The 144,179-nt window shown below is 41.3% G+C and overlaps 1 protein-coding gene across 1 annotated transcript; it reads left to right on the top strand.

The window, feature by feature from the left end:
- The first annotated feature begins 72,997 nt into the window (after positions 1-72,997).
- Positions 72,998-143,871, top strand: C3H1orf21 (chromosome 3 C1orf21 homolog). The gene is made up of 5 exons (XM_086463039.1): positions 72,998-73,091; positions 100,229-100,323; positions 135,560-135,636; positions 140,371-140,431; positions 143,797-143,871. The coding sequence occupies exons 1-5, from the start codon at positions 72,998-73,000 to the stop codon at positions 143,869-143,871; spliced, it is 402 nt and encodes a 133-aa protein (XP_086319165.1).
- The last annotated feature ends 308 nt before the right edge of the window (positions 143,872-144,179 follow it).

Raw genomic sequence — 144,179 nt, 5'->3', positions numbered from 1 at the left:
GGTTATGCCTTCATAAAAGGCTCTCAGGTTGGTCAAAGATGACTTCCCCTTGGCGAAGCCATGTTGACTGCTCCTAATGACCCTCTTATCCTTGATATGCCTAGACACAGCGCCGAGGATAAGTTGTTCCATCAGTTTTCCAGGGACGGACATGAGGCTGACTGGTCTGTAGTTACCTGGATCCTCCTTCTTGCCCTTTCTGAAGACTGGAGTGACACTTGCTTCCCTCCAGTCCTCAGGTACCTGTCCTGTTCCCCACAACTTATCAAAGCTGATGGAGAGTGGTCTAGCAATGACTTCCACCAGCTCCCTCAGCACCTGTGGGTGCATCCTATCAGGGCCCATGGCTTTATGTATGTCCAGATTGCTTAACTGATCCCTAACCCAGTCCTCATCAACCAAGGCAAACTCCTCCTTTGTCCTGACTTCCTCTGGGGCCCCTGAGGACAGTCTCCAGCAGTACAGACAGAGACAAAGAAGGCATTCACTAATGCCGCCTTCTTTGTATCCTCTGTCACCAGGGCACCTGCCTCATTCAACAGTGGGCCTACGTTGCCTCTAGTGTTAGTTTTGTCTGCAATGTATTTGAAGAAGTCCTTTCTGTTGTCCTTGACCTCCCATGCAAGGTTCTACTCATCAACTAATCCACAGGAACAAAGCTCCAGAAAATGGCTTGTGCTGTCTTCTGGCTGGGTGACAATAAGGGAAAAGAAGAAACCTGTGGTTGCTGTGGTGGCCACAGGTGACAAGAGAGAGGAACTGGTGAAAGGAAAGGTCCAGGTATTGAGGAGAGGAGAGCTGAAGCTGTTTTGCAGAGAGCTTAGCCTCTAGAGGCCCTGTAATTGTGTGTCATAAGAGGTTTGCTGCACTAGGTGCTATGGCAGTGCCAAGAGGTGTAGTAATGTTAGACAGTGCGGAGGAAACCAAGCTTCATAAAATAGGCTGCATGGATGTTTTGGGGGTTTTTTTTGGTAGGAATTCATAATAGTCCTTCTTTCAATTTTTGGGCTCTCTGATCGTTAACCAGAAGAAAAATAATATGCTCAGAGATTTCTTGCCCACCTCACACATAGTGTTGGACAGTCCCGAAGCCAGAGAATGAGCCTACTGTCACCGAGAGCCAAACTGGATCCCCATGCTGCTCTAGTTCCCACACTGACGCCTGAAACCATACTGTACAAAGCCATCAAAAAACAGCTACAGAAATCTAGGTAGAAAAACCATTTCAGGCATGACAACAGATTTTTTTTTTCCCTATCCAACATATTTCAAAGCAAAAAGTCCTTCCTAGTATACTCTATACTTCAAGAAGCATTTTTTTTCTCAGGAGGGACATGTTAGGACTCAGCTTTGTTACAAACATTTCTGCGTAGCAAATGTTGCTCAACTGCTCATTCAGGGGTGGAGTGAAAAGCTTTGGACAGCAATAGCAAATACAACTTTACTGAAGCTTTAGAGCAGTACCATTCTTGCTATACCCCTGTCACAATCTCAGTTGCAACCCATGGTCCCATCGCATTGGCCTCAGTAATGATCTGGTCCATTTATGACTTTGCCATGACCATGGTCTGGGGAAGGGTCATATCCTGGCCCTGGCTCCCAGTGTGGTTTCACTGCTGAAGGCCACCTTATCATTCAGCAGGTGTGATCTGTGTGAATTTACGGTTGTTTTCTGCACGAAGAGAAGAGAGACTTTCATGGCTTTGTCTTCTCGTCCCAGCACACTCAGCAGCAACAGCTGGCAGCCAGGAGACCTCAAGCTGGATTTTCTTCTAACCTGAACCTTCTCAACAGTGCTGAAGTAATGGGCTGGAGCAGGTAGGACTGATGTGGCAGGTACAATCTTTATAACAGAGAGGGTGCCTGAAAAGCAGTATGTTAATTTGACTAAATTTGAAGCCAGCAGCTAGAAAAGAGCCTTAAAGCTTTTTACTTTTAGCTGAGCATGTTTAGCACCATAAATGGCAGAGGCCAGGGAGTAGAAGAGCCCATGCTCGTTAATCACAGTAGAGTGAGAGAGTAATGACTCTCACACAGAAAAATAGTGTTTAGCTTAGCTCCTGCAGCAATTTTTATGCCATGGATTAGTGTTTTTGTAGAGAAAAGGGACAGAAAGCTGGGTGAGTTGTTCATGGGCCTTCCTGCTTCAGCATACATACATCTCACATCCAGCTGCACTTGGCAAACCAAGCTGTATTTTCCCTGTAGCTAGAAATGTTTATAATTTGTTCCTGAAAACAGCCCTGAGTATGTCATCACACTGGAAAGTGTTCAGCTGGTGTCAGCTGAAGTATGGGAGATGGGCAATTATCTTGCAAGGAGTCTACGGATTCAGGTATATCTTATATTAAAATACCTGCTACTCACTGCAGTCTTGCCATGTGAAAGGCTGAGCTGCTTTGTGATTCACTTTTACAACTCCATGGGGTCAAATTATCTATGCAAAGGAGGATTTAACAAAGAGGACTGACCCACCCTGCTCCTCTTGCTATTTGACGATGAAATTTTAACCAGCATCTCCTCAGAAGACACTGGTCAGCCTAATTTTGTATAATTCATATTTCTATTAGATTTACATGGCATCCCCTGGGGATTTCAAAGGCAACTCATGTAGAAGAATTTGCACAGGCACTTGTGTACCCTGACTAACAAGCCCTGTCCCACAATGTAATGGCATCCCCTAAAAGCCACTGGTACAAATAAGTCATCAGCCACCCTTCTTCACTTCAGGAACTTGTGCCAGGTGAGGACAGCAGAAACATTTCTCTGAGCAGACCAGGTGAAACTCAGCAAGTTCACCAGGCAAACTTTTACCTGTAGCTAGGTTTGTGGCAGCTCCTCAGGATCCCAACCAGAAAACTCACTCTGAAGACCTGATCATCTAAAAGCCTGGAACAACTGGGAAGCATCCACGTAGAGTTAGTCTGTCTTCACTAGTGCGCTAAGCCATGGTTTGAAGGCTCCTGAGCTCTACGGTCAAGCATTTTGTAGGAATCATAGAAGAGGGATGGGGAGAAATGGGTTGTAATTCCAGCAAATCTGTGAACTTCTCCAGCCAGCTATGGTTACAAGCATCTTTGACTCTAAGCTCTGAGCCTTTTGAGGTATCCCTCCTTCTCCTACCAGAAGAACAAAATATTCTTACTAAAAATGAGGGCTAGGGTGGGATGTAAACCTGCACCTAAGCACCTTCCAGACTCTCAGGACACTTGCCTTTGAATGTCAGATTTAAAGCTAAGGCCCATTTTGAGTTAAAAGGATGATGACCAACACACACCTTAAAACAACTTGGCCCAGGCTCTGTCTTTCTTTTGCCTCAAACAGTGGGCTGCATTTTCTGAAACTTTAATTGATGTAATCAGATTGTGATGGCAGCTTTCCATTTCAAATATTAAATTTTACTTTATGAGATCGATCCCTTTAGTAATTTGTTCTTTGCTGTTACTGCAGATAGCAATGATCAGAATATTTAAAATATTAGACTGCAGATTTTCTGTAATAGCCAAAACCTCCCAAATTTGGAATATCAGAAAGTGATGACAAGGTGGTTGGATGTTAGAGCCTTTTCCTGACAGGCAGAGTTCATATTCCTGGCCAGGATTTGGTTTATATTAGGCAGAGACATTGCACTTCTATTTTAAAATTTGAAGGGCTTGTGGTCCTGAAAGCCAGAAAGCTTCTTCTAGCTCCATCTACCCTAAGAAAAGACATTGCTTCTACCCACAACCCTTGCCTTGCATTGATTAGCCAAGTAGACAGTTCTGAAGAGTTACCCAGACCATGACTGCTTTTACTGCTTGTGGCAGCAGATTGCAGTCTGAAAGCAACACTCATCCAGGGTAAAACACCTGAATGTTTTCATTTTCTTTGATACTATCGTTATGTTACAAAATCATCTAGTCTTACCTATTTGTCATTTACAGCTTAATATGGCCTAGGTTTATATCGTCTGAGTAATTATCAGTATGCAGGATTTTCACTCTGTGAAGCTTAGGAGTTCTGGGCAGACATTTTAATTTCTATCAGCTGTCATACCCTGGAAAGATAATTAAACACTCTTCATTTTCCATTTAAAATAGTATACAAAAGCCGGACATTAAAACCAGAGAGATTTCCAAAAGAGAACATGCGGGTAGCTTCAAACTTCCCTTTGGCACCCAGCCATCAGCAAGGTTCAGCAAAAGTTCACCATTTCCCATTGTGTAAGGCTATTTGTTTAACATTTCTTTTGTCTGAAGTGGCCTTGTCAAATAAGATCTCTACATAATTTTCATTTGGCCCTTCACTCACATCTGAGCTGTCACTCCTGTAGAAGCAGTTTAACTTTAGGCTTAACAGGAATGTAAGCATAAGTAGATTAAGTTTTAAAAAAATCACGTACCTTTTCAGCTTAACCATAAAGGCATCCTTCAAAAAGAGACTGGGCAGCCTCAGAATCTCATGGTGTAAAAACCCAAATATATTCCGAGGACCAAGGTTCAATAACTTGGCTCACTTTGCCTTTGTAGACAGGCTAGCCCAGGTCCTGCAGCCAAATTCCAATCTCTATAATTATATTTTGACTAGATTAGAAAAAAAAGCTTCACATTGTTTTGCATGAGGAACATATCCTTCTTCACATCCTGTAGTGCATGGGAATGCTCAGCAGGGTTAAATGCTCATCACCCTTTTCTCCTCCAGTGTGAAGCCATTCACATGCTGTAGGTACACATCATCCACAATACCCTACAGGGTCCCTTTGACATGGTGTATCCACATGTTTGCTCTATGTGATATAACGACATGCCCCTAAACAAACTAATGTCATCTCCTGGCAGGTGTGTGTTTCATAATTTAACTGGGGGCTGGAATCAGAGTCTGTGTTACTGCTCTAGTTACTGCTCCTCAGGCCGTGGTTGTACATGCAACTGCTCCAACCAAGGCTTCCAGCTAGGGCATGTACCTGTCTGTGTATCTACTCACCTAGCTGATGTTGAACCAGAACAGTGGTATTTTCTCTTATTTTAAGCCTATATCAAAGATAATACGGAAAGGGATGTTGCTGAGACCTTTTAAAGTGTTATATTAACAGGTAATACCACTAAATATTATACAGATCCACCTCTACTACTGTGGGATATGCAAATGAAAAAGACCACACTACTGTTGGCATAGAATCACATAGGTTGTAAGAGGCATCCAGAGGTCCTCTACTCCAAATTCCTCATCAAGGCAGGTCAAGTTACAGCAGGTTGATTGGGACCATGTCCAGCCAAGTTTGGGATATCTCCAAAGACAGAGGTTTTACGACCTCTCTGGGCAATCTATGCTAGTATTTCTCCACCCTCATGGTAAAAAATTCTTTTCTTCTATAGAGTTGGAATTTTTATCTCAGACACATACAACAAAAGGAAAAAATTCCACCTTAGCTGGATCTAGAAGCTGCATTCACTTCTGGCATGGTTTGCTCAGCCCTCAAAATTTCTGCTTCCTCCTTGGTATTTTACTGCTGCAAACAAAATTACATTTCTCTCTAATCTCCTCAGTTGTCTGTATACCCCATTTGTGTCCTTGAAGCTGCCAAGGCTGTGTCTCATTTTAATTTCTTGATGGCCTTGCTCAAAGGCCTGCTATCATTGTATGGAAGTCCAGTATATCTAAAAAGTCAATTACAGAAAATTATACAGTTACAAAAGACTTCCAGACAGCCTCTTTGGATTCAATCCGAAAGAGTTAAATGACTGCAGCAAAAGCAGTTGCAATCAGAAGGGTTGCCCTTTCAAGGATCAATGTATATAGCAAGAAAGTAACATAAATTGATGCAAGGCATGTAAACATCCCCAGCAGGATTCACATCACACCCCAAAACCACTGCCCTCCCAGGGATGCATCCTCCCTCTGGCCCCAGCAAGTCACTGCTGTTTCCCTTTTGCTGATCTCCTGTGCAAGGGAGGAGGAAATGAGTTCAGTTAATGCCCGTGCTAGCTAGGAGCGACAGAGCGCACTCCTCACGTCACAGCATATTTCATCATCTATGTATCTTTAACCTGGAGACACAGATCTCCTTTTTTAAAGGGACTGGGAGTCTTGCTGGTGCAACATGCCAGCACTGTATTGCAGAACGAAAGGAAACTATGGCTCAGACTGACGCTCTTGGCTTGCAGCTCTCTTTCTTTCCCAAGTCTTTGGTTTTCTTTTGGTTGTGATTACTAGACTGGCCCTCACTGCTGACAAGTGGCACTGCAGCAACATTCTTCTGAAGATTCAGCTAATCTACTGTACCCTTGCTTTGTTGTTGGAGATACAGCAATGCTAACGCAGTACACATCAATCATCAGCTGAGAGACGGGTTGTCCCCAGAAGGAAAGCCTTCTGAATTGATAAAAGATGAATAACTTGATATGATCACCAGAATTAACAATACTAAACATGTCTCCAAGAGGCTTTTGGCAAGCTCCTGATTGTCACACACATTCAACGAGCTGCTCTTTGCCATAATATTGTCTTCTTCAATATCCTCAGAGAACAGAAAATAATGCAAGTTAGTTGTAATTTTGCCTTACACAGGGGATGCTTCAGCTCTTCTATGTTCTCATATTTGAGTGATACATATCTATCTATACAGTACCAATCAGAAAATTAATATCTTCGGCACCTATGATTTGAAAGATTCCTCCTCTAACAAAATTAAACACTTCTGAAATGGTGCTCCACAGTGTTAAAGAGCTGCTGTTCCCACATCTCTGCAGTGGGAGACACTCAGAATTTTGTAAAAATGAACAGTTATTTAAAAATTGAGAGTTAAATCAGAAATACCTATTCTTTCTACACGATTTAAAAAAGATATTATTTAAATTAGTCATGATTCTGTGGAAGAACTTGAGCAATCCCTTCCCCACCCCAAACCCCCATGGCCACCTTCCAAAGTGATAAGGAGGGAAGGCAATGAGGAGATTTCAGAAAACATCTGGAAATGTTATTGAAAATGGAAGAGTTCATTCTCCTGTTTTTCAATGGGAAAAATAAAATTGTGTAAGATGCAAAATCATATCTTTAACATAGCACATTTTTCATTTAACAAAGAAAACCAAGCTATAATTTCCAGCCCACTGGAAGGAAGCGCAGCTATTTGCACAGTGTACTCACGTAGGCTCCCTCTGAGTTAACATGTGCCACAAGCTGTAGCTATTTTAATGCTTTTTAGCTATGGCATTCCTACACGTCATCGAAAACATCCGGCTTTCTACGAAACAAATCTGTACTCTAATGAGGTAGTTGTCTAGAATACATATTCCTTTATATGTTGTCATACAGGAAGTCTGAAAATGAAACAATGAAATACACACAAACCAGACCAAAGGCAAAGACCCTGCATACCTAGTACAAGGGTCTGTTTATGTCCAAAGTGGCAAATTGTTACTTCTCTTTCCACAGTTTTTTATTATTCTTTGCTTTTTTTCAAGGCTGAGCACAAAATCTGGTCTCTGCCCTGGTTCTCTGTCTATGCGACTTTGCCTGTTACAGAGTCGCTAATGAATATAATTAAGCTGGCACATCCTTAAGTAACATTAAGCTGCTTCAAAAATAGTCTTCCTAATATACCTGTTCTTTTCTGTGTATCAAGAGCAGATTTATAAATCTCCTCTCATTTGCCCCAAAGGAGTCCACTCCTTTACACCTTTACAGTTAGACTATGTGTATTTTGAATTTATTTAGCATCCTTCTGCTTTGACCTTCACTGCACTTCCTTTCCAGAACTGCTCTTCTTGCTGATGACTGGGTCTATTTTCACTTGCCTTCCTATGAAGTCATAACCTCTGCTGTGATTTTGCTCCCAGAAAGCAAATACTCCACCTGGGGTTTCAGGGAAGGTGCAGTTCCAATGCAGACTTCTCAGCCAGACAGCCTTGCCTCCTCTGGGCAGAGGGAGAGTTCACAGCGGGGTCACCACCTATGAAATGGTGGGAAGCTTAGTCATGGCACTGCTGTCTCCATGCTTAGAGTTTATAGCCATCCATAAAGGCTCACACAGACTGTCCCTATTGTGGTTTTGCTCCCTCTCCGCAAAGCAGACCGTGACCCGTTCTTCCCAGTTTGTGCATTAAACTCACCCAGAGTTGCATCCCAGGTGCATCAGAGGCACTTCCAGCACTATCTTCTTTGATGCCTAATGTGTTGTTTTGCTCTTCTGAAGCACCACATCCCATATCACCTCTCCACTACATTCAATAAAAGGTCAAACTGCCAGTTGCATTTTCTCTTCTACCCCCAGATGATCCTTCTATCCATCAGCAGAGCTTCAGAATATAAAATTACCAGCAAAAGAGCATTTTCACTCACTCACTTTCTCTTCTTCCTAGTAAGGAATTGCTGCAGCATTGGATTAAAAAGTTGTAGCTGGCAGGTAGGTTTGGAGCCCACATCACTGCACTCGTGCGGTACCACACGGGCTCCTCCAGCCTGTCGCAAGAGAAACTCTTGGTCCTGTGTGGAAGCACAGTGGGATATTCAGTGAGGGCTGAGGAGTGAATCCACAGGACTTTTTGTTTTGAAAACTAATAAATTCCTAGTTATTAAGCTAGTTCTTAGCTCCCTTATCCCATCCTGGCCATGTGTCATCTTCTGAAACCTCCTCCTCTGTTTTCACTTTCTTCTTCATCTCCTCATGCTTCATTCCTGTGGGACTATACCCATCTGATAAGCAGAGCTCCTGTACCCTCTCCTTTCATGGGAGGCTGGTGTGGTAAGCTTTTTTCTTGATTCAAGGCACTATCTCCCTTGGGGGAGGTTATTTATGCTGCCTGGTTTCATGCATCCAGCTTTAGTGCTTTAGGATATGCTAAAAAAAAAAAGTCTTCACCAGAAAGCATAGCTTGGCTGGACTGAACCACATGTGAATTAGGCTCAACTGACTGTAAGTAGAGTCCAGGCAAATCAGTTTTCTAATGCGGACATTTAAATTAGGCAATAAGATTACCGCCTGCACCATCACTCTAATGAATGTCCATCACCTGCCCAGCACTCATCCCAAGTTTGCTGTTCAGCTTTGCCGTGAATGTCACTGCAAAGAGGTGGGAATTACAGCTCACCTAGATGTAGGAAAGTGCAGGATTTTGTCATGCTGCGGTCAAAATTTTACTTTAACTGCGTGTAAACCAAGGTCACGTTGCTGCTAACACCACCTCGGGATAAAAGTGGCATTGTGGCCCTAAGGACTAAGGGAACTAAACTGCATTAAAATATTTAATTTTGGTGACAGACTTGACAGGTAGTTTAGTGAGGGACTGCAAATACACTGGGACATTTATAACATCATTCAAGACCTGTTTTGCACCCTGAAGCAATAAAGCTAATTCAATACGTATTTTTTTTTTAAGAGATTCTTTCTTCAAAATGTGTATGTCTGCCAGTCCATCTTTCCTTTGTAAACAAAACTTTTTATCTTTGCATCAATTTCTCCCACCATCAGGTTCAAAGAGGGTTGTTTGGTTATCCAAATGCTGAAGCTTGTTTGGGTACTTGCCAGCTTTGAAGGCATCATGTTCGCTATACACTGGACATCTTTGAAGGACGCCTTTCATCTAAAATACTACATCTTTAGAGATACATTTTACCTGTATTTTATTTGGTCTTTATTTCCAGAAGTTTTTTTACCTCCCACTGGCATCCAAAGGAAATTTTGTGGCAGAGCTGAGGTAAATTAAAAGTGACTCCAAAAGAGGAGGGTTATTTTTGTTAATAAAATCAGTTAATGCCTCTGTCAGGAAGCTATGAATACGAGGAAGGACAGTTGCTTCACATCAAGTAGAAATACTGCATTTATTTAGACAGCACATTTCAATCCACCAAACAACCCTTCCTGCAAACCTCGACCAAAAAATGAGCCATAGGTGCTTTCCAAATTCAGACGACTGAGTTCCCTTATCCTGATAATTTTCACTTACCTTCTGCTTCACCCTCTGTGATTCAGAAAAGCTACTGTGAAGCTCTCTCTGCTCACAATCTCTAGCCCAGAGAGAAATAGGAGCTATCTGAAATGTGCTCAGGGAAAACATACTGGCTCACATTTCACTGGGCTTTACTTGTTCCTATGGAGTCACTGTACCTTTGGGTACTTCTCTGCACCATATTCCTTGAGAATTACTTGCTTGGGAATTACTTGACAAGTGAAAAACTACTTTAGATGAATTACAGACTTGATTCAATGTAGATTAACTTTACTTAATTCCTATGAATAGTCTAATTGCTTCTGTAGTTCTCAGCACCTAAATCTCTGCCATCATACCACTATGCAAAACACCTGAATGACAAAAACTCTTAGGAGCATGCTGGAGGACTATTTTGCCATCACTTCTAAAGTTAAAAAATATTAAAATATGTAAAGTAGCACAAGCTTAAGCATAGTAACATACAACAGGCAGAAAACAGCAACGGTTACTAGCTAGAAACTGAGAATTTTCAGTAGCAAAATAACAACTTCTTTCTTGTGACCTCATCTTGCAACCTCTGCTGTGATCAGAACTATTGATCCAAGAGAGGATGTTTTGCTCAGTGGCTTAAATTCAGACTCCCTGTAAGCAGGCAGCTCTACTCCAAGCACGCTGCCCAGCAGTGTGCTTGAGCTAAGTAGAGATGCCCTTGTAATTCACAGTCTCCTTATTTTCTGACAGATAAGTCCTAGCCTGGCCCAGGTACTGGTTTTCCTTTTGGCCGCATATGTACAGGTACTTTCTTGTGAGTCATTTCAGAAAATATAGTTCTTCTCTCTCTTGCATCCATGCAGATTTCAGGCCAGTTTTCACTTGCCTTCCAACCTTCTTATCATCTGCAACTGAGTCATCTCCCATGCTTCCTGTAGTCTGGATGAATTCCTTCTTTGGCAGATGGGATTTCCCCTCCTACTCTGCCTCCACAGACTCCTTGAGTAAGTTATCCTGCTTCCCTGCCTTAGCTTTTTCATCTCTAATATGGGAATCAGTACACTTCCCTTCCTTGCACTAATTTTAAGAGCAAATCCACTTCTATCTGCAAAATACTGTGATGACCGCCACAGAAAACTATGTAAACAACATAATCCATAGTGTGCTTTCACAAGGGTATCAATGAACAAATAAACGTATTACATTTCTCTTCCCAGCTAACCACATCTTAGGAATGGAAAGTTACAGCCACATCAGGCAGATACTGATGAACAAGTATCAGCTGCTCCACAGACATGGCTGCTGTGTCAGGTAAGGGCAAAATTTGAGGTCTCCTGCGTGGACTCGAGGATTTGTGGAGCTCAACCTGAGCAGGTAGAGCAGAAGCAGGAAGGCATAATGTTTAATAGACCAAGCACTGGTGAGACCACAGCTTGAGCACTGTGTCCAGTTTTGGGTGCCATAGTACAGGAAAGACGTTGAGGTCCTGGAGCGGGTCCAGAGAAGGGCAACGAAGATGGTGAGGGGTCTGGAAAACATGTCTTATGAGGAGCACCTGAGGGAATTGGGATTGTTTAGCCTAGTGAAGAGGAGGCTGAGAGGAGACCTTATTGCTCTCTCCAACTACCTAAAAGGAAGTGAGGCTGGTGTTGGTCTCTTCTCCCAAGTAACTAATGACAGGACAAGAGATAATGGCCTCAAGCTGCACCAGGGGAGATTTAGATTGGATATTAGGAAAGATTTCTTTACTGAAAGAGTGGTTAGACATTGGAACAGGCTGCCCAGATTGGATATTAGGAAAGATTTCTTTACTGAAAGAGTGGTTAGACATTGGAACAGGCTGCCCAGGGAGGTGGTGGAGTCACCATCCCTGGAAGTGGTCAAAAGACGTATAGATGTGGTGCTTAGGGACATGGTTTAGTGGTGGGCTTGGTAGTGTTTGGATAACGGTTGGACCGGATGATTTTAAAGGTCTTTTCCAACCAAAATGATTCTATGATTCTAGGCATAGGCAAGCTGGTTTCTGGGACAGAGGCAACGGTGATGAAAAGTAAAGCTTGGAGGCGCTTTTAGCACCTCATTCAGGAACCAACCTGAGATTTTAGCAGACAGCCCTACTAACCGCCCTTCCTTCGCAGCCGTGGTCACACTACAGTGACAGTAAACACAGTCTCCTGAGAAAAACTGCAGCCCTATAGAGAGTGCTGAGGTTAATGAAAACATCATCCAGCTCCCCACTTAGCACTTGGGCTGTGCCAATATTGACCAAATCACTGATGTTATTAAATAGACCCCCTGCGTTTGAAACGCAAACAAGTAAATATTAGTGCTACCTCTAATGAGACTTGGAGAACGCAAATACCAAAAAAAAACCCTGTTCATTGCTCAAAGTGTACAGAGCATTTGGAAATGATGTGCTAGATCTCAGCTAGATTAGACCCAATTATAAGCAAGCTAAAAGTAGAAACAGCTTGCAGTTTATGCTGGACACTAGCTTGTAAATTGAATATGATATAGAAATGTTCTATATTCATGATCCATCTGTATTTTTTCAGCTCAGAGTTAAGGTCTGAAAAGTTCCCTGTACAATCACAGGCATGTGAGAACACTGCAGTGCTCCCATGACAGATGTGCCTGAGAGACTTCACCACACCTCCCTGCGATTAATGGGATGGGACTAAAAGACACCTGAACTCTCTTGGCTTCCAGGGATGCTTTAGTTCATTTTCACAGTCACTCCAAACCAAAAAGGACCCAACCCTGCACACACTTTTTACACATTCTTTGCTACGAGTACAGACTCCTTCTTTGGAGCGTAAATAAAATATTTACAGTCTATAAATCTTGGAAAATTGTTTCTCTTTCAGCAGCAGATCTACTTTCCTGGCCTGCTCCAGGGCAGATTGGGTAACAGTCACCAACTCATCTCCTAGCCCACAAGGTTTATGTATTTATAGAACATCTTGGAAAACATTTTGTGATTTACATAAGATTTTCTGCTGGAAAGGATACTGAGTGCTTCTCCTACAATACAAATAATATGCTGCATATATTGTTATGAGAGTCTTTTGTAATACAGCTTTGTAGTACACTGACTTTTTTGTTGTCTTCGCTTACATCTGCTATTTTTTATGGGCTCTGAACCACTCACATTTCTGAATCATTTGCATTATTATTAATACCATTGTGGCTGAGATCAGGGCTGGGCTTTCACATGGCACTTTACTAGCAGGTCATGCATGTTGAAACAAATTGTAATGCTAGGGATTTGTACCTTCAAAGTGCTGTTCAAATATAGCAGAATAAAACTTTGCACCATTTAGGTGAGGAACCAAGAAGTACTTATTCCTGTTTCACTGGGGACTGAGAAATCAAGTGGCTGAAGTTGATGCCATGGCCGAACAAGCCCAGCACAGCCCAGGTGGGACCCCAAAGCTGATCCTCATCTTGCAGTCCCCACCATGCTGAGTGAAGAGCAGGCTCCTTGTATTTTGCAAATGCTTAGTTGCAAAGAAGCCCTAATCCTATTTTGAACCATAGAAACACAGCCTTTGGTGCATGGCAGGGAAAGGGATGTTCCCACACAGTCTCAGAAGTTACTGGTCTAAATTTCTGCCCGTCCAACACCATGGGGTCGGGCAAGACTGAACCTGTACTGTAGCTGTATACACAAATATATGACCTTATGTATGGCATTCAGTTTCCCTTCTGTCCCAGTATAGAAAATAAATATAAAACTTCAATAATGCTTAATCCAGTGAAATGGAATAAGATTAATGGAAGTAGCTATTTTCTGAAAGGAAATACAGGAGCACAGATGGCTGCAGGGATGAGTTGAGTAGTCTCATTCTCCCATCATCAGGAAGTGTGTTAGGACATTTTAGAAGCCTGATTTGGTCCTGCTGAAACAGAAAACAGAAAACCACTCATCCTCTGCTTCTTGATAACCAAGATGTGCTCAGTCTCTTAGTCACTCTGCTTTTTTGTTCACTTAACAGCTCCACCTGCAGCTAAAGTCACAAGGGTTGGCATCTGCTATAGAGTACAAATAGGTCAGCCTTTTTCCTCCATCTTCATCACATTAAACAAGCTAATAAAATACCTGGTCCTGCTCATCCAGACACCTGTGGAGCAGATCACCATAAAGAAGACATTTGATGATCAGGTGACTTTCATTCAGACCACACAATACCATGTCTGAGTGACCATTGAGGCCCATTGCTGAAAGATACCTTCAGACAGGCTGTTTTCAGCCAAACTTTAAATTTTGGATTTAATGAGATTTTTCAGACCACTCAAATATATTTGGGGAAAGGAGTTATGGAGATGCACACGGACCATGAGAAAGGTTTTGAACAAAGCTGATGGCACAATGTTCTTTCATTTTTGAAAGGCTTTGCTGGATGGACATGGGGTACTGAGAACCGCCTTCCCCTTTTTGGCCAACAGTAGAAGTCACAAATAGTGCAAACTAAATGTTCGGATTTGCTCCACACCTTTGAACTGCTGACAGCAGCTCATGGGGTAGACCACAGACCCATGGCAACTGAGGGACGAAATAAGGCTTTGTATTTCTTTATTGCAGCTATGCAAAGCTGGGAAATCTCCCTTTACTGTTGCACAGATGATGAAAACCAAGGTTTTTTAAGCTCCAGATGAAGTGCTCCACCTCTGAACATTAACAGAGGCTTGTTTAAGTACCTTTAAAGCATTTTCTTTCAATCTGGCTCAATCAAACTTTTCTTTAGCATCACACCTGGACCTCTGAGTCAAGGTGAAGTTCAGAGACTGGCTGTTCTTTCCCTCTCCCTCCTTCGAAGAGCATAGACACACACAGACACAAAACAAACAAACCCAGTAACAGATGTTTGCACCATCTCAGGCGTAGTACATCATAAAAAATTACACTGCTACAATGCTCAGAGGTAGGTTAATATTTAGTTTGGCTTACAGTTTCTTCAGACTCCCAGGGCAGTACTCAGCTAAGCGAAGATGCCTCTGTATTTTTTGAAACCTGGAGCACCCCATCCCACCAGCAGCAGGCTGCAGTTGTTGGAGCTGACAGAAAGGTTGCAGCTTTGCTTTCTACTCCTGTATCACTGTTGGTAAGACTTTCATCTCTTACCGCCACCCAGAAAAGGCTTCATTATCTCTGCATTTAGCTTGATAACCTAGGTGGGTATTAATACCACATGCTTCACATAGTCATGTGTCTGACTCCTGCCTCTGCTGTGGCTCAGTAATTTAAGGAAGCTCTTAGTGCCCCTAAGCTGGTTTTGCAAAACTACAATAACAGGCTTAGACTGTGGAAGAAATGTCTGTCTCTTTTTTTTTTTTTTTTTTTTTTGGTGAAGTCAGATTGCCTTCCATTCCCCATGGCCACTGTTTTTTTCTGGATATTCACTGTCTTATGGCACGAAAAGCAAAAGTTCACCCAAATGCAGACTTGCATCTCTCCTCGCAGAGAGATTTGGACTTCTTTGTGATGGGTGAGGGCAGGAGATGGGCACCCTACTCAATCCATTTGTCATCCTATACAAGAATGAGGGACACCAGTAGACTTCTGTGCAGTCCTTCAGAGACAGGTAATACCAAAATCAAGCCAGGGAAGACTGGATAAGACGTTCAACCTTCCCCACATCAGCCTGTTGTTGTTCAGCAACAGAAGAAGCTGATGAAATACTGGACACCCACCCCACTTCACAGAGGTCTTTGAACTTCAAAAAAAGGAATATAATTGAATTTTGTGAAAAAAATAACACAGAACTACTTTTTGGTACTGCCTTTCACTGGTTTGAGAGGGGGCAGAATGCTTTCACACTATTTTTAACCAAAGATGAGCCCCACCATGGCCTGTCACTGAGATGTATAAATTTTTGAGCTAGGGATTGAATCTGAATTTCTAGATCCAAAATAGTCCCCATTGTTTGGACATTAGCTGAAAAAGATGGAAAGCTCATTTTTTCATTCTGCTTAAAGAGGCGTAAATAAACACCTAAACTATGTGTCATATTTCAACACAGTTCAATGGAAACACTAATTCTGATTTGGCCTCAAGCCAAACTAAACTTACCTAGAGTGAACTCCTAAGCAATTTTCAATTTTTAATCACAATGAGTGTCTATTAGGACTTTTTTGTAGATTTTTTCAGAGTGTAGTCTCAGATACCTGCCTTTTAATTCCTCCTATTGCTGTCCCAATCCCTCTCACTGCCTTTAAGCTATAGAAATGATTAAGACAAGACTGCTGACAATTTCCTCTCTGCCTTTTTAGAAGGAACATCCTTCTTTCTACTACTTTTTCTCTTCTTTCTCCAAGAGAAACTTTTGAACAGCCTAGGGACTAAGCCAGTTTGTTTTGATAATGAACTTTTTTGAGTCATTACCGCTGAAGTGATAGCATTTCCACATATTTCTGGGTTGAACAATGACATTTCTGGAGGAGGATGGAAAACCAACAAAGTAGGCAAGCAGGAAAGGCAAAACACGTTTATTGAGGGAAAGGTCCCAATACTGATGATGAAATGATTGTGTTCCTAAAGATGATCTTATTGCCCCCTGAGGATGGATTCACCTCACATGGTTTAGACATCAGAATTTAGGTGCCTGTGCTTGTGCTAGCCATTCCAGCAAAACACAAGCCTCCAGGAGGTCATTCCTTTCATCTTAAGATAAATCAGCCTTTGGAGGTCCTTATTTCTCTCCACTGACTGTAAAAGGAGCCATGGATGACTAGCTGTAGCTGGACATCTAACTCTGAGATGTCTAGGATAAAGCAGACAAATCCTACCCTACAGTTCCATATCATAACCTATATATAAAAATTGCACTAAAAATGCATTTGTGATTAATCACATACTCATACAAGTTGTGAAATTCAATGTAATAGTTCCCTTCTTAACTATAAACACATTTTCTGTTGGTTTAATGTTTTCTGTAAAGGTGTGTAGCTCCAAAAGAGCTCAGTGTTTTGGACCAAGTTACAATTTCTAAGGGAATCATAACTCTGCCTTGATTTGAATGCAATTAAATTCTCTGCCATAATAGCAGCATAATGACAAAGAATATTTTTTATTTATTTCCTCAGCTTGGAAATTAAAAGGGAATAACACACAATGCTGCACAATGAAACAGACGTTCAATCCCATATGGATTGAACAGCAGTAGTCTTATGTCAGTGTATTCTCCTCTCTGGTACGAAAAGTGATACAGACAAATCCATTTATATATTTCTTTTTAATGCCCACTTCCAGTGCATGAAAAGAAGGAAGTTGTGCTAGCAGTCAAAACATAGCCTCCTAGCCATGGCTTGTAGCTTTGCTTCTCAGGCCCACTATGTGCTTTAGGCTACTTACTGAATCATTGTTTGTCTATCTATCTGAGATGTCGAGACCTGAGACCTTGATCTAATAAAAACTGTGTTCAGGTTTAACTTTGCACATGGTGCACAGTCCCTTGCTGCAATGCTGATAAATGGCTTGAGTAGAACACAAATGATAACTTCACCCATGCCAGCTTTTACTGTTCGAAGCAATCCTTCAACTAGTTATGAGCTTGGAATGTTGGGGTTTTTTTCCTGGTTCATTAAAATACATGAAAAATCCCCTAATTCTTCATTACTGCTAGAGCCACCAGATTTTGCTTTATGTTCTTGCAAACAGTATTTTTACAAGCCCCTGAAAGAGTGATTTACTTAAAATTTAACAATGCTTATCTCCTAATATTCAACATCAGCAGCTAAGATCTTATCATAACAAGTAAACTGCTGTTATTGTACTACAGCCATTCTGCCAAGGAACCATTACATAGCAACTCTTATCTCCCATCACACCAACCCAACCCTTTCCCAAATACCCAGACAGCAAAATTCAACATAAATTACCCTGCATGAAGGATGGCTTCCCAATAAACCTTCCCATTTGAGCCAAGGTCGTGGCAGCCTCCTCTGAGGCATTTGCCACAATAGCATGTGTCCAAATGGATGTGGTCTGTAGTCATGAGGAGCCTGTATGAGCTGGTAGTGCAGACCCCAAAGCATTGGTGTACATGGGGTCTCTGTGTGGGACAATCTCCCTTTTTCTAACTTAACTTAAAACTGGGCCCTAACTTAAAACTTTGTATTCCTGATGGAGGTGAGGAGTGAGAGTGGATCTGTGCTTTGCAAACACCTGTGCCAGAAGAAGAAATCATTAACGAGCAGCATCTCTCAATGCTCCCAGCAGGAGATGGCCACCTTCCCAGAGGAGAAGGTAGGGCTGCTCACGTAAGTGGTCTCTATATAATTCAGTGTCAAAATGAGCTGTGTTAAATCTTAAGAGGCTTGAACAGAAAGTTGTGCTGGCCTAAGTGGTACTGAGAAACAAGTGTAGACTAGAAGAAAATGTCCTTGACTTTTTGATGCTAACTCACTAGTAAGCATAACTCAGCATGTGCTTTGGATCCAATTCTGCACCATGAAAAGTCAAAAGTATATTTTGCTGGTGACCCCAACATGACCATAGTACCCAGTCCTTCCTTGTCGCTAATTTCCTGGGTTTTCAAATTGTATATTGTCTTGTAAGAGTAGTATAGCAAACGGTGGGGGTTTCTGACAAGCTATGCCTCCAGGCACACAAATCAAATAGATCTTGGTTGGTTTATCTTATTATAGTGCAGGCACATGGCCTACAATGCCAGTCCCTGAGCAAAACGTATTTTAGGCTAAGAAACTCAATGTACTAACTTTAGCAGTACCTGTGCTGCATCCAAATAATGAACAACTGAAAACTAAAGTTCCTGCTTATTCTTTACGCTCCCTGCATTTGCCTGAAATTAATACACATCTTTGCTAAGTTATTAATCTGGAATTAGGACCTCAGAATTGGATGCTCTGACAGGGCTCTTTTATTCTTTTATACAGCATCCAAAATGTGTGTGGCTTATCTGATGGGTTATCTACCTATTTTGTCTTACCTCACCTAATTGCAACCTCAGGTATAAAGAGAATATTTGAATCTAAAGAGTACATAAACACACATTTTATATAGAACTGGGATCAGTAATGATTCTTTGAAAATTCCCAAGGGTAGCTATAGGTTTCTTCTACAGCTGGGCTTGCTTTCTGTCTGAAGTTTTTAATGTAGGCCCTATTCTGGGATGACGAAAATGTGAAAAAGAAAATTCAGGAGAATTATGAAGCTTTAAGTAATGCAGATTAATCTTTGACTCTTTTTGAACATTTCAGAGTCATTTTTTCTCTTTGAACAGGTGTACTGCTCAGTGAGGTGAATGAGAGCATGTTTCCAAGGGTATTATTTATTCTAAGATAACTATTTATTTGTTAAAATGCATTCTCTAATAAGCCAAGAATTTGTGATCCATTTTTTTCTTTATTGCAGATTAACACCATTTCTACTTTAATAATGATAGTGAATGCAACAAGCAGGGCCAGACCGTGCAAAACAAACATCCACTACTTTGTAATCATTTAAATATGTAAAGCTAGACTTTGATATTAATGCACCATTAAAAAGGAGCCAGTAAGTTCACACATTTGTTCCTGTATTGCTTGTCAAGCAGCAGAACAGCTCAAAGAGCAGCTTGTTGATTTACAGCATCAAAGCCACCTCAGCAATTTTGCCATCTTGTAAAAATTTTTAATACATGACATCTTCAAATTTTACAGGACATGGAAAATCCATGGGAGGAAACTCAATCTACAGAGCTTGTGTCTTTCTGTGCTCTCTCTTCATTATCTACCAGCTCGAGCTATCTGGTCCACGTGAGCCTGACTCCGATTCTCCTGCAGCCCTTGTGGTTGGAGGAATGGCTTCATCACCCTGGCTGCCACAGTCCGCTCACAGTGATTGTATTTTCCAACCCCGGAGATTATGTTTGCAAAGACCTTCAAATATCAGCACATTTAGGAAAAGTTCAATGTTTTGGAACTATTATTCTTAAAGGGAAAATGAATTTGTTGTTATGGAGTGTACTTTAGCATTTCTCAGGCAGCGTCTAGACGATAGCAATCAATCAGAATCTTTAAACTGTTCCTGGCAGCAGTTTTTGCAAGATTTTAGTTTTTCTTCTGAACTCATGTTAAATGGGAAAAATGTGCAGCAATTTTACCTATTTATCTGTAGCTGAGGCATGACTTCTCTAATTTCTCCCATTTCTGAAATGTAGAGCTTCATTAAAGTATCAAGAAATCACCCGTACCTTTCAGAAAATAAAACAGGACAACTTAGGTGTTTGCAACAATTTTCAGGCTTGGAACTGTCTGCAGTTGTTATGCTGATAACATCTACCTGATTAAAGTAACAGTTTATTTTTTACCAGCAGCAAGTAGGACACAGACACAAAGGTATTTTGGCATAGATGAGTGAATTGTATTCTTATTTTTAGGAGAAAAGAAGGCAGATAGATCCCTACAAGCATCACCGTGTTGTTATAATTTAGGCAGCATGCGTAGCACGCACACACACACACACTGATTTCACCACAGGAGTCTGATGAAAGCCAAATAACTTTTTTTTTTTTTTTTGCATAGACAAGCCAAATTGATATTTCTACACCACTGTTTTAACTGCTCTCTTAAGAAGCTTTCTGTTTTCAGTGCTCCCTTTTACATTTTGCATCTTCAAGGCTTGTTCTACACATACACCAGCTGTAACACTTTTAACTCTCCCTATGTAGTTAGTGTTATTGTACTGAAAATGCTCTTCTGTGAATGTAAGTGTGCTATGACAATATAATGTGAGTACAAGCATGAGAAAACAAGTTCATATTCCCATTATGATTGCATCCACATTGGAAATAACATACATCAGCCTGGGTAAAAATCATGCTCTAATCAAACGGATTCCTCAGAATAGAAACAACACACAGATCAAGCCAATAAACAACCTCTTGTAGTGCAAAATTTCAGGCTTTGAGACACCAACTCATTAGCTTTAAAGCCTGCTGGCATCATTTGAAATTAATTGCACACATCACTCTGCTCCACCTAGTGCATTGCTGTGTCAGGGTCAACATGAAGGAACCTCCCACTGATGCCAAAGGTAGCCCTGTTTGGAGAGGGCTCTCTGACGATAAAGTCTGTGGGTTCCAGTGTCACACAAGCTATTGCCTTAGAGAAGAAAGGGTCCCAACATTTAGTGTGGCAGAATTTGGCGCAGAGGTGGAGCTTCTTTCAAAAGAAGACAATCATGTGCAATCTCTGGAGCCTCTGATTCTCTTGATACTCATTTCCATCCTCATCCTTTTCCTTTTCAAGAATTTTGAGGGGCTTGTGTGTTTTTTCTTTTTCTTACACTAATAATTTTGACTTTGCAAATATTTGTCTCTGGCTACCTTTTAGTCCACGGCTCCCCCAGATCCAAGTCAACTCATTCCCACAGCAGCAGAACTGAGTCAGGAAAGCTGAATTCTTTTGTACTGTAAAAAAAAGTCAGGATGAAAGTTGTTGTCCTCTTGCAGGAACAACCCCCATCCCTTTGATATTAAAACCATGATTTATTCTTGGGGTAATGAACTAACACCTGGTTTGGGCACCACTAGGCATGGACAGAGCACCAGGCTCAGTTGACGTGGGCTATGCTTGGTACCAAGTATGTTCTGGATATCAGAAATTGTTTACATATTTATCATTTTCCAGCTTCTAAAAATAACTCTCCAGTATGCAATGTCTCTTCTCAAAAATGAATAAAACAAACAGAAGAAATCAGGGAAATAACTGTTTTCTGCTTTTAGATGTATCTTTGACTACGTGAGAGTGGTAGACAAAGACTTGATCAACAAATTTGAGCATAAGGAAGTGTATTTACATGTAAATAATTATATTATGAACGTTAACTAGCTGCACACACCACAAGGAAAACATCATGGAGGTTTGTTTGTGGAGGCTAAACGAAATATGTTTGCTTTATGCTGTTCTTATATGGTCATTTTTCTTGGAAGCACAGTTTATAGCGGCATAGCACTTGTATATTTTTCACTGTAAAAGCTCCATGTGTCTTTGGAAGCAGTATCAGGCACTCTGCAGCGAAAAGGGTGAAAACCAAAGTTGGCTGACTTTAAAGTTGTCAACTTAAAGAGTTGAAAATATTCCCTCTCTTGGAACCTCTTGATGTTGTTTATGTATACCTTTCTGGTAGTGATTTCCAATGCAGAGAAAAATAATCATATTGCTAGAAAGACAAAGGTATAAATGACTGCAAATGGTCTTTGCCAAGGTTTGGCAAACTGTTATTTATTTTAATATTTTCATAATGGTGAAGGAAAAATGTCCTTAGATGAAAACATATCTGTCTGGATTACTGAAAGATACTAAAACCATAAGTGATGAAAAGAATGTAGGCTTGCTGGAGTCTTTTTAGTTCACATGGTAGTACTTCCTGGCAGAAACAATCTAGAAAGCTTTTATAACCAGATCTTCAAAGAAGTTTTACCTCAACCTCCATTTTTTTCAGCCAACAGTCATTTTTATGAAAAACTATGTGTCTGTGAACACAAAACCACAGTTTTGTCTGTGGAAATTTGGGTGCATGCTGTGATAAAGCTGATATGCATTGCTATCTTGAGAAAAAAACTTCCATGATAAGGTAGAGAATCACTCTGCTGTCCCACTGCTGAGTGGAAGGAGGACACCATAGGCACAGGGGTCTGTATTTTTGCATCTCTGATGTTGCCTACATGCCTGGTGTTCTGCCACCTCAGCATACTCAGACTCCTGCCCTGAGATACTGTGGACCATTGATTCTTGAGATGCTCTCTGGTGGATGCTGAGCTTTCCTCCTCCCTCAGGAGAGGCCAGTCCACCCACCAAGGAGGGTACACACTTTTAGGTGAGAAAGTGGGAATGTCCTTGTACTCACCATTGTCCTTTCAGTGTACTGAAGTGCTCACACAAACATTGCACTTAAAACCCGACAGTGTATTAATGACAGCTGGACCTGAAAAAGTCCTATCCCTGCACTTTTTCCACCTCCATGCGCAAACAAGATTTCTGTGAAGTAATTAAAAAGCACAGTGCTGATAATCACTGCCACTTCATTCGTAACAGTCAATGGAAAAGGACAAACTGGCTAGTTGGAAATTTTGGTAAGGATTTCCAAAATTATTATAAAAATGACGTTATCCTCGCCCACTAGTTTGGTTTGAAACAAAGCATTCAAAAGGGCACGTTTAATATTGATTTACAACCATTTCATGGGCAGTTATGAGACCGTTTATTTTAATTAACGACATGCTCTTATTTTTAAACGTCTTCCTCAGTATCCCAACCAATTTTGCACTTGCCCTGTCAAAAAAGGCCTGCGGCCCTGTTTCCCCCGCCAGCCGCTCCGCCTCCCACCGGCCTCGAGGCCGAGGGCGACATGGGGTGGCTCGGTCCCTCCAGCCGGACAGCGAAGGCGCGCTGGCGTGAGGCGGCGGCCGGGAAGGGACCCCGGCACCGGCCGCCGCCTGAGGGAGGTAACCCCGCCTCCCGAGGTAACACCGCCCCGGCTCCTCGCAGCCCCACAGGAAGGGCCGGAGCGGGACCCGCGGCGGTCCGGGCCGCTGCCGCCGCGCAGTCCCTGGCCCCACCGCCGAGGGCGGCCGTTGGGCGCCGCTTGGTCCCTCAACCGGGAGAAGCAAGGAGGGGAGTGGGCCCCCGGCCCTCGCAGCCCCCCCGGTACGGGCCGGGGGCTGGGCCGCGGCAGCGGGAGAGGCGGGCGGTGCGCCGGGGCTCCTCCTCCGCGGCCTCTCCCCACCTCCCCGCCGTGACGGCCGGGCGCGCCCCCCGCTCCGCACCGCCTCTTCCCCGCCTCGGTCCGCCCCGGCTCCCCGGAGAGGCCGCTCCGCGCCCGGCTGCCGCCGTCGCTGACGCGCTCGCACACTTAGTTGGAGCCGCCCGGTCCCCCGCGCCACCCCGTCCTCTCCAGCCGGGGCCCCGAGCCGTGGCCGGCGCCTGCCGGCGGGGCTCCGCAGCGGCGGAGCCGCTCCGAACGACGGCTGCTGAGGTGAGCGTCCCCCGGGTGCCGGCGGGGGCGGGCGGCGGGGGAGGGCAGCCGCGGGCGGGGGGCCGGGGGGCGCCGCTTCCTCCGCGGAGGCCCGGGCCTGGGCCAGCGGCGGGCAGGCGGGCTGGGGCTGGGCGCCGCCCCCGCTGCGGGCCGGAGTCGGGGTCCAGGCCCCCCCTCTCTCCGTGGGGCCATGCCCGCCACTGCGTACCCCGGCCGCCGCGCAGCCTTTTTATTCCCTTATTTCTCCGTATCCTAACGCCCCACACCCCCCGCCTCCTCTGGGCGATGTTTTATTCATGACCCCGCCGGCCTTTGTACGGGGAGCGGGCGCTTTCCTCCGCAGTTCGCCAAGTGCTGCCAGACCCCGGGGCTGGGGCTGAGGCGGGGACGAGGGGATCGTAGTTTGGAGGCGAAATGGCTGCAGGGTGGTCAAGATTTTCCCATCTGGGCAGGCAGCCCGGGGTTTGAACGGCGTCTGTTGGCTTTGGGGGGTGCTGGCGTTGCCGCGGCTCAGAAGCGGAGTGAGGTGGCGGGGGGGGGGTGTCTCTTGCTGCATTTCCCTCCCTTCGCAGGAGGGACGTAGCTCGCTGCGGGTCTGTCGGACTCATGGAGAATAAACAAGTCACTGAGAGGCTTTCTGTAGCAGATTTTATATGTATATATATCTTCTCTTTAAGGGTTCAACAGCAACTGTATTGCAACACCAAATGCCTGTAAGCCAGGTGGCACTTACACCATCACCGAGTTAACTGTAGATGTCAGACTGTGCTTGCACTGATGTGATGTCAGATTCGTAATAACACCCAGAAATGGTGAATTCGGTGCAGGCGGAGCGTGATGGAGACGGCACAGACCAAGCTGGCATGGACAGACTCGGTGGAGCGTATTTCTTGTGTGGTGCAGGGCCTGCTGTGTGGGTAGTCCCCAGCACAGCAAATCGTAGGGGCACTGGGATAATTGATACAGATTTGTGGGGGACTACGGACTTGGAGGAGCAGATTTTTATGCCTGGAGCAGAAATACTTAGCTTGCTTTCCATTACAAAGGTATTCAGATGTACATTGGTTAGAGAGTCATTTGCTGATGCCTCTCTTGTCTGTAACTTCTGGGATGAGGCTGCCACCATGGGGATCAGTCAAGAGGATGAATTTTGATGCGTGCTGTAGAAAGCTGGCCGCAATCAATAGGCGGTTTTGTATTAGCCCCTGATACTGCCTTTTGATTTCTCATGAGCTGATCATGGACTGGTGAACTAAAACTGAGAGATGCCGAAACACGTTCCTCGCCTTACTCTGTTTCCCATTCGCCTGCTGTTCACCTTCCCTGTGCCCAGGTTGGTTGGATTTCAATGGAAAAATTCTGATCCTGAGTCGGTTCAAAGAAATACGTGTGTTTTGGTTTTGCTTTTTTAACTTGCTGTTTGATAATAGCCACAAGGCTACACGTTTCTGAAGATCTCCCGTGTATGGGGGCTGGAGGTATTTGCCCTTTGGTACAAGTGGAGTGCACCGATACTGCTAGGTGTTGTTTAACCTTATATTATCTTAAGCATTCTATGATGAGGCAGCTTGATTTGTTTAAGACTTTATGATGGTGCAACACGATAATAATTATAAATCTTCTCATTGTCTGAAGAATCTTTAAATACTACTCTGTCTTGGGAGGTACTTCATGTGTGTATATTTCCATATATATATGTATTTATATCCACGCAGACGTGGATGAGCAGTGTTTGATATTAATCATGTTCATTTTGGGGTGGGGGGGGGCAGGAGCAGTTTGGCACTGGTACTTTAAATTGTAATTTATGGGTGTGACGTCATGCAGTAGATAAACTTTTATGGGTTCTGCCATGTAAATTATGGCCTTTGTTTGTATACGTGCAATTACTTGTTTTGAAAATCCATGCTGTATAGTTTGCATAATAGCCTGCACTGGAGCTGTGAATAAGATCTAGCAGAGCGTGCTTTAATTGTGCAATATTGTTCAACGGTTGAAAACATTTTGCTTTACCTTCTGCTGGCAGCCTGCACCAGGTGTGAAGTTACTACGTTGCGTCTGCACGCTGTGATATGTTTTGTATGGTAGTTGGCTGTGAAAGCAGTGGCCGAGTGCTTTTACCTTCTTTCTCCATTATCTGCTTAATTTTGGTTTTTAAAAGAAGTGGGGTGCTGAAATGAGTGATTTCAACTAATGCGCACTGGAGACAGCAGCCTGGTTATTTAAGGCTGCTGTAGTTTGTTATGTAATCAGATTAACAAAGGTTGAAATGATCATTCAACTCTGGGTAAACAAATGATATATATAACATTGTGGATTAGGGCAACTGTTTACATTGAAGAGATGTGCCGCAGGTAGTGTATCGCAAATATTAGACAAAAACACATTGAGTGAACACAGCAACATAGTAAACTTCTTGGTATTATAATGCACTTGCTATTGATTGTCTGTACTCCAGGAGCTTCTGCGGTGCGTTAGGTGCTGCCACATGCATGGGCAAACTTACTTTCTGCTTCGTTTAGTTGACAAGCAAAGGCCTCGGCAAATGTCTTTTGCACAACCTGATCGTGCCCAGGGTGCTGTGCAGGCTTTGTGCTAATTGCAGGGCAGGTGTTGGGTCTAGGAAGATGACCAAAGCTCAACTGGAGGCTTTTTAAATTGGGAAAAAAAAAAAAAACATTCCAGACACGTTTACTGAAGTTGGCAGCCCCTCAACCAGTCCATTATTAGTTGGCTGTTTCTTCTTGTTGTCGTGGAAGCAGTGTTGCTGCAGGAGAGGTTTTTAAGGCTTGTTTCCCTGAATCTGCTCAGAGAGAGGGCGATGACGTGCGTGGTGCGCGGCAAAGGTCCGCACAGGAGTAGTTGGCGCAGGCATCACTGGTGTATCAGAGAGACCCTGCTGGGAGAAATAAAAGCCGATATAGAAGGGGGAAGGTGGAAGCCTGGAATGTGAGGGAAGTAGCTGGAGTGCAGGGAGATGTTTGTTGGCGTTACGGCAGGGACCTCTCTTTGCATCTCTGTGTGCAGTGTCTTGCTTGGACCCTGGTCTGCCATTGCAGTGCAGTGATCTCGCATGGGCTCTGGTGCTGTACAAGTGGACCTTGCTCTAAAAATAGCGTAGTGTGAAATGTGCCCACTGTTATTACAGTATGCAGTGGTGTCAAGTGTTTGGGGGAAAGGAGGAATAACTGACTCCTGGCAATCAGTTTTCCAGAGGCCTTCGTATTGGTGTGGAGCCTGAGCCCTTCCAAGCTTAGTCTTGTTCAGGGAAAGGTAAAGTATCCTCAAGGATGCTGCTCTTCCATCCTTTAGCAGAAGATAATGGAACAGGACTATGTTTTGGATACACATTCAAAGATACTCCTGAAAGGATTTTTTTATTATTGTTATTACTACTTATTTCTTTGACTGTGTTTAATTCTATATAAGCAAGCATCTAATTGTGAAGGGATTTCATAGGCACTTGCAAATATATATCACTATGTTACTAGCTGATCTTTGTGCTCTATAACACATCTGTGTACACAAGCACATTTTGGGTATACTGGCAGCTAAAGAGGTACTTTTGGAAGTAGGTAATATTGTTAAGACTGTGTTATTGTAGGATGTTCAGAGAGGAGGTGGTGTGGAATGTGATAGGCAATCAGTAATTTTAAGACTATTTCTTTCACTGATACTAGTCTGATTTATTGACAGGTTGGTATCTTGTCTTCAATTTTGTGAACTGAGTAAGAGCAGTTATTCTTGGTCAGACTAGAGATCTGTCTAGCTCAGTGTCTTTTCTGATGGGACCATTTACAGTTGCATAGGAGAACTGTAACTACAGAGTTCTCCTCCTCCTGCTAAACCCTTCTAGCAGTCACTGTTCTAGGAAGTCTTTGGGCTGGCAGTTGCATTGAGGCTGTTGTGTTTAATAGCTGCTGATGGATTGTTTTACCTGAAAAATGTCTAATTTGTTTTGAAAAATTTTGTGGCATTAGTGTTCACCACATCCCGTGTCGGTGAACTTCTGGTATAACTGTGCACTCTGAAAAGTTTATTTGTTTTATGGCTTGCCATTTGAAGTGCCTGCCCTGTGATTCTATCTGAATTCTGGAAGAGCATCTGCCTTTCTAGATTTTTATACAGAAGAGTACTATGTATGGGGATGCCAACAGGTCTTGGAACATATATAAAGGTAACTGTTACATGCTTGCAGTAAGATATGCTCTCAGCCCCATTTACAGTTGCCTTTCATACATATGTACCGTTACAGCTGTCGCATTTAGGTGATTGCATGCAAAAAAAAAATGCTCAAATAGAAGAAGTGATGCTGTTCCTGCAGCTATGCATCCTGTATGTAGATTGCAGTAAATTTCAGAATGACTCAGATGACGAAAGAGTTGCTGTATGCCAAGGAGTGACATAAGCGGTGTTTGAAGTTCTTACCAAAGTAAATCTTTGCAAGGTATCTGGTGCAATGATTTTGGGGATGTGGAAGGATGTGGGGAACAGAATTTAAAAATTGTATTGAAGAGCTTGAAGTTAAGAAATACAGATTCTAATAAGTGTAGCATCATGCAGGAAAAGCAATTACCCTGTCCCTGAATTGTTCTTTAGGTTAGCTTTTGACATGCCATCCTGGACCATTTCAGGAATAGGTGGGTCTTAAAAAGTTGTGTTTTAAATTCCACTTTTCCTTTGTGTGGCAGGGAAGCAGGATCTTTTGACTGTGACTTGACTTACAGTATTTACTTTTGTACTAGTGGTCCAGGAGTGTGTCTGGGTTACAGAGTTTGTTGTATTAGACTTTGGTACTGGTGGTAACGGCAGTTATGTTTGGTGTATTAAAAGAAGCCCTCCAAAGGTTTGTAACTTACTTATTATTATGGCAGCTTCTGAAATCCTGTTGATAAAAATGGGTAATATTTTCACATTTTTAAAGCAAACAGAAAAATCTTCATCTCGTCATTCCTACTGTTATTCCACCCTTAAGCCTGTAAACTTATGATTAAAGTGGGTGGAATTTCAGCTTACTGGTTTATGGGTGGGATAATAGTAGAGAGTGACCAGGCAAATGTTTTTTGTTTGTTTTAAAAATAGAGACACTTACATAATCATTTTATACATGACAACAGTACATACATATTGGTAAGATCTCTGCAACAGGGTGTTAATCCAACAGCATCCCTTGCCTGTGTGTCTGCTGTTACTTGCTTCAAAGGAAGTGGCCAAGTGCAGGGGCTGAACCTGGGTCAGGGCAATCTCCGATATCAATACAGGCTGTGGATGAAGGAATTGAGAGCAGCCGTGCCGAGAAGGACTTGGTGGATGAAAAGCTGGACATGAGCCAGCAATGTGTGCTTGCAGCCCAGAAGGCCAACCGTATCCCGGGCTACACCAAAAGAAGCATGGCCAGCAGGTCGAGGGAGGTGATTCTGCCCCTCTACTCTGCTCTGGTGGGACCCCACCTGCAGTGCTGTGTCAAGCTCTGGAGTCCTCAGCACATGACAGACATGGACCTGTTGGAGTGGGTCCAGAGCAGGGTCACAAAGATGATCAGGGGGCTGGAGGACCTCCCCTATGAGGACAGGCTGAGAGAGTTGGGGTTGTTCAGCCTGGAGAAGAGAAGGCTCTGGGGAGACCTTATTGTGGCCTTTCAGTCCTTAAAGGGGGCCTATAAGAAAGATGGGGGCAATCTTTTTAGCAGGGCCTGTTGCAATAGAACAAGGAATAATGGTTTCAAACTAAAAGAGAGCAGATTTAGGCTAGATATAAGGAAAAAATTTATTACAATGAGGGTGGTGAAACACTGGAACAGGCTGCCCAGAGAGGTAGTAGAAGCCCCATCCCTGGAAACATTCAAGGTCGGGTTGGATGGGGCTCTGAGCAACCTGATCTAGTGAAGATGTCGCTGCTCCCTGCAGGGGGGTTGGACTAGACAGCCTTTAAAGGTCCCTTCCAACCCAAACCATTCTGTGATTGTGTAACGTAATTCTGGAGTGAAGAGATGCCAGTACCATGCGATTTAGCTGGATTTGGTTTAGTCCCAAACAGCCGTTAGGCAGGGCTCTGGATTAGAGGTTTGGAGAAATAGATTTTTAAACCATTATGTGCTCTTAATTTGTTATCTGAATCAGGGAACCATTCTTTCTCTTTTGTGCACAGTGTTTTGAGTTGTTTGCAGAGATTCATGTCTTAATGTGTGGCATGTGCTTAGTAAAACTGAGGCCGTGTTTTTGAGAGTGGAGTGCTATTGCTAATAAAAAACACCAAGCCAGTGGACACGTGTGAAAGCATCAGGACTGTGTCAGGGTCTTTTTTCCTCTTACTATGGAAGTGGGTGCTTTTTTTTTTTCTTTTTTTTTTTTTCGCCTTTTTTTTTTTTTCCCTTCTTCTGTCTCTGTATTTCTAACAGAAAGTAGTAGACCTTATTCATCAAGTTTGGAAAAAGATAAAAAGCAAGTTAGTTGAAATATATATTTAATAAGAAAAATTTTCTGGGATCTATATATACAGGTGAGCATTTTCCCAGAACTGTGTGTTAGACATATAGGCTGTAACCATGTTGTTGCTAACCAAAATTCTAACCCTGGATCTATCTATAAATACCATAGCCTCACCCCTCTGACTCCATGAAATGATATATAGCTGGAATCCTTTCATACATCAGGACATAAAAGGACCTTGGTGAACTTGTGCTTTTATAATAAATAAGGAAAAGTTTATCCAAGTTGCCCAATAGCAGAGTTTATCCACACAAAGAACAGCTCTTTATTCAGTGAGGGGGAAGGACTTGCCTTTTAGACTTTTCTCCTTAGGATTTTTATCTCATCCCATCCCAAGTTTTTATTAACAAAAGCAAAGCAACTTTAATGTGATTATGCATGTTTGGCAGACAGACCTCTGCATTTTAGAATTGTGCCTAGTTAGATTTGCAGAGCCTGTGCAATTTAGGATTATTGGGCAGGGAGACTGTTTTAGCGGGAGAACACCGAGGAGGGAAAAAATTACTCTCTTTACCTTTCTGATGGTGCAGCAGCACTTTCTGTGAACTTTGCAGGTTTCTAGATGATGTGCTGATGTTGATGTGCCATTCCTGGGGAAACGGGCTTGTTGAAGTTCGCTTTTCTGTTTGGAGAATTCCTTTTAAGTTGCTATTCTCCACTAGAAAACAGTCTGAGGGAGTAATTGGCTGGTAAAACAAAACGAATGATGTCGTCTTAAGGGCTGGTAACAGGATTTAAGCCTATTTCAGCTTCAAGTTTGAGGGATGACTAAGATGTTTTTCTGTTCTGACAATACCCAGTTTGGATCCTGCTGCTTAATTTTGTCTACAGGCCTGCTCATCTCAGCTGCATCTTAAAGGGAATGCAGCTGATGTGCAATAAATGTACTGACAAAATGTTCAGGAGTTTGGTATTTTGTTGCAGATGGATTTACATAGCACTCCGTCCCTAGGAAGCTGCCTTCAGCAGCAGTGTTCAATGAAGTAGGATGTTTAAAGCGGTGGTTTGGGCTGCTGATCGTGGTCAGCCATGTGACGCTGAAGGACAGGGTACTGTTCCTTTTCTTCTAGTGCAGTTGTGCTTGTTATGTATGCACAGTAGCTGTGGTCTGGTGGATGCCCAGAGGCTCAGCTTTCTCTTCTGAGCCTTTATTTTTGCAGGAATCTGAAATAGCAGAGCTGAAGCTGCTGAATAAGCCGGACTGAATCCAGGGGAGCAGATCTGGCCATTGTCCCCTTCACCTACCACAGAAATGCATAGAGGAGTAACTTGTATGAGTACTTCATGGACTTGTTTTATTGGCAGGTGAAAGAAAAGCCGACCAGGGTTTTCTAATGCTGTCTCTGTTGTTTTTACCACTTAAAATTCCTATGGACGTAGCTATTTTATCTTATGATTTATGTTTTTAAATTACTACCTAGCTTTCAGGTGTGGGAGCCTGTAATTTAAAAGTGTCTGGCCAGTGCTATTGAAATGAAAATCAAAACCTCCCAATGAACGAGTTTCTGAGATTATTTCTGTTGTTTTTCCTCAGTTTTGTTTTGTTTTTTTTTTTTTTTAAAAAAAAAAAAAGCTGTGTCTGTTCTGGTTTGGTCATGTCAGATAAGGTATATATTTGAGATTAAAAAGTCTTGATGCTTGTGGGAGGAGGGGAACGCTTCTTTCTTTTGTCTCAAACATTGCAGCAGAGGATACTAATTAACCACCAAACAAATTGGATTTGGGGGAGTTTGCCTTTGCTATCGCAGTGAAAATGTTTTGTTTGGAAGAGCTGTGCGAATTACACCCGCAGGCATTCATATAGAGATAAATCAGCCCCTGGCTGCCCAAAATTTTCCTATTTCAGTCTGCAGAAATATGCCAGGAAAGCTTTTGAAATGGCAACAGCCAGTCTGCATGTTCTGGAGCAGATTGTGTACCGGAGACTGTGGCACAGCCCTGAGCAAAGACGTCAGCAGCGAGGAGTGACTGTCATCCCCAACACAAACAGACAGACTCCATCAGCGTGACAGACCGGCAGAGTGTGATGCAACACTAATGGGCAGTTCATGATGATTGTCAGCTCAGAATATAGGGTTTGTTTGTTGTTCTTTCCCAACAACAGGAGCTGACTCTGAGGTGGATTTTCCTATAACTAGCATTCTGCATCTTTGACGTTTTGGCAAGAGTGAGACTATTTCCTGAAAAAAAAAAAAAAAAAAAAAAAGGCCTCAGGCTTAGTAACAGCATTTAGGAGAATAGTAAATGCTCAGGCTTATGAAGCTACGTTTAGTTGTACATTTATTTGGGGATTTTTACAAGCATAATGGAAAATTATGCCCTTGACTCTTCACTGAGTTACAGTGGGATTCAGGGGACCTAATTTCCCTAAGACTATGAAAATCCTAAGCTTTGTGATAGAATTTTTGTTTGCCTTTACACTTCTGTGCTAGTCTCTGAGCCTTTTTTCCTCTACAGCAAATGCTTGGGTGCTGCAACAGAAATGGTTTGAGAGGAAAAAAAGGCTGGAGCTTCTTAGATGTGTGGGGACTGGATGAAGTAGGATTATTCTGGTATTAGGGCAGAAAGCTGTGAGAGAAGCCTAGTTAAGTGACTGGCTGGTGAGAGGGGTGTTCATGAAGTCAAAGTCACTTCAGCCAAAGAGGGATCAGGCTGACATCTTTGTAAGAGGGGTTTTTGCCTGGCCTTTCCCACAGGCTGCGGGTAGCTGTCATTTACTTCCTCTGCAATTGCTTGGCATTCTGTGAGCTCATGCCTTAAAAAAAGACTCTGGAAGTGAACAGCTTTCCAGAAGGTCGCTAGAAATTTAATACTGCAATTTAATCAGGTTTGTGAGTTACTTGTAACACAAATAACAGTGCTGACGACTGCTTTTCAATTATTAATTTTTGTACAACCTGTTATTGGCCATTAAGATGGGTTGTCTATGCAAAGTGGCTCTGTAAAATGCAAGTTATTAGCTTCTATGTGGGTCAGAAAACACTGTGTACTTGGTGTAACTCTTGTAGTTAAATAGACTCCTTTGTTAAGCAAATAATTTAAGTGCTAGTTACTCTTAACAGTGTCAAAAACATAGATGAATTCTTGCTGAGTGTAAATAAAGCGTTTCAGCTTTGAAAGATGACTGCAGGATTTGGCTTAAAAGCTGGTTTTGGGCCATGGGCACAGCCCAAAGTGGGGGGATGTACGTGGCTCCACTCCTGGAATGGCGTCAGGATGGAGGATGACTCAGTCACCCCTGCAACTTCCTTGTTGCTCCAGAAAGGTAGTGATTTATTGCAGGTCTGTGTCAGCAGTAAATAGCCATCCACCCGGCGCTGATTCAGCGGCTCTGAAAGTGGTAGTTAAGGATGTGTGCCCCGTCTTTGCCTACTCGGTCCCTCCCAGCTCCCTTCCCACCCATCAGCTGCGGAGGGTGTAAACAAACACATAGCCTTTCCTCCCCCATACTTTGACTGCCAGCCAGGCGGCCCGTGTGAGGCTGCAAGCAGAGATCCTGTTCTTGCAGATAGACGCATGGTGCATGCCAGCGTCAAGATTTGGATGGTGTTCCTGTTGAGTCAGGGAAGATTGGCTGTGCAAAGCCTGCGGGGTTTGGTCTTCTGAGGGCACTGAGGTTGAAGCAATAGCAAATGTGGCAGAATCAGCACATAGTGCTGTTGCTGCTGGGTGAAAATTGGTCCAAACCTTTCCAGGCCCTGCCCTGGCCTTCCTTTGTAGGCAGAACAGGTTGGGCAGCAGCACAGGACCAGAGGAGACTACAGAGAAGGTGGTGAAGTTCACAGAGAACATTCATTAAGTGTGACAGGTCGAGGACTCTTCTGGGGTTTATGTTGGCTTGCAGTACACGAGAAGGGATTTCTTTGTTCCTGTTATGATTAGAGTAAGGCAAGTAGTTGTTTTACTGCTGGCTCTTCCCTCCTGCCTGCCCTCCAAAAGAAATGCCAAGGTGGAAAAAATCACTAGTCCAAACATCTGATTTTGAAATAAAGCTCTCTGTTGCAGGTATAGGAATGATCCTACTGATGTCAAAGGATTGTGACAGAGAATAGTATCCTAATGGCAATACCTCATCCCTTCTCTTCATTCTGCTTTCCCAAGAGCTGCTGTTATCCTGGGAAAGCATGTGAAGAACCCACTTGCTGTTTCTTGCAGTCACAGCCCTTATCTTTTTTAGTGGAGGGTAAGTACCAGGGTAATTGTTGTGTTTCTGTATTATTTTTTTTTGCCTTAAGCCAAATGCAGAAGAAACAAAGTCTTTTTTTCTGGGGCATTTTTGCATTGGCATATGCTTTGGAAAGGCACGTAACAGGCTGTTGTTGGCCATAATCAGTGTTAACTGCTTCCCATGACATGGTCTCTCAAGCAGGAGGTAAGTTTTAATGCGGTGCTTGTGAGAGGTAGAGGTGGGATGGAAGATCCCAGGTGAATTAACCATGCCAAGGAAACTATCCCAAAAAAACCTGCTGTGGATTTTCTGTGGAGTGTGTGAGATTGGCTCCACTTTTGATCTTGGTTGTGACTGAATTCCTCAGGAATAAAAGCCACAATGAAGACTTCTTGGTTTCGCTTTGATGTTGCTACCTGGTGAATCACGCTGTCCTGTTTGCCGACGGATTCTCTTAAGGAGTAAATTGGTGACCACTGTACATTTTCACGTGTTCAATTTCCCATTCCTCTCTTCCCTACCTATAATTTTCCATTCTTTCTCTTTACCTGCTGCCATCTCCTGCGACATCTCATGAACATGCCTGAATCATGTTTTGTATTGAAACTATTTTATTGCTCTGAAGATACTGTGTGGTTGGGTGTTTGCATGTGAGCAAACGGATGTGAGCTGAGGTGCTGTCTCTGGGAATGCTGATCTGGTCTCGGTGTCGAGTGGGGGGAAAAAAAAATGTTGGAGGAGATGCAGGGACCTTTCTGTATCATCAGACTGCATGACTGGTTTTGTATCTCTATCTGAATATCAAAGAACAGATGGAAAGCAGAAGACAGGAATGACTTTTGCCTTTAAGATAACATGCCTCTTGGTGGTAGGGGTTGCAAGCTGATTTACCAGTCTCTAGTTCATTGTTCCTACCCGGTCATTAGCCAGCATGTTAGTAGGTTCGAGCATTTCGTTAGTCACTAGAGGTACTCGAGGACAAAGTTTTAAAACTGATGGAAATTACAGTGGTCTAAGGTGCTGTGTTTGTTGTACTTACCTGGAAAAGTAGGATTATACTCTTGGTGCTGTGTGTAGCTGCCTTTAGCAGCTCCCTTGGGTTTTATCCTATTTGCTGCTTTGTTATAAAAAATCTATACCAGATCTGTAGCAGATCTATACCTGATCTATAGCAGAAAGGCTTGGATGAAATGAGTGCCCACAGGGAAAGTTTTAGGGAATATTTGGAATAAGTACAAAGGAGAACAAGCATGCACCAGAAAATCAGCTTGAAAACATGCGGTAAGGAGGAAAAATGTACATGTTTCCAGATAGTGCTGGACTAGGAGCAAAATGGCGTGGTGTTGTGAATGGTGCATCAGGGTGGGAGCTGAGAGACCGCAGCTCGTTTTCCTAAGAGGCTGTGGAGCTGCTGTGACTGGTTGCTCATTCAGGCTCTTTGCAGCTGTGACTGTATCTTTGTGGCACACAGTGTGGTAGGGCTCTGATCTTGTTCTGTGCCTTGTTATCAGAAAAATAAACCCAGGTTTCTTTCCTCCACTTTGAAATGTTTTTATTATTTTTTTAATAGAGTGAAATCTGGATTATTTTTCTAAATCCCTTGATCAACTTGAACCTCAGTAGTTTAATTCTGTTCTCATAACAGATTTGCTTTTCAAATACTATTTTTAAGTTCATAGTTACGAAGAAGAGCATTTCCTATTGCTGTCTATGACAAGTACTATTGCTCCCAGATCAGTCCTGGGGCTGGGGTGTCCATTGGTATTTCCTGATGGCTTTTGTAGCTGTTCTCTCTCCTCTTCTGCAGGGTGAAGACAGTGTTGATTGATTGCAGGTTTATATTGCTAATAACTATAAACAAACCATTCTGACTCATTGGTCGTGGAAGACAGAAGTACAATCAAATATTGTGGCTATGTTGATTTGTTTACATATAGGGAAATTATGTAAATATCAGTGCAGATTACATTTAGCCCCTACGTGTGCTTGCATTCAATACCCTGGGGCCAAAACTGGGTACTGCTGAAGTCATGGAGAATTTTGCTGTTGTGCTTAGTAAGTCTAGGATTTAGCTTCTGAATGTTTAGAGGCACAATGGTGTTTAATACTGCTAAATGCTATAGAAGAAGGATTCTTTTGGCTTTCCATTACCATTAAAGCCATAATTGCAGATGTGTGAAAGAACAAAGTAAGCTGAAAACATGTCTTTCTGGCTTTCTGATTGCCTTCTTTAGAAGGTATACAGCTCCCCTGCACATCTGGCTTTTGGTTGGCCCTCAACCTCAAATCCCTGCCTCTTCCCATCCTTTCCTGCAGCCCCTACCAACCTTGTACAGACTGGAGCCTGCAGGCACCTTGGGTTTAGCATGGACTAAAAATTAATGTTGAAAAAGAAGTTCAGAGTAATAGTTGTCCACCATGATGCCCAGCAAAGGAGGTATTGCATGGGCTCTCTCTTGGCATTGCTATGCAGGTGAGGTTGGCTAACTCTTTTCATTTTGAAGTGGGAGCAGAGCCTGGGCATGTCGTTATCATCAAGAGCTGGTATAAATAAGCGGAGAAATGGTATGGAAAGCAGGAATAGCATGTCTGTTTATATATGTATTAAACAAGGAGGTGACAAGGTAGACGGCTGGAGATGAAATGAGTTAGAGCTAATGGCACACGGCTGGAAATGTGAGCAGGGAAAAATGAGACATGGACTAATGAAACCAAAAGGTACTTGCTGTTGAAAAAGAAGTTGTGTGAGGGCATGTGTGCTTTGAATTGCTATGTCCAGATGTGTGGTCAAGGGGGCAGAAATGATCAAATGCTTCCTTCTCCTGTTCTTCATATGGTATGTATTGTGGACAAAAGAGAGGCTCAGAGACAGGGCCATTTTCTGTATGCTGTGATACAAGATGCTGCGCTTCATGTTGCTTTTCCCTTTAGAGGTGGCAATGCAAGAAATGAGCCTGTAAAAACAGTGAGGACAGAGTCTGCTCTCCAGCAGTGGGCTGTAGCCAGGGGTGGTGATGCCACATCCTAAAGCTGGGTCTTGGGCTGGGGACCTCCTGATGCCAGTGACACTCCACATTCTTGTGGGAGACTCCAAGTTGTGCCTCCTTCTTTGTGCACCCTTCTCTTCTAAGGGTGAGATATAGTTGGGCTAGATTCAGCCAGGACCTTCACCAGCTGAGTCGTGCTGAGCAGTATCAGTAGCTATGGGCAAGAGAAGAAGGAGAAAAGAATTTGGTCTGCAGTTAGGTTTTTTCCCTACAACTCTGAAATATTAAAGACTATTTAAAAAGGTTGTAAATATTCCAGTTGTGAACTGCAGTGATTTTTGCTTAATGCACCTCACTGATTCTTCCTGTCATCTTTTCTGGGTGAAAATGTTAATACTGTACTTAGGAGCAGTATTTCTTCTGATCTATGGCTGCACCCCTTGTTTATTCCCTAAATCTTCTCTCTTTCTACCACAAGTCACCTAGATAACTGGTGTTACGGCAAAAGAATCACCAGTTGTGTTAGTTCCCTGATTCTCAGCAGTGCTGGTTTGTACTCTGATTATTTGAAATTGCAAGACGGACAAATAGACAAGTGTGCAAAAGGCAAAGCAATAGCAACAAGAAAAAAAAAATTATCATGGTACCTTAACTATAGCTAGTCAGGAGTATGTCTTTGGGGAAGAAGTAAGGGTAAAGATGAAGCGTTATGGATCAGCCTTCACTTGTTGAACCGGGGGATGGGGCTTGATGGATGAAATCATAGGTTCATCATGGCACTGACGTACCGTTGGGAAAGAGAGTACAATGGCTGACCCTGTGAACACTGGCTGAGGGAATACATCGACTCTCATGATTTCGGTAACTTTTACTGGTTAAAGGTCCTGCTAACGTGCCAGCTTTGTAGAGTCCAGGCTTGTTTGTATTTCTGGTTTGTGTCCACCACCCTTATTGTCTTGTGTTGCACAGACAATAGAAGTTTGGGGAAAAAAAAAAAGCCTACTCTGCCACACATATGAGAACAGGGGGCTGAAAAGGTGGAGCCTTCCTTTGCCTGTGCTATGCTTACTTGTCGTTTGGTTTCCTGTGTGTGAAATGATGTAAAAATGCAAACCATCTCTACAAGCATATGGGGACAAAAGAGTGAAAGCCCAATGAAATTGTAAAGTATTTCCCCTGTTCATAAAAAGGAGCAACTTTTCTTCTTTTACAGTGTTTTCTCATCTTCCTCTCAGATGAGTGCTAAAAGAAGTGCTGGTATTTTTGCAGTCTCCAAGGAATGATGGATTATTGTCTGTTAAGGGACTGAATGTCTAATTGAAATAGTGAATTTTGAGCACTATATATGTGAGTGCACTTGCTCCTTGTGTGTTTTTACTCAGTGACTATGGTGTACAAATGCTTGCTAGTGGGAAAACTCATTTTTGTGTTTATACACTTCGTGATTTGTTTTGGTAAAACCCCTTATTTTTAGTCTCTTTTAATCCAGTAGAAAAATTAAATTACTTTTAGAGTTGGTCACTTTTTTTAAAGTTGCACTTCTTTCCCCCAAAGTCTGCACGTAGCATTTTTCCTCATGTTCCCTGCCTCCTCGCCTTACACACAGCCAATCAGAATACTGTTCTTTTTAATCCAAATTTAACTTTTATAGTAAATTAACAATGTATTCTGTTCTCCATCAGATTCCTCCCTTAGCTGAGGACAGCATATAATGGCAGAAGTGGTTAGCCAGCAGCTCTTTAAGCATAAAGTGTATGGTAATGTCCAACCACCTGAAATGCTTTTGTTCTTTAAGACGAGGGAGAGCACTGCAGCCTGTGACTCCATGCTGTCCTTCAAAGTCCCCTCCTCAGTTTTAATTACCACTAGACCTGGCTGAGGTTTTCTTTGTTTATATGACAAAAATATATGCAGGATTTGCAGATTCGGAGTCATGCCTTTGTGCTGGGTGTGCAGTTGAACAAGTCTGAGTGTAGTGCATGCTTAGAGCTCTACTGTTTCTGTTCTATGTTTCTGTCTTTCAAACAAGTTCACATCAGCTTTTTTTTATAAGTGAATGCTTTATAAGCCAAGTAGAGTGTTTTTTTGTTCATTTGGTGTGAATACAAGCAAAACTACAAACCATAAGGCAAATGCAAACATGTAAGAAAATACCTGTAATAAAGGGTGGTCTTATGTGAATTCTGTTTTAAGTGAATGGAAAGCACTGGTTATTTTTGTATGTGTATACACATTTTTTCATCACAGGAACTACTGCATGTCACTTGGTAGTGATACGAAATGGTGTTTGACTGGGTATCAAAGTCAGTGTGGATGGCCATCTGCTGTGCACCATTTGGATGTGGCTTTGTGACTGCAGACGGCCATCTGCAGCTCCCACCCATTTCTGCGGCTCACCCGTTACCACGGGACTGTGCAAAATCCTGTGGGTAAGATGACTTGCACAAAACATTGATTGCTGCGATACCCATTTCACTCTTAATGCTACTTAGTCATGGTATCTGCTGATGCAAAAGAAATTATATACTCTGCAGATGTGAGGGCAGTAATAATATAAATACACATAATATATAATGCACATGCTTCTGAAAAATAACTCTAATCAAAGGCGCAAGTGTCTGTAGCCTAAGGTATATGAGATAAGGTAGCTTTTAAATTAAGTAGCAGTACATATGAAGATACAGTAGGGCAGATTGCAGGGCAGACCAGCTGCCCAAATAAGCACTCAGTGTCCCTGAGATTAGCGTTGGTGACAGACACACACTACCTGTGATTCCAAGTTTGGTACCTTTTGCATGTTCTGAGTTAGTGATTTATGTGCTGAATTGGGTCGCAATGAGGTATGTAAAGATTTTTGAAGAAGCAGGTGGGTATAGCGCAGGTAGACCATGGCAGCACTAAGCTCCGGGCTTAGGTTTGGTTTATACTGACTCCTTTTGCTTTGCCTTTGCACTGAAGACTCACTTTCACTTTGCCCCCCTTTAATCATCGTGTTAATTGGCCTTTAGCCAAAAGATGTTGCTCCTGAATCGTTTAGAAGTGAAAGCCAATCTAAACTTTTGAGCGTTGTATATCTTCAAGCACTTTGTCTGGGGTGATCTTCAGAGCATGAAGCAGCTACAGCAGCAAATCTGCTTGAGCATCTCCTGTGGTCTGGAGCTTTGGAAACCCATCTTGGTTGTGTTTGATGTCGGTAGTTGCCCTGCTCTCAGTGGCTTTCCTTTCTTCTTTGTCAGCTTTGGAGGGGAGTGAACTTGAAGCAGAAGGAGAAGGTAAGTGGAGGCTGAAATGAATATTTAAGCACTTCTAGATTTATTTTACTGACAAATAAAATTGCTGCTTGATTTCTGTGGGAGGAGCGTTTGCCAGAGCCTTGCCAAATACTCCAAAAAAGGAGCTGGTGAATGTTAAATGGAAACCCCACAGCGTTTCATGGGAGTTTATTCTGTTGTTTCGGTAGGGACTCATCTGCAGAATGATCCATCCACTTCACTGTGTATATGTGGGGGGAAAAAAAACCCTGACAAAGGTCTCTGAGCCACCTACAAAATGCAATGTCCTATTCAATTATTAGGTAAAGCTTCTGAGTATCTTAAGCCCTTAGGCAGTTTTGAGAGTTGTGCCGGCAAAAGATGTTTGCAGTCAAATCTTGTTTGCTTTTTGTTAAACTTCATGTATTTTTAAAAGAGTATGGTACAAGAAAGAAATGGTAGGTGTGGACAGAGGAAGAAGTGGTAGGTATGATTTTCTTTTTCTGGACGAACGGGGCTTGTTTTTGAAACCTCGGGGGTTGTTAGGATGTCACTTTTTCCTTTCTGGGCATCCCCTCTTTGGCTAACTGACCTCAAAATTAAAGATCAGCATTTCAGCGTGTTTGTTAAATGCTCTGCTTCCTGAGGCGGCTGTTCAGAAAGCCAAGGGCTCCCATCTCGATTTTCCTCCTGCCCCTACTCATCGTCCTGCAAAGGCAGCAATGAGTACAAAAACAGGAAAGGGGAATGATAAAGTGTGGAAATAAAGCGAGTGCTGAGTTAGCAATGCCAGAAGGAAATGGTTTTCTGATGGCAGCCTTGCTTCTGGTGAAAAATAAACCAGAGGTAAACCAACTTAAAATACTTCTGAAAATGGAGTTTTCTCTCTTGTTGGATTTTTCTCTGACTTTTCTACTATTTTTTTAATACAATAAAGTAGAAAGAATATCCATTGCATTGACTGAATACTGGCACTAGTGTTTTAGGAAACACCTATGCGGTATATATGGACTAAATTATCTAAAGGGCTTGTTAGCATATCATCTGCATGCACAAGAAAGTGATGATGGTGATAGAGGCTTCTTAGAAATCAAGTAAAAGACTCTGGCTCCTGTGTGTATTGCTTCTGCATGTGAAAGCTGCTGTTTTTTCCTTCAACTCTATTTTTTTTTTTTTCCCATGTATCATTCCCCAGATATTGTGCAAATTGATGGAGTGATATATGTATATTTTCATAATATTCCCCCATGGAATTGCTAGAAAAATAGAACTGAATTACGCGGCAAAATGTAACATGGGATGTGAAAGCCTGTTACCATTTTACTGCCTTTATTTACAGAGCTGTGGAAGGCTGTCCTGAGGGGTTGGGGGGAACTCTCTGGATTCGTCAGATGTTGCATATGCTACTTTCACATAGGTGCTTGGGTGGTCAACACAGATGCACTTTTGACTCTTCCATGTGGCACTAACGTTACCCTCTTCAAAAGCAGCATAATGCTGAGAATGAGTGATATCCTTTGACTCTCCATGTTTGAATAAGTCAACCCATAAATCAAGAGCACCATGGTTAATGAGTCCACTGTGAAGGTTGAGGGGGAGGAGGGTGTCTTATGAATGCTGAAAACAGTGTCAGCCCTGGTCAGGGATCTGAGGAAACTGAGACAAGGCTACCATGTTTTTGTTCTTTTTTTTGCTGTTTTCTGATTTCACATTTCAACTAGGAAAAAAAACCCTGAGCAAAAAACTCCAAAACATTTTGAAAAGGTTGTCTAGGTGAGAAGAAACTGTATTATGGTACTTCCTTCCTAAAGGGAAATGTTGCCCAGGGGTCCTGCTCCAGGCTTGTTCACTGCAAGCATGGTAGTTTTCTGTGCTTGTTTCCAGGCAAGGAAGAGATGAATATGGGATATGGGCACCTGTGTCTAAGCCTGCAGAGCTTGTGATGGAGTAATGAGCAGTGAGATCCCAAACGTAGTATGCAAGAAAAGGGGATATTTAACCAAAAGTCTTGGAAGTAAAACCACTCAACATATGTCCTTTCTGTCTTTCAACGTTGGTCTGGTCCCGTGCAGAAGATTTCCTAAAGATCTGCACGCTGATACAGACAGGGCTTATTTTAGAAGCAGCATGGTAGAAATTAGAGTGTAGTCTTGTATTTGACTGCAATTTGACATATGTCAAAATAATGAATGTCCTAAATAAGAAACATTTTCTAACAAAAAGAAATGAACCATTGGGAATTATGGTAAATGTATGGGAAGCTATGAAATTATTTATTAGGAACAGTATATCCTCTGGATTTGCCAAAAGGAGTTCTGTTTTTAGCAAGAGAAAGCTATATTTACATGAAGATCAACATGATTTAATGGTTACCAACCAATTACAAGGGAGCTTTCTTTAATAAAATAGCTGCCAGTGAAAATGGAGATGATGATTTGGGTTTCCCCACTGAGAATTTACATTACTTGAATTTAAACAAGTGTATATTACTTTGTGCAGAAACTGTGAATAACTATTTGTGCCACATCCTTATCAGCTCTGGGGAAGATTGACTAGTTGGAGGTAAATTCAGTATTTTCCTGTACAGCTCCAGGTGTCTGTCTCTTGGCCAGGAGTCTGAGACAGGGTGCCTTTTCTTCTCAAACTGTGGATATGAGGAAAGCCTCCAAAGCCAGTCCTCTTCCCAAGCAGCCAGTGGAAGAGGTGCTTTGGAAAAGGACTAGGTCACTCTTACTTTTTGCTTTCCTTTTTCTTTTCATTGTTTTCTCCACAAAAAATGTCCATTGTTTTGAGCAAGTCTTTTTCTCTGTCATCATTTTTTTGTTGTTGTTCTGAAGGACTTAAGATACTTTTCCCCCTGTTTTATCTTAGGAAAATTTAGTAAGCTGTCTGGCCAATGCTTTTGTGAAGTTCATAGAGCACGTGAAATAGCAGTAGAGCAAAACCATCCGCCAGTGAAAATACTTGATCTACAGAACAACTTGTTTCTGAGAAGAGTTGAGTAATGCTTGATTTGATTTTGTTTTGTTTTGCTTTGGTTTCTTGGCTTCCAAATCAGTGTTGAAAAATACCTGCCGACTGTAATTATTTTACTGGAAGCTTGATTCAAGGTCTAATTTTACTGGAAGTCCGAAGGAGGGGAGGAGACTAGGGCTGGAGAATGGCATCTGATGTTGAATGATGGTGATGTCAGACATACTTAAGATAAATGAACTTGCTGTTAATAAAATAAACACACAATGCTGCTCTTGGCCCGATGTGGTGAAGACTCCACGGAAGCACTCGTAGCAAGCTGGCTGTTTTGCTGCTGGTCCAAAAAGCTTTGCTGGTGGCTTTGGTTGTCTTTCACCAGAACCTCTTAGTATGCATGTAACTTTGTGCCCTCAAGCTGGTTGTGGTTAAAGTGTTTGTGTTTTAAGTGCTTTGACTGAAAAGAAAATCAGTATTATTCTGATAAGGAGATTGAAAGTATTAAGTTGCTTTAAATACTAATTTTCCTTAGTGGGATTACTGTTTCCCGTTGTTAAAAACTCACTGTTGTGCCGGTATTTCTCCAACAGGGAACCTCCTGAAGCGATTTCAGCATTTCCAGATGGGTCTGCTAACCCCATCATTGTCCAGATTTTCTCTTAAGGAGAGAGAGGAAGGGGGACGGGGGGAAAGCAGATTTTAGGAGTGAATCAACCCAAAGAGCAGGCTGTATGGGGAAGTATTTAATTTCTTCCACATTCTTGATTTCCTTCCATGGCTGGAGCATCACAGATGTGCAGGCACAAAGAGGTAGCTTGCTCAGGTGAGTTACACCTCATGACTGTGTCAAGTGAAAAAACCCAGTGATTTATCTTCATGCCCAAGAGGAATGATTTGAGAGAAAGCATCTCTTGTTCTTAGAGTTTGAGTTTTCTTGATACAGTTCTAGTCATCCCTCTGCAGTTCTCCCTGTGTTCAGTGTGGGCTGCATTCATATTGTGGGTTGCTTCACTGAGCGAAAGATCAAACCCCTTTTCAGACCTCCAAATCTTTCAGTTAACTTTCATCAACAGTTGATGTAGCACGTGTGCCTTCTGGTTTTGTTATCCATCACAAAAACACATGAGGAGTTTTAACTGCAGCACTGATACTTGCAAAATATTTCTGAAATTAGACACGTGATAAAGGATTGATGGTTCAGATGTGCTTTGTGTAAAGTGTTTACAGAGCAAAAGGGTTGTGTCAGGCGCAGTTAACTTTGTGTTTTAATAGTTTAGGCAAATATGTTTGGGAACAACACAGTGGGAAACTATTTTCATGTTGTTCTCAGGGGAAAAAAAACCCAGCCATCCAGTGTGCACTGGGCAGGACAGTGACAGTGCAGGGCACAACTCATTTTGTAGCTTGCCAAGAGAATGAAGAAGGATGAATAGGTTGCATAGGGAAAGGGACTCTCTCCTCCCTCACCCGCTTTTTCTTGAGGGGGGGAAAAAACCCAAACCCATAGTTTTTCTCAATTTACCTATTGAGAATAGACTTGAAAAGATTTTTATAAGCCACAGGGTTTATCTGATTTGTCTGGTTAGGCAAATCAACAGAATCTGTTTGGGGAAGGAGCCAGGGAGAGTGTCGCTGCCTTTCTTTTAAACTTCAGGTAGAATCTTCAAATTAGAGGTTGCTGCAAGTCCCCTCCAGCATGTTTCATATAATTTGATATCTGTGCACTGAAAGCCTGTCTAGACTCTTACCAGTTGTTTTTATTACATACAGCGTCAATCACTGCGTGTCTCTCCTTGTCAGTTTATATATATAACATTCATCTTGATCTGTCTGCATCTCCCTTTCCCCCATAAAACTGCCCCCAAAAGGCTTACCCCTTTTCCCCCATAAAACTGCTTATGCCAGGAGCCCAGCAGTGTCCCCAGCACTTGTCTGCGAGCATGGTACGTTTTGCCGATGCTACAGGCTTGCTGCGTAGACGTTAACTGACTGGAACTGCTTTTATAAAACCATCTTTCAAGCTGAGGGTGATTCATTGCTTTGAGGGGCTGAAGGCTGCTCTATTTTAATCTGGAACCTACTGCAATTATGTTTAGTTGTCTGTTTGCCCGTACACAAAATGAGAATTGTGGTACCCTGCATCTTCTGAAAACCAGCCCTGATGCCTGAACCGAGCAGCATTTTATAAGGACTGGATGATAGTAGTCATAGTGTTTTATCATTAAACCTTTTTTGAGTTTTCTGGTGGGTTCAACAGAAATAAAACTAGTTTTAATAAGAATTGCAAATTGTCTTCTGTTTGACCTTGTGCTATTATTTGTTTATCTTCTATTTCATCCTTTAATGATAGGCTTTTTGGAGGAGACTGTTCTTGGTCTGTGTTTATACCGTGTCCAGCACAGTGGGATTCTTCTCCATGCTGCTACTACGTACTACAGATATTTAAGTAATAATGAAATTGCACAGAGCACTCTCTCCTCTCCTACACAAACTGCTTTAAACCATTCAACTCCTCCTTTCACCTGTCTTATCTGAAACCGTGTGAATTGTGCCTAGAATTGTTTTGAGCTTGTCAGACCTCTCTGCTGCCTGTTTGGTAATAAGAAGCAATGTTTACTTACATATTGGTAAATCCTTTATATTAAACAGGAGCAGAAGCTGTTTTCTGTGTTCTGAGGACTTCAAGAAAACTTGAACAACAAACAATTTTTCCCCTTATCTAAATGCTGAAATATTTACTACTTCTATTAATCATGCAGAGACATCCTTCACAAACATGTGTTTAAGGAAGAGGCAAACCTGAAGTCTGTAGACAAGGGATTAGGAAGTCAAATCCCAGTTTGGAAGGCAGATATATTTATTCTCTGCATTCACACTTGTTTACAATAGAAATAGCATTTAGGTTTTTGTCTGTCCATTGCTGCTTCTGGAAGTACTTTGCATATTTAATTAACAATTTCACATTTTGAATTATTCCTCAAGAAATTCTTGCTTCCCATTATCAGTCTCTTTTCTGCTGTCATCTGAAACTCTTCCTTTCAAGTATAAGAATTAAGCAAATGCTGAAGATCTTGTTTCTGCAGACATTTGTGAATGCAACCTTCACAGCGTTAAAAGGCTGAACAACTACACACAATTCTCAATCACTTTCTTAATAATTGCATGAATGTTGGGTGTTCTGGGATTGAGTACTGCAAAACATAGCATGTTGTCCTGCACATCTGCATAGAGGCTTGTATCATTGACCTGCCTGGCAGCACTTTTCAGCTTGTCTGTAGAATTGAAATGAAATTCTCTTATTGCCAGTGCATTTGAATTATACAAGATGCTGGTTTTCATGAGTGACTGAAAGTAAAGCCTGACAGTGAGAACTATATATATATGTTTTGGGTTTTTTTTTTTTAAAGGAAGTATCTTCCTTCCTTTACTTATAAACAAAACACATGTACATGAAATGGGAAGATTTTATTTGCTTTTTGGGACTGGAAGCCTACCAAAGCAGTGATAATTGGCTTTATTGACTACTTTTTTCTCCTCTGACTTGAAACAACACTTTTTTTTTTTTTTTTCTGATTGTGTTCAGGTTGTGCTTTGTGAAAATTACACTGCCTTTCTCTTCCTGGCCCATGGAAGAGCAGACTTCTCTGTTGCTGTATCTGTTTTCCCTGTCCTTTGCTGCCTTGCTCAGGCGCAGTTTTCCTGGTCCATTGCTCCGTGGTGCTGCTTCACTGTGCATTTGATGGTCCCTGTTCCAGCTGTGCAGTACAGGTCATTCCTGGTAACCATTCTTGTTTATATGAGGGACAGGACGCTCAGAGCATAAATCCATGATCCCAACTAGCCTGGTATTAGGATTTCCCAGTGCAGGCTGATAAATGTGTCATCATGACCTGGACGAACGTCTCTGTGCATCTTAATCTGGAGTCACTTACAGCTCATGAAACTGAACTCATTGGTTTAAAAAAATATATGAGGGGATGAGGAAGCAGTAAGGGACCTAACGAGGTGTCCCTACCTCTGTCCAGGAAAGGCATACTCATGGTCTTGAAAAAGGTCTTGGCTAAAACTGCCTCATGTTTCTAGAGTAAAAGGGAGAAGAGCCAGGATGCCCTTGTGAGTCCTGCCAAGAATGCACAAACCTTCCTTTATTCCATATCATCCTTTTTAACAGGAGTTCCCTGCAATAAAATGCTTTTAAGTTAGTAAAAGGCAGACCATAGGGCTAAGATTGGTGGGGTCTCCTGCTCACTTGAATTTTAACGTTGCTGAATTAGAATAGCATCCATTTTTAAACATGCTTTTGCAGCCTGAAGTATTTTTTCTTCACTGAATTCAGTGCTTGTAGACTATGTATAAACGCAGTATTGTCATTAATGATGTAAGTGATGTCCTAAATATCTTCATACACTGTTTTCATACGTCAGAAATGGCTAACCTTCATTTCAGAGGTCTGATGTTTCTTTAGCAAGAAAATAATTGAACAATATAGGAACATGCTCCCTCTAAATACTGAAGGATGCCCTGCTGTAAAAGAAACTCAAGTGTGTGTTAAGCAGCTGCAGGCAGATATGTTTGTTTCACTTAATAGAAGAGCTCATTTGAATGTTTTCCCAAGGGGAGTGCTGCTTTAGTGAGCATGTTGGTTGACTTGTAAGAATTAAAACACTTCTATTGGACAGGGTGCCCTATAGGATGTCATGTTGAGTGGAGATGTGTGACTATTTGAAGTTTTTTAATATGGATTCACTGTTGTAGGAAAGTTTTGGATGAGGCAGAAAACTAAGGTAATCCTTGGTCAGGTGAATAAAAATACAGTAATGGGTGTTTATGTAGTCTAGGCCATACTTTTCTATTTTAGAAGTCTGAGAAGATTGTAGGTGATTCTGTGTATTTCTTACCGTTTCTTTGCGAAATAAACATTTAACAAGCTATTAAGTAGATTAATATGCTGTATTACTATCCTGTTCTCTGAATTTGTTAACCATCAGTACTTCAAGGCAGACATTTTTAAGTGAATTTGAGACTTGTGCTTCCCTGAGTATTTGGGATACAGGATATATTGAACCCCAAAATGTTGGGTTTTGTTTGGATTTTTTTTAAAAATTAGAAAGTTAGTAGGATTTTCCTGCCTCTCCTTTTGTCCACCAAACACCATTACTGCTGGCAGCAAACACTTCTTGCTTGTGCCTGGAATCCAAATGCTGCCGTCGCAGTTCCTGAGTGGGCTCGTACCCCAGCTTTTGAGGTAGCTTCAGGAATTTGAGAAGACGTTTGTTTTGCAAGTTCAATTTACTATTGTCTGTGCAGAGATTTTATTCTCTGGTCTGCCTTCCTGTTACGTGTTTACTTTTCGCAAGTTGAGCGCCTCTGGCTCTGCAGTTGAAGTTACGTCTGTTTTGTAAAACAGGGAGTAGTTGATTTTTGTTTTGGCTTTTTTTTCTGAAATACAAATTATTTTGAAGAGTGGATAATGAGCTGAAAAATTCTTGTACGCCTCATGTAATTGTATCGGTATATAGGGCAGACTAGTAATCTCTGCAGAATCAAAGCTTACTATATCAGCTCTGAAATCACTGTTATTTCCAGTAAAAGTGCTCTCTTAGTGTATTAAAAGGTTGTGCCCTTACATGTTAGCAGCGATAACCGATTTGGTCATTATATTCATGGTAATTATTGACTGTATAATATAATCTTATACTTCTGGGCTCATAAGAGATTTTTTGTAAAGCACAGTGAATAAACTGTGCTATCGTGATGCCTGGTAGGTATCATTTTTTAAGACACTATGTTAAATGTATTTTATTCAGTGTGTATTACTTTTATGGTTTACAGTTTGCATTGCAATACCACTGTTGCCTTTGACTGGTCCTCCCCAGCTCTTTGCTTACCTTCAAGAATACTTGGGATTTTGCAACCTGAACAGGGCCTGATACTTTTCCCCCGAAGCATTTCTACTACTAGCTTTTTTTCTTGGCAGAAACTCAGCTTTTTCTTAAAAATTAATCTGCACTTACACAATGAAAAAAGCGACAAATTTTTCTTGATCTTTTTGTCCCAGTACTTGTTATATAATTTGTATAAAATCATCAGACTTTAAATGCAGCATATTAGCATTTTAAAGGATAAATCTAGTGTACTATTTTTTTAAAATGCCATTTAAAAAAGTCATAAGCAATGGGGTCTAACATGTATACAGTTCTGTAAGAACATCATTCCTAGGATAGCCAAATCCCTAAAGCTTTAAGCTTCTCTTTGATCCAAGGGATTAGTGGAGATTTCCATTTTTGCATGGCAAATTTTTGGGCTTTTAAGGATGCACAGAGGAACCATATTTTCATGGGAGAAGAGTCATGTAATTAAATAAAAATATTACTGGGAGTAATATTGCTCCCAGTCCTGCTCTGTGTGTGCAATCCTCCGCACTGGTTTGCACGAGTTGTTTCAAATAGGTTTGAACATTCATCTCGAACTCGGAGAAGATCTCTTTTGCTGTTTAGCGTCTCAAGCAGATAAAAACTCATCTATTTGGTGACCCAGGCTGTCACCTGCAAATAGAGCTAAGTGTTGAAGCAACTTAACAACAAGGATTTATAATGCATCCATTTATAAGGGTCAGTGCTAGTCAAACACATTTGGGTGGCATTGCAAGGAAAGGCGTCTCAAGTCACAGGGTTGGATCAGAGGCTTTCTGATGAAGGCAAGGTTTTTCTTCACCTGTGGTGAAACATTTAAAGCATTTTTAGCTAATTTAATACAGTTCTCTGCAAAGGGGAATCCTTAATTCCTAGTGGAATTACTCTCTTTCCCATGTGTTAGAAGAGGGTGATACAGGGTATGCAGAATCTTACAGAAAAAGTGCGCCATGTAACAACCCATGCTATGGTAAGTGTGGCTGGTCTCTTGTCATGTACTTGTGAGGATGCTTCTAGGAGAACAGCTTGATTGTGATGAAAGCTATGGTGAGAAAGGCTGCAGACACCAAGAAGGGGACTTTCAGGTGCAAGGAGAAAAATCAAATGTGAGATAAGACATTAGTGGTATTTAGAAGAAGTTAGGTGTTTTGTAAGCCAACAACATCTGTATGTAAGAGAAGGGCTGATTAGTATCAGCCGTTTACACAACTCAAATTGGTATTTACAGTATAAATACTGTAATGTGCAAGTAGCATCTCTTCTGGTGACGATCATGAGCAATGCAGTAATCGTGTTGAACAGAGTCGGGGTAGCTGTCCAGTGAGCTGTGGCTTTGGTGAAACTTTCTCTTGGGCCAGAGCTATTTTAAATTTAAAACCAAATGATAAGATAGCATCAGGCAAAGGAAATGCTCAAATAAAGACTAGGAACTGTCTCAAAGGATTATCAAAAACATAATTTGCTGTTTTCATGTATCCTTCAAGAGCTTCAGAAGTGGTGTGGATGCGGTCAGCTGGCACAGAGCTGTGATCCCAGTCTGACCTCTCTCCTTCTCAGGCAACTGTATGGAAGATAAGCCGGGGTAGGTTTGGTTAGTGTAGGAGGTCAGTGTTTTAATTTCATCTCATTCAGTGGTACAGTTGCTCTTCATGTTTATTGTATGTCCTCAAATCAGCATCCTTTGTTAGACATTTGTTGGTACTGTAACTGATTAAATGAGACAAGTTACTTAGACATTTGTAATTGTTAAAACCCAATTTTGTAAATAATCGACTTCCGATAGGGTCTTACAGTCTGAGCAGCTGCAACTCTTTGCAGGTAAGAATCAAGGAGGTCCTTGGTGAGTATTTCTTCATCTTTCAGAAGGGCTGTTGTTGGTAGGGTCTAAAGCAAAGAAATTCGAGATTGTAAAATATGTACACTCAGAGACAAATATTTTTAGGTGCTGAGAGGAGTCATCAAACTACATGTGTTCTTTTGTTCTCTAAAGCAAGAAAGCAAGATTCTGCTCAGAAGATGAGAGCAAAATTATAAGCAGGGGTGAAAACAAACAAGCAAACCCCTTTAATATCTTTTTTTTTATGATTTCAATTTCAACTACTCATGCTGTTTTGCTAGAACTGTTCGTTAGTTTATTTTCTGTAAGGTATAGTATTGATAATATTTATGAATGGCATGAGCAAATTTTTTTAAAAAATTATGTGTGTTTTTTCCATCCACTGTGATGTGAAGCTCTGACAATAGAAGCCTACAATTAAGTAAAGATACTAGTAGTATCTGCAACTTTCTGTAAAATAGTTCTTTACTGTAGGTTTCTCAGCATTTATATTTTGCGCTTGTCTCCTGCTTTAAAAGTCTTTGGTAGTGTACAGTGTGAAAAGTTTTGTTTTGCATAATAAGAATTTTGTCAGTGTGTAACAAATGCCTTTTTTTAATGGGGGGAAAAAACTTCCAAGTGACACAGTGCTAAAAGTAGCACTTTTGGTAGCAGATACCAATGTGATACTCCTGGACAACTGTGTTTTAATTAAAACCCATGTTATTGTTAGTTGAAACTAAAGATACTGCTCTGTTGCAAGAGATGTCTTGGCACTTGAATCTGATGCTCATCCAGCCTGTTAAATGTATTAACAATGCCTTATATTTTTAATGTCACGTTTGAAAACAGCATGGCAAGCATAACCCTAATAGGGTGCTGCAATTTGTTTGCTTGGCATAGCGCATTTAGAATTTTGCAGTGATTTCATGGCTTTTTCTTAACCTGAGCCATTAGAACACATCGGAAGAGGCTGCTGGCTGTTGCTTGGCATCAAGAAGAAATTATATAAACTTGAAGGCTTGGGTTGTTTCTGTCAAAAATGAAGTTTCCCGGGTTTACCAAAAATTCATCTTGAGTTGTTGCGAGTCCACTAGCTTAGGGAGTTTGACATGCGTATGTTGCAAGGGTTATGGGCTGTTCCTCCCCCACCCTGTCTTTCCTATCCTGTAAGCATTTCTTCATGTCTTCTTGAAAGAAAGCTGCAGAATAACAGAATATCCTACTTACTCTTAATTCAGAAGTGCCATACAATATTACTGTTTAGAAGGGGAGGTCTCCTTTGGACTAATACTAATCAGGGTCATTTGAGGTTTACGTTAAAGGCAATAAATAAATGTAGCTTTTATAATCATACGAAGTATTTGCAACAATTTTGAAAAATATTTTTAAAAACAGCTTTAGGATAATTAACAGAAAAATGTTTTTAAAGCGTGCCTTACAACAAATCTGGAAAGCAATTTTGATGTTTAAGAGGACGAGAGATGTTTTCTGTCCTCGAAACCAGCCAGCAGAAGCTTAGAGTGTTGTTAAATCTTTTTGAGCTGGGAAAGCCTGGCACCATGGGAGGAGGAGGTAAGGACTGGAATTTTTAGGAGTCTTGTTTTTGAAATATGAAGATGTGTGTATTTGTGCCTGTTAAATATTTTGTTTGTAGCCCGCACTGCAGAGCATGGTAGTCTCTAGCACAGCTTCTGCTTGGTCACTCATTCATAGCCTGTACTGGATTTGCCTACTTTACCTTGGGGAGTTGGAAGATACAAATTTTTCTCTGAACCAAGCATAGAGATGTCTAGGGAAGCTGAAGGTGCGTGGACTTTTGCCTTTAGCAAGCAGAACTTACGAAACATCTAGTGAACTTTCATAAAAAGTCTAAAGGAAAAAAAGCTGATCTAGAGTTTTGCTCCAGAGTTTTTCCTAGGCTAAAAAGCCAGTCTAAAATACTCCTTGAAAACGGGAAGCTCAATTATCTCTTACTGTGAGATAAGTGAAAAATGTATGGACTAGGTGTCTGAGGCCAACAGAAGGTGATCCACGGGGGAAGAATACGTTGCCTTCAGCCTAGGGAAATGGGAGTAAACATGTAGGAGTCAAGACTGTTTTTCAGTCCTCCTTGCTCTGTTATTTTGATTGAGCCTCCTTGTACAAAATATGATGCCTATTACAGACAAAACATCTATTGACAGGGCAACTTGTGGAATGGGAAGCTTAGCATTGAGTTGAAGACTTAATGAAAGGATGTTAGCAAGGAGTTGTCTGGTAGCATAAGCTGACCGAGGAGTTGTTGAAGAACACAAATTCTTTCCTCTTAAGGAATGCATCTGAATGTGCATATGGAGTCTTTCTTGCTAAGCATGAAAAATTATTCTTGGTAAGTGAGATGCACTGGCCTGTAGAAGCTGGGGAACAGGAGCTGCAGGTCATGGGTCTACTAATAGTGCACAGCAACAAGGCATTCGTGATTTTTCTCATCAGAGATTATATGAGAGAGAGGTATAGTATGCAAAAACTGTCTTACATGTTATTATTCCACATCATAACAGCTCTTCCAAGTGTTCTCCACTGATTAAAACTTGCTATGAAATCGTGCTATGCCTTCAAGAGCGTTTTTTAGAAATAGTGAGCGAGCTACTGAATGACAGTATATCAGGGTGAATTCTTCTGGTAGTGAGACCAGTTGACTGTATGTAAACAAAGTGTGTGTGAGGATGATGGCAAAATATAATCTTGGTCACCAAAAAAAATTTGAGTACCTGTTACATCTCATCTTACTATACAAATCAATACAAATGAATCCTTTTGTTGTTTTGATTTAGCGTTTTTATTTTTTTTAAATTCAGTATGCAGAAATTCCTATGGTAAATGCTGAAATGAAGGCAAGAAATAAAATATTACAGTGATGACATACCTTTACATGTTATTTTCTGTTATGTTTTCACCATGTTTTCTGAATCCCAACGATGTGTTGTCATTGAGGTGTCTACAGTAAAGCCAGGGTCACAGTTGTACACTATTCCTTCTAATCTGTATTACCTTGTGCTTGTCATGGTAAGTTTATTCTACTCTCAGGCAGCTTAATTGTCTGGCTTTTCTCTGGCCTTTTGGGATTTTGCAGTTTTCTCTAGTCTTGATTAATTTGCAGCTTAGTACCACCCATCATGTTTAGCTCTTCCCTGGCCACTCTTTTATGGAGGTGTGGTTTAGCCCATTTCTGTGTTTAATGAAGAATTGTTGCTGATGTGTTGGGTTTGAGGTTTGGTTGGTTTTTTTTTTTCCCAGTACTGAAGTTTATTACTACATGATTGGAGGAGAATTAATGAGGACTAAACAAAGGCCTGCTGGCTGTTGGATCACTCATCTCTCCCGAGTTATGTTCTTGCTCTGGAGTGTTCCTGGAGGAGTTGTTTCCTTGTTCTGATATTCAAGGAGGGTAAACTTGCCCTTGTGAAGATCTCCCTCTTCTTTTCCCTGGTCTTCTTCCTGTGGCAGACCAGGTGACTTTCTAAGTTTCCTTCCAAGCCACTTGCCAGGGTTCTGCAATAAAATTCCTCCAAGATGCTGCCACTGGCTTTTGAACATTCAGATAGCTGTGATGTTTTCTTTATCCAAAGAAACTGAGCACAAGTACTTCTACGACTGAAGCCAGGTTACATTTTTGATTTAAAGTGTTTCTCAAGTTGTTTTCAAACACTGTCATTAATTCTGATTTTAAACAACTTGTAAGGCTGATCGATCCATAATTTTCAAGATCATTCCAGACATTTCGCACTCCTCCCTCTAGCTGACTTGGATGGAAAAGAGAATATTTTTCCCTAGTAATTTTGAGTAAATCAAACATTTAGTGTTCTTGCAAACTGGAGAGTAGGAAGATGTCACAGGCATGCTCTGCACCTCAAACACTGCCTGTAATATAGCCATTAGCTACCAGCTGTGCAGCGGGTGAGAAGCAGTCAGGGCAATGTATTTATTTTATGTCTTCAGTTCGACTTGCTAAAATAAACAGAATTTGTCCTGCTGAAAGTGAAGTTCCTGTTTGCAATCTGCTGGCCTGTTTTGCAGCCCCGTGTTTTCATTCCCACATGTGCCATCCAGTGTCATTGGTATTCTGTGAGTGTGTGTGGCCACTCACAGGGATTGAAATCCTTGGGGCTCAGGGGAAATCACCAGCCTGGAATGGCTTTTCACTCACAAACCACTGAGGAAAGCTGAGGACCATGGTGAAAATACAAAAGTGGTGGATTTTATCATGTAAAAATTGGATTACCTTCTCCCCTCCTTCTGAAAAAGACTACTGTGCTCTGAAATACCAGGCCTGATTGTTACACACAAGGAATAGGTCTGTTAGTGTCCTTCTCTGAGTCTATACTTCAGCTTCCATAAAATCAGATATCTTTTTTTTTTTTTTTCCTAATAATGCACTTAAGAGCCTTAAATGAAAATTAATGTTCCATTACACTTTTTTCAGTAACATTGTAGACTGAAATGTGCTGGTCACATGCAGATTGATCTGCTGTGTCAAATAATAGCAAAAATTGATACTTTTATTTTTTTAAACCAGTATATCTACGGAAATGCTTGTTTGCATCAAGTAACAGCCTTGTTTTATTGAGCCTCTCTTTGGAGATCTGTGTGTACCAGGGAAGTGTGTTCCCCAGAATGAAGGTATGAAGCCATTGGTAAGCCCAGCTTTAAACCCCGGGCCATGTGAGCATCCACATTATTCCTCCTGTCGCATTTTAGCTTAACATTATCATTTTTCCTTTGAATTCAGAAGCCTGTGTAAGATCTTTTTATTGTCTAAAAAGAGAGGAGAAACCAAGCTGATAGCGTTACAGTTTCCATTCCAACTGGTATCATCTGTGCGTGCTGGCTGGCAAACGCCTGAAGAATTGCCGTTCCTGGGTTTGCGTCTTGGCTGTATTTAAAGTTTGATGTCTGGTGCTTTCTTGGAAACTTTTTTGCTGCTTTATTTCTTCACTGGGTAACTGTTGATGGCTGTGCTGCAGCCAGCATAGGCTGACTTAGCCCTACAAAAGTCATCTGAACGATGTGATTCACGTTAGCTGAGGACCTTGTAGAAAACAAAGTTTCTGTGTTTAATTCCTTCACACTTACACTTTTAATTTTGTTCACCCAACTGGGCTGTCAGAATAAGAGAGTTGCTAAGCAACTTCTTCCCTTATTGCCATGCCATTTCTCCCCTTCCCTGTCGTTTTGGGGGACTTGAGAGGATCTCTTCCATCCCAGTGAGTGGCTGATAATTCCCATAATCTCGCTGTGAGGAAGTGGGATGGTGTTGGGAACACAAAGCTTATTTTGGCTAATTCCTTACCAAAATTGCTTCTCATGGTGCTTGGTTTCATTTTAAGCTCATATGGCAGGTTTCAAACCAAGCTTTCCTAGCTCTAGCTGCAGTTAAAGTGCTTTTGCTGTCTGTGCTGCAGCACTGTGGGGACTTGGTGTATTGAAAAACCTCTTCCAGGGATGGCTATGGCAGTGTCATAAATAGGAAAGCCTCACATGTTATCACACAGCAAAATAATATCATGAGGGAGTGTTATGTTACATTAAGCTGTTTGTCAGAAAGGAAAGTGAAATGATTTCCAGGCAGAATGTCCTGATTTTTTTATTTTTGATTTTAAGCTTTACAGCATATTTGGTAAACCAGAGCACTTACTCTGCTTCTCTTCTAGCAAAGGGAAGTGGGGGAAAAAAAAAAAAAACAAACCAAAACAACAAACCACTAAACATGGCAATTTTTAGTTTATATTTCAATATGTTTTAAAACTTGTCGGTCTTCCAACAGATGATGGTCACAGAGAGGATTCTTCTTGTTGGTGGTGATACATTATCGTGTTGCTGTAGAAGATGCAGCTATGACGGCCTTTGCACATAGAATGTCTCTTCTCTCCATGTTGTTCTGCACAAAGCCTTGATGAACCAGAAATACTGTCTCTATCCTTGTTTTTTCTTAGCTTCAAACTCTTCACGCTGATGTTCTGGATCTAGTCTTTGGAGTTTCGAAGATCTGAACTTCACCTTGATGAAGCATGGTTTATTTATGGTATTGACATATGTATTAAATGATTCACTGTAGATGACAAAACAGTAGCTATCTGTTGTGTAATTTTTTAATTATAAAAAATGCGATCAAAAAGAAACAAGGTAAAGAGAGAACAACACTGTTGTTAGCTTCTGGAGTTGATGCTTTTCTGCTGTCTCTATCCTAATGACGTTCTTTGCAGTGGGATGTAGGCACCTTAAAATAGTCTGTTTAAAATATAATTGGTAAGTGCTCAGCTACGGTATCGTAATTCAATTGCACAGAATTGGCGTATAACGTGGGGATGGAAAAATACAGTAATACTGACGGAAGGATTTATGGTGTTTTGGTGCATGTTGCTGTGGAAGCTGATTTTCATGAGACTGCTTATCAGTTCTCTGGCAACATATGATTGGTGCTATAAATGACACCAGCATTTACAGGTATGTTGTTTTGAGTTAAATGCTGTTCTGGGGAACTGGTTTCGATTATATGTTTTTTCTTACGAATAACATTGAGCCAGCTTCTGGTTACAGGCTCCTTTCAGCCACGACCATCCACATTCAAGGGCTTAGGAGGGGGTGCACAATCTGTGCAGGACCTTGTACAGTGCTGGTTTATACTTGGGGCCATATAGCTGCACTGTTGAAAAGATGGTTTTGTGTGGTGTAGTCACATTGTTTAGGAAAAAAAAAAGTTTGTATCGTGTTTTTTTTGTTTTTTTTTTAGTGTTGCAAAAGGGAAAGCCAAGATTAGAGAGCTGGATAGGGCTTGTGTGGAAAGAAAAAAGATTTTATTAAAAAAAAAAAATTCGTTAAAAAATCTGTGCAATGATTTTATTTTTTTTTGCCTGAGGGAGAATTGTGGCAGACCAGAGCCGGGTGGGCTGTATGTCTGTGACCAGGTCTCCCACAATGGGCTGAGCAACTTCTTGGGATTTGAGGAAACTGTGGGTAAGCTTTCTGTTTATCCTGCAGGCAGAAGGATTTTTTCGTAGTTGTCTAAAACCAGGTTTTGCCTTTCAGATTACTTGTCTTACTGTCAGCTCTGCAACTCAGCATGAGAGCTTCTTCGGGTGCTTTGCTCTGATGGGAATGGTTTTGTGTGTTTTAAGCATCTGGTAAACTCTAATTTTGAGTTTTAGCTTTTGGAGAAATACTACCACTTGTAATAGTTTGACTCTTCAGTTTTACTTTTTTTTTTTCCTTCTTAGTTCATACCAAATTCAGTGTTTTTTGAATGTAGTCTCAGTATTGCTTTCCTGACATAATAAAAGCGTATCCAAGAGAGCCTGTCTGCTGCTGGAATTCATAAACATTTTTTTTTTTCTAAATCTAAAAAGAAATCTTTCTCACACTGGAAGCTTAAAGGGGGAGAGGAAGGCTATAAAGATTGTGGAATTTACTCTCAGGACAGCGGCTGCTATTTTAATGTGCAAAAATCTGCATATGAGAGTAAAGGGGCCAATGAGCTTAATATTGTACGGCTGTTGGCTGGCTGCCTTTTAACTTTGGATGCGGCTGCATTGAAGTTTCAGTGTCACAGGGAATTGTGGACCATGGCTGGTGAAATGGCCTTGCTGGACCTGACCCGACTGGGGATGGTGAACCTGCAGATCTGGAGACAGAGATGATTCAACTCAATGAGTTATTGCATTTAGTCCATGAGGACATGAGTAAGGAAATAACAAAATAAAGAAGGAACAAAGATGTGAATGAAATTTAACCAACACTACTTACTTCTCAAAGTAATAAACATGCCAGGGCTAAAGGCTTTGAGATAAGTCCCTAAGGAAGATGATACAGCCATAGGGCATCCTTGTAGAGAGGTTATCAAAAAAAGCCCAAATGATGCTATGCTGTTGAGTATAAGCACTGTTGAAATGTGACAGTTTTCGTCTAGTTTCTGCAGTAATATCAACAGTAAGTAAGAATATTTTAAGTTTGAAGGCTGTTGAGATGGCTTTAGCAATTCTTTGTGGCTATGTGGGTAGTATGGAGAGGTGCATGTTGCTCCTTGGCCCCTTAAGCTAGCAGCAGTATATAATAACTAAGGCCCTGAAGATCTTAGAGCATTGGCCATTGAATTTGAAAAGGAGCAATATTTGAGCATTTGAGTAGTAAAGTAATTATAAGGAGAGTTCATTGTGGGCAGAATGGAAAGGAGCTAAAATAGCTCCTGGAGGGCTCGCTCAGTTCATCCCTATGAGAAGGGAGACCTGCTCAGCGTGTAGCAGAAGAAATTGGAAAATACTTTTGAATCAGGATTGTCCTTCTGGTCTCAAGATGATAAAAAGGTGCAGTGTGTGAAATTTCCACATGTCTGTGGTTGTTGTCCTCTGCCCTTGGATAGGAATGAGAGGCCCAGTGTGGGCCAGAAGAGAGCTAGCCTGGATGATGCATTCGCATCCTCAGAGCTGTTAGCTGCTCAGCCCCTCCTCAAAGCCAGACAAGTAGTATGTGTACTCATGTCCTTCTTTCTTTTCTAAGTCTTATCAGTCTTTTGTAATCCATGTTTCTGTTTTCTTCAGGGGACCTACATTATTTTGTTCTACTCTAGCAAATTGAACAGTGTTGCATTAACTTTTCTTCCCATCAATTTTTCTTTTCCTGGGTGAGTATCTGCAGAGCTTCAGTGTTGTTGAATGTCTGTGCTGGAATATTTTGGCATGGGTTATCCAGGAGAGTTATAATCCTGTAGGCATTTGTATTGTTCTGGCAGCACAGTTCTTAAAAAAAATTCCTATTTATTATGTTTCAGTTCCTACTGATTGTATTCAATGATATTTAGAACCTTTTTCAGTCACTTATTACACATTTCTTCTTTGCTCCTACAGTTGAGCAGAATGTTTTGGGGTTTTTTTTGTGGGGTTGTTTTTTTTTTTTTTTCCTGCTCTGTATGATTTTCTCTCCTTGTTTTGACTCCTGTGAGGCTGTAATATTTTCAGCTGAATTCTCCCCCCTTGTATTTATGTGTCAGTTTGGTAGAAAAATCACAGTGAGCGCTCAACTGTGTGGCTAGGTGACTGTGAGGGGGCATGGGAGAATACTTCATTTGCCGTTTTCTTTAAGGATTGTTTCCTCCAGCTTGTTTGTGCTCACTTATACGCCTTTCACAACTGCAGGACCTCAAGCCAGCAATTCATCTCCCTGACTTTAGAAACTTCATGGTCCTGCAGCTATACTAGTATATGACCCCCTGCTCCTCCCTAGATGAGTTATGTTCCATCTGTTGTGTGAAGGGAGTCAGGAGCAGGACTTAAAATACTTTTGGATGGTTCATGGTCCTTGAGTCAGTTCCAGTTTCAGTTTTTGATGGTGAATAGCATTGAGTAGTTTATAATCTTCACTGTTCCTCAAGAGACTTGAAGGCACATGGACGCTTTGCAAAGACGACTTAGTATTATTTAATGCTTTCTGCAATCACAGGGTCCACATTGTGCGTGCAGGAGTCACTGGCGTGGCTTTTGCATGCACTAGTACTGCACTGAGTATCATCTGACCTGAAGAGTTGCAACACTTGGTAAGCAAAAGTGGTTTCAAACCAGTTTTGGGTGAACTGGGTGAATCCAAATGTACCCATCCTGCACGGGTGCATTTTGGGACATCTGCTGGATCAGTAACTCTTAAGTCTTGATTGAATTAACTGCACATAGCTTTGGATTCAGCCACTTGCAAAGAGGAGTCAGGGCACGGACTGACATGACCTTGATGTCATGTGTTGAGTGGCAGAAGTTCTGCTCACTCTGCTGGGAGCAAGTGTTCCTTAAAGAGGAGACAACACAGGCAGCTGGGAGCAGTATCCTCTGCGGATGTGGACTGTGAGTTGGAGCTCTTGCTCAGCTAGCTGATGTTTCTTTGCATTGAAGCAAATAACAAATGCTCTGATGGTGGATCAGTGCAGGTCAGACCTAGAGATGATGATATCCAGCTGATGCTCAGCAATGAGCAGCTGGTAGGTAACAGCACCCAAACCATAACAGACCTTTCCAAAAGGGTACTGTGTCCTTGACCTAACTGCCCTTTGCTTCAGGTCTGCAGGGGTTTTGCTGAGCTGGGATTCGTGGGTGAGGTGTAAATGTTCTCAGAGTGGTTCTTAAACTTCTTTCTGTACCAAAAATGCGTTCATAATTATTATTCTGCATCATCTTTGGTTTAAAGAAATTCAAATGGTATCCAGAAAAAGTTTACACCATGAAATAAAGTTGTGCTTGATGTGTTTTCTGATTTGAAAGATGTAATTTGTTTTGTACACAATTGATTTTAAACACTGTGGTTTTTGAGTTCACATAGAACCCTAGATTGTGGGTCAAAGCACAAGAACACTGTATGGGTAAATGAGATGCCGAATAGGAGCCAGCTGCCTATACGCAGAAAATGTAACATGCTTACTTTTGGGGGAAGGTAACATTAAAATACAGGGGCAGGATGCTAACAGCCTGAGTAAGATGTAGGTAGTTTAAAGAAGATAGAAGGTGGTCTCTATAATTTTAATCCTGATGAGGTCTGTTGCGCCTTGAGTGCTCCTGGGTGTAACCCAGGGCAGTCAGGCACCCCATCAGCATCATCAGTGAGATCTGCAGCATTCCCTGTTCCTGTGCCGCTGATCCAGCTCTGGGCTTGCTGGTTGTGTTTGAGTTATAACTGAGTTAATACAAACTGAAAATATTTCGATTTATTTTTGATTAGTCTACTGCTCATTTATATCATACCCTGGAACATGGTTTAGATCTTACTTTTTGAGTATCTGGGCTTGGTTATGCACATGTCCATTCACCATCTCACCATTGAAACAAAAACTCTGTTACTTGCTCTATAATGTTAAGGGAGAAAATGGAAATATAACTTAAGATGTTCTCAGAACTTTTTTTTTTAATAATAAAAAAAAAAGGAAAAAGCCCCTACTGTAAGATGTGCCTCAGGTAAGCTCCTAAATCTGTGTTGAGGGAACAGAATAAGGAAACATTTTTTGCAATTGCTGAGCCTCCAGCTGGGGTCTCCAGAAGCGCCCATGCCTGAGCACTGGATGGGGAGATGCAATCAAAGAAGAGGATGGGTCACAACAGGTTTTACACAAGCAGTGACACACTGCTTTTCTACCCCATAGCCCAGCTCCCCTCTCACCTGTGTTTTTTCAGCTGCCTGTTCTTGGCCGTAAGTCTCTGAAGCTCTCCAGCTCCTGAGCACAGCCTGCTTTCTCAGCTGCCCTCCCAACTTGGGTTTCCAGGGGATAACTTGCACAAGAGGGTATGATATCAGATAGGATATCACATGCGGCTCTTGGATCAAACCATACCAATGCAAACATTTCAGTATGGTGGATATCAGCACCAAAAATCCTGTTTTCTCCTCCTTGACCCTGAGGAGTAACCCTGCTAAGCAGGAAGGAGCAGTCGGTAGTGTAATTTTGGGAACGCGGGTTGCAGTGTGCATCCCTTTCATTCCTATTTGTGCCATTTACATAGGATTACAGTTAGGAAATGTCCTGACTGTGCGGGGGGGAAAAAAAAAAATCCCAAGTAGAAATGCTGAACCCTGTACAATTGTTCACAAAAGCTAAGAGTGAAATGAGTTACTTTGTTAGCTTTTGTCATTAATTTTAGCTGATGATTTTTAGCTAGATTGTAGCTGTTGTTTCAGCTGTAGAGAGGGCAGCTGTCGATGGGAATGGGTGCCTGTGCTGGGATTACTCCTCACCAGCCTGGATGAGCCACCTCCTGTGGTTTTGAGTAGCATCTCTGCACTTGTTCTGTCGTTTAAACGTTACTGTGTTAGTGAAGAAAGATTTCCTCTTTCTCTAGCTCATCTCCAAAAAAAAGGAGGCTCCTTTAAATTGTTTCATGCTTTAAATGTGCAGAAACAACAGAGGTGCATATGGCAAATGTTTCCTTGCTGACACATTAGCAGCAGGTCTCTGGCATCTTACCCCCTTGGCTTCTACATAGCTGAATTGTTTTGTTTTAATTTCAACCTAAGTGGCACACAAAGTAGCTCCTGCCACAGCTCTTTGGATGAAAAATGCCTCAGAAGTGACCTGGGGGGCAGATTGTGAGCTCTGTATTGCTGCAGAGACATCCAGCAGCCCCCTTCCAGTTTGCATCTGCTCCCCTCTTCCTCTGCGGTTATGAATTTGATCAAACTTGCTGCTTGGACAAACTTACCAGGGAGCAAGGAGAGGTTTCCAGGTGAAAGCTGGAAGCACACAGAGTAACTGGAGAGCATATGTTTGAGGCAGGCTAGAGGGACTGAAGGTAGTTTCCCAAGGTGAGGTGGGATAATTCTAAGCTGTATGTTTGGAGTCGTTTGGGTAGATGGATTAATTGTTGCTGTATTTGTGGTCATCATTCATTGATGCAGCTGGAGGTGGGGGGAGATGATGGGGTCTGTCATCTCATTTGTGTTCATCTTTAAGGGTTTTCTGGAGAACACTCAGTCAACTGACTGTGTTGTTTTTTTTTTTTTATTGTAGAGCTGTTAGAATAGATCAGTAGGTCTAAAGGGGGATGAGACCCTGAAAATGTGTGATCGCAGATAATTGTATTGGGAATCCTTGTGCTTAAAAAAAAAATGCACACAAGTCCACGGGAACTATTTTTTTACTTTATCTGAAATAAGACTGCATAGAAGTATCAAAGTTGCCATTATCCATTAATGGTAAGATTTGTGTGATGACGTACTTGAGAGGGTGCTCCAGCACTAATAGGCATTTGCCCAGCTTGTTTGGAAGGACTTCATGTGACCCGTGTGTCATTGTGCACCTTGAGTATTCAATAATCAGTGCTTCCATCCAATATCTCTTGTCTCACTGACTGGTTAACACACTGAGACATTTCCAAATCTCAGTGCCTGGGAGACCCTGCATTTTCCATGGCACACAAAATAAACCTTGAAGGTCAGCTGGGTGCTTTCAGATTGTGCAAGTTGGGTTGGTAATTTTTATTTAGCTTTAGGTTTTTTTGGCCATAGGTGCACTGGTTGTTTGTAGGTATGGGGTATAGTTGAAATACATGTGGGAATTAAATGGACTTAGCCATACGAGACTAAATCACTAGCCCCCTACCTTCAGTGCCAGCATTTCGTCTTGTATAGACCAGTCTTGTTACAATACACCCTGCCCCAGTCCTTCTCCCCGTGATGGGGTGGTTTTGCTGCCTCCTCACTGCCGCAGCAGGTGGTAGGTCAGCCACACTCCTCTTCCTCTCTCCTGCCCAGCAGAGCCAGGCGGCACAGCACTGATGCTTTCAGTGGACTTTCAGTCTTAGGTCTCAAAGGAGTTTTGCTGTAACAAGAGATGCTCCACCTTGGCATCGGAGCAGAAGAATTAATCTCTGCTTTTTCAGCGTCACTTTGCACTGTCACCACCACCTTGGGTGCACAGAACTGAGGTTAGATGGACTGAAGAGCATGGACAGAGACTCCTGCATGCACCCCAGCTCTCAGGGAGTCTACAGGTCCCTTTCCTGGGGGGTGTAGCTGTCGCAGATTTGTGATTTGATGATGCAGAAGGTGCTCTTACTGAGTTTGGAGAGATGCTACTCGTAGCCATGTGAAGTGGAGAGGTTGCATCTCGTGCAGCTGGAGGCATCTAGCAGACCTATCCCTGTGTGATTATTTCCACCATCATGGTGGCACATGAGAAAGACTAAGAACTAGTTTGGGAAGAAATAAGTGTGGAAGAACAAAGAATAAAGATTGGACCTCCAAGTCTAAAAAGTTCAGGTCTTCAAGTCTAATACCCCAATGTGTGTTGTTAGATACTTGATGCTTTTACTGTTGAGATAAAGAAGTATGTGCTTTGCATTTTTAGGAGATACGTGTTGAGCCGCAGCCTTTTTGGGGAGGGGCAGTCCTAAAAAGAGTTCAGCTCCAGGCCAAAGTTAATGTTTATGTCTGGAGGTGAATTCCCCATCACTGGTGGGAAGAGGGCAGCAGAAATTCAGGCGGATGAAGCTGCTTTTTCACAGTGTGGTAATTATCTCTCAAGGTTTTCCTCCAAAGCAAATCTTTTTTTTTTGATGGTGCAGCTACACAGCTACTACAGCGTTTTATTGTAGTCTAACTCTAAATGATGTTAGGTGTAAACATTGCATCTTTAAATTATTTTTAGTAAGGAAAAGCAAGGGGAGTTCTCAAAGGGAAGATGAGTCTCAAACCCATACTTAGCGTGTACAAAACATTGTATGAATCGCTGTTCTTGTACCCCAGGGCCTTTTACGATATCTTGATCAATAAACCATTTCTTGCTCTTAAACCATCAAGACAGGAATAAAATTAAAACAGGAGAGCTTATTGTTCGTTTTGGTTTTCCTTATACTTTAGAGGTACTTGGGCACTAGTCATTCTGGTAAGTGCTGGAGATTATGCTTAGATATACAGGAAAGTCATATACTAAGGAGCATTGAACCTGGCTTTTCTGTAGTCCTGTCTAGTATTCTCATCACAGCAGCATGCCTGACTGGGCTGTGGTCACCAGCACTATATTTCCAAAATTCCTTTGGAAATAAATCACAAAACAATCTATCTTCCATGAAATTTGAGTTTTAGGAAGTGACCTCAAGCCACCTAAAGTCAGTGGAAAGGGTCTTGTTGCCTTTCATCTGTCCCTTATGCTGGTTTCTGTTGGGTTTTCAATCATCTAGCGCTGACTGTGACCCAAAAGAGAAGTACTGGGCAATGGACTGAGATACTGTGGTGACCCACCAACTCGGAAACTGGCTCTGAAATGTGTTTGATAGCAAACACACATCTGAACATTTTGTCTGTGTTGCGGAACTCTCTACTGCAATTCTATAATGTCTTGTAACAGCTTTAGCAATCACTTGTATAGAAGCAGGAAGTATTTAAGGTGTTCTCAGCTTACTGTCATGTGATCTTATTTTTTATGCAAAGTGCTTGTTTTTTTCTGCAGAGGCAAAGTACGTAGGATAAATGTCCTGATTCTTTGGAAATTCTGGTTGAGTACTACCAGCTACTATAGTAAAGAGAAGCTGTGGCACTGGTACTGCTTTGAAAGAGGCTGTGCAGGTGAAATACGTTATATGAAAATTTTGCTTTCTTGCTAGAAACATACCACCTCTAGTGCATTTTTCCTCTATGTGCAAGGAAAAAAATGCCTGCAGTATTGCCAGCTGATAGTCTTGTAAAGACTCATCTGCCTTCAATATTTTGTCTATTAATTCTTCTAGAAAGAGGAAAAAAAGATGCCAGAACTGCATTTTATAATGGTGGTGGTAATCTTCTTATCACTACTCCTAAAGTATTTTAGGTTGTTTTGTTTTTATAAAAAGAACAAAATTTAATTAATTTTCTTTGGAAACAGCAAAAGTGATAGGTCCTGTGACTGACACATCTTGCTCATGGGTTGCTGAGCTTTTCACACTGATGTTACTTTAACTCCACCCTCTGTGAATGAAGAGGAAGATCACAGTGCGATTTCTCTTCCCGTCCTCATTTGTATTTTATGGTGTGATGTGTGAAATCTCTTCCCAGGGACTCACTGGTGGAATTTCTCCTTATGAGACTGGCTAAAAGGAAATACTCCCTAGAAGTATTGTGTTGCTGTTGAGAACTATGCTATTTGGAAATCACTTGCTTTAATACATCAAAAAACCATGTTGGATCAGCAGAAATGCTGATTGCAAACAAAAGAAAAGAAAACAAGAGGCTAATTTTGCTGATAAAAAAGGTAAGATAAGCCTCAGCCAGGCAGTCTGTCCTGTAACAGAATAAATAACCTGATGATATGAATTAGTAGCATTAATTCAAACTAGGCCCTCCCTGCTGGGAAAAGCTAGGTAGACGAGCTGCTGTGGTTTTTCTGTCCAGTCTCTTTAGCTGCCAAATTGCAGTATTCTTGTTTGCTCTTTGAAAATTGAGTGCTTCAAATATTATTTCTGCAGAGCCTGGCTTCCCAAGAGAGGATACATACAAATGGCAGTTCCACCATCTGACTGGGTAACTGGGCTGGTTTAGTTTGTTGATGGTATTTTTAGTGCAGCTTGAGTAAAATGTTATGAAAGTGTGATGTGCTTTCTCTGCGTTTCCTTGTGCGTTATTGATTTTATAGGACTGCACTCATTCTTTTCCCTTTCAGCGAGATTGCTGCTTCATGCACCCAGCTGGCTGGAACAGCATGTTTCCAACAGGATACTGAAATGTGGTAATAGACACAGAAGCGTTGCATCATGAAGACAAACAGTTCATAGAAGTGGAGAAAATGCTTAATTTCATGGCTATTAATTTCAACTAGCGGAGGGGAGCATATTCTGTCTGTGGGTTCAAAGGAACAGAGCATCACCGCTCACTTTGACTTTTCTTTTTCCCCCTTGTGCTACTGCAAGATATTACCCCAGAGTGTTTGCAGCTTTTGTTCTGCTGTAACCTTGTCCTGTTCATTTAGCATGTCAGTGGGTTAATTTTCAGTGTAACTATGCTATTCACTAGCGATGCTGGTTCAAATAGTTTAAAGAAGGAGAAAGACTGCTTTTATGATAAATTTTTTTTTTTTTTCTTCTCCCCTCTTTAGGCCATTGGTGCAGTTCAAAGTCAAAAGCTCAGTCTTTTGGGGTCAAAAATGCCTTTGGCAATTGAAAAAACAACACCCCAAAAGCCATCTTTTCTGGCAGAGGTGGTGGAAGATAGCTGAGAAAGAGGGATAACACAGTGGGGGACTACCAGGTGCTAACTTCCAATGACCCTCATGGAGGGCAAATTCATAAGACTTTCTTCTTTTGGGGGAAAAAAATGGAAGTTAAACAGGTCTATTTCTTATAGGGAAATAAATACAATTAATAGGACTAAGTTAAATCCTTGGGTTCTGCCTGGACTAGGCTATATTATAGGAAAAGCCAGTGTGGTTTTTCTTTGTAGCTTAGGGTTTTTTCGTGGTTCCATGAAGCTCATTCCTTTGATCTCTTGAGCTTTGTTAAATTTTAACATAATTTCCTGTGTGGTCAACACGGAAGGAAACTTTTAGATGTATCTGCAGCCTGAAGAAGATGAAAGATTAGTTATCTCAATGCAATAAAGACTGAAAACAAATACACCTGTGGTAACAGAAGAATTGGCATACATTTGTTGTATAACACTGGAGATACTCCATTCACTATTAAGTATTCTGTTTTCAGCTGTGGAAACAAAATCTGTTTTCTCAAGGATGCAGCCTTAGATGTGACCATCAGAAAATATAGGTGAGGGGATGCTGAGTGGATTAATGAAGTGTTGAAAGAGCTGGTAAAAGAAAAAGCACAATATAGACATGCCTCAAAAAAAATGCTTAAGGTTTGTAACAGCAATCTCCATTCTAAGAATTGAGCTCCCCTTTTTTTAGCTCAGAAGAAACTTGGGGTACAAAGTACAGCATCTGAGAGTGTCTGTAGTGTTCTCTTGACCCGCACGTAAGATGTTAATCCTAAACCTGCTGCATTTAATTTGGGGGTGCTATAGACACTTTTGATCTGCCTGAGATTTTTCTCACTAGCGTTTTGCAGATTGGAGCTTGTAAATTGCCTCTCAAATCTTGATAATTAATGATGGTGGGTGGTGAACATGAACTGCAAATGGTTTGAGGTTTTCTTATCTTTTTATTTCTGGCTTCTAAAAATCTGTATGCCCCCAAAATGCTCAGGAAGACAAAATGGAAAATTATATTTGTGGAAAAGTGGAGGAGGAGGAGGAATCAATGCGTTATTCTGCTACCATTTGAAGTACTGCGTTTCACATCCTCAAAACCCTCTGCAGGCATCCCACTGAATGAGGATCAACACCTCATTTCTGAGCGATACCCGAACCTCATCACTGTGGTATTCAATACCGGGGCAAGAGAGGTTTCCCTGAGGCTGGGGGCAGTGTAAGGCTGGAGAGCTGGTGTTGTGCATCTCAGATTTTGTCTCCTGTAAAATTAATGCTGTTTTTTTCTGGGGTTTTGTTGTTGTTGTTTTGTTTTTTTTTGTTTGAAATCCTCTGCTAATTCTGGGTTCTGTTAGTTATCTGTGTCACAGTGTCATCTGTCTTGCTGCACTATGTTTATAGTAGTCCAAGAAACATGCCTGGAAATGTGTGTTAGACTTATCTTGGAGGTCATTTTGGAGTAGCTTTCTCAGCCCAATTTACCGGCATCAGGAGAAATTGCCTCCATCATCCAAGTATTAGTAGTGTGGGTTTTTTCAGATACTGCTTTGATTACTGTTCTTTAATGCAAAAGGTAAAACTTCCAGTTCTTGTATTCCCGTTTGTTTCCTTTAATCACAGTGTGCTTTTGAATGTGACCATATTTTCAGTGAGGTTGGCGTGCATTGCTGAGATGCTGCAGGAGGGATTTGGCTGTGGATATTTTTTCCTTCCCTCCCCCCAGGAGCTTTATCCTTGTGCATTCATGTTCTGCATCTCTTTGCTCCTGATTGCCTCTGCAGCTCACTGGTCCTGGGTGATGGGACCATCACCCTCCTGGGTACTAATCAACAATCAAGAATTTTGCAATTTGTTCTGCTGCATTTTGGCTGTGTGTAAGGCTTCAGAAAAAATCCTCTCCCCAAAACCAACCCACTGCTATGTTATGAAATGCGTTTGTTTTTTATTACTAAGCAGCTGTTTCCCTTTTGTAAATGGTCCCTGCTGAGAGACAGAAAGAAAAAAAAGAAAGAGGAAAAATAGTTGAATGAGGCAACAGCATAATTAATTCAACAGGTTCTTCTGTGAGTGCAGTTAGTCTGTTCTGTGACAGATGCTGGGTTTGTAGTGTACAATGATTTCCCTCACGTACAGCCTGTTAGCGGTCTCACCTACATAATTCCTTGTCTTTTCTGGCATTACATTGGGTCTTCCCTTGCTCTTTGCCCCATAGCTGGCCACATCCTTTTCCCTGGGATAATATAACTGATTATATTTTAAATCACAAATCAGAGTTACTGTTTTCAGGCTCTGCTTACCTTCGGGCTCTTGCTTCTATCTGAAATCTGAAACAAGGACTCTATGGCAAAAAACTTGATCATTTTTACCCCCTTGTTTGTTTCAGCTCATCTATTAAGAGCTATTGTCTTTAAGCAAGTTTGTATCCTCTAAGAAAATTATTGTTCCTCATTTCACTTCCAGTCCAGTTAGCAGACTGGGAAAGGGAACTGCTGGTTCTCCTCCATCTCCAGTTCTCCACTCTACTCCTCTGTGTGTCTTGACCTACCTCCTGAGCAAGCACAGCATGGCTGGTACTTGAAATCTTTAGTTTTCCACCCCAACAGTGAGACAAAGACCTGTTACTTTAATGCAGGCTGTCATTCTCTTCGGACACATGTGATGATGAATTGTCAGCTGCAACCCCCACTGCATTGCAAAAATTTAGAACAACTGGTATAGTTTACATAAAATGAGTGTATCTGTATTTACGACACGTGGCAGTGTAATTAGGATGGCCTGCTCTGGATATTGACTGCTTGGATGTGCACAGAGGGATCTTGAGAGTGATTTGTTTCTTAGCAGGGCTATAGCTCTGTCTATACATCTGACAAGCAGATGTATTAAAACTGTTTGAAGAGTAGCCTTGGCAATTGCTTGAGGAAGCAGAAAGCTTCCCTAGCTTAAGACTGACTTTTGCTGCAAAACCTAGATTTTCTTTCTTTTTTTTTTTTTTTTTTTTTAAGAAAAATTATGTAACTGTAGAGGGTTAAAAAATAGCTCAAGGGGAATTTGCTCACTCCCTTCCACTAACAGCATGAATGCCTGTTTTAAAGTCCTGCATTTTCAGCTGAGTAGGTAGCGATGGCTAAGGGAGAAGAGAAGGATGGGGTAATCAGAAATTTATGCTCAAAGCTGTGTATATAGGAGGAAGTTAAAAAGGAGAAAGCATGTTGCGGAATATACTAAGCATAAAGAAAAATCCACGTACAGGTGTGACTGGGAGGGTTAGCTGCTTAGAACAGGAACTGAGCATGTATATGTTGTGTGCTTTGAGTGGAATGCCCTCATTTAGCAGGGAAAAGCACTTTTGTGTTTAGAGCAAGATGGAAGGTGGAAGCTGGTCTGTGAGTAGACATGAGAGGTGGTTCTGCATCCAGAGTCCTTCGCCTTGCCATGGTAAAAACCACTCATCAGGGAACCTGTTGCTGTAATAGCAGAAGCAGAATTGCTCTTGGCCCAGCTGGCCACATCCTTGTTTCTGAGACTTTGGGGATAGGCTGGGAAACCCCTCCCAGGGCAGCTGTGGTGGACCCATAACCATGACCTGATGTGACGCAATGCTGCCTTGGCACAGGCAGGTGTGCTGTTAGTGCTGAGCACACAGGGAAATAAAACTCAAAACATTGTCTTTGGGGTTATACATTTCTGGTGGGATGGATACTGCTATATCCTAGGTAAGAGCATCCATCTGCTGCTGTAGATAAAATTCTTGTGGTTGGCATGGAGTAAAATGAGCCACATCCTTTTAAAGTAAATACACGTAAGTCATGAGTTAAGAAATCGTATGTGTGATCTTATGCTATAGCTGAACTAAACAACTCATTAAAAAGTGGTGGTTCTTATTTTCCTCTATCTCTGCTCCTCTTCCAAAAGGCTTGACTGATAAAACGGCAAGCCAGGTCGTTCACCCAGCTTTGAAGTTGGTTTTGTTTGAGTGTGGAACCATGTAGTCATTAGACAGTTAATTTTTTTTGTTTTTTTTTTTGTTTTTTGTTTTTTTGTTTTTCAGAAAACATTGCAGCTATAGATTACCTTTTTCTTCCTCTTTTTGTTTTATGTGGCATCTGGATTGTTCAGGGAGTGTTATTCCATCTTAAGATGGGGATAGTTGCCTTTTTGAGCATTGGAGGTTTAATGGATCCAGTAGAGTAATCCAGAAAAAAGATAATATAGCTGGCTATCTTCTTTCACATCTATTAACATAAGATCTTTAATTGATTTAGGGGGGTTATTTTGTCTAAGCACTTGCGATTAGCAGCTCTTAATCACTAAAACACTTCGTAAGAAATCTGGCTTGACAGGTTGATTGGTGAAAGGAACAGGAGGAGCAGATATTGCCAGTTTCTTACCTTCTTTCCAAACAAAATATGTTCTGTGGGAATAGCTGGGTGGGTGGGAAACTTCTGTGAGTGTATTGCTTTCTTCAAGCCACGGATTGAGTTGAGGTGGAAGAGACTTAAGAGTTCAACTAGTGCGCTCTTGTCCTAAGGCAGGATTGATCTACCTGGATCATACTCTACCTATATCAGATTTTTATTGAAAATGGTTTTAAACATCTGAGATGATGGAAACAGTCTGTGCTTTTGTACTCCTCTTCACAAACCCCATAATTTTTTTTTTTTTTCTTGAAGCTCTACATTTAGAGGTTATCTTTTGTCAACATATATAGTTAAATACTTTTCTCTCTCTCCTGCCATCTTCAGGTAAAAGTGACTTGACAACCACTCGGGAAGGTGGATTATTTTTGAAACAATGAGCATGCGTCTCTAGACATGATTTGTGGTTCGGTCCAGCTGGAGCTGTCTGAATGAAGCTATGGGCTGTGCCTCCGCCAAGCATGTTTCTACTGTTCAAAACGAAGAGGAAACTCAGAAGGGAAAAAACTATCAGAACGGAGATGTGTTTGGTGGTAAGTGCAAGATTTCATCTTTCTCCAACATAATGAGTGTTCTGGAAGGTATATTTGGGAGCCTTAACCTTTCACAAAATAAAAAGAAAAATGCATGTTAAAATAAGTCATGATGATAGTGCAGTTGGCCCCTCCAAGGGACAGTACCATGACAGCTGAAACAGAGGTCAGGGTGGAAATTCTTAGTGGAAAATTAACATTCTAAGTGATGTACAGTACTGCGCTGTCTTTAACTCTGTGCATCCTGGAGTAGTTCAAAGACAATGAGTGGCACAACCTGCTCATGTTCGTATATGTGTCTCTGCTACATATTTGTCATTAGGTACCAAAATAGTTAACTCATTTTCTAAAAATAAAAATCTATTCAGTAAGAAAAAAACTCCTCAGTACTGTTGTCCTGTAAAGCAATAAAACATTAGTTCTGAAATCACTGGCAAACAGGGTTTGAAGGTACAATGAAACTAGAAATAACCTTCTCTGAGGGAAGCAGTGCTGGGAAGCTGTGAATGTGGGATGAAAACTTCTGTTTCACTGTGTGGGAATACTGATCTATGATCCAGATCTTGTCACAGACACTTGTGTGTCAGGAAAGGTAAAGTGATAGGAGATAAAATGCATAGTCAGCCTCATCATTTTTCCCCCCAGATTCTGTTAGTATATGCTAAGGTTTTTTTAAGATAATGATCTAAATAATAATTAATTTTTTAAAATGGTAGGAATTATCTGGAAGACTCTTCAGAAATGAAATTTCTAGATCTGTGCAGATGTCTATCTGAAAGTCAAGTCAGCTGTGAATAAGCTAACTCGATACTGTTACTCTTAAAGTAGGTGCATTGCTACTGAGTATGCCAAACCTCTCTGGTGGTTTTTATAGCAATTGTTTGTATAGTAGTGGGAATAATGCATCTAGCAGCAAAAAAATCTCCCTTTAATTTCAAAAACAATGATATTTCACATTTTCAATGTTTCTGGGGGCTAGCTTGCTCCCAACAGTGGATCCCAGAGTAAAAATACCTAGAGGTATAATCTGAAGAGAAAGTAGCTATTCAGGAAACTTCAGGCCTAAATGATGGGTTATTTTCCTGTGCATGCTCCTTCACTAACCTGACAGATGCTGGTTTTGGAATTCTGAGTTCAGTATGTTGCTTTTTTAAAAACAGGCTTTAAGTGCTGTCACGAACAAAAAGCTCTATTAGTTTCTCAAAGGAATTTGAGTTTATATTATAGTTGATAGTGAGGGAGCAATTTTTGGCAATGTGTATGTCAGGTTGTTTGTTTAACTGCATGCTGAAGGCCAAAGATCATAACTTCCATGACAAGAAACCTAAAGAACCTTCTGGGGGCAGAGGATCAAGAAGACTGAAGGGATTTTAAAGGGCTCCCTGTGGAGCTGGACCTATGTCAGCAATACCACATAGCTATTCTGGGATCCATTTCAGCACTATTAATCGTTCCCTATTTTACAAAAACCTATCAGGAATACTACCTGCTCTTAACCATTTTCTGGCACATATTTTAGTTTACATACACAGTTTGTCATTGATAAAGATCCAGTTCAATGACTGATCCTTTTTTAGCACAGAGTTGGAGTCTGTGACTTAAACGAAGTGTTGAATGGTAACCAGAATGAGCACAGAAGGCCATGTTTTTCCCTTGCTGCTGAGGGACAGCCTCCAGATCAGGAACTGGGCCTGTGAGAAAGGTGGGCTGGAGTGTACCTGGCTTTACTGCTGTCCTTTTGGGACTTCTAAATGATCAACCAGGATGTTTAGATGCCGAGAAGCAAGAGGCTGCATGCTTCATGTGGTCAGTGCCTTGCATAGTTCCTGAACACAATTTTTCAATATAAAAAAGAGAGGCAAGAAAAATACACCTTGCCATTATATTTATTGTTGTTCTTAATGATCTTCTGGACTTGCCAAATGCCTAGCATTCTTTTATAAGAGACTGAATACTATTCCTGCTTCCCCATTCTTTCATCTTGGAAATCGTACTGGCAATTTCATTGTTTGTTATGACTTAGATCTGAAACCTCAGAGTATTCTGCCCACTTAATTTCCTATTAAACTTTCATATTAGTCCCAAATTAATTCCATTTAAGATATTCTGCAGGGTTATTCATTAAGTCATGTGCCGTGTCAGAGGGCTGTCATCGTCAGCTCCCTGCAAGGAGAGAGTGTAGTCATGCTAGATTTGAAGAGATTATCTCAGATAGGATAGCAAACCTTAGCAGAATGTGCTTCCAAAGATGCAGGAGGATCCTCAGAGTCAACAAAGGTTAAAAAGCACTGCAGCACTTCCATAATTTTGCCTGTCCAGTTCCAGGTGCCAAGAACTACTGAATGTTTCCTTCCTTATTTCTGGGAAGGGACAGAAATATCTCATCCAGCCAGTGGCCAAGAGCAGAGTATAAATGCAAAATTAACTGCAGAATGATGAGGCAGAGCCAAGACCAAGGTGAATGGCAGGGAAATGGGATGGTTCACGATGAGCAAGAAGGTAATGGAAGGGGAATTAGAGGCAGTCTGTAAGAGAGGTAGTTTTGGGGAAGGAGGCAGCAAAGTAAAAGAAACAGAGACAGCAAGTGTGGTTGGAAGGTGGCTGATGTAGCGATACCATCAATAACATCTTGAGAATATTAGTATGCATATATCATGATGTTTGTAGATGATAAACACTTGCAGTGTTCATATCTGGGGACTAATCTGACATAAAGTGCCTGTGCAGAAGTAGCAGGTATGAGCCTCATAGTTGTAGTATCCCAGATTGCCTCAGATGTTTCACAAGTGGAGGAAATCCTAAAGGACTTGGAACAGCAATGACAGAATTGAAGGAAGATGCCTCAGTGCTGGTGCAGCCTTCCCTGGGCAGCTGGTGTGATCTGGAAATTGTGGCTTACAGTATCTTGCCCCTCACTGTTTGCCTAACACCCAAAATGAAAATGATAATGGCACTTTTTTTTTTTTTTTTCCTTCCTTCCTTGAACATCATCCCCAGGCAAGTTGCAGGTAGAGTCAGTAGTAAGGATTGTACTTTCCATCTTGCTTTGGCATTAAATAGGTAATTTTGAATGAGGAGAGGTACTAAAATACTTTTATTTGGTTCTAGCCAGGTTGGGTCTTACAGATTACTTAGGTTGCTGGTGTTTTTTTGCCACTTAGGGATTTTTGTAACGCATGGTCGTAAGCATTAGCCACATAGCTGAAAAACCTTTGCTTTCTCACATGCCACTCTTTTTTCCACAAATAAGTGAACTAGCAACAAGGCAGTCATTCATGTGATTTTTCTGTGAGCTCTGTCTTTGGTGCTCAAGAGCTTTCCCACTTTGCTCCACTGCTACAATTGTAGCACCACAAGCAGCAAGTGGAGCTACTGAGGAATAAACTAAATGGTCATCGATACCGTTGCATTTGTTTTCCAGCTAGACAATAAGAACTGTCAGTGCAAGCCTACAGTGATATAGATCCTGTGACTACTTACACCATCTCTGCCGTCAGGGTTGGATGTTTGTTGGATGTTGGTGGAAGTTTCGGAGAGGAAGGGGGTTAGTCATACCTGGGGTTATAAGGTTCCCTCTTGTAACTGATGGAAAAGAGCTGTAAGTATAACGAGTGTTTGCTGGGGGGAGGACAGAAGACCTGTCTGGTTGTAGTTAAACATGGACTCTTGCTGTGAAAGGTCTGTTGTACATGTAGTGGAGGCAGGGAAACATTCTTAGTTGTCTGAACTGAAGATGACATTGGGGTTGTCTCAGAACTGTGAAAACGGTGATGTTTCCAAGCTTCTCCTTTGGGGTAAGCTCATGGTAAAGGACTTCATGAGTAAAGGAAGGATGGAAAGGACCTAAGTAATTCCTATGCAGCTGTTTGCCTGTTGTGCCTTGGGTAACAATTCTCTATTCACATTGCAGAAATTGCCAGAGCAGCATCATTGTTGCATTGCCAACTTTGATTCCTTTGCTATGAACACACTTCTATTCCTTTAGCACTTTTCCTTTCAGAGGAGAAGCAGGCAAAGAAGCCATGCAGGAGTTACAAGCGCCAACATGGCGGCAGCTTTGCGCTCTGCCTTTTGTTGTCACTCAACTTGCATGCCACAAGCCTTATACTTGTTTTGCATTCCTCCCTCCAAGCCCTCAGAAGGTGGCCTGTCTAGAAGACCGCTTAACACTTCCAAACCTTTCTTCAGGGGTTGTGATGTTTGTCTTGGGTTTTATCCACCCTTCTTAGAAGAAAGGAGGTAATTTCCAGGTATATAGTGTTTGGATATTCTTTTTCTAATCAGTAGTTTTAGCTCAGCTATAGATATCACGTTGAGTCCAGAGACTGTTTTCTGAACTGCTTGGAGTGGTGCAGTTCTGCTTCTGTTCTTCCTCAGAGCCTCTAGATGCTTTTTTCTTTCTTTCCCTGGTGGTGGGCAGTTGAAGCCAAATCACTTGACTATTTGAGAGAGCATTGCCTCTGTTAGGATTTTTTTTTTTTTTCACATGTCACTGCAGGTTAAGATTGTGCTCCAGTGTCTTATTTCCTCCCCAGCTTTTAACCTCTTTTTTTTTTTTTTTTTTTTTTTCAATTGAGCAGACACATTGAGCCAGATGTTCACTGTAAATTTGAAACTCTAGTGTTTAAACCTAAGAAACCCACCATGAAACCCATGCACTCTGTAAGAACAAATTCTGGTTAACTGAAAACAAAACATAAAAATTTCCGTCTTATCCCAAACTCTAGAAGGCACACTGCATTTTGCTGTAATGTATATTTAAATAATTGCGTTAGCAGGCCTATCAAAGGAGATGTTCTAGAGAAGATTGAATATAATATGATTATTATGTCTTGTTGGTCTCTAATGACTTTAAAATCCCTCTAATAAGGATAGTAATAATAAATCTTCATTTATTCATCATCCCCCTTCAAAGCTGATTTCCAGGGCAATATGTAAGAACTACTGTAATGTAAATACCAGTGAAGAACAAAATGCCATGATAGAGCCTTGAGCATTGTTGATTTTAGCCTGTGTTTTAATAATAAATGTCTCTTGTAGATTACTTTTATTTGTGCCTTTTTAAAGAATCATGGGGTGTTCATTTGAGGAGGAGGTTATTGACATAATTTTTTGTGCAAGAAAATAACTGGTAATGTGGTTTATTGTGGAAAAAAATTATTCTAGAATCTGTTTATTAACCTGAGAGGCTAATCCAGATGCTTATACGGAGCTCCTGGGTGCTTTGCAAAAGTGAGAGTAAACATGGCAGGTAAGAATCTTCTGTTAAATTGAGAATATCCATGCTGCAATTGACACACAGGATTTCTGTTAGCAACTGGAGTTCCAGTTGTTAAACCAGTCTGAATAAAGCTGAACACAAAGCACAATAGTTTATAAACCAGTTTATCTCAGGACAGCTGGGAGAATGCAAGACAAGGAAATCTTTAGCATCTATAACCAGATTGAAAAAGTGATCGATGCATGTAGTATCCGATTGACTACACTATGGCTTATGAAGCATCTTCACAACTTTCCTGGTTAGTATTACAGACACACCCTTCTTTTAGAGGTGGACAGTGTGCAGAAGATGTGTGAGAGACCTGATGTCAGATTGCTTGTACACGTGCATGCTCTTAGCTCTGCTCTCCTCTTCCTGTTTTTTTCAGCAGTTTTCTCCTATGTTGATATTTCTTCACAAATCTTTTGAAAATGCCATAGTTCAAAAACCAAGCAGGCATGTTAGTATATTTAACTGTGGCAAGTATTGACCTGTCCTGTATGGTGGGAGTCAGTCTGCAGTATTGGGAAAGCAACAACGCATCTCACAGGGAGGACTCCATTCTCTCACCAAATAGAATAGTTCAGCTTAGCCAGCTGAAACACCAGCTCTGTAGCTGCCATACCTGAACTGGAAGGAGGTAGCTTTACTTGGCTTCTTGTGCACCAATACCACAGTTTAAAACTCAAACACTTTATCAACTCATCATGAGTTTTCTCATGTTAGTGTTTTCTTTCTTCTTATATGTTTTATGGGTTTGTCTCACTTCTGCTAACACCCGCCTTGTCAAAGTCAAGTATGCCATGTCTCAACCAGTTATCTCAGTTTGCTACCCAGAAGAGCAGACCTCTGACTTGTGTGCCTTTGAATTAAGTGCCAAAAGATGCCAAAATAATTGAAAGTTTAAAAACATGCCCACTGTATATAGGAAGAGAATAGCAAGGGGAAGGACTTTTGGACTACGACTTACCTTTCCTAAATATGCGTTGTCATCTCCAAAAATATTGTGCCCAAACCTTTGTAGAGATTGCTTTGTTTTGAAGGCTCTTTCTTTGATTGACAGGCCTAGAAGTATGTCATCTTACTCAAAACTTCTGACTCAGGTTGTTGTTCAGGACACTTTAAAATGTCTGTGAGTCTGGCAGACTTTTCAGATGTCCTTAATTAATATGAGATTAACTTCCTAAAACTGCCTTGTTCCTGTGCACAAAATTCTGCAGGTCATCTTCTGGCCATTTGAAAATGTGAAGTTGGAAAGTTTTTACATAAAATTTGAAGTGAGAAAAATATATTAGAAGTGCTTGCATTGAATAGCAGCTTCCTGTTACCTCTCACTTTCCCTCAACTGTCAGAAAAAAAAAAATGCTAAAACTGAGAATGAGAAATTCTTTCTTCTGGCCACACTAACTTTCAGCATGGCCGTCCTCACTGAACTGAAACTATCTGGAAAGAGGTAGCTTAAGGTGTGTAATTTCTGTCTTGTTGGCATGAAGGCATGCTGTGATCAGAAGGTCTGGCTGCACTAGGCTTCAAACAAACTCGCAACTTTCTCTGCCTGGCAGCGTTTATTATATTGACTCTTGGTCAGCTGGTTAGCACTCGAATAGTAATTGCTCCAGCTCATTTGGCTGTCCGGACGTGCTTCTGCAATGTCAGACCTTACTTGTTTTAGGGACAGTAGTGATTATGCGTAAGGGGACCAGCACCATGCAGTGTCCTAATACCATACTGGATATTTTGAGACAATAACCTTTTTAAAAGATGTTTTCAAACATGATCAAGTATCTCTGGTACCACCACAGGCATGCATTCCACACAGTGCTTAACGTGAGCTCCATGGAAGTGAGTGGCATGTAGGCACCTGCTCTCTGAAAACCTAGTCTCAGGGGTGCAAAACTTTAAATATCACCGCGAGTTTCAAAGGATGAGATTTTCATTGCTGAAATTCAAATTCTGGCTGAGCTCCTGAATCTCTTTTGCATTGTTGATGATTTCAGCAGCTCATGTTATAAAGTAATCTCGCTTAAATGCTTGAAAGCTTAAGAAAGGCAAATGAATGCATTGCAGTGTAAGGCTGAAGTGCATGAGCATCTTCCAGAATTATACTGGAGTCTGGTTTTCCTCTTTTTTTTATTCGGTTGAAATGATGAGGTTTTAGTTTAACAGCATCTGTGTTTCTATCTACTCTGTTCCAACCCGATTTGGTGATAGCTGCCTCTTATTTAAGCAAACATGGGTCAGGCCTAAACACGTGTTTCTCGAAGTGAGAGAGAAAAATAGAACCAAAACCCACTTTGGTGCTATGTTCACGTGGGAAATGTAATAAAATTGCATTTGTTATCTAGGTTTATGATGTATTTGTGTAACTTGGAGAACACCCTTGGTAAGTCAATAATTTACTATTTTATTCCCATAAGGAAGCAACAGGGTTTAAAAAAAAAAAAATCAAAACAAAACCAAACTCCACCCTCAGGTTTTGTCTAGTCATGTATTGGTGATCAATGTGAAAAATAACAGTGTTTTCCACATGAATTAAAACTCTATTTTCACCTTTTGTGAATAGAAGTGGCTCATCTTTGTAGCTCTTTTGGAAAAGGTACTGCTTTTGCAGTATAAGGAAGAAGCTGTTTTGGGCCATGAGAGTAGTAGCAAAACAAGCTCTTCATCCTACTCTAGCGAGTAAATATGTAAAGAGTTATGTAAAGAATATAAAAAGAGCCTTTTGTAGAAGGTGTAATGAGCCAGCATCTCTCCTGGAGCAGAAGCAAGGTTGCCTCACAAGGCGGGACAAGCTGGGAGCTCAGGGTGACCCCAGCACCTGCATTGCCCTCACTGTTGAGGTGCAGTCCCATGGGGCCTGAACATGGACCAGAGCTGGGTGCTGGTGGCAGGATCTGTCAGCAGTCCCAGGCATGGCAATGAACCAGGCCCAGGGTCCATCCAGAGAGTGCAGTGAGGAGCAGCAGGAGACAAGGCTGCAGACAGGTCTGGGGACAAGCTAGAGCTTGCCCAAGGGCTTTGTTCAGGAGAGAAGATACCTACAATGTGGGGTTAAGGTCTCTTCAGGAGATGGGACCAGAGGCAGGGCTAGAGACAGGCAGACCTGCTCTGGCAATGACTGAAGGCCTAAGCCTCAGCTGAAACAGAGCTACAGGATTCAGGGGCAGAAGATGCAAGTGGAGGTTTTGTGAGGCTGGTCATGGCCTCTTAGTGCACTCAGGGCCCTGACAGCATCTATCCATTAATTCTGAGCTTGATGTAGTGATTGTGATTGAACTAGCTTTCCTATCTCCTGCTCCTGCTCCTTTTGTTTTTACTTGCAAGTGGAGAAGTGCCCATCTGGTGGTCCTTAGGGATGAGATCTAAGTCAATGGAGAGGTTCCTGTAGGCTCCAAGAAGATACCTTGCTGCTTTTAACAGAATTGGTTCTCAGTATCTAGTGTCACTGGTGCAGCAGTGAAGAAAACTAGTGCAGAAGTGATGGTAGAGTAGCTCTTTAAATACCAGGGTGTTGGAAAATTGCTTAGTTGTAAATTGTTCCAGTGCAGTAGAGCAACAGTTGTTGAAGATGTTCCTTGATCAGGTATAGTAATCACTGTGCAACCCATTGCTAGTGATACCAGTGGGGTTCCTGTTCAGGGAGAGTTAAAGAGCTTGTCCCCACCCTGCAGTGCTGTATACATTAAGATGAATAAATTCTGTTTTGATAGCACTCCGGAGTCTGTTGGGACTGGACATGACTGAGCTAGCAGTTGACTGAACATGGATAAAGACATGTCATGCTTCCCTGTCGCTATCTTTATATCTCACACAGCGGTGGCCACTTCTTTATACCGTTGACCTTAGAGCTACAGAAGCTTTTTGTTTGTTTTAAGTCAAAATACAAAGAAAGGCAAAGAAAACGCAGACCCTCAGAAACTGATCACATCCACCACTGGTGAGCAAACCCGTGCTAGGGAGCAGGTCGACTGAGCAAATGCACAGAAACATCCTTATGTGCTGGAGGAGTGTTCTTAGTCATTGGCAGGGTGAGGTTTTGCATTGCTATGCCCTCAGCTACATTGCAGTCCTGCTTTGGGGAGACACTGCATTTATATCAATGGAGTGGCTGATTTGCCAGATAAAGGCTTCCTGTTCTTAGTCATGACTTCTCCTGGCAGGCAGCAAAAAACGAGCAGTAAAGAAAAATGGTGCATATTTGGAGTTCTACCTCCTATTATTTTAGTTCTTTCCTTTGAAAAAAATCAGAAAGACCCTAAATGAGATTACTTTCCCAAATGGATAGCAGATCTTTACAATATAAATGTTGCTGAGGTTTTCCTACCTGTAAGCAGAGAACAAGTGACTAAATTTAACAAAACAAATTTTTATTTTTTGTTGCTGATTCTGAGATTATTGTAGCAAATGACTAAGCTTATATAGTACTGTATAGCCCTTAGCTTAAAAATTAATCCCTGTAGCTTAAACAATTTTTGCAATCTAGCCGGTAGATGCAAAGTGACTTTCTTCTTTGTAGTGCTTTGACCTTAGTGTATGTTTTGACATCAAATATTTAACTTAAGGATTTAACTTAGCTTTGGAATGGTTGAAAATGTATGCAGATAATTTTTCAATAGGAAAACTGAAGAAAGGTGACTCCTACATTATTTTTTTCAAACCATAATTTTGTAAATTTTTCTCTTGCATAAGAATTAATTTGAAATTGCTTGACACCTTAAAAACAGCTGGATGTAAAGCAGAGCGGGTGTACATAAATTAAACAGATACCCTTCAGACTCTAAGTTATCTTCTTCTGGTGGTTAATCATCTTGCAATGTTTACAACCCCTTGTCATGGTATAGATGAGGGAATTATTCTGCAATGTCTTTTTACTTGGTGTACAGGCAACCTCTGGTACAGCCACTGTTTGTACCCACTTTGCAGCGATGCCTGGGTTTCCAGCCTGGTGTCTGCTGGGTTTGGCACAATATGCATGCAATTGCACTTGTCACCTTTAGTGGGGCTTTATTAGTATAAAGAGAGAAGGTGAACCAAGGTGGAGAAACAGTTGTTATCCCCATTTTGGCAGGAGAAATTAATCACAGGCAGGTCATAACTTCCACACTTACTAGTTTAAGATAACCTTTCACCTTTTGCAGTCTGCATGACAGTGTCACAGCACCCGAAGGAGATGTACCAGAGGATGGGGGGCTCTGAGAGCACCTCCAAGCCTCTGCAAGCACTTGATATGTGGAGGGTATTAACATAGTTTTGTTCTGGGGAATGACCCTTCCCACAAGCCGTTAAGCTCCATGAAGAGTATAGTCAAACCTGAATACAAATGAAGTGCATAGGGTACGCATTTCAGAATTGCCTTAGTGTACTATAAATAGGGGCATACATCCGCCCTTTGGTATTTGCTAGAAAGAAGCAAGGATGTGTTTTTTGGCAGCCTTGGTGCTGAAGGAAATCCATTTCTTTTATGGTACAAACAACCTTTTTTTTTTCCTTAATCATTTAAAGACCCAATCCATGGTGTTCATTGCCTACCTGTAAATGCAAACAAGGAAAAATCATGGTAAAAATGTCACTGTACCTCACTTACTGCAGTGTTCCTTTTATCATTTTCCAAGTTTTGTATTACTCAGCCACAAAGTAAAAAAACAGAACAAAAACCAGCCAAAACAATCAAAAACCTCAAAGACTGAAATTTGGCCAGGAAATCCTCAGTCTCAGGAATAATTCTCTGATGCCCCAGGTAAGCTGCATGGATGCATACTCGTTTCAGCAACACAATGCTGTAATTTTATAGAGGGAATATCTACTGGTAGAAATACCTATTAAATACGAGGAGAACATACCTGACCAGTAAGTATTTGTGTACCCTTGCATACACAGCCAAAGATGCCTTTATGGGTTAGTTGCTGTGAAACTTTGGTTTCTTAAAAGCTACCAAAATGCTTCATTGTCCTATGTGCTCGGACTACAGTGAAACATCCGTTTGCTAATGTAGAAGACATTTGCTGTTACGGATACCAAAAAAAAAAAAATCCTGTAACCCAGTGGTCGCATGTTGTCCTGGTCTGAGGCCCAAGGCTGACGGTATTCCATCTTGAGCCTGCACCAAAAAAAATTGGAAAATTTGGAAATGTGAAGATTCCTGCCTCGTGGGCTTATAAAAAAATAAAGTCTGTCTTCTGCTGAGTGGGTGTAATCATGCCCTGCCAGGCACCTTTCTTCTTATCTGTATGGGGGGGGGCGCTCTGGCAAAAAGGATCAGGTTTAGGGTGCTCTTAAATTATATATTTCCTTTCTGCTCTTGTAATGAGAGCGCTGCAAGGGGCTGTTCAGGCAACGGAGAAATTGAGCACTTCGTGTTCTGCAATACTGGGAAACAGCACGAACTCACCTTTGTTTCGGGATTTATGGTTTCAGGAGTCATCTTGGTCTATTCAAAGGGAAAAAAGAGGGTGTAGGGTTTTTTTCAAGGACATCTCTTAAATTATATTAATGGCTGTATTTATTAAACTTACATACGTTTTATCCCCTGTATTTTGTTGTTAAGTATGTATCAAATTTCTAACTGTAGGAACTGGGGGCATCTTGAGATCTTTTTAGGCTGAAAATGCTTGTCTAGTATAACTGCTCTAAGCACACATTTCTTATTTTTATTTTTTTTTTTTTAGCTATTATTAAAAACTCCCTTTTCTCACACATTGATATTCTGCTTTCTTTTAAAAAGTGTTGCTCAGAGGGAAGGGGAGGCATGGAAAATCAGTAGCTTTTTAAAAATTTATTTTTCTTCTCTTTTCTACCCAGTCATCTCTTTGCGCTTCCAGCATATTCTAAATGTGCGTGTTCGTGTATTAAGTGCTTGGAGTGGCTTTGATGTGGTTGCAAGCCAGCAGGCAGCAAACAGGGATGAGTACTTCTAGTCTCATAAACAGGTTATGTTCGTGATAACAGCAGGGACAAGGGAGGAGATTGTTAATGGTATGAGATGGTGTGGAAGAGCACTGACTACATGGTGCAGAGAATTGGGAGTTAATTTGTGGCTTGACATGTGTGATGAGATGGAGATGTTAAACCAGACATCTCCTGTGACTGGACGAGGCTATGAGCCAAGCAGTCCCTTGCTGCCCAGTGTCGCTCTGGTTCCTGGAGTTTCTTAGGGTGTTTCCATCATTACTGTTGATTGCTTGAACAATACGTCTCCATGGACACCGTATGGGTGGTAGGTGCTTGCTTTCAGGGCTTTAGATAAAGCTCTTGCGACATGGATGCTACTCAGGGAAGTAGGCATATTTCAGAGATAACAGATTAACTCTGAACATTGTAACCAGAGTAAAATATTATCTGATAGGTTAATTTTGTAGTTCTTCGGCCTGTAAGTAATGTAATGTAATTAACTTTTGTATCTTTTGCATCTGGAAACGTGTGCTGTATTTTATAAATCAAGTTTTCATTAGTGTCCCCCCCTCCCTCCTTGGTTTACAGAAATAGTAGCAATGAGGAGATGTTTGTGCTCATCATGAATCTCCAGTACATTACTGGTCCTGGGTAATTATTCTGTCCCTTTCATAATGCAATTAATAAAAATAAAATAAATGTTGATTTACAAATATTCTTTGAGGTACATGACCAGTGAAAATCTGATAGACTAGTATTAATATAGAAGAAAGCTACTATGCCATAAAGGGTGTGAAAATGGATTTCAAGTCATATATTGCAGGGCAACAATCTTAAATTTAATAGTTGACTGATTGAGAATGGCATAGTTAAGTTAAGAGGAATCAGCTTTTTTATTGACAAGGAAACAGAAGATACCTTGTCATGTATTTGCAATAATAGGAAACGTGTAATTTTGGAATTTTGGGAGTGGAGTGGTAATGACTTTTTTTTCCAAGGGAACTCCTGGGGCAGATCTGTTCAGGAGAGGTTTTCGGTGTCTAGAGCAATTGGTTGAGATGTTAGCAGGCGTGTAAGGAGCAGGACCTCCATTGCTGTACAAGGGATGCTCACAGTGACGGTCAATTAGGTGGTTTTTTTCTGGAATCTGAATAGTCCCTGACAGGTCTTTGGTAAAATAATAAATGTTTTGCAGTAGAGTATGTAGACATCTGCTGGCTGGGGGAGAGTCAACAGAGACTGGGAGTTTCATTAATGAAGCTGAAAAACTGAAAAGAATTAAATATTTAGTGCTTGGTGTGTTTTTTTTTTTTTTTCTTTCTAAGGGAGAGTTTAAAAACAGAGTGGTAAAATGGAATTGAAGTAGCCTTTCTGACCTGGCCACTCTGTGCTCTCTAGATTGGCTGAGGTGACAACTTTTGGCTTGGTATCAAGGATTGGTTCCAGAATGCGGTGTGAACAGGCAAGAGGATGGCACCCACCTCTACTCCATGGCTGAGGAGGTCTTACCATCACTGCCTACAAGCTTGCTAGGTTTTTGCCACCTAGTTGGATCGTAGGAGGCATTTTAGCCCTTCTTGTGTTGTGGTTTATGTTATATTCACAGGTTTTCTCCCCAGCTGTTCCTCATCCTGTCTGTTATCTCTAAACAGGTGGCAGAAAAGAGGATTATCAGGAGTTGTCTGTGTGGATTCACCAAGGGTAAATTATGCTGACAAACCCGATAGCCTTCTATGATAGCATGACCGACTGGGTGGACAAGGGGAAAGCAGTGGATGTTGTCTACCTCGACTTTAGCAAAGCTTTTGATACTGTTTCCCACCACATCCTCATAGGTCAGCTTAGGAACTGTGGGATAGATGAGTGGAGAGTGAGGGGGATTGACAACTGGCTGCAGGACAGAGCTCAGAGGGTTGTGATCAGTGGTGCTGAATCTAGTTGGAGACCTGTAACTAGTGGTGTTCCCCAGGGGTCAGTACTGGATCCTGTCCTATTCAACGTATTCATCAATGACCTGGATGAAGGGGCAGGGTGCACCCTCAGCAAGTTTTCTGATGCTACGAGCCTGGGAGGAGTGGCTCATACGCCAGAAGGCTGTGCTGCCATTCAGCGAGACCTGGACAGGCTGGAGAGTTGGGCAGAGAGGAACCTAATGAGGTTCAATAAGGGCAAGTGTAGGGTCCTGCATTTGGGGAGGAACAACCCCATGCACCAGTACAGGTTTGGGGTCCACCTGCTGGAGAGGAGCTCTGTGGAGAAGGACCTGGGAGTTCTGGTGGACAGCGAGTTACCCATGAGCCAGCAATGTGCCCTTGTGGCCAGGAAGGCCAATGGTGTCCTGGGGTGCATGAAGAAGAGCATGGCCAGCAAGTCAAGAGAGGTTATTCTCCCCCTCTACGCTGCCCTGGTGAGGCCACATCTGGAGTACTGTGTCCAGTTCTGGGCTCCCCAGTACAAGAGGGACATGGAACTACTGAAGAAAGTCCAGCAGAGAGCTACTAAGATGATGAGGGGACTGGAGCATCTCTCCTATGAAGAAAGGCTGAGAGACCTGGGGCAATTTTGCCTGGAGAAGACTGAGAGGGGACCTTATCAATGCTTATAAATATCTAAAGGGTGAGTGTCAAGAGATTTGGGCCAGGCTCTTTTCCGTGATGCCCAGTGACAGGACAAGGGGCAGCGGGCACAAACTGGAGCACAGGAAGTTCAGCCACAAATGAGGAAAAACTTCTTTACTCTGATGGTGGCAGAGCACTGAAACAGGCTGCCCAGAGAGGTTGTGGAGTCTCCATCCCTGGAGATACTCAAAACCCGCTTGGATGCAGTCCTGCATAACCTGCTCTAGATGAACCTGCTTTAGCAGGGGGTTTGGACTAGACAATCTCCAGAGGTCCCTTCCAACCCCTGCCACTCTGTGATTCCACAACAAAGAGGTTTATGGCAGTGAAGCCAATTCTTTAAGCTTGGCTTTTGCAGTTTCTGAGTGGCAAAAAGTGTTTTCTTCAGGGCATGGTCACACAATTTTGTTTAAAAATAAGTTTGTGGCGTTTAAATGTAGTGATTGGAAGTGCTGAACTTCCATCTCCTTCAAGATGCAGGGAGGCCTGTGTGGGGCCGGTCCTGTGCTGCTCCCCTGTCATGGTGTGGGGATGCTGGAGCAGGATGGTGCAATATCAATCCAAAAACCTACCTGGTGGCTTCGTATGAACAGCAATATTTTCAAGGCACAGACTCTGTTTTCATCCTGTCTGTTCCTCTAATTAATCTCTCTGCTGCTTTTTTCCTTTCCTGCTTTCATTTCTCAATTTGATCTTTTTTAGTGAGCTAGTTAATTGCATTTACTGAGTATCCTTCCTGCTGAGCACCGTGGCTGTAATATCCTCCACCTGAGAAATGGTTTCCTTTGAACAACACGGCGTCTGGCTCAAAGTTATGTGTTAATTAAATGGAAAAAAAAAAAGGTTAAAAAAATGAGTGTGCGTACATATATATATGTGAGTTATATAGTTTGAGCAAGCAAAAATTTGAGTACTGAAAGATAGTTATGAGTGCACACCACCAGCACTGCTTTTTGGCTGCTTAATTACAGATGAGTGCAAAAGTCTTTTTAATTATATGATCACGTGGCTGTTTTGTCAATACCATCTTATGTATGGAGTTTCCTCAGATCTTAAATATGAATGGGTGTCTAAAAGATCTGGAGACTGTGTCATTAAAGACAGTACAAGCAAGGCAGAAAGTGCATGTTTAGCAGTAACTGGGTTTTAGGATGTTGAGGTTGTACTTTTAAGTCTTTTTCTAAGGTAATGAAATGGCCTCTGAGGTTGTGGTACATTTCCCCGTGCTAGAACCAGCTGCTGTCAGCGTTTACCTGGCCGGAGGGATTTGTTGGTGGAATTGGCCAGAGGGTCCCTGACCTTCTTGTCAGGGAGCCGTGAGGAAGCAGAGCAGCAGCAAAGCATTTGCCTGCCTTCATGAGGTCCAGGTGGGTTTAAGATTTCTGATCCACCCCCTACCACACACATGAGCCTCATTTGTCCCCAAAAATTGTTTTTCAAGTGGTTTTGGGTTCTCAGTGTCTTCCACTTGTTCATGAATCTTCCCTTACTTCTCTTCACATAAAGACATTTAACCCTGAGGAGCATGGAGGAAGTCAGGGCTAGCGCAGGAAACTCTATAGGTTGTACCCTGACCAGTGAACTGTCCTCCCCTCTCAGTTTGTAGTCAAGGGGGGGATGAGCTGTGTGCAAAGGAAGACAGTTGTGGAAGCTATGGTGACTTGTCTTTTTTTTTTTTCCACATCATGTCAATAGAGAGATTGCGTATGAAGCAGAAATCTTTATGGAAAAAATGCTTCCCATGAAACAACTCTATTGATTGCACATCAATATGTGTATGTATATATATATATTTTGTGTTTGTTTTGTTTACTGCCTGTAAAAGTACTCCTTTAACCTATCTACCACTAAGGTAGACCTAGCAGATATGCTGCAGTGGGCCTGTGGCCCTGGTGCTAGGTTAGTTAACATGATACTCCATGCATAAAGTGATAGAAAATGATGCGTACAACTGTAGTTTTCGCAATACTTAGACTATGTCACACTCTAAATGTAGAGTAGCCTTGGGAACTTTTTGTCCAAGAAGAAACCAAGTAATAGAATGAACAAAGTAATGACCTGCTTCATTCGGCAGCACATCTCCTGCATACAGCAGTGTGTCTCTACAAGTTGTGTTCCAAATTCGAAAATTAAACATGGAGAAAATAAGCAAGAGCTAAATTATGGCTTCGTCATCTGCCCCTTTGTTAGATAGGGGGAAAAGAAATCAGAAAACGTAAGATACATAAACCGAGGCACTTGATGAGCAGCAGCATTGCAGGCATTGGAATGGCACAATCTCCCACAGGCAGAAATCAGGCTGGGCATTTTGCAGGAGAGGACAGAGATACCCAGAGGATTGAGAGCTGCAAGCGGTTTGCAGCACTGGAAACTTCAGACAGCGTTAATGAAGGATGGGTTAATATAGTAATATGAGTGGGTTTTGTGCTTCTACAGCAGCAAAGATCAAGATGATGTCCATTAAAGTTAATGGAGCTGCGCTCCTGTCAAACCCATCAGCTCAGGGGAACTCTGTTGAAAGCTGTCATGGCTTGTGCCTGGAAGGGGGTAGTCTGATAAAGTAGAAGGGAATTTGCTAAATTTTTTCAAGTAAGCATCACCATTGACTTTTCCTAAAGCACTGGATGTGACATGGGGCTGTAGTAGGAACTGCTTGATAGCTTAGGAAAGAGCTACCCCATCTTGCCTAGCTTTAAGGCAAATGCCCTTCCAATACTGCAGAAGTCCTCCATGTAGTGTCTGGTTTTTGTTATACTAAACATCTTAGTGTCCTTTTTCCTTCAAAAATCCAACCCTGGCGGTCTCATCTGCCTTGTGCAGATGCAGTAATTAGCATTCCTTGGGCACATGTTAGGATCGTGTAGGAAGAAATAAAAATACGAGAGTGGTCTTTCCAGATGTGCTGCAATCTGTGTAGTACATTCAGATTTTTAAACAGCTTTTCTGTCAGATGATTTATATTTTGTTAGCAGAATTGGTGTGCTGTTTGTGCACCTGTTCATCTGGTGGTGTCCAGTGCCTCAGCGTCCAGCACTGGCTGTATTTTAGATTGGATTAAGGTAAGGTAACTTCATTTGGGAAATCTGAATGAGCATTTTCAGATAGTCTTTTGAGAAAAATGCGTTGGCTTGTTTCCTAAGCTGTTTTTTCTTATTAACATGTCCATGTTAGTAAAAACAGCATGATCCCTAGGATCTAGAATTGCCCATGAGTTGAAGGCTTTGAGCGTTGATGACAGAGGAAGCAACAGACTGCTGGTTGGAAATTTCACTCTTAACCCACATCCAGCTGGATCAGAAACCCACCCCTACAGCAGCAAATCTCAGCAATTAAGTCAGAATCAAAACAACTGTGTAGAATCAAAAGAACTGTGTAGATGCTGCTTTCTTTGAGTGCTTGAAGCTAGATCCAAGAAGATAACTTAGATATCCTCCATTTCCTAGTATTTAGGAGGAAAATCATTCGTTTACAGGATATTTGCAGCTTCTGTCTCTAATTGTTGACTTGTTTTTTTGATCTTTGACATAGCTTCTGCTGCTATCGAGGCAGCTGATACCCACATACAGTCACAGAGCTGAAATAGTCTGAGTAGCTCATCCCTCCTGTGCTCAAGAACAGGATGGATTTTAACGTGTGGTAGTTGAGGCTGATGACTCTTTAAATACCTCTGAAAAAGTGCAACTGCCCAAGCAATCTGATTCTAGTCCTTGACTGTCCTTACAGTTAATGATTTTTCCTAATGTCTAGCCTAGCTCTTTCTATAGTTAAGCCCGCTGCTGCTTGTGTCCTACCAGTGTAGCTGTGGAGCTCAGAGTGTTCCTTCTTTGCAATGGCACTGTAGATGATGTTTCCATGTTTTGTGTTTAGCATCTAAGTGGCTCACCTGCTGTTATATTTTTCAGTTAAATTGCATCAAAATCTCTTATGATTTTTAACAAATATTTTTAGAAAGAGCAATTCAGTCCTTTATCTAAATATAGCTTTTAGCTTTCAAGTCTTTGAGAGAGGAGAGCACATGAATCTTTGATCTGTGGCATTCCTTGTGATCACAGCAGTAGGAGTACTTTCCGCACTTGGCAGAAATAAGTATGGTACAGAGAAATTTGTTAGACAAAAAGTTCATGTTTTACAGAACAGACATGTGTTTTATTATGGATGAAGGATAAATCTTGGCATGTCCTTTGATAGAAAGGCAGGAGATACTAAAGAAAAATATGAAGCACAGGATAATGAAGGTGTGGTTAGAAACTTTCTTCTTGGTAGTGTGACTGAAGTACCACTTCTCTCCTGTCTGATACTTGATACATCACTAAAAATAGAGGCTCTCCCATCGTCCCTGTTGATGACAGCAGAGCCAATTCTGTTCGTCCTTAGATGTCTGAAATGGGAATGCAATGTAAATCAGCATTTTATTTTTTTATCTTTTATTTTTTTAGACTGGACATTTAACAAAAGATTTATCCAAAAGTCACAGTGAGTCCAGATATGTTTGGTGGAGTTATGCTTTTTTGGGGTGGTTTGGTTTTGGGGGGTTTGGGGGTTTTTTTGTTTGTTTTTTAACTGAGCCAGAAATACCATCATTACCGATGTTGCTGTAGTAATGGCACTTCTGACAGTGTCTGGAAGTGCTGAAGAGATTTTTCTCATAGGAACAACCACAGTTTTCTCCCCCTGCCAGTAATTGTTTCAATATTATAAGTTGATATGCTCATTTATCACTGAAATCATTATTAATGAGTGCTGTTTTTCTTTGTCACATTGCCATGGCAACCGGGTGACATGTTTGAGTAGAATTATCTGTTTCCAGATGGAGATCTTCATTCATAAGATTTGCATACTGAGAATTTTTGCAGCATATTCAACTTAAAAATTCTTCCTCACTTGCCCTTCCAAAGAGTTCCGTGCTAGAGGCGTTACTGCTTTCTGGCTTATATCTTATGTTGGATTTTGTGGTGGTTATGCTCAACAATATTTCTGTCTTTTATTTGTGGTTCATTTGTGTTGTTTTGATTCAATAGGGCTGCATTTCTTCAACTCAGTATTTGCTGTGGCAGTCCTGTAAACCCATTGCTCCCCCAGATGAGTTGTGGAAATCTTTTACATAATTTTTATTTAATATACCACACAATGGAAGACAGTACTCAGTTTTTACTCTTACACGTGAAAGGAGCGTAAAGATGTATTTCTCTTTACATGTGATATCTCACTCTGAGTGATAGTATACTAAAATTTTTATCATATTCACTACACGATTTTTGGTTTTACACAGGAAAGAAGTATAAAGATATTTCACTTTTGGTTTTGATGTAAAACTGTATTTAGGAAAAAGAAAAAGGGTATTACTTTTCAGCAAGATAGAGCAAGGTAAATATGCATAGAATACTGTATCATTTCCTTTATCATGAACTTCTTACAGTTTTAAAGGTCTTGTTGTCAGGTTTAATTAGGTCCTGCTTGATCTCAGTCAACATTTCAGGATTTCTCTGGGTTTGTTTCTGATCGCTCAGACCAAAGTATCTCAAAATGTTGTATTTACTTTAGTAGAAATCAGAAGGCAAAAATCAAAAGGTGAATGTAGCATCTTTATTCCTTCAATTCCAGGTGCACTCTTACCTTATCAAGCAAAACCTGGGTAGCAGTTTTTTTGCAAGTACCTAAAGGTGTTACCTTTAGGGAAGGCATCAAAGGCCCATTGCTCCAACCTGTCTTTAATCTAATTTTCCTATTCACTTAAAGCCATTAATGACCATACACCCTATGATGTACTTTGAGGTCTGTCTGTTGCTTAAACATCCATTCTTTTGCGTTTGCAGTGCTTTCATCCTGACAGTGTCTTTAGAACAAGAACAACCTAATAAATAGCTCAGAATTTGTTGTTTCTGAATACCTTATCTTATATATATATCATGTCTATAGAAGATAAATATTATGTTCATCTAGTCAAAAAAGCCTATATATAGTTGGGTCCTCCCAGTAATAACATAATATAGTGCAAGACCTGTCTTCTGCAAATGATTATTTGAATTTAATTGCTGTATTTGTTGTATTTAAAATAATGAACGTTGTCTTATCTGTGAAGAGTAAGGGGTTACTCACTAGATTTGGATCTTCTCTGTTATACCAACCAGCAGTTCCTCCCTAGTTAAGCTGCTCACTACCACCTTCTCCTCCTTTGTACCCTTTGGTTGCCCTTTTGGCTGACCGCTCATTGCAGTCAGCAGTCGTTACTGAGAACATGATAAATATGGACTGGTCCCATTGCTTTCAGGAGTTGTTCTGCATTTTTCATGTCAGGTCGCTACTTGAACAGACTTGTGATGGGCCCATAAAAATGAAGAGATTTTACAGCTTAGCTTCATCCAGGGAAAAAAAAAAAGGAAGTTCAACATGAATGTGAAGGGTAAAATTTGTGTCATTGAGTACTGTAAATGCTAGAGGGAGACCTGGAGCAAAGTTTAGTTTTTCTCCTCAGATAGCGGGGAGATTGCAGGTATCAACATTTATCAATATCAGCATTTTAGCTGTGATTCAGGTAGTTGCTCGTACTTAAGCAGCCTAGTTGAATGGCTATTGAAATTACTTAGAGGTGGGGTTTTTCCTCAATGCTTTGGCTACTTCAGAAAGTGGATGTTTCCAGGTATGCCTTGTTCTACCTGGGAAGCTGTAGGGCTTGTAGTCAGCTGGATACTGCTCCTTTTTGTTTCTGTGGCAGTATAATTACTTAGCCGGGTGTCTTTTTCCCACTTCTGAAGTGGAATCATATCTATTTATACCTAACCTCCAGCAAGTGACTACTCCAATATAAACTAATGTTGCAAATATATTGTATTTCTGCTCCCTATTTTAAGGAAAATTCTTTGCCTGTGATAGGAAATTACAAGAGCTTATGTGTAATAGTGTTACTTCAAATTTAACGTTGCTGATGCACTCCCTTAATCTCTGTGTGTATCTGATAAAACAGTCGTTCATGGCTCAGTCCTCTCTTCTGCACCCATTAACTGAAATTAGGTTGATCACTTGCTTTCCACAGGCCAGCGCTGTGTTTGCCTGTTTGTCTGATATTGGTACATACACCGCTTGCTCAAAACACATGGGTTTGATGGAGTTGATAGTTGCTTGGCACTCCTGTATGTTAAACATTTATTTAGGCACTGAAGCCTGAGTGGTTGCTACTCATCCTGCTTCTTCCTTAGTGTGCCTCATCCCCAAGAGGTAGTGTCTTGGCCTTTAAGGCAGGTCATCACCTTTAGATTGTGTCAAATTTACATTGCTTTTTGAGATACAACACTTGTCATGCCCAAACACATACCATATAATACAGCCAAGACATGTTAATTTTGTAAGACACTTTCTATTAAAAGAGGGATTCTGCTAACATCTGTGGAAGCAGGTGTCTTCTACTTTGACCTCCTGAATTTCTTTCATGTGTATTTTCCAAAGGAGAAGGTGGGTTTCTCTAAAGTAAGACTTGCTAGTTGGCATGGTGTATTCAACTTATCCCATAAAAGTAATGGAAAATGACAAGTTTACTTTTGGAAACTTCCTTGCTGCTGCATGTCTCAGGCATGAATGGTCCAGGCATCTGCACTTCTGCAGTTCGTAGGGTGGAGGGAGGAGTAACATCGACTGTGCTATGCTGCACAGATAATTAAATAGCTACTGTATTCATATGTAAAGTGTTGAGGGGTAGCATATTTACTAACACTGTTGTAAATATCTGTGGAAATTACACAAGAAATCTGTGCGAGTTCTTTGCCACCATTTCAGGATCACTTGATGCATCTGGCAAACAATGCAGCATTTGAAGGATCTGTGTCCATGTTCAACGTGAATTCTAAATTATGGTTTTGAGAACTATTGCTGATGATGATGTCTGAAAAGACTCATGTGGAGCTGAAATTGGAAAAGAAGCGTAGCCTAGAAATTTACACAGCCATGGAGAGTGGAAACAGGCTGCCAGGGCAGCTCAAGTATACCTTAAATATCCTGTGTCCATGTCATAATCCTTACCCTCACCTGGCCTGACTCTGTCCACAGGTTCTCTAACATCAGTTCTCTTTGTGAATCCTACACAATTCAGGGAGATCTCCACTGAAATTAATAACAAGAGGAGGTCTAAAGAAAACATTGGACCAATACTGGTTGAAGATGGTCATCTGACTAAAAGGGATGAAGAAAAAGCAGAGTCATTCAATGCTTTTTTTTTTCCTCAGTCTTTAACAATACTGATAAACCTTGGGCTGCCCAGTCCCCAGAGTCGGAGGACCATGACTGCAGAAACAATGACTTTCCATTTGTGGACACTGAAATTGTAAGGGACCAGCTGTATCAGCTGCGTGTTCACAATCCCTGGGGCCTGATGGGATTCACCCCAGAGTACTGAAGGGGCTAGTGGATGTTATGGCAGGACCCCTCTCGATCATCTGCCCAAGGACTTGGGAGTCTGGGGAGGTCCCTGCTGACTGGAAGCTGGCCAATGTTATTCCATCTACAAAAGGGGCGTGAGGGAAGATACAGGGAAATACAGACCTGTTAGTGTAACCTCAGTCCCTGGAAAAGTTATGAAGAAGATTATATAGGGTACTGTTGAAAGGCATTTAAAGAATAATGCAGTCATCACGCACAGTCGGTATGGTTTCACGAAAGGAAAGTCCTGTTTGACTAATTTAATATCCTTCTATGATAAGGTCACCCACCCAGTGGATGAAGGAAAGGCAGTGGATGTAGTTTTTCTGGATTTTAGTAAGGCTTTTGGTGCTGTTCCTCACAGCACCTTTGGACAAGTTGTCCAGCTGTGGGATGAGCGGGTTCATGGCGTGCTGGGTGATGAATTGGCTGAAGGGCAGAGCTCAAGAGTTGTAGTGAAAGGGACTACATCTGGCTGGCACCTGGTCACCGATGGTGTTCCTCAGGGCTCAATTCTAGGGCCAGTGCTGTTCAGTATGCTTATCAACCATCTGGATGCAGGAGTTGAATGCCCCGTTAGCATGTTTGCTGATGATGCCAAAGTGGGAGATGCTGTTTGAGTCTCTTGAGGGACAGGAGGCCTTGCAGAGGGATCTAGATAGATTGGAGCATTGGGCTCTGATTAATGGGATGAAATTTAACAAGTCTACGTGCTGGATTTTGCACCTGGGATGGAGTAATGTGGGCACAGGTATAGACTGGGAGAGGAGTGGCTGGAGATGAGTCCTGCAGAAAGAGATCTGGGGGTGCTGGTTGGCAGAAGGCTCAATAGGAGTCAGCAGTGTGCCCTGGCAGCCCAGAGGGCAAACTGCGTCCTGGGGTGCATCAAACACAGCATGACCAGCCAGTTGAGAGAGGGGATTATCCTGCTGTATTCAGCGTTGGTGCGGCCTCACCTGGAGTACTGTGTGCAGTTCCGGGCCCCACCATTTTCGAAGGATGCGAAGGTCCTTGAATGTGTGCAGAGGAGGGCAACAAAGCTGGTGAAAGGGCTGGAAGGAATGTCCTGTGAGGAGCGGCTAAGGACTCTGGGCTTGTGTAGTTTGGAGAGAAGGAGGCTGAGGGGTGACCTCATTGCTCTCTACAGCTTCCTGAGGAGGGAACATGGAGAGGGAGGTGCTGACCTCTTCTCCCTGGGATCCAGTGACAGGATGCATGGGAATGGTTCAAAGCTGCACCAAGGAGGTTTAGACTGGATGTTAGGAAACATTTCTTCACCGAAAGGGTCTCCAAATCCTGGTACAGGCTTCCTAGAGAGGTCGTCGATGTCTCGAGCCTGTCAGTGTTTAGGAGGCATTTGGCCAACGCCCTTAGTAACATGCTTTAACTTTCGGTCAGCCCTGAAGTGGTCAGGCAGTTGGACTAGATGATCGTTGTAGGTCCCTTCCAACTGAACTATTCTATTCAGCTGATAAAAGCAGCACTAATTTGTAAGTAGTAATAGTGCAATAATTATAAGAGTGTTGTCATGATTGCGATTATGAATATTGGGAAGCCAGGTACCTGCGAATCCTCAGCTCAGACACCCAAACAGCGATGCCTGGCAGCAGTCTCTTACAATCAGTTAGAAGAAATACAGAATTAAGTTTCCAACAAAAACCTTCCTTCCCATCTTGCCTTGATCCTATCAAACTGTATCGAAATTTCATATATAAATCTGATTATACTGATTATCAGTCATGGGCTCATCAGTGCCCTGGTCCACTTGCTACAAGACACGAAGTCTTCAAGGAAGCATCCCTTACATACAGTCTGCATAGGATGGACTGCTGCCCGGGTGTGCACTTGGTGTTCCATCACAATTAATCTCTTGGAATAAGCAGGAGACATGTTTCAGAGGTTATTTTTGCCACTGAACATCAGGACCTCCATACTTTACGTGCTTTTTTTACAAGGCTGGGTTGAGCATGCCTCTCTCTTTTAGTTAATGTGGGCTAGTTGCAGGTTGTGCGAACTTCCTTTGTGCTATTTTCTCTTTCTTATCTGTTTTCCTGTTCAAATCTGTACATGCCTTTGTGCGAGTTTTATGTTTTTTCTGCATGTGGGTTTTATTGCTAATCACAACAGAGATTATTGAAGCAGTGAGAAAAATGTAAGTTAGATATTACAATCAATCAAGTACTTCTAATTCCCAGGCTTTATTGTGTTCTGCCTTTTTGGTTTTATGAATTGTCATCTCTACACTAGCCAAACTGCATTTTAAAAAAGAAAAAAATTCAGAGTTGTTGTTCATATTTACTGATCTAATAACATTGTCTTAAGTTCTTCCATCTGTTTTGAGACTCTGCATCTGAGATACTGCTATTTGATAAATTCACAGTTTTATTTAAACTCTATAATAAAAAAGTGCATATAGATACAGACTAGGCCAAATGCAAAATCATGTTGCATTTTTTTAAAAAAGGATTGTTTTTCAAAGTTAGGCTTATTTGATTTATACACTCAGTGGTTAACAGTTTCCTGAAAACAGGCTTCCTTCTAAATAATTTTGATTTTGTTTTGCTTTTTTTTTTTAACAATAGAGTAACCCAGAAAAATCAATTTCTGTTTTGTTTTTCACTTAGAGTGTGAGATAAATTCCTTGAAAACCCAAAGGAAAATAATAAAGTCTGTGTGGTTTCTTTTAGTTTGCCCAGTTTTTGCCTTTTATTCCCAGTGTATTGTGTCTTATTTTAATTTTATGTTAACATTTTCAACTTCTGTGAGGTGAAGTTTTTCTTCTGCATTATATGTCCTGGATGGAGGAGTGTGGGTGCAAAACTCTGGGTGTTTTTCCAATAGTTTCATGTGCTACAAAGATGACCAGAGCAAAAAGCTGTAATAGGGGCTGAGAAAGGGCAGTGTTGGTACTGCAAGCACTGTGTTCCCCAGCTAGAAAGAATCAACAAATCCCTTCTTGCCCTACCAAAAGAAAAAAACCCTTTATTCCAGTTTCGGTGAGGCTGTTTACTGTGAGATATGTATGTTAGATAATGTTTCTGTACTGGCACTAGAGCTGGGAATTTATCATTTGAAGAGCTGAAACACCTAGCTGAAAAATATTAAGGGCAAACCAGGAATCCTACTTTTCTTATTACTTATTTTCACACTGGCTGTCCATCTGGGTAACATGCATGTGTAGGAAAAATTGGGGAGGGGTGGGGGGGATGCGCAGTGGGGAGAGGAGTATGGTCAGCATGGGGCTTTTTCTCCAGAAATCATTACGTGAGTCTGTGTTGTGTTGTACCTCTTACTTTAGCTTGGTTAAAACAGTGCAGGAAAAACAAAACTAAAAAAAAAACCAACCCCCAAACCAAACCAACCAACCAACCAAAAACCCACCCAAAAACGCCACAACAACAAAAAAAACCCAAATACCAAAAACCCAATGGTTTTTGGTGCCCCCCCCCCCCCCCCCCCCCCGCTATTAACTTAAATAGTCTCCATCAGCATTGCTTTTGAAAAGAGGTTTTCTCAATACAAGGAACATCCGTGAACAGACTCTTCTCTGTAGTAACTACTGTACATTGCATGTTTGCCCACTGATAATAAAAATCCAGGGAGGATGCAGGAGCAAAAAACTTGTTTGTATTAAACATGTTATACAGAAAATTAGGAATTTAGGGGAGACTATGTACGAAACATCCCCTGTTCGTGGTGCCATGGCTACACTGGATCAGAGCTACTAAATGATTTCTGGGAGCCAGAACTGGAAATTCTTACTGAAGCTTCAGTCAGGAAAAACTTCCTTGGTGTCAGTCACATTTAAGCCTTTGAAATAATATACATGTAATTTTTAGTTGCTTTGCTTAATTAGGGTCTTTTCTAGTCAGCTGCTTTGGTTTTAGTTTGTTTTTTTCCCAGCTGCTGAACTTCACTGGTTCAAATTTTTTTTTCTTTTTTTTTTTTTTTTTCTTGGTGCTCAGATGAGTATAGGATCAAACCAGTGGAAGAGGTCAAATACATGAAAAATGGGGGAGAAGATGATCAGAAAATAGCAGCCAGGAACCAAGAAAACTTGGTAAGGATTGAACTTATCACTTCTCTAATGAAATAACGTGGCTCTGCGTTTGTAATGAAATATGCAATGTGCAGAACATTCAAACTACAGCTTACAGCAAGAGGATTTTCTCAAAATGTCATAACTCTCTGCAAAGCTTGCATAGAAGGTGCAAAATATGACTTTTTCCTGCTTGTCTTTCTGAATTAGGCTTTACTTGATCTTAGAGCAAGTGCTTCCATGATTATACTCGCTCACCTCCTTTGCAGATCCAAATATACGCACTTTGAAATGTGTGTGTCTATATTACAAACGAGTTGGTAGTAAAACAGCAGCGCACTGCCATTAAGAAAATGACCTACTTATGTAGATACTATTTGCTTTGTGCTTCCTAGTTTTACATATTTTAAAATTCCCAGGGAAGGCAGTTCGGAATAGAAAAAACAATATATTCATAACAGAGCATTCACAAGAATCATTTTGTGTGTGTTTCTTTTTCCCTGATTTGAGCATCTTGCCGGTTCATAGTTCTACTTACAGGAAGAAAATCTCAGGTGAACTCATAGTACTGCTTGAAATAAGTAGGGTGCTGTTGAAGCAGCTTAAAAATCACAGTTGAGTCACTTCTGGCATTTCTGAGAAGCCATCTCTTCTAAAGCTGAAGGAATGTGGATTCTGTAATTGGTTGACTGGGGCTTTGCCCAGTTTAAATTTTTTAAGACATCCCGCAATTATAATAGTTGGGTGCAAAATTTCACGTCTGGTTCCACTCACTCGTTGCAGCTTTTCTTCATGTAGGATTGGGGTTTTTTTCCCCTCTATCAGTAAGATCAAAGGGGGAACATCATCATCAGATTTCAGTGGAACTGTAACTATTATCACCAGCTGAGGATTTGCTTTTTGCCATCTTTGGGCAGCTATACAAAAATCCACTGTTTGGAATTTTTTCTTTTCCTGAAGATGTAAGTGAGCTCCAAGCAAACTGGATACTTTATATTCTCTATTCTAGACACACATACGTGTATTACAACAACAAAGAGTTTATTTTCCTGTCCTAACCTCATTGCTTGAGTGGTGGTTGAGCAGCAGGCAAAATGATTTCTGCTTTGGTCTCCAGATTAGGTGTTTGCCACCTGCAATTTTGCATTGCTGATGCTCCAGTGGACAGCACAACTTGCTTGCACCAGGATTTTGTTGGGTTTTTTTAAAAAAAAAAATTGAAACATTGCTGAGAATATCACCTTTTCTAGTAGCATCCACAGTGCATTCAGCTTTATCGCCATTGTAAGCATGTTTGTTTTGAACTCGAAGAAATGTGACTGCAAGAATCTTTTGCTCGTTTTAGAGACCCCAGTGCTTTGTTGGTAAACAGAGAAAAAGGAAAAATGAGCACAGTCCTCAGGGTTTTTTTTGATTAAAAGATGGGAAAAGTCGGGCAGGTTAAATTTTGAACTAGCCTTCATCTGTAGTTAAATTAGAGTATTTGGAGAAGGTAACATACTGCTTGAAGACAACAAGGAATAGCTCAAGAAAGCTTAGGTCTGCTGACGCGACTCAATCACTGAAGTTGTCGTCAAAACTAGGTAGAGATATATTTACACTTCTGTTAGTGCCTGCTTTCTTGTAGCACCTAAGGGTTAGCCTGATGAATTTAGTAAGAGACATTTCTATGGCACATTATTATTTGTTATTTAGTATTTATTATGGTTTTGTTTGATGGGATCAGTGGGTTTGTTGAAAAAAGCAACAATATTGAGCTGGAGGGCTGGTATAGCTCTCTTCTCTGTCATATCTATCGGGAGAAAAGAAAAAGACAATAATGCAAGAAAGTCTTCAGTCAGACAGGGTGTATATACTTTAAAACAAAATCTATCTTGCACACCAAAAGGGCTTTATTTTCCTTTTCCTCATTTTACTATAAGGAGATTACATTGTCTGTAATGTATGCAGCTTTTTAATCCTGAGAATTGTCAAGTCCTCGTCACTCCTGGATTTTGTAAAGGCGTTTCACTGTTCAAGTTCTCCTTAGTAAACATGTTTCAGTTCACTGCCTAGACGATGGGTTAAGCTACCCATCACTCAGGCTTTAGTTTTCTTAATGTGTGAAAAGTTGGCAAGTGCTTACATAATCCCATCTTCTCATCAGCCATTTCCAGGCAACAGAAATGTTAGGAACAAGAAAAGGCAGTGGGAGAATCGACCAGCCCTTTTCCCTCCTCTCTTGTTTCTTAATCCCACGTTTCTTTATTGTCACAGGGCTGCTAATTCACATCTCTCTCAAAAAGGGCCCAGATGAGATGTATAACCTGAATGTCATTATAGTCTGTTCCCTGGGAACTGCTCTGGTGTGGGTTATCTTATCCTCTGATACTGGTGGTTGAATTATGTTATTCAGATGCCATCAAATTTTTTGGTCTCATCATCACTGTTACTTTTCTAAGGTATTTTGAAGTCTTGCTTAAAAAAAAAAAATCTCTACTCAAGTGAAAATAAAAGCTCTTCCCTTATAACTTAGGCTCTTTGATGTGGTGCCATCTCTGCCTTTGGTGTTGCAGTGTTTCTAAGTCAGGGAGAAAAAAAGGTCATGCAAGTACATAAAGAAAATTGGAGAGCATGGCAGACACCAGGCAAATTGTCATTTTGTACTGGGGTCCTGTGGCCAGGGTCCCAGGCTTTTATTCCATTTAAACAGAGAGCTGGAGACAGGCTGATACAAGCATGGGTATCCTTGGGAGAGACATCTTTCCAGCTTCAATCTAAAGCTTAAGCAGGGTTCAAAACTTGAGCAAGGCTGACATTGTAAAGCAGAAATACTCCTAAGATGTATTGACAAAGGGAATGGCTTTGCTAGGGCTGTATGCCAGGTGAAACAGAAGATGCTCCATGTGAAGACATTTTCTGGCAGAATCAAAGGCCTTCTGGAGTTAAAATGTAGGCTCTTGACAGGAGGGGGGGAAAAAAAAGGCACAAAAAAAAAAAGCCAAACGTTTCAGACTCTGTCACAGTCAGTTATTGTTTTCCTGCTGTTCCCTTGTATCCATTGGCCTGATTCACTTCTTTACCCAGGTTGTTTCTCTTGTTCTCCACTTGCCGCAGGGATCCCTCTGGTCCTGGTTTCATTCCTGGTACTTCAGCTCCCAGCATCTTCCTGAGCATCCTGCCTGGCCATATCTGCCCTCAAAATGAAGCCAGTCGCCTTGTACTTGATGGGGAAAATCTTGGGCCGACAGTCACATGTCCTTGTAGGCTGCAGACAGGAATGGGATGTAGCAGGATGAGGTACTGGAGAGTTGGTGTTGCTGGCACTCTGCACCGAACACTTTAGTAGCTGCTCAGCTAAAACAGGGATATTTGGAGTCAAATCTATAAAGAACTAGTAGACAGATGAATGAAAGCAGTCATTTGTACGATATACATTTTTTAATCACAAGTGTCGGGCTATATATGTATATATATATAAGAAAACATGCCAATTTTCAAATGAGATGTGATTGTGCATAGATGATCATGAGTGTATTATTATTCCTGGAGGTAAATAAGCAACTGTGATGGTTATTTGTGCATTCAGAAGCAGAAGAGCTGCCTGTGATGGTTTGTTGGGGTCCTGGGCTGATGTGACTGGGAAGGCAAGGCGGGCTGGCTTTGCCCACAGCAGGCCAGGCTCCGGCAGATTGTTGGCTCAGGCACAGCCAAGATGATGCTGTCTCCATGTGCAGCTTGGTGCCAACGTGCCAATTGAGGTGATGGACCCGCACGTGTTAAGACTAAAACTCAATTTCCCGTGGATCCACAGCAGTTCTGCAAAACCTCACTGGGGCAGACATGAGCTCTCCTGTGTTTCCCCATCTTTTTGGGAGGACTGTGGAGTTGTTTAAGGGTTTTAGGATAAGCCTTCTCCGAAACCAAGACAGTTTTACCAACTTTGAGTTTACCACTGAGCAGAACTGGATGGGATTTTTTGGCCCAAAATATTATCAAAAGCTAATCATGGCTAATCCCATGTCACATACCTGGTTTTGTTACTTTGGAAAGCTAAAATGCTAAAAATCAGGAAGTGTTAATATTTTAAAAGGCTGTCTATCTATTAAATCTGTTCTAAAACATACCTGCTACAAACAGGTATGACCGGAATAATTAACACATTTTACCATTTCTAAAGTTCTGTTCATTTTTGGTTTGGAAAGGACTCACTGTTTAGCTGTATACCATCATGTTAAGTATACAGAGTACAATCATAATAGTCTATTTAACATTCATAGTAGGACAAATTTAATTGTTCTCATTTCCATACCCTTGCAGCACTAATGATTTCCAATGTAAAATTTTATTGCCAGGAAAGGTAGAATAAGGTGTGTCGTATTTGTGCAGCTTAGCATTGCTCTGGCAAACTTGATGACCTGTGTCAGTTTTCCTCTGAGACGGTCTGTAATAGTACAGATACCTCTGAAAATATGAAATACCTAAAGCTATATTTTTTGTGTTAGGTGGTTAACTTGTATTTATTTCAGTTCAGTCTTTTCTGGTCTGCATTGGCACAAAAGGCTACTTACTGGGATTTGTATGCTTTGTTACCCAAACCTTCGAAACAATTGGGCATAATCCTCTGTTTTGTCCTGAAACTCCATAGTGAAATTGCATGTTAGAGCTTGAGATGAATTCCTGCTGGAATTGGAAGAAAATTGCCTCTCTCCATTGCTCTTGCTATCTCCCTCTCCACCTTTAATAACACAAACAATGTTTCACCTTTTTTTGTCGAATAAGTATAAATTTCCACTCCGCTTACCTGCAAATGTAATTTTTGTCAGCCTTGCATGCACTGTTATTTCTTAACTATGTCTTGAGCTTCTCAGCCCAGCTGCTGTTCTCCATTTATCATTCAGCTCCATAATACTTAGTACTGCAAAGCCTTAGTCTCCATGGCTCTGTATTCAACACCAGTTACCATCTTCTGCAGTGATGTTAAAAGTAGACAGTAGTACCTGATAGATGAAGTGTATGAAATTAAAAGCCTAGCAGAAAATGAGGAATGAAACAACTATAATAACTGTATAAAATGTGAAAGGGAAGATACCTATTTAAATATTTATACTATACACAGTATGCAAAATATGTATTATAGATACATCAATCGTAAACATTTTGTGATGTCTAATGCAAATTTGGCATATGTCTGAATTCCAGATCGATTTAGGAAAATAACTTTTTAATTCTATTGCCAAGCTGCCCAATCTAGGTGCTAAAACAAATAAGAAGAAACAAGCCAGCTAAAAGAAATAAGCTAGCCGCCACCACTCTCTGGTGTTAAATTTATTGGGGGGTTTTGTGGTGTTTTCCTTTCTACATATGCAAAATACCACCAGTGCAATTTAAGCATGGGAATACAATTAATTTGGTAACTGTATAAAGGCACTGCTGCTTGCTATTGCTAGATAAGCTTTAAATTGTTGTGTTTTAAATTTGTAACTCCATATATTTATCACAGTACTGTTGTAGTACGTTGGTGAAGAGCTTTGTAAAAGCTCTTTCTTAAAATTAGAATCATATTAATGTATACTACAGTACTAAGATTTCAGGCTGTAGTTTCCCAATTATTCATTTAAACCATTTTGCAATGATAGTGTGTTTTGAAGCACATGATTTTAGGATAGAATTTGCTCATGGTCTGCTTATAAGGGGAAAGAGACCAGAAATGCCAAAGACCAACAGCCCTCAAGCCCTTAGAAAGTTTTCTTGGGTTTTGTCTACCCTGAAGAGTTTTGGCATCTTAAATCCTGTGTTTGCTTTTGGTGCTGTATGCAGCAGCAGCATCTAGGAGACCCTGTCCCACTGCTGCTGGGGTGTCAGCCCCAGCTATGAGTGTTGGGATGATTGCATCATGTTCGTTCATTATCCACTGTCAAGGGCGGATATCTAGATATTTTCTATATATAAAGGAGAGCCTATTAACTTCTCTGCCTCTTGCCACCCTATTTTCCCTTCTCCTATTTTCAGATATAAAGCCTTAGCTCAACAAAACGCTCAAAGATGTTGTTGGCTCTTGTATCAGAATCCAGGCAGGGAGAAAAACACAGGAACACATTGAAAAATGCAGCTTGAGTCATTCTGGGAGTGAAAAAAGAAATTGAGAGGTCCTTTTTCTTTGGTTCCTGGGGCATAAGAATGATAAAAGGACAAGATGAGCATTGCCAGATGTGCACAGAGACTTCATAATGTGCAGGGGTTGCTGCACCACCCACCCATTACATCTCCCATAGCCCTGAGAGCTGCAAAGAGCAGAGAAGTTGAGGGCTACAAAGCAAGGCTACTCCCCCACACATTTTCCCACAAGGAGAGGCATCCGCTTTGCCTAGGTGCTGCATCAGCCAAATCCCGAGGCTCCAAGGGAGGTCTGTGGAAACAGGTCCCACAGGCTTCTCGCCGACCATTGCAGAGATTCTCGCCACCTGGGCTGCTCCTCTACCGAGTTCAAGAAATAAACCATAGAACAAAAGCCACCACTACAAAATGCAGCTACAGAATAAGTAAGTAAATGAAAGCTGGGGATTAAAATTCAAAAGAAGGAGTGACAAATGTAGTATAAAGCTCCTTTCTGTTGGAGGTGGCAGGGTTCATGTTAGGATAAAGGAGGCAGCATCCCACGCCCCACAGGTGATTGGGCAGACTGGGGTGCCCATGAACCTCCCTGCCCCGGGCAGCTGCAAGGGCAAAGGTGTCATTTCCTCCAGGCAGAGCTGCTCTGAGCAGCACTGGAACAGACCGGGCAAAGCAAATCATGTGGCCCACTCAGTGAAGAGGAATTTTAGTTTTTACTTTTGTAAGATGATACTTAAGAAATTCCCCTGGGAACGTATATTTGTTTATTGGATGCATTTCCCTCCAGTCTGCATCAGTAGGGTCTGGATCGGCGCATTTTATTCTACGTGTACTCCCAGGTTCCCTTTCCCAGGAAAATTAAAATTATGGAATCATCCTTCAAGGGTTTTTTTTTTACCTTCAAAGTCTGAGATCCTAAATGAACAGTGCCCTGTTGCTGTCAGTACTAAGTAATTACAGCATTGCAATTTTCATAAACCAGCCTCTCCAGTACTTTTGGAAGAAATGCATTTGCAGCTGAAATAAAAGTCAATGGAAAGGGTATTGTTACTAGAGCCAGTTATTTTAAACGCCATGCAATTAGCTTATTTCCATATTGGCCATTTCATTTCAAATTTGCAGTGATATTCTTCAAAGAATGGTTTCTCTTAATGAATTTATGACAATTTTAACTCATTCCACTTACAGGTCACTGCGTATTGTATAGACATCAAAGTAAATGATTGCCCTGAGTATGAATATTCTTTTTCTTCTGTATTCCATTAAAAATGGTTTTGGTGGAAGAAGTATTAATTTTTCCTCTAGTATTCAATTTTTGAAAATCTAGAAAGTAAGTGGATTCTATTAAAAATGTTTTTAGCAAGTCAGAAAACAACATACAAACTAATTGTGTTCCAGATACGTTTCTTCAGACTGAGCCTTGTTTCAGTCATTACCTGCTCTTGATGGATGTGATTTTAAAATAGAAAGCTTAAAAAAATAATTCTGTTTCTTTCTAAGCATATTAAAATGACAGGGTCCAGAAGCAACATGTAATTGCAGTCTTGCTAATGTTTGCTAGGAGGAAAAAATAGTAGTGAAGGTCTAATGCCCAAGAGCCTTGGGCAGCTGTCAGGAGCAAGTTTTCAGGACCAGCTGTGTCATCGGCGTAAAGGATTCTTGCAAAACCTGCAGAGATGTTCTAGTCACTTGTGGAAGCAGATCATTTTCCATACTGGTCATGTTTTTAAGATGCCTGTATCATTTTAATGGGTGGGTTTCTGCCTGGGATTTTTTTTCCTCTCTCTGCAAGACTGATGCTGTTGAGAAGGAAGATGGACGAGGAGCTGTTAGTGAAACAGAGGAGTCAGCAGCAGTGACAGGGTCACTGTTGGGAGTGAACGATGCTGCTGGCTTTGAAATCCTCTGCCAGTATAAACTGCATCACTCTGTTCAAGGTCCTCTTAAAAGTCCAGCTGAGCTGCTCTCCCTTCACTGTCAGGCACTGGCTGAAAATTCACTTTGCCAAGGAAGTCCTTTTTTGCAGCAATCCCGACTAGGTAGGACCTAAACTGCAAAGCATAAAGCATTTCTGCTCATTGGCTGAAATGTGTCAGACCTCTCCAGACCACATCATTCAGGGTTTGTAGATGTCAACATCTGCAGCCCAAGCGGGATGCTGCTGCAGTAAGCTCTGGTGGTGGCAGGTAAATGGGCACAGTGTTGTGTCTGTAGCCCTTCGTATACTGGCCTACAGCAACCACGAGCTTGTGGGCGTTTTTCAAATCCTCTCGTTATCATCCTTGTTCTCGACGTTATCAAGGCCACGGGCATTGTGTGTATGTTTTGGACACGCAACTTTCAATGCTGCTCTTCTGGAGGAGGTATAGAAATGTATACTGTTCCTTATAATAGTTTGTGTGCTTTGCGGTAAACCAGCCTGTGTTGCAGTTCTGCCAGCATCAACCGTTTGAAAATGAGTCTGTTGACCAACATAAGTAGATTATATATAAAAGTAGTTATTTAAAAACATTATACGTAAAGCTCTGGAAGTTTTTGATTTAAATGTTTCTTCCATGATTGTGAGGACTGGGAACCTTTCTTCTCCTGCCTCCCCCCGCCCCCCTTTTTTTTTTTCATAGATGAGATTTTTTTTTTTTAATTCTTTTTATTATTTTTTGAGAGCTTGAGCATCTCCAAATTTGAGGAACTGAAGCTTTAAGAAAGATGAGCAATAAGATTTTGAAAGCTGTCAGCAGTAGAAGCTCCCTGTATCCTGTGTTTTGGTGCCTGCTTTTCAGTGATTGCCAGGTAGGTGTTAATACTAATTCTGCTGTTTTGGAGCAGAGGATAAGACAGGATGCAGGCAGAAAGGAACACACAGAAATGCCTAAAATTATCAAAAGTTGCTGTCAGATAATAAAGCTGGCAAATCCAGGTAGCTATGCTGATTGCTCGCCCGAGAGTCCCAGGGTGAGAGTACTGCTGACCACTGGTGAGCTGTGGTCTCCTGTCCTCCTACCTCCTTTTGATAGTGGCAAGTTAGAAGTTCATCCTTTCATCTGTTCAAATTTAATTATATTTAATAACATAATTTGCTCAAGCTTTCTTTTCAGGCATAGGAGACTTCTTCAGTTGAGGCAATTGTGGAGAAAATGTAGGGCCCAGGTTTTACGTATCTGGTGAGATGCTAATTTCAGACTGTTTAAGTAGACAGAGATAACAAGCAAGTTTATCCATAGATATTTCATTAGATATTTAACCATGCAGCCTTAATGATCTATCAGTTTTAGTATGACTCAATATTGCACCTGGAAAAGAGAGTTTCAAGGTGCTGAGAGTTGGGATGTGCCATTTTAGACCCCAAACCAATGCTGAATTTATTAATTTAGATTTATTGAAGCTGAGGTGGTGCCCTTAGAGGGGTGGGACATTCAGTGTTGGTTTCAGGCAAATCCTTCTTACAGTCAGTGCATTTTTGCTGTAACTTGTTTATACTCTGGCTAGTTTTTTCAGTGGAAAATTTTTTTTGGTAAACTTCCCTAACGTCTTCAAAGAAAAGTTAAAAGAGATTAAGTCAGTTAAATGAACTGTTGTCTGCTGTACATAAAAGTTCTCCAGCACCCAGTTCTCACGATTTATCCAGCACCCAGTTCTCAGGATTTAGTGCTCTGCAGCGGATGGGATCCTGTGACAGATGCTTCCTTCTCTCCCTTTTCCTCCTTTTACCTTTATCCTGTGTTTCTTTGACCAACATCAACACTTTGATCCCCTGGCTTGTTATAAAGTCTTTAAAGTGACATCTAGTAGCTGGAAGCTCAGCTTGCTTACACTGAATTGAATTGGGCATTAAGAAGAATTTCTTCACTGAAGGGGTTGTTAAGCACTGGAAAAGGCTGACAGGGAAGGGGTTGAGTCACCATCCCTGGAGGTATTTACAAGACTTGTAGATGTGGTGCTTAGGGACGTGGTTTAGCAGTGGACTTGGCAGTGTTAGGTTAACGGTCGGACTCGATGATCTTAAAGGTCTTTTCCAACCTAAACGATTCTATGATTCTATGAATTACGGTGGTTTTCTATAGATTCAGAGATCAAATTTGAAGGCAAGGACTGACTGTTATGAAAGCATGGGATTTGTTTGTGGTTTTAGGGAAGGGATTGCTTCTGCTGTCTCCTGAGGTTGGTGACAGCTGGTTTGATCTCAAACACAGCAAAACAGATGACACTTGGCAGCTCTCTAGTGCAAAGTAGACCTCAACATCCGCATTGGATATCTCCTTCTCGGGTGGAATTTAATGCATCTTCTTCAGTGACAGGCAAGAAAGGTGGCATCTTCTGCGGCGAGCAGAGCTGCTTGGGTGAGTACGCTCCGAAGAGGAATCTGCGTTAGCCGCTGCTGAAAGCAAGCGAGAGTTAAATGACCATCCTAGGAAGAGGCTGGAGAGGTAAAGAAGGAAGGGTGAAAGGTGGGCAGAAAAGGGGAAAAGGAGCAGAAACCCTACAAGGAGAGGTGAGAAGAGATTAAGAGGGCTCTGTGCAGGCCTGAACTTCTCAGCTTGCCCTAGTTGAGGAGAGACATCCTTCCCATAAGCAGTGGGGTTGACCATACGGGCTACCTTAATGAGACACACGCCTCATTACCAATGTGTGGGAAGACACATTTGTTCAGCAAAGGTAGCATACTACCAGCCAACGTTTTACTTGGCGTTAAATCCATATAGCAGTTGCTGAGGGCACTCCGCTCTGAAAAACAATTTTGATGAGGCCTTTCTGATGTAGGTGGGAGCTTATTCTTAATGTTTCTTTCTAGGTGTTTGTGAGGGGTCTGATTTTATATGATCTCTCACAGTTTAACCCCACAGGGATTGCTGTGGTCAGATACAGTGTTATCCTGTAGATCTAGCCATCTGGGGTCAGGTCCTGTGTCTCAGTCTTCTCTCTGTACCTCTGGATGGTCTTACTTGCCATACTGGTGCAGAGATTTCAAGAGGCTGGTCTGCGCTTTTGCTGTGAATAGCACGTGATAGCAGCATGTTGCATAATCTAGATTTGTCATTATTTGAAAAACAGAGTTTTCTAACATATTTTTTTAAATGAGCATTTTCAGTTTTGAATTTGCTGCTGTTCTGTTAAAAGCCCAGTTGCTCTTCTGTTATGAGATTACAAAACCAGGAGCTCCCAATCCATTTTGTACCATTACTGTTTTGAAACACTTGCATTTTGTTCCCTTTTTTACGTAAACAAGGCAATTTTTTTCTGCTATCCAATTCATATGAGACTTTCTTCAACTAAATTTTTTTAGTGTTTGTTTTTTCCCCTGCTGCTCTTCGTTATTTAGTAAGAAATTAAAACATGCTTTAAAAAGCAGTGTACAGTAGAGGATCCAAGAGGAGTACTTGCAGAAATAAAAGTTGTAGCAGGAGAGCACTAATTATTTAAATAATCTTCAAAAAGACAATATCTGTTGTACTGAATGAGCATGAAATGTTATTTTCCTGTTTCAATAGTCGCTGCTTTTGTTAAGTTTTCCACCTGTTAGGCAATTGTATGCTCACATCATTACTGAGCAGGAATGTTTTCCACTGCTGCAGCATTTGTTTTGTGTTTTCTTGCTTGATATTTTGATTGTGCGTCATCACAATATGTGAACAAAGTTGGTAAATATTTAAAGTCTACCATGGAGAAAATGATGGTATTTTGTACAAAATTATTTGAAACCACAGTGGACATTTTTAAATGGATTCTGCCCCCCCCCAATTCTTTCAGCGATATGAGGGGTCTCTGCAGGGGCTAGGCTACCCAGGCGTCTTATCAGCTTAGGCTTGCTGGGACAGTGCTGCAGTGAAGGCCACGTGTGGGCAGAAGACATCCTGATTTAATGATGTCTTCTCTAGAGAAAGTGAAAAAGAACTGGAGATGGTGGTTGGGTAAGCTCATTAGCTGTATTAACGGGCTCATTGAGCTCTTAAGCCTTAATTACTGCATGCTCAGGGTGACAGGCTTGGCAAATCCAGGTCTCCCTGAGACCTGGCGTGAGCTCAGAGGGCACTCCGGCATTTGCTGTCCTGCTGCCACATGTTTTGGGACTGTTGGAAAGGTAACAGCATTCCTCAGCCTCCATCAGTTCACCTTGCTAAGGGGGTTTGCTGGCGCTGGGGCATCTGCTGCAGAGGTCTCCTGGGCAGTGTGAAGCCGTGGGATGATCCACAGGGAAGAGGTGAGTGAACCAAGAGGAAGGGATTTATTCCTGGTGGTGGATGGAAGTGGGGTCATGTAACCTACACACACGGATAGGGGAGACTGACAACGTTCCTGGTGTTCGTGAGATGTTGCTGGTGCCCCATACACCTTGTGCCCTGCCCCCTGCCACCCCGAAAAAAGAAACTAGAAGTGTGGTAGACTTGGGAAGGGGAGGGATATAAATGTAATGTTTTCAGGATTTTTTTTTTTATATTAAGTGAAATTGGATTATTTTTTTTCTTTTTCTACATGAGAAGCATTTTCAATTTTTTATTTTTATATATATATATATATAAGATGCCTGGGGCATCGGTTAGGCACTTGCCAAATGGAGTCAGCATAAACAATTTTTAATCTTACAAAGATGAAGGTGACAGCTTATGCTCCTGTTTTAAATAGAGGGATGGAGTTGGGAAACTGTGTGAATGTTTGGGGTTCACATCCCCTCTGTGGCAGTAAACTCCTTCTCTGGCCAGCAGTGGGGCATTGCTGCCAGCTCCGGCTAGTCAATGTGAAATTCCCTTTGTTAGATATCTGCCTCCAGTTGAACTACAAATGCTTCAGCCACCTCTAAGGATAAAACAATGAGTGTATCTGTCCATCTGTACTACATATGCTTAAACCGGGGCTGGAAAGAGCTCAGCCTGATTGGTTTTTTTCACCTGTAATTTCGCTTTTCAGCTTCAGTTTTTCCCCTTTGCTTTTGCGGATAGCTGAAACCAGTTGCTCTGCAGGCAGCTGAGAGGCTCAAGTGCATGTGTTGGAAGGAATTTCTGCATTTGAACTGGTGGAAAGAGGAGGAGAAAATTGGATTGGGAGAAGGGTAATCAATATAAGATTATAACCTTCAAGGGTTCAAGTTTGGGGTTTTTTTAAGTTAAAAGAAAATAAAAGTCACTGAGGAAGAAAAATCTATGAAAAGAAATTCATGCTTGTAAAAGCAATTACTTTGATATTGTGAAAAGGCTGGGCAGATAATTCAGGCTCTTGTGTGTACAGGGAATGATGCAGTTTCTAATTACATGTAGGTATATTATAAAATAAGTCTTCTGTATACATGAATAATTTTTAATGTGAAGCACTAGTTTACACAAATAGCAAAGTAATACTGAACTAAGCTAATACTCAGGTTACCAAACAGTCTCGTGTTTGTTCTCACTGGGAAGAAAACCTTTTTCCGGCTTTAAATTGTTTGCTCCTTGCTCCTGCAAGAAGCAGTATTAGAGTTCAAACACAGCTCTCCGGTGCTCTGCTTTCATCTTCCACACTTAATCTGCATGAACCGCACTGGCTGCGTACTTCTCCGTGCTGCTTTATCTAATACGTAATCTTTCCATGGGATAGCATCAAAGACAAGCAGCTCTAAATAAAATAAACAAGCTGCCAGATGGTCTATGCACAGGAACACAAAACTAATGCTTTTTAATAAGGTAGTAATATTATAAATTTTTTTGGGTGTGTGTATATATATATTTAAATGTTGTTTGTATTACAGCAGCACCTGACGGCAGTAGCTGGGAATCAGAAGCGGCTACTCTGCCTGCAAACACGGTAAAAAGGGGCTCATATATTACCAATTCTTCCTAGAAATTTCAGCCAAACCAGCACTTCTATTCCAAAATCCATGTACTTCTAGGGGAGCAACCTGGGGTAAGTTTCCAAACCCCAAGATGTTAAATGAAAGAGAGAGGGTAAAGGCATGGTATGCAGCAGAGCATGATGTGCTGCCATCCTCTTCCCTCAATATTTGGATGTCAGACTCTGTGCTGCGAGGGGACAGTTTGGATGCGAGTGGGAGGGAGCACACAGTCAGGCTGCCCTTTTGCCTTGGTTTTCTTCTTTTCTTTAGCCGTTTGGAGAAATGAAGCTGCTGAGAGAGAGAGAAAGGAGGGACAGATTTGACTGTCAGGTGTGGTGGAAACCAGGGGATGATTTCAGGGTTGGAGAGATGCTGGTAAGGTCATACTTCTGCTAATGAAACGCTGCAAGTTTGACAGATTGCTCCCTCTTTTTAGACTTAGAGAGCACATTGCCTTAGCAAGCATACCTGAGCTAAACATAAGAAATCCTAAGCCCTTTCAGGTGGCTGGTGGGGCTCTGAAATAACTGGCTTCAAGTTGCTTCATAGTGTCTAAGAGTGAGTCAAGGTCAAAACATGCTTTATTTTTTATAAGGGCTTGGCTGGATGTGCAAGTTTAGCAGCTTGTGCATTTGTGGGATTTGTTGCTTCTGGAGATCTCCTGGTTCTCTAAGACACTTCGTCCTGCCCAGCTTTTCCAAAGATTAACATCTGTATGGGAATGCTGTCTCTGAAGCAGTGTTTGCACTCATTTCCTTCCTAGCGAAAACATTCAGCAACAAAACAGGACTTCGGCAGCACTGTGGAAGCGGTGATGGCAGATGCGAGGAGATGGTTGCGTGTTTTCCAAAGTACAGCTTGTTCTTAGCGGGTTATATATTGAGTTTTCTGCATCGTTTGTGGGGGGCTTTTTGTTTTGTTTCATCCAGGTGGTTTTGAGGGGGGCGGTTTGAAATTAAAAAAAAAAAAGGCAAGCAGACATCTTTTACTGAGCTAAAGGCATTGCTCAGCCTTGCAGCAAACCCAGCCAGGGCTGGCCGCCAGCCAAACCTTTGCTAGCCACAGCCTGCACACCATGTAACTCCTCTAAGAATAGTCCCGGTGCTCTTTTAAAAAAGTGTGTCCCCCCAAAAGTTCTTAGCAATACATTGTCTCCATCCCTTTTGTAAAGAGGTGGAGTTTGGAGGGGATTTTTTCCCCCCCCGTGACGGTGTCAGTTGTTTCGCCTGTGCCTGCAGTGAGCTATCGCTGATGCTGAGAAATATTTTTGGACATAATGTGGTGAGTCAGGGCTTAGCCGTAAATTGGTCATGGGATAGAAAGGATACAGGTTGTCTGCAACCCAGTGTGTAGTTTCAGCAATTTCAGAAACATGAGCAATTTCTCAGCTGATGTTAATTAGACTCATAACTCTTTCTGAGATGATCTAAGGCAAGGATTAATTATAAGTTTCTCGGTGTTAGAACATGTTTCTTTAGTTAAAGTTTGGCAAGCTTTCATTTCACGATTAGCATGAAAGAATTTTCCTCTACTTAATATCCCTAAATACACCATTCTATCTTGCTATGTAAATAACCATATTTATGAGTTTATCTAAACAAATCTAATTGTTAAATGGGAAAAAACACATAAAAGGCCCAAGTGCTACCAACCAATTCAAAGGCTCATCGAGTGGACTTGCATATTCCTCTTGGGCTTGGTTGCATTTTGGAAGTTGTTCTTCTGGCTGTACTTTATTTCTTGCTTAAATAAAACACACTTTAGATTGTTCTTGTATCTTCACTTAAAAAGTAAGTGTCCTAACTAAGTGCCCTTATATGATTCTCCCTTTGTCTCCATAGGCAGGGCTTTTGCAGGGTCAGCTCAGTGGAGTCTTAATGGAGATGGGGATCCAGTGGTCCCATCCAGTGGTCCCATGTTAAACCTTTGGTTGTATTTCCTTAAAATTGTCTGTAAAATTGTGAGGGTGTTCACATCAACCTTGTTGGTTTGCCTTTTAGAAAACTTAAATAAAAATGGTCAAAAGGGTATATGGAAAGCTTGGTTTGACTTGACATTATACATTCAGAAAAGGCTAGATGAGATGACATGTCTTCTCTCCATCTTCTCTGTCTTCTGTGCTTGTTATTTTCTTGGGGGTAAATTTTAGCAGATTCTCACAGCATAATATGAGTATTCCCAGTTAAGGATCCCTGCAACAGTTTGGAAAACTTAAGCTGAGTTTTCATTTCTGTTCACTTCTTTACTTCATAAAGCTCTTTTCTTACAATTAAGTCATGTCGCCAAATAGTGATGTCATTTTTTTTTTTAATTGTACTTCTGTGAGTGCTTTAAAACAGCACTCAAATTTCCTATGACTGCTGTGTTTGAAATATTTTTCTAGAAAAGCGTTGCATTAGCCTGTCCTTGAGCTTAGGTAATGTAATAGAAAATCATTGGGGATTTTTGCTTATAATAAATTTAGACTTAGATTCTTATCATGTGTTAATGTTTTTAATAATCTGACGGTACAGATCTCCCTAGTTTTATGGCCTATACTTAAGACTCCTGCATTATGTATGCTAATGATTACTGTGTGAACATAAGTTATTAAATTGATTTTATGATGGTGGCATAGAGCATAAAGCTGAGTTCACTTAAGGAAATAAAAGCAGTGCAAACACAAAGCACTAAAATAATAAAGTCTTTTGTGTCATGTTGGGTGATGAACTGCAAAGGGATTTGTAATTCAGCTTTCAATTGAAATCTTTTGTGAAGTGGTGCTCCAGCATCACTCAACCTCCAGTCCTCAGTGTCCTGAAACTTGGCAACTTGGCCCAGTCACTGGCAAGAGAAAATGTATTGGATCCACTTTGACTTTACAAATGGTGACAGGTTAATTTGGAAAGCCAGATTACAAATATGCATCTTGGCCACAGTCTGACTCCTATAAAAGTGATGTATGGCTAGTGCAAAATGATAAAAATTTTTATCAAGGGAACAGCTTAATTAACTATTCTTGATTATAGTAGTACAGTATGTGAATTTAATAGATTGTCTTCAAAGCAGAATGTGAAATCGCATATTACTTTGGTGTATCTTGCTGGCAAATTGTGAGCTGCTAGAGGTTCTTCATGATTAATTGAGTTTAGAGGAACTTAATACTGGGGTGAGAGATACCAAATAATTATTTTGCTCTTGCTTTAAGCTCATTGCCTTATGTGAATAAAGAAGTTGTCAGGAACAAAGTCATGGGAGTGGGCTAGGAATAGGATCGATAGCTGTTAGGAGAGGGAAGACATACTAGGAAAAAAAAAAGCAAAGACTTTAATTGAATACCACCATCAGGATGTTAGGTGGTGAAATAGTTAACAGCATTGCCATTCAAACTTCCAAGTTAATGGTCTATTTGTATGTCATCGTGATTGTTGGGCTCATTGTAGGTATGGAGAACAAAAGTTTATTGTGTCTCACTTCTGTCATCTTTTAGGTTGAGCAGCTCTAGTTCATAAAGTGTTTTCTCAATGGTCATGCTTTGTGGTGCTCTAGTTGTTCTTGTGGTTCTTTGAGACCTTCTTGCTGCGTGTGGCTGAATTCTGCAGCCCATTACACCTTTTACATGCTGTGTCCAGCAAGCTTCTAGATCCTACTCAGCAGAATTACTATGTAAGCTGGTGTTTCCATGTTGTATATATCCAGTTGGATATTCCGGCCTAGGTGTAATACCTAGCACTTGGGCACCCTTTGAATCAACTTCTGGGGTTTTTGATACACCTCTCCAAGTTGTCAGGGTAACTTTGAATCCTTCAAAGTAGAGTCTTTCTTGGCTTGATGCTCTCTGTGGTTTTGGAAGGCAGTCGTATTCATTATTATTCATCATCCCAGTCCCTAATAAAAATCCAGCTCCAGGACAGATACCAACAAAATCCTACTTGATATATTCCTCCATTTAAAAAATGTGCCATTGTAAACTACCTTCTGTACAGCTTCCCAGCCAGCTTTGTACTTATCCTGGAGTGCTTCCATCTGGTAGGTCTAGAGAAACAGTGTTCCTAACTTGTTTATGAAAATGCCCAGAGAGATGGTGACAAAAGCCTTATGAAAATCAAGGTGTATCACATGTTCACGAAAACCAATATAACTGAAATATGGTATTTACATAAATACAGTTTGGTTTTTTTTCTGTTAAATATAGGTTTCAAGTACTGTTAGTTTACAATTTTTTTCCCAGGTAAAGGTTTTCCCTAAAAATACTAATACTACAGAATGGATATTTGCTTCAAAATACAAGCTTAGATTGTGAAGCATAATTGAAAGCCAAAGGGTGAATTTTGGGAGCAAGTCTTACTGCTGCAGAATGAAGAGCATTGAATGCCTGTGTTATACAATGCTTCAGTATTAATCAAAGCTGAGATTCAGTCAGTCTGATCAATTAGCACAGACATGTAAGTAGTGATCTTTATCATTATATGATGACAAATTGAGCTTGAGAAAGGGTCTGCTCATCTTCTCCTTTAAATTGGTATAAAAAATCCTGCTTTACATTTCTTTCAGAATCAGTACCTCCAATATATTTACACTTGAACTCATCTGAAGAACCTTCCTGATTCCAATCAGAGACAGCTTTCAGGGCATGTTTTCACTATACATAGGTAAATGTGCTATTTGGATGGGTGAGCGTTGCTGCTGCTTGAAGGTAAGGTGGGTGAAAAATATGGTCTTACAGCATCTATACTGGCTTTGAGACTGGGTATCTGAACACCTGTGTCTGATCTAAGATGAAGAATTAGGTTTTGCTCCTCACTTTTTCCTGATTCAAGATGAAGAATGAGGGTTTGTTCCCAATTTTTTCCTGATTTTATAATTTGTTAGGTTTGTACACAGGATCTTACCTTGACTAGAATTAGAGAAAGTCTGAGTCCTGAATAAAACAGCAAAGAGGTATGGTTTCTTTGAGACATACTCATTCCTCCTGTACCCCTCGTGGGAGCAGGGCTTACTGCAACAGGTAGGCTTGCTGAAATAGGTAAGACTGGCTGTGGCTGAAGATATTGTTCCTACAGCAAGTAAATGTAAAGCCCAAACTTCTTAAGGACGTGACTGTCAACATTTTTCTTGAAGATACACATATTGCAAAGCTGCCGCTGCCATTACACCTAATTATAAGACACCATTGGTTTGTATTTTATGAGAGCTTTGAAAAAATTAGCAAAATCCATTTAATACTGTGGTCAGTGAACTCTTCTGAAATTGCCTGACAACGCTGTTATTTATACACAGTGGAAAAATCAATAAATTTAATCCAAGGTAAAACTGTCTAGCTTTCTAAAGGAGAAGGCTGCCTCAGTTGCTGAGGAGTGGAATTTGTTGCCTTGTGCTAGCTGAATAACATCCAGCAGTTGTGTGGCTGAATCTTCCAGACTGATTTGACTCACAGGGACTCAGTATCTAAATGAAGTGTATTTGTCATGCTGAAGTCCTACAAGATTAAGAGCACTTGGATTCATTTGATCAGATGCATTCCAACAATATTAAATAAGTCCATTTTTTATTGTCCTTCGCACCTTGTATTTTCCTGGCTGTAGAAGTCCATCATCTTACTTTTTGGAAACTGAGCTGTGATATGACAAATATTTCTGGCCAGTATTTCTAGCTCTGGCAGGGCTTGAAGAATTCTTGGCTGGCTTTTACAGTAGGTTGATAGCTTATACCAAATATAACAAGAGACAGTACAGCATGTAGAATTAAATCACGTTACTTGTTATTATATTATTTTTATTGTCTTGAAATTATTGACTGTATTCTGAGTTTTGTGATAAATAGTCATTCTAAAATGTTTTAATCAATAATTAGATGTTAAATAATTTTAAACAAAATGTCTAAAAGATCCTTTTGTCTTTCAGTGAGATAATTATGCTGTGAAATTTGCTTGCATAATTCATTTGGGAAGTCCAGTTTATTGAATGTTTGGGGTGTAGGACTTACTCTTGTTATATCTATGGTTTCTCTTCTAGAACCTTCTTTGCAGCTATGTCAACAGGCTCTATTTATAATCATGCAAAGACACAAGTTGCATAGTTGAAAGTCTTTGCAGAGTTACCTCATGAGTAGGAGGAAAGGGAAGGAGAAGGCTATCGTGTGACTCCAAAGCCATGAGTCGACTACGATAGGGACATCTTTGTTCCGGCTCACAGTAGCGTTCATACATAAGTAAATAAAGGCTGACGAGGTAAGAGTGGGAACAGAGGACAACAACTAAGGACATAGAGCTTTCCAAAGAGGTGAGCTTTGTGATGGAAACCAAGAGAAGGGGAAAGTTTGCCCTGGCCATGCCATCTCCCTGGTGCTTTGGCGCTTTGTGGGCTGCACAACCATTTGAGTCATTTGATATGAATGAACCATGGGAAAAGACTTAAAGTTTTCTTTTTGGACAGAACAGTGAGTTAATAAGACTTCTTACAGGGTCAGACAAGTCCTAGTCCTGGCAGGAGAAGCATACCAAAAGTGCATGGCTGGGACCCTTTCAGTGGCAGACTCCAGTCACAGGACCATAACTTGACTGTGAAACTGCACTCTTAATGAGAGAGGGACCTACCAAGAGGTACATAAATACCTTTCTATATTGAAAAATGTTCTCTGAACGTATATTGCATTATTAATGGTGACCAGAGTTTCTGATCGGTCCAGGAGAGCATATGCTGAACATCTATGGAGGCAGCTGTGCAACTCCTCTGGGTCTCTTGGGAGATCTGGGAGGCCAAAAGCCACCATCCCAGCAAGCTTGCAACAGTGGGCTAATATTAACTGAAAGCGATTGTAAGCTTCAGGAATTTGGGCCTTAAACTAAACTCTGAATTTGAGGATAAGGAGGAGGAGACCACCTTATCTTAGGTGTTTGTCTTCCCAGATGGGCCTTGACAACAATCCAAAGTGTTTTCTGCACCCACTGGCTGGTTAGCAAGTTACTTAATGTGCCCTTTCAGAAGTGAGCAGACGGGGGAAGTAGCGGTGCACCATCTCAGTCTGAGGTTGGTGTAGTCACAGATAGCTCACTTGGTGCTGTCTGAGCAGCAAGAAAGCCCACAGATGAGAGAAGAGAGACCATGGGCACAGGAGCTCACAGGTTTGAGGCAAGTACACCTGTAAGCAGTGCATGGTGAGGCAGTTGTGTTCTCAGAGGCAAAGGAGCAAGTCCTATACATAGTAACAGAAAGGCTTTAATGGTCCTAGAACATTAATAGGACAGTGCAGCATTATTACTTGCTTATTTATAGCTGCAAGTTTAGGGCCATGTGTGACTACTCGTTTTTCATTTGCAAGAAACAGGTAGAGGAGTCTTGACTGAAAGGAACATATTTCCTTCTGCTAATTACACTCAGTGGATCACTGTTGGTTTAAGTGAGGTTTAAACATCATAAAATGTGCCCCCTTCTTGTGGTCCTCCATCTGCTGTTTACCCTTCCTTTCTCTGGTGAAGGTTATTTTATCAGTTCTGCCTATACATGGCACAGGCTTCTTATTCTGGCATCCATGCTGTTCCTGTGACTGGTGTTTGCCCATCTTTTCCTTTGTGTTTCCTTCCAAATAGAATAGATTTTATTTGTTAATGTTCTTAGTAGCAATCAGGGAAGATTCTTGGCCTGTTGCAGCTGTTGTGCTTTTATATGGCTCATAGTGTTATAAAAAGGCAGAGGGATTATGGCGCTTTGGTGACTTCAATAAAATCTATTTTTGCTTTTAGGATCGTTGATGTGGTATATGGTTTGAATTAAAGTTCCCATTATCGCATTAATTCAACAAGCAGTTAATTATTAAGTGTAGGAAAGTAATTGAATGCTAACACTACAACACTGCCCTGAAAAATGAGGCAGTATTTCCATACGAAACTCTAGTTTTCTCCATGTTCTAAGTACCATGCCTGTGAATACACATCACAGTGTACTTCTGACTGAGGCAGAAAGCTTTCATGTTTGGCAATGCTGCACCTCTTGGTAGTAACATGCCGTCCATCGTTTTCTGAACATTCCTGTGATGGAACAACCCTATTAAATTTTAGAGGTGCTAATCTTTGCACCTGAGTTGAAAATAGAGTGTGTCTTAAAACTTGGCATCTGCAAATGGCTGGAAATGAACTTGTAGCCTTGAAAGCTAGGTTTGATTAGAAATAGCAGAATCAAAATCATTTAAGAATGCCTGTTTTGCTTGTTGCATGTGATTTTTGTTAATTTTAGGAAGACATTTTGGACTGTGAGTCATAGAACATGCAGATATTTTACTTTCTGATAATGCTGTGAACACCGAATAACTGTGTTGTTAATTAATCCAAGGGTTGGGGCAGGAAGATAGATCATCCCCACCAGCTTTTTGGCTTGAGAGAGAGCTCAAGTACTGTACCACAAGTTTTATGTACCCATTAGAGAAGATGAGCTCACCTTATTTCCCCTTCAGCATTTATTTACCTCAGTTTTTTGAAGTACAAATGCACCGTTTACGAATGTCCCCTGTATGTGTGGTGATAAAACTTAATGATATTTCAGTGGCAAGCCATGATTCACAGCAGCAGAATGAATACATTCAGAGAGGGCTCACAGAAGTTGGAGAGATTTGTAAAGGAGCTGCCTCTGTTTTTGCAGGAATTGTGCTCTCCTATCTCCAAATACATGATCTGACCTGCTTTTCAAAATAAACTTTCCTTTTTTATGGAAACCTCAACAGTAAAAATAGTTGGTAGAGCAATGTGCAGCTTCCATCCATTTGCTTATGAGTTTCAGATGGGGCTGCTGCAGGTAGAGAAATGGCATTTCTGAGTACGGTAGGTTAACCTCACTGGTTTGAGATACTACGTTAAAAACAGGAGCTTCTCTTGCTTTTTAATATGGCAATACACGTGATGCATCCTGACTTTAGCAAGGCTTTAAATACCGTGACCAAAATTGGACATACTCTGTAGGAAAGATGTAGGCAGATGGGAAAGAGCCCAGAGAGGAGTGTCAAGAATAGGAGGTTTAGCAAACGTAAGCTGTAATGGAAGATGTAAGGAATTGATTTGTTTAGCCTAAAAATACGGAAGGAAATGCAAGTCACCAGATATATAAAAATTTGCTTTAAAAGGCATGACAATTGTTTTTTCTCTGTGACCACTGATAGATGCAGGAAGACATCAGGCAAGGATTTACGCTGGGTAGTAGGATAAAGGTTTGAACTTTTCGAAGTGGCAAAATGAAAGACATACTGTTGAGAAAACTTGCAGGATAGGAGGTTGGAGAACAGGTTAGACAGAAATCTGTTGAAGTGGTTTGGACACATGCTCCCAGGTGATGCAATTAGGTGGTATTTTAAAATATCTTCCTTTCATGGTGGTCGATACCATGTGAAGCTTTCAGGAGACTAATCTTGTAGAGTTTCACAATGCTATTTCACATTCTGATCAAGGAGCCATTGAAATTTTGTGGATGAGTGAAGGATCCATCCCTGGCCAGCCTGATCTTGCACAGCATAAGAGACCTCCTTTTCCATAGCCAGTCCCCTCCCAAGGGAGCAGACACCGTATCCCTACACTGGCCTGTCTCATGGCCATGCCATTGCTGGGACTGAAGCACATCAGTCGCACTCAGCTGGCGCTGACACTTTGCTGGAGAAAAGATTTGCTGCTTTCTGGAAATGGAGGGCAGAGCTCATTTGAGTCTTTTCCATGTCCTCTCTCACCTATGAGGGATGGTTTTGGGAAGAGGTGATGCAGAATGTGAAATGATGGGCACAGTAAAATCGGAGTGGACAGTAAAGGCTGTAACAGGCATACAGTCATTTTGGGACATGTAAGGGGTTAGGGCTGGGCCAGCCACTAACCAAGTGACAGATGCTCTCTAAAATGTTATCTTTAATGTTGGATGTGAGTATTTCCAGGCCTGTAATTGGATTTTAAGCTAGTTCTTCACCCAGTACTGGCTTGGATAACTTCCTCTAATCTGCGGCATCTTGAGCATCAAAGCTATTTTTAAACATCCTTGATGGAATATATTTACTTATTGGTGCCTCTTTTTCCTAACACTGAGGAGACATGCTTATTTATCTGCTCTTTTTCCAAGGAAACTTAGAGGAGATAAACACTTAAAAACCCAACCTCCATGACTGATTTAAATGGCTTATGAAATTTTTAAACCGTTTATGATTATCTTTCATTCTGATGTATATGATATCTATTCTCAGTATTACTTTCAGATAAATTTGTTTGGAGAATCCAGACAAAATCCATGCTTTTACATCTGAGGACTGGAAACTCAGTAAGTGAGCAGGCTACTACGTTCTTTGTGAAATAATAATAATTCTTTCTACTATTCAAAAGTAACAGCTACCAAAACAATGAAAAGATGGTATAAAATACATAAGTCGGATATAAGGTGGCTCCTGCAGCCATAATAATTCTCGTGTGTGTCATAGCACATATGTCATTTAATAATATTCAAACTATTATGTCCTTTAAAGTGTACGTTTTACCTATGCTTGCTGAAATTTGCCATGTAGCAGGAACTATAACTTCATTCTCTTGGGTCTTAAATCTTACGCCCTGTGCAAATTTGAGAACTAATGCAAATAAAACAGACATTGAGAGGAGCAAAATACAGACATTGAAAATATGTTCCAGGAATGGCATTTACATAATTGTAATCTACCAAAAATCTAAAAATTTATGCCTTGGACAGTGCTGGGAGAATGAGAGCTTATTGTAAGGAATTCTTGCTGTTTTGGAACAAGCATTATTATGTTTTTTTTCCCCTTTGTTAGCCGCCCACCCCTGCAAGTGGGAAATGCAGTGAGCTAGCAGTGTCCATCTGCATGAGTGCATTGTGTGTGGCGTATGATGTTCCACGTGTTCGGAGGTGTTTCCCATTATATCAACCTGTGGGAACTGAAAACACATTGTAGGAATAATGAGTGTGAGAATGCCTGCGTCTTAGTGGGACACATGGAGATGATTGCTGTATTTATGTCATTGCTTTATGCAAGAAACTTATCCCAACAGTCTGTGAATGACCAAAACCTTCCTGTTGCAAATGTGTTTCTATTGATGAGTAGTGCTCCTCTCAGTTTTCTGTCATCTCACTTCTCTGAGTTCCCTTGGTCAAGATTTTTTGCTACAATTCTATTCTGTTTACATTTGGCTTAATGGTGTCTTTTCATTTGCACCATATCTTCTTATTAGTTCTGTTTTCCTGTTCTCTTAATTGTGAACAACAAGCCCAGAAGGACTTTAACTGCTTTCCCTTGTCATTCCATCCTTTGTAAATCTCAGGTTTGAACAAGAGGGAAGAAGTGTCCTACGTGTATCCTGCAAAATTGCCCATTAAGACTGGGTTAATGGGATATTCTCATTGTCCTAATATCTAGGAGGATCTCAGTGCACTTTATGGAACTAATTGGATGTAATAAGAAATGTGTAATAAATATAGTATACTCAGACTTGCAGTTTGCAGATAAAGCCAACAACTGCAGACTCTATAGGAGGAGACACCATCAACATGCTGTAATTTTGCAGATGCAGGGAACCGTTACTTCTGATGCCTCCTCAAAGCGGCTGTTTGATGGTCACCATCTTTTCAATGAGCCCAGCCTAAAACGTAACCCAAAAGTTAGTATTAAGACAGTGAGGTAGCATATGCACACATGGGGAGTCATCAGTCTTGGTTGGCTTCAATAGTGCAGGAGGATCTCAGGAGGCTTCACTTACATGTGCCTGACGTGGAGGCATCTCTCAGGGAACTGATTTTGCAAATCAGCGTGTTCCAAAAACAGGCTGAAAAAGTTCGGTTTTGCCTTTAGAAAACCAACTTTAGAAATCACTACAGCTGCTGAAATTTTAGGCCCAGCTATTTAAAAAGCCACAAAACAGGGCACGTCTCGTTCTTTAGGTATGTTCTCTAGTATATGTGTGAAGGACATAAAGCTCTTCAAAACCATCCCAATAAAAAGATATGCAAAAATTGTAGTAGCAATAACCTGCTTGCCATTCCAGAAAAGTGCCTTCTTGAAGCAAAAACTAATGGATACATGCCCTGCTGCAGACGGGCTACGTAATACACCAAGTTACTCTCAAGACTGTCCACACCATTTATTCCTGGCTATAAATGTTTTACAGACTTCACGCAATACTGCTGTTTCATGCTTAATGCCAGTTCTTTCCATGTTATTACACTTCGTGGAAAACTGCCTTCAGGTGACACACATAAAAAATTGAGAGCATGAGTGGTATATACATTTACTATAAATAACTATTTTTGTAAAAGCTTGTTGAGTGAGAGAGAATAATTGACGACACAGGCTTAATAAGCAGAAAGTTATTTTTTGATCCAGGCTTTGATATCCAGAGTGGCTGTACAATCCAGAAGAGTGACATACCTGCAAAAAAGCAAAGTTAGCTGTGCTTTTTCTTGCCGAGTGTCCTAAAACCTCTGAAGTTTACTCAAGAGTCAGTCTAGTGTTGTAAGTTATCAGTAATGCAGTTTTTAACTTTTATCCATCTATTTTTTATTTGCTGGATAAAACTTTCAACCACTCTGAGGTACCAAAGCCATTAAAGATCTGGTATATTAATGAGAGTGGGAGAGCAGGTCTCCTTTCTGCCCATAGCATTTTATTTGCAGTTATTTCTGGATATATTTTGATGTAAGCGAGTATTCTTCATGGTCTAAAGCAATTCCTTGTCACCTTAATTTCTGGTGTGTATAATTGTGAGGGACAGTTTTCAGCCTCTTGCAAAGTTGTTCATAGAGGTGATGTTCCTCAACTTCATTTTGCAAATTGCTTCCCCCTGGAAATCTTGCAGACATGTCCCTTCCTCTGCTTCCTGCTTGTGTTCCCATTCTCTATGAAACACAGTTTTATTACACGGATAAGTAAGACTCCTGCTGAATGAGCAAGATAATTTCCTGTTTGAAATGAAACTTCATGCGGTGCTATGGATATAGGTGTTTTGGCTTTATATGTGTCTGTAATGTCCATTTTCTTATCCTGGCTGACCTTTCGGAGTACCATGGAGGCTGAAGGAACCAGAAAACACTGGTGTTTAGGGCAGTAAGCCTCATATTTCAGAATGGAGGCATTTTTCTAGTGAGCACATTCCTCATTGTTTGTAGGGGACACCTTGAAGTTCAGCAATCTATCTGCAGAAAAGAACTTTGAGGTAGAAATAGTTTTATTTTTATAGACCTTGGTGTCACAAGCTATATAGAAAGTAAAGGATTCAAATGTGTGGGGTGATACAATTGCAGAGCTGTGAAAGGGAACAGGATGGCAAGGTGCAGCTAAGAGTTTGCCTGGAGAATTTATTGGTCATTTATTTATCGTTTATGCTCCTTATTTGTAATTTAATCTGTTTACCTGCCTTAATTTCCTGTCTTCATGCCACCTGCTCCCATATCTGCATTTCAGTTCATCTACAGCCTTCCTGGTATTTGGTTACTCAACAGAATTAATTGGAATTACCCTAACCGATTAGTCCAGACTTTCTAATACTGAGAGGGAGAAGGAGTTGAAAAGCTGATGGGGACGTCTAAAAAGATGTAGCTATTAGATTTAGTAAATATTAATGCCCTTTGAAAACCTTTTAGTGGTGGGAATTGCCCCTTTTTTTTTTTTTTTTCTTCCCCAGCTCTTTAATGATGTTCTCCGTCAGAGCTCAAAGACCAGTAAATTTGGCTGAGAGTGAGCTATATTTAGATACTGCAGGGGAAGTCCTGCAGCTCTCTCCAGAGGGAGCATTTTCCTTCCTCTTCTTTTTTTTCTTTTTCTTTTTTTTTTTTTTTTTTTTTTCCTTTCCAACTTTACACTTCTGGTTGGATTTTTAAGGGGTTTTTTTGAGATCCTGCAGCTTCAGTTGAGTGGAATGGGCATGTTGGATGTTCTTCTAATAATCCTCCCCCACGCTCAGTTTTTAACATCTCAAAGGCATTTAAAAAAAAAAAAAAAAGCAACTACAAATTAGTTACTACACCAGTTTCAGCCAAATATGCAAGCAGCTGATCTAAGGAAAAAAAAAAAAAGTAGGCCAGGTGACAACCTGAACAGAAAGTAAGTAACCTCAGATTAGATGTCCTTGGAGAGGGAGCTCAGTATCGGAGAGCCAGCAGGGCCAAGAACTGGAATGGGGCCAAACCTGCAGACAGAGCAAGTTTGTTGCCCTGCCTCCAAACAGTGCTGCGCTCTGTGAGGAGGTTGTTTGTTTCCTCCCTTGGAGGGGTAAATTAGGTTTCATTTAAACTGCTCTCAGAGTTTGTAGGATGGTCTTAGCTAATGCTCATTTCCTTTTTTTTTTTTCTTGGTCTCCAAATTAACCCAGTTTCCTTGTAATCCTCTGTAGTGTCATTTTGTTGTACTCATTTGCACATGCCCTGAGTTTCTATGTTGGTTTCTTTAGTGGATTATCCAGGTCTGGTGAAGGATCTCCATGTAGGATGTATTTATTTTGTACAGGCACAACAAGCATTTCTCTTCTTCATGTTTTGAAGGCCTGGATGAAAGCCGCCTTGTACTCAATTGAAAGACTCTCGTTGACTTTGAGCCAGGTCTTGCTGAGCAAGATGCACAGGTATATGTATGCATCGATGTATGACTAGTAAAGCAATACTAAAGCAGCATTATCTAATTTCTCAGATTGCAGCATATGGATGCCTTTCTGGTGGGCTGTAGAAAGCTGCTTGGGATTTGCATCTTTCTCTTTTTTTTTTTACCTGTTTTTATCCCATGTTGAGTAATTTTTAATTTTTTTTTTTTGTGCTTTCTAAATCCTGCTCTTCAATATTGCCTTTCAGGAGCTGGAGTTGCTACATCAAAATTTCCCAATAATATCTGGGAAGCTGTTAAGCAGCTCATTTCAGGATGAGGCTTGCCCTCTGGAACAAATTTCAGAAAAACCATGGACCTCCAATGAAAGCACAGGATTTTTCTCTGCCAGACCTGGGTTATACTCCTGGTGTCAGTACAGACTTACTGTGTGGTGTTGGCTGGGTTTGCAGAATCTGCTTTTTTTCCAAAGTAAATGCCAGGCAGTGTGTCTGGTTCTGCCTTCCCTTTGCATGCCTGAATGGCAACAATTTGGGCCTCAAGTCTTCAGGCTTCAGTCTCTCCCACTGTTGCTTGGGGATAAAACTCAACAAACCTACTTGGTTTTGGTTTGGGTTTTTATGTTGGTTTGGTTTTTTTTTTTTTTTTTTTTTTTTACGGTGTCCAATTTATTAAGGAAGATCTTTATCACAGAATCACACACTGGTTGAGGTTGGAAGGGACCTCTGAAGGTCATCTAGTCCAAGCCCTCTGCTCAAGCTGGGATACATAGAGCTGGCTGCCCAGGACTGAGTCCAGGCAGCTTTTAGACACCTCCAAAGATGCAGGTATTTATAGGCGTAAGGCATCATGGGCAAATGCTTCATGCTCAGTTGAGGAAATTTTGGCCTGATACAGCAGTAATATTTATTAAAATACTCCATTTAAGACTAAGATTTTATTATGAAACATGACCTCAGGCTTCATGCAAATCTATAAATAAGAGCCATGTTTTCCAAGTCCTCATTGTGAAGGCCAGGGTGCTCCAGGTAGCAGGATGGCAGCACTTGGTCAAATGGGCAGGCTGAACATTATTGTTGCCTCAGGTGCTTCAGTGCTTCTTAAAACTGATCTCAAGCAACGTTTTCTTGGAGCCCAGGGCAAGCACCTGTTGACTTGTGTCACAGTAGTGTGTTCAGGAGTCTGCGTGACTGCATCCACAGTTGCAGCTACCTGCAAGGTGTGTTGGAGGGATCAAGGGAGTTTGTTCCAATATTGGCTCTTCTCATGACCATTGCCAGTAGAAGGTTGCTTTTAAGAAAGACTTACTTTGGAAAGGTAGAAGGTCCTTCTGGTGACTGTAATGATAATGTCTTTCTTAAGTGTCTTCTCACCATGAGCATCTATATCTTTGTCTCTCTGTGCCTGTGTTTCATCAAGGTTAAATTAATTACTAAGCCTCGGCTTTAAAGCCCAGTGTGTATTTTGGAGCTGGTGTGCATTTGGAGCACACTGACCAGTGCTCACTGTGTGCAAACAGAGCTGCTGTCCAGCCTGGTTTTCAAAGCTCAGCCTGTGCAGGCACCCATCTCCATTGTCAGATGGGCCCATGATTTTCATCATCCCTCATGCCATGCACAGGATCCTGAGAGGAGGACAGTGGACTCCCTGTGTTAGCACTGTCCAATGGATGTGATCCATACCACACCCTGCGTTGTCACCGAGTGTGCCGTAGACCCCTTCTGGACAGCACAACGTAGACACATGTACACATTATGGCAGGGATAATGTGATTCCTTGTTGTATCTATGAATAATCTTCTTTGACCAGCATCCAAGATTTTTCAATGCTTGATTTGCCCCTTTGTTATTAAGTTACCCTAAATAGTGTTTTCAAGTGGTTTTGCTTGGTAACTGGAGAAAGAAGAAAAAGGCTTTTTGTTCCTGCCAAATGATAATACAAAAAATAAACAGTCGTGTACATATAAAGTAAGGAAACTCAACTGAAATCTCATAGATCAGTACTTCTTCCTTGTTCACACTGACGCATCAAGACAGTCCATGTAAAATAATTGTTACCTGAGGCTGGTCCTTGTAACTGAGGGAGGTAAAAAGTGCTGGGCTGGCATACAGAAATTTTACATCTCGTCCTTCATGCCATTTCTGACAGATGCATTTGGTTTCCTTCTTTTCAAATACAGTTATTTTAAAGAGTGGTTTATGGTATAAAAAGAAAATAAATACTTCACTTTTCATAGAATCATAGAATGGTTTGGGTTGGAAGGGATCTCAAAGATCATCTAGTTCCCACCCCCCTGCCATGGCAGGGACACCTCCCACTAGACCAGGTTGCTCAAGGCTCCATCCAACCTGGCCTTGAACATTGCCAGGGAGGGGACATCCACAACTTCCTTAGGCAGTCTGTTTCAGTGTCTCACCACTCTCAGGGTGAAGAACTTCTTCCTTTTATCTAATCTAAACCTGCCCTCTCCAGCTTCCAACCATCACCGCTCGTCCTGTCACTGCAGGCCCTTGTAAAAAGTCCCTCCCCAGCCTTCTTGTAGGTCCCCTTCAGGTACTGGAAGGCTGCTAGAAGGTCTCCCTGGAGCCTTCTCTTTTCCAGGCTGAACAAGCCCAACTCTCTCAGCCTGTCCTCATAGGAAAGGTGTTCCAGCCTTCTGACCATCTTGGTAGCCCTCTTCTGGACTCTCTCCAACAGCTCCATGTCGTTCTTGTGTTGGGAGCTCCAGAGCTGGACGCAGCACTGCAGGTGGGGTCTCACAAGGGCAGAGTAGAGGGGCAGAATCACCTCCCTTGACCTGCTGCATCTCTTGATGCAGCTCAGGATGCGATTGGCTTTCTGGGCCCCAAGTGCACACTGTTGTCTCATGTTCATCCTATCATGCACCACAACACACCCAAGTCCTCCCCAGGACTGCTCTTAATCCACTCTTTGCCCAGCCTGTACCTGCGCTTGGGATTGCCTTGACCATTTTCACCTAAATGATTTTAAAGATGAGTTACATGGCTCCAGAAAGCAGTTTGAAAGGCGCTGTTGGCTCCTTTGAAGAAAAGTGTCATTTTGATATAAATCAGGAATATTATTTTATGAATATTTCAATAGCTGTAAACTGCCAATATTGTGTAAAACACGATCGCTATCTGGAGACACCTTTGGTGGTTCTGTCAACTTCAGTATATTTTAATAGCAAATCTACAGAGACAAATTCATCTTAAAAATTATACTAATTTGAGGGAACATGCTGCCTTCAAACATCGGTGGCTCCAAGATATGGATACAAGTTGGATGCTTCAGCCTTTTCCAAATTAAACAAAAAACAGCCTGGAAGCTAAGAACCCTATTTTACTTACACTAAGTTTTACTGGTTTATGGGGGTTTTCCCCCATTTGGCTCTATATTTGTTTAATCATTGTAACTTTAGAGGAAAAATAAATAAAGACCAAAATGTTACTAAGTTAATGAAAATTAGCTATTAGATTAAGTAGTAGAATTGCTGCTATCATCTTTAATTGATTTCTTCCTGGACAGTTTAATCAATTAAAAAATGGATAAAATAATGTTTAGTCTCTTCATAAAATATGTTAGCACTTATGGAGTCATCTCTTAAAAATCAGCCCTTCTCTACTAAGCTGTGAGCGTTAAGATAGTTGAGAAGGACTATTAGCAGCTTACCTGAGTCCATCTGTGGCAGTCTTCTGAAGAAAAGCAAAATACTTCAAATGAAGTTCACATGTCTCTAGAAATGGGTTTGTAAGAGGAGAAGCACCAAGGGAAATGTTGACAGATATTTAATTATAATGGCAGTAGTGGCTGTTGCTGTGTTAATAGCATCTGGCAGCAGAGTCACCGCCATCTGTTAATGCCCTGAAATTCTGGATACGTGCATCCTTTATGAAGGAATTAACAACAATTAACAAATCTATCAAATTAAATCACCTTGATTGGATGACAGCTTTACCTTGATAATGATTAATTGCAAAATAATGGAGAGTAAAATGTCCACTGTTTACCTCTTTACTGTAGACTAGCTAGTGCTACTATCAGAGTACAGCATCCTGGAGGGTTTACTCTGAAGCTTGTGGTGTGAGACATCATTTAGTGTATCTCCTTTAAATAATCCTTACAAGCAGGGCTGGATTAAAAAAAAACCCTTTTGGATCTTAATTCCTATTTGCAACACATTAGGACTCTAAAATGACTTGCGGTTCTGCTGATGCACTGTGACTTATTTAATGTTAAATAAGGGAGAAAATAAGGTTAGATTGATAGAAATAACTCTTCAACCAAAGTCAAGTCAGCCTAGAAGAGCAATCTGACTACATTAAAGCATTTTGGGTTTCTTTGTAAGATCGATATTAGAATTCAAACTATTAATTTCTGATGAATCAATTTGTCTTCAGAGTGATGGGGAAAATATTCTATTTGTTAGTATTTGGAAGAATTAGTTTTGGATATCTGTTTTTATCAAAGCCAATATTTCAGTCAGTGTAATGAAATATTGCTGCCGTAAATAATAGCTATAAACAAAGCAATGAGCCAATTTGAGGCCTGGTGGGGTTTTATTTTTCTCTTAACTCCTCTTTTTGTGTTCATTCTTGCTGAGCAACAGATGGAGAAGGTGGCATGCTCTGATTAAATAGAAGAATTGTAAGTAATAGGTAATTGAGGTGTGTTAATTATCAAAAGCGATAGGAGGGAGAGAGTAAATTTTGGGATCTTGAGGTGAAGTAAACTGGGATTTTATTTCTGACTTCTTGTGTGAGTCAGTTAATATTCTGAATATTGCTCTGGGACCCACAGAGAGAAGGCAATGTATATTTTCCTTGTGTCTTTCTTCCTAAGTGACAGAAGTTTCTTTAGGCTGGTATTTATGCTAATTCCAGCTACTGATAGAGCTGCACTGACACTAAACCACAAGCAGAGATATGGAAAGCCAGGTTGGCACCACCATGATTTATCACAGCTCCCAACACAGGAGGTATAAATCAGAGCTTTCCTTCCCTTTCAGTTGAGGCAGTGGATTTGCAGCAGATTTTTGGTGGGAAAGGGTCTGTACCTCCAGGGTGACAGTATGCAGAGACAGCAGATAGCCCAAAATTCACCTTGTGTTGCGGTAGGTGGGCAGGAGATGCTACAGCCTCAGAACATGCCTACCACTGGACCATCCAGGTGTGCAGTGTGGACCATTCCCGGTTTCTGTCTCTGCATTGTGGCAAACTAACTGGTGGAGCAGATTGGAGGATAAAGGCTCACCTGGTACATGAGCTTCGGATTTAGCTGATTTCTGGTTTTGGTGTCTTCTCCATGAGACCTGTCCCTCTCTTTTTATTTGGCTTGACAGTTGTACGAGTTTGCTTGACAGTTGTACAAGTCATACATCAACTCAGAGTTGCATGACTATGTACATGCATGTTCACCACACATGCAACATGCATGTACATAGTCATCCGCAGTTAACACTTAAAATTAGAAGATGCTTTGAAAACAAGTGATTTTGTTTTCTGTTCTGCTGCTTAGACTTGACATCATGTGATCACGGGTAGGCAGTGGCTGGTGGGATGTAACAAACATACAGAGATGTTTACTAAGCTTGGAAGAAAGGCTTGTTTCTCTCTTATTTTCATGCAAGACACCATTTTCTGTTTAGGAGGATTATAAGATATGCATTAAACACTGTTAAATATGCTGAGGCAGTTGATGTTTACAGCCCTTGTAGACTTACTCATTAAAATATTAACTGCTAGACAACCTCTTTTTTTTAAAAAAAAAAAAATCAGTGATTTAGTAGCCCTCTTAAAAATCATGTTATGTGATTCAGACATTCAAAGACTAAAAAAGACAAAACAAAACCGCCAAAATTGCCCACGAAAGCACTAATTCCTGGGTTTACATTTCTTAAATTGTCATGGGCGTGACATGCTTAAGAAATTCCGACAGATTTGTGGAGCGGGTGAGCTCTGAGGTTTGACTTAGCTCTCCCAGCTTTCCCTAACACGCAGTTCTGGGAAGATATGGAAAGGGCCATATCCTTCTCCAGGTTTTTGCAGACAATAGATATGTGTGTGCTCTAAGCTTTGGTTTAGAGAAGCTTTTGGCACAAGGACAAGATGTTACCTTGAAATGCTGGCTCTCAACTAAACTCTTTTCCTTCCCCACCCCTTTTTTTAAGATGTTTTTAGTGGCTGTGGTTCTCCACAGAGGACACAGTTGTGTTGTTCTCTATAAACACATTCTGGTTTGCTTCCTTGGGCCCCCTGTGTCCAGGTTTCTGCTAAGCAGGTCAAGCCTGCTGTTGCTGCTCTTCTCACTGGCACATTTAATCTACGCTTTCTCCCCATAACGATTTTCCACGTGATGCTGATGTTTCTTGCCTCTGTTCTGAGCAGACCTACAGATCTGGGGTGACTCTGGGGCTCTGCCTTTTCAATGCTTTGCCTTGCTCTGTTAAAGGTGCCAATTGATGTTATCATTGATAGGACTCTACGAGGAGCCAAGCCACAGCCATACACCTCATTTTCCATGGACCGGTGGAGAGTTATTAGTCAGCACGGTGTTTAATCGCTACATGTACCAGATGGATTTTGCCTGGTGACCCAGAGGCAATCCTCCAGGCCACTGAGCCCGTGACATATAAAAATTGCCTGCCTGGGGTCATTGCATCAATTGTATTGCCTTTAATTTCATTTTTGATGAGTTTTTCTCATTCAGTTTTACCGGTAGAAGAGCCTGAGCCCGGCAGAGTGTGAGACCATGATGACAAATGCCTGTCACACTTTGTGTGCTTAATAAATACTGATGGTATCTGTGTTGTGTGATTTTTGTGTGTTTCAGGAAAAAAGTGCCAGTTCAAATGCAAGACTTAAATCTAATAAAGAGATTCCAGGATTAGTACATCAACCCAGAGCAAAGTAAGTTCAATTTTTTTTTTTTTAATTGTAGTACAAATAAACACAGGATTAAGCAGTATCTGTGAGGTACTCAGTTATTGCCTAGTGAAAACCATTTGGTGGTTCCAGCAGCCCTAAAACCATGCTCAATTTAAATAAAATAGGCAAAGTTGCCTGTGTCCTGAGACCAGTGACACAGCTGGGCAGCGCTTGTGCTGGCATCCCTGCAGCATCCTCTCCTTTGCATGGCTAAGATGCAGGACTTAAAAATGCTATATGCATTTTTCTGTGCCTTATAGGAGTACCATACTGTGTTATTTCTCAGCTTTCCGTACAAGTTACACGTGAACAAAATTATATATGCTCTAGCGTTTCTGAATACTATTGGTTAAGTTCCCAGGGATGTTTTTGCTAGCTGTTGGCTTAGGTTAGCAGTTATACTGCCTGGGATTAGGAATGGTAAACTTCTTCCATTTAAAATGGTCAAGTTGTTTCTTAAATGAGAGTTGGATTGTAGCTGAGAGTTTCTCCATTCTTTGCTTGCGGTTCTGTGCCCATACCCTGACTGAGATCAGTGTTATATATGCCATGAAATATTTAACTCCTGTGACTGAGATGGTTATTGATAATAGTAACTCATTTCTTATCTAAATCAGTTAAATTTTAATCAGTAATTGGATTGCAAATAACAGATTAAATAGAGCTGTATATTGCGTTCATAACAAAGAAGTGATAAAGCTTTGCTGTTGGATTTTGAACAATAGCGGAAATGCTGTTCTTTATACTGTGCCTTCAGGGCACTTATTAACTTAAACTTGCTGCATACCAAGTGCATTGTACACCGTTTCAAGTCTGGAAACTTCAGTAATCTCCTAATGAACTGACAGTATAATTCAGTCTCCTTTCAAACGGGAAAATCAAGTGCTTCAGATGTAATTGCAAAGAAATTCACAGTAGGGAGGTGGAGGTAAAATCACCCTTCAGCAAAGCTGCACCTCATTATTGTGGCTTGGTCCTTCCCAGCAGGGTCAGAGATGTATTTAAGGTGCTCTAACAGGAGGCTAATCAACCTGGGATAAAAAAGGGCTGTGTCTTTTGACGGGTCGTCTCTTCTGTTGCATCCAAGGCAGAGGAACTGCATGGGGTCAGGAGGTCCATTCCTTCATCAGACTCTGATTTTTAAAAGTCTGCAGAAATCAGAACTGACCTTCATTCACCAAAAAGCCTAAAGACATTGCACTGGCAGAGGTAAACGTTTCTGTCACAGTCCTGAAAAAGTCAGGGAACTTCTCAGAGAGTTACAGAATGTAACATTAGGTTGTTGGTTAAAGCCTCCACTATTTGTCCTACCCTCAGCTATTTATCTAATCTACCATTGAATTTCTGTTTATGAAGTGGCTACATGTTTTTGAGTTGCTAATCACCAAGTCAGTAAATATCTGTTATCATGTGCAATTTTTTTTTTTTGAGGTTTATCGTCTAAACCCATGACAGTTCTGACTGCAAGGAGGGGTGGCATTGGGTAGAAAAGGGCTACTCAGTTAAAGAGCAGAAATGAATAGGTAGATCATTAGATGCATCTGCTAGGCGTTCTTGTAGAACAGGTGTTATTTCAAAACAAAACATGGGCTATGTACCAAATTACAAGTTCATTTACAATGATGAGAGCTTTAATATGTTAGCTGTAAAAGTAATGTTGTGGGGGCTTTTCTTGTTTGTAGGAGGATTTAGATTTTATGTCTAGAGTCCTGGACTCTAAAAACAGTGTACGTAGGGAGACATAGATTTATGGGGGTCTTTGACAGAGGCCAAGGAGTTGGTCCTTCCTCTTTAAACTGAGTCCTGGTACCTGGCATACCTTCATGGGCCTTCATTCCTGCATGCTGCCCTGACCTCTCAGGCACTTGGTCTGTTTGCTCATCCTCAAAACTCACTCTGCTAACATCTTTAGTCAGCTACGTGATCAGATATGCCCCATCAAATACACTGAGACCTGATCATAACTCATGGAGTAACAGCAGCCTGAAGCATAAAGTGAAAGAAGTAGTATTTCATACCATTTTTACCTTGCTAAATCACAGCATCACAGAAAGGTTTGGGTTGGAAGGGACCTTTAAAGTTCATCTAGTTCCAACCCTGTGCCGTGGGCAGGGACACCTTCCACTGGATCAGGTTGCTGAAAGCCCCATTGAACCTGACCTTGAATGCTTCCAATGATGGGGCATCCACAACTTTTCTGGGAAACCTGTTTCAGTGTCTCACCACCGTCATCTTAAAAAAATTTTTTCCTTGTGTCCAGTCTAAACCTACCCTCTTTCAGTTTGAAACTGTTGCTCCTTGTCCTGTCACTACAGGGCTTGCTAAAAACTCTCTCCATGTTTCTTTTAAACTCTCTTAATACATTGAAAGGCCACAATAAGGTCTCCCTGGAGCCACCTCTTCTCCACATTAAACAACCCAAACTCTCTGAGCCTTTATAGCAGAGATGTTCTAGCCCTCTGACCATTTTCATGGCCTCCTCTGGACCTGCTCTAACAGGTCCATGTCCGTTGTGTGTTGGGAGCCCCAGAGCTGGATGCAGTACTCCAGGTAGGGTCTCACCAGAGCAGAGTAGAAGGGGAACATTCCTTCCCTCAACCTGATGTCCATGCTGCTGGTGATGCACCCAGGACACAACTGGCTTTCTGGGCTGCAAGTCCACATTGCTGGCTCATGTCCAGTTTGTCACCCACCAGTGTCCCCAAGTCATTCCCTACATTTATCACTCTGTACTGATACTGGGGATAAAGATCCCATCTTTTGGCAAAATGTGCTTCATTGGCCTGCCATGAAACATCTAAAAATGCCTTCTCATGCCTTCTAATGTGCTTCTTACAAGGAAATTTAAATCTGTGTTTCTATTTGGGGAAAGCTTTTTTTCTGGAGGGCTACTCAAGAACTCTGCTTAGATTTGGTGGTTTTCTCACTCTTCCAGTTGTTCATTAACTCTGCCAGTTTCTCGCCCTGCCATAGATTTTACAATTTTAATGCAGTGTCAGCATTTGTGTGTATGTGTTTCATCTCTAAATCGTAGGGCAATTTTACTGGCCAGCCAAACTTTTCTGAAGATCGTGGCCTGCAAGGGCCACAGGACCTCCTGTGGAACTTCAAATGTATATGGCCACACAGTACTCCATTTTTTCTCCCCTTCATTTAGTTTCCTTATAAATTATGGTTGGGGTGAGTCACTACAGTATTGTCTTAGTTTATTAGAAACTGGATCTATGATGTTGCAAAGGCAAGAATATCTTTCCGGTGCTTACCTACCCAGAAAGGGCTGTACTGCCCTAAGCCCCTCTCCAAGGCATGTGAATATGCAGGTGACAGAGTGGGCTGCCCCAAACAAACATCTTTTTGCCATCTCAGGTGGAGGTGGGAACCTGAGGGACAGGCAGACAGCTGGGGACAGAAGCTCCCACACCACTGAAAGGTGAATTGTTCCCTTTTCTGAATTACCAGCTTTAGGTTTTAATGCCACTTCTGAGACCTTCTGTACTGAACTGAGCCTTTATTTATGTCCAGCATAAGCAAATCATTGTATACATTCATCCTGATAGCAAGTGAAGTATGAATGCTGAGCTCTGTAGGGAAGTGCAGCGTGTTGTTGGGCACATGGGAAAAGTATTAACTCATTACAGCTGAAAGGATCATGCCAAGGAAGAGGGGACTGGGGTGGGAATTCAGCAACCCAAACCAGCTTTTACTGTTGGAGAAAATCTGAGAGCTGTCCTTCTATCCATCTGATATTACTGTTGACACTGGCACCAGTCTCCCATCCTTCCTTTTTCACATCTCTTTTTGTCTTGCATTGAGTCCCTAATGTTTTCTCCAGCCTCCCATGGGCCCAGGTGCTCCTCCCTGGTCCAGAGGATGTTCCAGCTTCACCTTCCCCAAGGGACAGAGTTATTTCAGGAAGGAGGTTTTCACCACCCCCTAACATAAATAAAGCAGACACACCCCAAATACCGTCTGCCATGCATTCTTATCTTTGTCTCCTCATCCTTTCCTTTGCGTCTGACCTTCCTGTAGGTCCCCCCTGGGGAAGGGCCTGGTGTCTTCTGCCACCATCAGTGTTTTACAGACAACAAATAAGTGTTTTCCAGCCCTCTTCACTAATGTGAAATTGTATCACTAACCTCTTGGGGCTGCAGAATTAATTGAAGTGAATAATCTGCTGGGTCCTCAGGGAGCTGTAAGGACTACCCGTCTGGGAGGAGAAGGACCAGCCTGGGCTTGTAGATATTCCTAGGTGTTGAGCACAGAGCCTAGCTGTAGCAGGGCAGGTAGATCTTCCAGTGCGAGGCTTTAAACTCACTTTATAGGCATCTCATTTTGTGGTGGTGAGGTTGGCAGTCTTGGAAGACCTTCTGTCTTGACACAGAGGGGTTTCTTATTGGCCCAAGGAAAGGTAGCAGGCTAATAAGTTTCTGCAACCTGCCTGGAAAAGGGAATAGTCTCCTCTGGATGCCCACGGGTCCTAGTTACCACCCCAAGTGTAGCACACATACACAAAACTAAATGCAATAATTTTTCTGTGGGCAAACCAAAAAATGGAGGAAAAAAAAAGATATCGTTGTAGACGAAAGTGTAAAGTGGTTTCTTTTTCACAGTGGTAAAAGCTTACAGCTGAGTCCCTCAACAACCCTGGACAGCAGCATCAGTATTTTACAATGGAAGAAATCCTCTTGGTACTGATACTCTTCCTTTCCCTTTCAGCATGCACATCTCTGAAAGCCAACAAGAATTCTTCAGAATGCTTGATGAAAAAATTGAAAAGGTAAGACACAATAAAGTAAATGTATGTTTTCACTTGAGGTGGGCACGCCGGTTTCCCAGCTCTGTGGGGAGGACAACAGGCACTGTCTGTTGCAGCACTCCATGTTCTCCAGTACTTGGAGGGAGTCTAGTCCGAGTCGCGCCTTACCACTTGTTGGTTAGACAGCTCAAGCGCAAAGAAAACTGAAAAGATAAAGAGGTTGCAGGAGCTACTGGAAAGAAACCTTTGTTTTTTGGAAACATCACCAGGCTAGGATGAATGGCAAATTAACTCAATATACATGGACTACTGGATAAAGGAGAAGAGCAAAGTGAAGTTTTATGCCCTTAGTGACTTGAGTTCTCATTTATTCTCTGTGGGAGACAACTGGAATCTTAATGCCAGTGGTATCTGGCATACTCTTCTTATTTCTTGCTGAATCTCTTCAGAATAGTTCTTGGCTCCGAAGGTTATGAATAGTGTGGCTGTATGTACAGATAACCCTGCCTCAAGACCTATGGTAGTGAAATAATGATGCTGGAGGTGTTTTGAAGAAGAGGGTGAATAGTTCTTTACATAGCTCATTGTCCTGATAGCAGCTTTCATGTGTTTCACAAGTCTTTTAAATGAGAATCCCAATGTCTTTGTGAGACAGAAGTGAATAATTGTACCACAACATAGATGGGAAACTGAGACTTGAGGAATTAAATGGACTGTTTGGATCAAGTCTAGATTTCAGCCTTTACTTATACCTTGACCTGATGCTTGCTAACCAATGTAGTCTTTACACTTCATATTTTGGAGTGGTGTATCTTATTAAATGCTTTCTTCCCCGATTGGAATTTGTATTCCCGAATTGTAGTGTTGGGTTGCAGACTAGGAGGGAAATTTTTACATGGATGACTCTGAATTTCTGCCATTTTTGCCCACATTCCTGCTCTGAGGAGTGGGAGTGCTACAGCGGGTGAATCTCGTATTTGTCCCAACAAATTTGTTACGCTACTCTAAAAAAAAAAAACCAACTTCATGAAAGGAAAAAGTTAGATAAAGGGGAAGAGAAGAAGTGAGGAGGAGTTTGTAGGTTCCTGAGAAGAATATTTCTATACTAGTATTTCAGAGGAGTAAGATTTTACTGATTTTACTTAACCTATATGCATTTAAACTTAGAATTTCTACATATCCATGATATAGCTGTATCTCCTTTGAATAAATGCATTCACCCTATAAATATTTCAGTGCTTTCCCTGGACATCATCACCTTCCATAATGTCAAACACAGAGTCTCCAGTGAAATGGATTTTCCAAAGATCTATCTTATCTACATACTAAACCATCTGATGGCCATATGTAATTATGAATTGAGGTTAGGTTTTGTTTTCAAGATTTGTTTCAGGGCAGCAATACCATTAGTTCAGCAGCTGCCACATTGAGATGCAGTTGACTGTGTCTCCTCACTGTTTGGACCATGCTTTCTGAAGCTTGCAGGTGTTCTCCAGGGCTCTTGTCCTAATTCATCTTCTAGATCAGGAGATTGCCTATTTAGAGAAAATACGCAGTTTTATCTGTCAAAGAGAGAAAGACAGCTCCCATGCATTTCAAGCTGTTGGCAGTTGATGGGATTGGCAGGAGTTAATGCGCAGCTGAACATGGGATTTGCTTTCTCTGGGGACCTCCTGTGCCTGAGGAAATAGTCTTCCTAAAATAAGTTTTGGCATTTTTAATTAGTCTTTGCCTGCAGTACATTGTTTTTCTAGGTATATGCTGCAAGTGCCAAAAAGATTGGAAAATATGAGGGGATTTGTTTGATCCTTAAATAGCATTTTGAGTCCCTTCTCCACTGAAATGGAGGACAGCAGTTGAACAATTAAAAGAATTCTATCACTGAGCAGCTCACCAGTTACAGCTAAAATAGTCTGCAGAAGTAGGGGGATATTTCCTATGATTGATGAGGTCCCAAAACATGTTGTAATGTTCACATGATAACCATGGCCATGAGCAGTGTTGGATTTATAGTGGAGACATGCTGTTCATCACTGACTCCATGGGCTATGTCTTTAAAGACTCTACAGTCAGAAGCAAAACATCGCTCAACTTGTGTTGAAATCCCAAGAGGTGTTAGGTCACCTAATACAAATGAGTAAGAACAACTCTTAACGTGTGTGCTATGAATTGGAGAGGAAAATTAAATGAGTGTTTCAGACTCAGCAAAAATGATTACATGGACAGGGAGCTAAAATAAAATTTCTGCAATCAAAGTGTGAAATGGAAAGAACAGAGGCTGATGTTTTAGCAACTGAAAATACAAAGTATTTATGATTCCTAGAGATCAAAAAAAAGCCTTAATGAAATAGTCTGGAGAATTTCTCTGAAAGTCTAGCTCCTGTCAGTAGCCGGCACGCAGCTGTGTTCCTGGCTGCCCATACAAGGCTGAACTGCCTTCTGCAAATGCCACCCAAAGGTAAAAACCAGAATGTCAACCCCAACGCATAGAGCTTCTGTCTACCAGAATTCGGTGTCAAAACACTGTGAAGCGTTCAGAGGGAGACATCTGTTCCTATCTCTGCATTGATTTCTGTCCCTGCTTGGAGAGATAAAGCTGAACTTGCATGTGTAGGACTGCGTGTGATTATGGTAATTCAATTCATAGGATTTGTTGGAAGGAGGAAATACTGAAATGAAGGCTCGGCACTGAATGCTGAGGCAGGACTGACTGAGAATGTAAAAGCCTTGCACATAGGGTTGGATGTTGGTTCTGCTAGAGTCGATGCAGTCATTTCAGAGGCAGCAGAATTTGAGCTAAAAAACCACCCAAAACCTGATGAGAAGCCAGAGATACACAATTTTATGGGAGGTTGAGAGTAGCTGGGTAGAGTTAAGCAGTCAACAGCACAGGAAACAGTAGTTGTATGTACATGACAGACCACAGAGTACTTGTAATAGTGTTTCCGTGGCATAACAACATGCATCCAGAGGTAGGAACCAAGCAATTAAATGGTTGAACAAATCTCAGCGCGGCTGGGGGATGATTTTCAGAGGATGGGATGCTGCTGTAGTGGTAGAGAGTGAGCACAGCTTTAGTGCAGCTCCAAGGCTGGATGTGCACTGCATTGGGAGATAAGAGGAAAAGGGAAGACCAAGTCACCTTTGAGCAGCACAAGGCCTGAGAGTTATGGTGAAAGCTGTCTCAGAAATGCTCCTGACATCTGCCAGCAGCTGCAGCAAGTCTCACGCTCACTGAAGTTACTGTGGGTAGAGTCATGGGCTTTGCTTTTGGAAACAAAAAGGCACTCCCATACAAAGAGTTTGGGAAGAAAACAGAGCAGAGACAGGCAGCTCGCCTGGTGACAGTGTTACCATCATTTTTTGAAAATTTGGTTTGCCTAAAGTCGTATACTCTAGCAGAGGATGAGCAGCAGGTAATGGGAGCAATGAAGCTCGAGGAGAGAGCCTCTCCAGATTGAATCAGAAAGATAGGGGTCAGACGTGCAAATGATTTGCTTGAGCTGAGAAATCAAGGCAGAAATACAACTTCAGAAACCTGAGAAGGAAGCAGCAACCGACTGACACGTCCCTCCTAAAGCAAATGCAGCAAGACTGGATAAATTCAAGATCTGCGTGATGCCCACAAGTGGAGAAATGGGGCCCACCAGCTGATCCAGGACAGGGAAAGTTGCTGCACTCATCACTGTGATAAACCTGTTTTTAAAATGCCATCTCTGATTAAGAAGATAGAAATGCATCCCACTAACAGCGTCCGTGTCTGCATGAC

The sequence above is a fragment of the Leptosomus discolor genome, chromosome 3 (assembly GCF_034619465.1).
Source record: "Leptosomus discolor isolate bLepDis1 chromosome 3, bLepDis1.hap2, whole genome shotgun sequence".
NCBI lineage: Eukaryota > Metazoa > Chordata > Aves > Leptosomiformes > Leptosomidae > Leptosomus > Leptosomus discolor.
Note: the sequence above shows the minus strand (reverse complement) of the source record. Positions and strands in the feature narration are given on the sequence as shown.

Bases quoted from the DNA above. Each gene is read 5' to 3' on its own strand.
- C3H1orf21 (XM_086463039.1), top strand. From the start codon at position 72,998: ATGGGCTGTGCCTCCGCCAAGCATGTTTCTACTGTTCAAAACGAAGAG. The intron at 100,324-135,559 runs GTAAGGATTGAA...TGTGTGTTTCAG, and splicing joins CCAGGAACCAAGAAAACTTG to GAAAAAAGTGCCAGTTCAAA. The intron at 140,432-143,796 runs GTAAGACACAAT...GTTTGCCTAAAG, and splicing joins TTGATGAAAAAATTGAAAAG to TCGTATACTCTAGCAGAGGA.